At 33.9% G+C, this 144,179-nt stretch overlaps 2 protein-coding genes across 2 annotated transcripts; both read left to right on the top strand.

The window, feature by feature from the left end:
• The first annotated feature begins 9,910 nt into the window (after positions 1-9,910).
• Positions 9,911-12,551, top strand: LOC124361539. The gene is made up of 2 exons (XM_046815620.1): positions 9,911-10,056; positions 11,985-12,551. The coding sequence occupies exons 1-2, from the start codon at positions 9,914-9,916 to the stop codon at positions 12,154-12,156; spliced, it is 315 nt and encodes a 104-aa protein (XP_046671576.1). The 5' UTR covers positions 9,911-9,913; the 3' UTR covers positions 12,157-12,551.
• A 23,604-nt stretch (positions 12,552-36,155) lies between these two features.
• On the top strand, positions 36,156-140,421 carry LOC124360647 (guanine nucleotide-binding protein G(s) subunit alpha). Its single transcript, XM_046814457.1, has 10 exons — positions 36,156-36,773; positions 36,921-36,993; positions 67,381-67,435; positions 70,739-70,858; positions 71,017-71,114; positions 115,712-115,766; positions 120,403-120,476; positions 123,865-124,044; positions 125,314-125,512; positions 135,760-140,421. Exons 1-10 carry the CDS (start codon positions 36,635-36,637, stop codon positions 135,904-135,906), a joined length of 1,140 nt encoding a protein of 379 aa, XP_046670413.1. The 5' UTR covers positions 36,156-36,634; the 3' UTR covers positions 135,907-140,421.
• The last annotated feature ends 3,758 nt before the right edge of the window (positions 140,422-144,179 follow it).

Genomic DNA, 144,179 nt, shown 5'->3' with positions numbered 1-144,179 from the left:
TTTCTTATCCCTAGCCATACAAGTTTTTAGATCCTTCTTCAGATTCTTTATAATTGTCTTTAAATTTTGGTCTTTACTTTGCCTAAAACAAATTTCTAATTCATGAATTTCATTTTTCCTAAATCTTATTTCTTCAGTCATCCAACTATGATCATCACCCTCCCGCAGTGAGGTAAAGAGTTTGGGAAAACAAATATTGAAGTGATAAGAAAAAATCCCTAAAAAATATATTATACTTTAGATTTACTGGGGCTTGATATACATCCAACCAAGATTCTTTAAACAGGTTTTGTAGAAAAATGCATGTGTTATTTTGTGTAAATTTTCCTAGAATATCTTTTAGTTATTTTCTTACTGTTATTTTTTGTACCAAATATTTCCAAAAGTTGTGCATCATGATCAGAAATGTGTGTTATTAAACCTGTTACTTTAACATTCTTTATCTTCAATATTACTTATAATGTTATCAATAGCACTCTCCGACCCTAATTGAACTCTAGTTGGGAAATTTACTCTGTAAGTTAAATTGTATAGTTTTTAAAATGCTAATAAAATTTATGATAAAGTCTGTCTTTTTTTAAAACATTAATATTAAAATCTCCAGTTAAAATAATATGCTTATGTTTGTTACTTAAAATACTACATAAAGCTTCAAATTTTAATAAGAAACCATCCATTAAACTTGGCATTGGTGACCTGTAAATAGAACCTAAAACAAAAGTGAACTTAGATACTGAAATTTCGGACAGACAGCACTCAAATTCTTTTTCAACTAATTGATTTTGTATAGCCGGCATTAGGATTCTTTTACTTGTGATGCTATCTCTTGTGAGGATCATGACACCACCGCCTATAAAAGTAGATCTAGTGTGATAGGAGCTTAAATGATACCCTGGGATGTGCAACAATGTAAGCTCAGATTCTAACATTTTATGCTCTGACAACGTCAATATATCTGGATCAATTTCCATTAAGTTAAGTTTTAAAATTTCTAAGCTTTGAGCTTAAATGTTGAACATTTTGGTGAAAAATTGAACAATTATTATTTTTTGAGTGCTATCTGGTTTATGATTAATTTTATTTACAGTGGTGGGAACAGGCTTAGGTTCTCTAAAAAAGATTGGTTAGTGTCAACTTCAGTGTCTGGTTAGTTTGTGTAGACTGTTGAGGATGAGGAGAGGGTAAGACAGTTGGAGGTAATATATGGGTGTGAGAGGAGTTGCCGGATGCAAGTGGTATGATAGGGTTTGAAGATGGTACTAGGCTACTTACAGGAGATGCGTTTTGTACATGTTGAAAAGCAACGAGATTGTTCCACTTTTTTTACAAAGGAGTTGTGAGACAGTCCATTCCAGAGAGATCTTGTTGGAATATTGGTTGTAGGATATGATGTTCACAATAGCGCCAGTAGTCTCTTGGAATTTTGTCAGATTTGCGATGAGTCGGTCAGGTGCAACCAGGTCTGGCCCCATGGCAGAGCAGACCAGCCTCTTCAAACCCTTTTCTTTGAAGTCCTTCGTTAGATGTTGAAATGCCAGGTCGTAGTCTAAGTCCGTTGGCTTTCCCATTGTACTCCAACTTTGTTATAAGACTGTACACGCTTGCCCCGCCACAGGTCTTTTGGTAAGCCAGGTGATTACTTATACAGTCAGAGCGCTGTGGTCTACCAAATTGCTCTCTAAATACCACAGCCACACCCACTGTCATATTTCTTTTGTTACCAAGGTCAGATGAAATGGTGTGAGCAAAAGCAACAGACTCATCACCACGAACCCTGGATTGCATTCTTCATGTTAGTCTCAACTACTGATATAGGTTTCTCTCCATCATACTTCTTGTTCGGTGGTATGCATGAAGTGTAGTGTTTTGAGCCTTAGTTGTTGTTTTAGAGTGCAGTCTTATTGTAGCGTGTAAGGCGATTGACGTGCAAAGGACGTCTTTACCTTGCTTGTTAAGGTGTAAACCTCTCCTTGTAAAATGTTCTCTAGTAATTAAGTTATTTATAGGTAAAAATGAGGTTTTATGGTGAGCAGCAGTTTTATAGATCTTCTTGTTTATCTCGTGGATTGTTGAGTTCAGGTAAGGTTGATCATAACGGTGAGGAATGGTAGTCAGCACAACATTTGTTGTATCACTTATATGATATCAGTATGACCATTCGTTCAGATCTTACACATTCAATGTTAAAATCATAACCAGATAAAAAAATAGTGTATAGAGTTGCAATCTACTTACTGCATACGCACTACGCAGACAACTCTTTCTTGGGACCAAAGATAGATAACAATGGTTTGTGATTCGTTATTAATGCAAATTTCTTACAAAATAATGGTTGAATTTCTTAATAGCATAGACAATCGCTAAGGCTTCCCTATCAATGACTTGAGTTTAACTGAGATTATTGACCTCAAAGCAAAAGAGATAGATAGGTCCCTTAGTACCGTCTTATTCCACTTGATTAAGAACACTACCAAGGCCATAGCTTAAACTATCTGTATACAAGTTTAATGGTAAATCTGGATTATAATGTGCTAAAATTGGTGCTGTCACTACTATTTCTTAATAAATTCAAACGCCAGTTTATAACCAGCGTTAGTCATATATACAGTGTCCTTTTTCCATTAGTTTAATAATGGTACAGCTAAGGTAGACACGTTTGATACAAGCTTGGCATAATAATGTACTAAACCCAAAAATCTTTTAGTTCGGTTACATTATTTTGTTCTGGAGCCTTCAGGATCACTTCAATTTTACTATGCGAAGTTTTTAATCCTTCTTTACTAAGTACACAACCTTAGTACTGTGATGAATAAAAAAAACTGATATTTGTTTTTACTGATCGTTAGGCCACTTACAACAAACAGTTAGGCTCAGTCCGTTACATACTTCTATTAGCCTAGTTGTGTTCATTTTGATTTTTTCCCAGTTACTACAATGTCATATGGAAAACATAATACTCCTGGGATGCACATAATTAAGTGTTTCATAATAATTTGGAATATTCCTGGTGCAGAATAAATTCCATATAGTACTGGTTGTACATAAACAACTATTTATGGGTGTTAACAGTACATAGCTTCTTTGGGTTATCATCTAAGATAATTTGAAGATAAGTATCAGATAGTTCGCTTTAGAATAAGTTATGCCTTTTTGTACAGAAATTAATAAATTCTCGATTTTAGAATTAGAATGCGTGTCAACTTCCAAGTAAGGATTTAACGAGACCTTAAAATCTCAACATATTCTTATATGACCATTTCTTTTGAATATTGGAATAATGGACGTTCCCCATTTGTTTGGTATGTTTGAGTAACCTTCGTCTAAGTTTTGCTCCAAAATAATAATTTTAAAAGACGATAGATGTGTAACAATGTTTAAATTGTTCCTATACATTTTAAGTCCATGCCATTTAAAATCTTCTATTTCTTTGACCAGTTCCTCTTTTTGTTTAAATCTTCTAAATAACTGTCAGCCAATGTCTTTTCTATAATTTTTAGTCCGTTTAAATCGAATTCGACGGGAGAGCAGTGGCGTAGCTAAAGAAAACGCCGAGGTGAGCGCGGTCAGAAGAAAAAGGAATGATGAAGGTGGATGAAGCTCCCCTAGGCTGGACGAACACTGGAGAAGTAAACCATCGGAAGCCAATGCCGCGAGTAATTTTGACAGTTTGCTCCTCCAATGTGTGAAGCTTGAGATAAAGAGACATTCTGAATCGAGAGGTAAAAAATAATTAGTTGCCTGTTAATCCTTCAGCGTAATCAAACAAGAAGAATTTAATGTTGCAGAGTGGTTACGGCATACTGTCCAAATGTTGGGTATGTTTCATCCTGGTTATGTTGATCTGTTCTAGTAATGCTATATAGCACCAGCTATTCCTCTACTACTTCCAAGAGTTCACATATACCTATTCTTTAATAACTTCGTCTGGCATTTGAAAGGAACATGTAACACAAAACAACACAAAAATACGATCCACGCGACTAAAAAAGTTAGTTTAATTTGCCGTTGTATTCGCGTAGACGGACCTTTTGCTTCCAACGGTTGTTAAGACGATGTTACAGTTACGCGTCCGACACTGTGGCTCAAGTGGCTCACAAATCGCAATGTCCTGAGACAGACGCTCACGTGGTCTCGACACAGGCGCTCACTCCGTGTACGGCGGTTCATTTCACTAAATGAAGAATTAGGAGTCTGACAAAATTTTAAGAGCAAATTGACTCGGAAAACCTTTTTCCGACAGCTTGCTCCTCTAATGTGCGTCTAGCCCTAGTGTTAAAGGCAGCCTAGCTTTAACATAAGCACGTGCTATCCCTGCCCGCTTTGTCAGAAGAGGCTGGTGCAGAGCTGGCCACCGATTATTTCAATATGGCATGACTGAGATACAGTGTCCACTATCCCTTCATGGTTCTCGGGAGGTAGCCCCTATCCCCAACCGTACCCATAGGCGGATCTAGGGTAACCTAATGGGGGGAAGGTTTCCACTAATGAAAAATCTGGGGATTTTCCATGCCTCCCATTTAAGCTGCAGCCTGAGGGCACGCCCCAATAATATGTTTAAATACTATAATAATAAAAATTGCAAGTTTAGCAGCCTTCTGAGGGTATATTATTCTTATTTATGTTTCCCAAAACGGTTACAACTAAAGTCAAAATTGTTCGTGACCCCCCAATAGCATACAAAGATAAGAAAACAGTTATTTTAAAGGGATTTATAGGGGCTCTGGAAAATTGGTATCAAATTGGTAAATCTTAAGAGTTACAAGTCACATTCTCTATCTTTTACCTAGAATTTATAGTTTATAAAATGGGCTTCCTGAATATACGTCTTTTTCTTGAGAATTGGAATATATTTTTAGTTAAATTACATATATTATACATTTAAATGGTTAGTTTTATTAAAATCATGCTGTCCAAGTTAAAAAGGTGGTATTAAATAAACCAATAGTTATATATATATATATATATATATATATATATATATACACAGGGATACATTGTTTTTAAAGGTACACAGTTAATCATGACACATGAAATAATATGTAATCGTGTTTTTTAATTATAGCTGAGCGGTTGCCGTCCACGCATAGACGCGTCAGACCCGTGGCGCGGCGATAAACTAACACAGACATAGTAAATAAGAATTACTATTTAACTATTTACAAAGCCCGATATTTTGTTACTTTGGTTATCTAATTTTGGGGTTTCATATACAATGTACAGCACAATTACATGTAAGTGATCGGTAAATCAATGAACGAATTCAGTTTACAGGAATATAATCCACGAAAAATCAATCTATTTTCTTTGGAGTTTTTAATGTTATGTTGCTCGTCATAACAAAGGCTCCATACCATATTATCAATTCTTTTTGCTTACAGTTTAAAACAAACTATTATAGTCGTTAACCGTTACCTCTGACAGAGAGGCATGGTATTGATAACATATTTCACATAACAAATGTATAAACTCTCCAATCTCACTGGTCTGATCACCAATGCCTTTTATTTAGTACTTCTTAAGTAGCAAGTATGCTGACCCTGAAAAATAAAGTAAAAAGTTTTATTGAGAAAACCAAATAAAACTTTCGGTAAATATTGCAACTAGAATATTGGAAAAATGGTTTAATTTAAGCAGATGTTGAAAAATATTTCAAGAGGGCCCTCTCTTGAATTCACAATCCAATATCAGTTTATGACAGTCAAAAATTGTTAAATGTAAAATTATAAATAATAGACAAGAACTGGTGCTATATTTTACAAATTATTTAGGCCTACCTCCCAGAATTATTGTTGCCAATCGCAAACCCTTTGAAGGCAACCGGACAATTATCAACAATATTAAAAATGATCAACTTTGTCATTTAACTGCGAGGTGGGTGAAATGAAACTCAACGAGATATTATACTTGATCTCCAAAATATTTCTACGGAATTACTTAATTGACAACAACTCTGGTACATTAAAATTTAAATCCGTTTCTTCCAACAAACAGGACAGTCTTACCACTGTTTGTCTAAGTTTGTAAAATTTCCATTACTAATTAATATATTGTGAATTGTTTAAGTAGGATAGTCTGGAGTCTCGGACCGTGATAGAGTTGTAGAGGAAAGGTTTTGGCTAGATAGTATCTTGACACCCCATCTTTATTAATTTATCATTGTATCAGTTTAGTTTTTAAAAACAGCAATGTGTTTTGTGAGGAACTGAAAGGAGTACAGTGTAACTTTTTTAATTTGTAATCGTCAATTCAAACCTTATTGATGGATTAGTTTTCTTGTCAACAATAATTTACGTAATCCAAACAAAACGAGTTCGCTTGGTATGTCGGGCCAAGACATGTTCGACGCTTGACACGTTGCGGCAGGCACGCTCACTCACGCATGCGCTCCAGCGCAAAATCGTCAGACGGACCGACCAGCAGAGTAGCGAGAGGTCAGTCTGCAAGTGACGATCACAACGTTTACGGTGCAGGTGCGTTGATATCATAACTTCAATTGTTACTGGTAAGTGATAACGGATTGTTCGTGATATACGGACCTAACTTATAAACCTTGAAATAAAAATAGCTTCGTTTTTTATTATTTAGTACCAAATTTGAACGTTATCGGTAGGTCGGATAAGCATTTACAGCTTGCACGATGTTCTCGAGATTATTTGAGTATGAGCTCAACATTTACTTGTTAATAAAGGGTTTTTTATTTATCATTATTCATTTATGTTTGATTCTTGTAATTTATGTAGACAAAAAACTTAATAATTTCTTGTGTAAAATTAAAAAAATAAAAGAATACTTACCTCAGATAAAATTTCATATGAGAATAAGATATTTACTCACTTTCGTATTGAACGTACTGGTTTTGCAAACATTTGATTGTTAAAATATGTAATAAAATAAATTAAACGTATCATTACAAAACTTTCATAATATCAGCAGTCATTTTATTTCTATAAGTATGCTAACTAAAATACGTCTTGATAAATATATTTGTTTATGTCTTCTCTTAGATTTTTGATAGAATTGTCTACTATAGATAGACAATTTGGTAGAAACCTAGCAAGAAGTGTGACAGTAACAGAGAATGAAACTAAAAGATTTTAAAATAGTTTAGTTGGCAAACTAAAGGTGTTGTACTTATATATTTTCCTTACTACCAACACTGCTGGTACTTATTATTAACAAAATTCGCCATTAAACAAGTTTTGTCAACAACAATAGCGATAAGAATAACGTTAAAACTATTACAAATTAGCCGTTCAAAGTGATGATCGGTAGACGTTCGTTGCCGTTACTTGTCGCCATAGGGGATATAACCCAGTATAACCCATAGGGACTGAAATGGGCTTGTAATTCCTTTGTTTGAACATCATTTTCGTTATTAAAACTTCCAAATGTCCTACGAACCTGAAATATGATACACGCGTGCCTCATGACTTACACTGAAAAACATGAGCATCTCATGAATATTAATTACAATAGCGGCTGAAATATGATTACAACCCCTAGAAGAACTATATTTTTATTTTTCATCTTCCTGCTGTCCGAAAAAGTTAAAATTTCACACACACGTTTCTTGTCACATACATAGATTACAAAAAGCATATTAAAGAAGATAAACCCAGAATACGTGTTTACATGGGAGTTGTAACACTATAAAAACTACATTTTGTTTTGTACACTTCCTGGTATCCTATAAAGGTAAAGTTTGACATACTGTACATGTGTATTATATCCTAAGAAGACTACCTGCGCCGAAAAGCCATTATATCGGAAGTAGATTACAAGGACCAAATGTAGACTACTTTTGACTGAAGTAAGATTTTCAGACCGAGTATTTAAACAGTGTGTCTTAAAGTATACAATTTTTATATTAAAACATAAAGTTAAGATGTGTCCTACATTTTCTACATTTTAAGAAGCAAAGTTGCTATTTTTAACTAAAAACAGGTGCGCTTATTTTGGTGTTATAAGCTACTTATCAACAGCATACTAGATAAAGCGTAAAGCAAAAGTTATTGAAAATATATTATTGCTATTACGAATGTATTGTTGAATATTATGTTAGACCAAAAGTAAATTTCACTTATATAACTGTATTGTGAACAAAATCAAAGTTTTTATGTCCTCCTGTAATTCAACGACATTTTTCTATTCAATCGAAAGTAGTAATGTTCTAAGCAGGCGCGTAAAAATCGCATTTTCAGTACTTCCGACATGTCTGACTGTACAAGCTTGTAGAACATCTAAAAACCTGGATAATTACATTTAAACCAATTGAAATATTTTCTGTATACATCCTTTAGATAAGAAATGTAGAACATTTTAAATTTTATTTAACTAAAAATATTATGGTTTTTGGCACTCTTAGACCACTGTGCAGCGTGATTTTTCGTGAAGGACAGCTTATCGGTAAATTATATACCAATTATATTATGTACAGTGATTATGATTATTATTTACAACAATTTCCTCAGTGGTTTGTGAAGGCTCTATCGTCATTTAACTACTATACGTACACTATGAGTACCTAATGTAAAGTATATCATTTTAATTTAATTTAAACTTTGCTGATTATTCTGCTATCTTATTGTTCGACATAATTTATAAATTTCCCCGCGCTGCGGTAAGGGTCGGCTTCCCTCATGTCAGATCTTTGTACCGTCACCGAAGTCAGAGCTTTCCACCAGTAGTGCCTAATTCACTGCAAGAATTTGCAGAGATCCTTCAGCAACCGCAATATTCTGAGTTGGGACGAAGTATTTCTGAAGATGGTGAAGCCTATCCCCTTTTCAGGGGTTTAATTGGACGCGGTGGTAAACAAGGGTGGAGTGCAGCGGCATACTTGTCTGCCAGAATGCAGGATGCGCTCAGCAACTCACGACGCATCCAAATGGATGCAACATTTAAGGTGTTGCCGCTGCAACTAGGGATACTTCTCCAATTGCTAACAGTTCACGTGGAGTACCTGAACTGCGTGAGTAGCTGAAATTTGTTGTTACATACCAAATATAAAAATGTCTTACACAAGGTAAATCTTAATTTAATGACTCGTTTGTAAATGACTCGATGTCGTTTTAAGTTCTTCTCTGTAGCATTCGTGATAATGACGAGAAAAACGCAGCAGGCGTACGAGGGGGTGCTCCGGTACTGTACCTCGCAGTTAGTGCCGCAGTGGCAACCGGAGATTGTCTTGGCCGACTTCTAGACGGCTAGCCGGAGTGCCGCTCGCCTGGTCTGGCCTCGAGCAAGGATAGTGGGATGCTTTTCCCATTACGCCCAGGTTAGATTTATTTTATTACTTCTCCAAATCATCAAACTTTAATATCTAAAATAAAGTACAGCACGATTTACAATGAAACACATGAATGGATGAAATAAAATAATCCACATATACATTATAATGCTGCCATCATTTACGTTTCCAATTGCTGCAGGCAATATTCTGCATGCATTCTACTCTGCAAATGCGGCCCTTAAAAGCTCGTAATCTCGAGGCCGGCAAGGCATTGTGCATGCTCATGGCGCTATGTCTTCTGCCTGCCGAGATGATGCAAACTGGGTTACTTGTCATAAGATATGATTTCACAACACATGGCCTATTACAGATTTTCACACCGCTGTTGATGTAAGTATTTGTGTTCAGTACAAATCGCAAGAGGACCTATCTCTATTACATGAGATCTTGAGATATAACTATGGTACTTAGAAGAAATAAAAATCTATGTACTCACCGTACCTACATAAAATTGCATTTGATAACTTTATATTTATATTCGAAATAAATTTTAAATTCGATAACACAGCTAAGTAAGTGCATTAGAAATCGTCTTTAAATTAGGGATTAAAGTCTATTCAAGAAAGTAGGTGACACCGAGGTAGTAATACGGTATTCGTGTTTCAGTGGTGTTGGTGTAATATGTGGTACATGGAGAACACATGGATGCAACTGATCGGACCTGAAACATTCAGCGTGTTCGGCCAGTGTCACCGCACAAATAATGCTTTTAAAATGTGCTTCTCCAGAGAATGGGCCTCACTCTGGAGTCTGGTAGTTACATGGTAAGAAATGTCGACAATAATTGAATAAGTTTTCTACCACACGGATATCTCGTACGTATACATAATTCAATATAATTTGATGCTTTGAACTATGTTTAGTGACTAATTTATATTACATTAAATAACATGCATATAAAACTAATGTAACATAGTTCATTACATAATGTTTTATGTTATTACACAAAGTTGGAGAAAAAACATGTTGTAAGGATTTAACATAGCCTATTATTTAAAGTTTTGAACTTAACAATAAGAATAGCCACAATTATTAAATAGTATATACTAACGTCAAAAACGTCAAGCTTATGACTCAAACGTCTACATCAATTGAAAATCATATCCACAGTGATTATACAAGTTTATGGTTGGTGTATATTGTTGCAGGTAAATTAAATGCAGTGGAAAGTGCCTAGTGCCTAGATTGTCGGAATACCTAACGGAATTATACATGTACGGCAAATACGCAGGGCATACAAACATCATAATATTACAACATTTTTAGAATCGGAGAGGCGGTGCCATGCCCAGTTCTTTGACATAATGTCACATGCGACTAGAGGGCTACAGCAGAGGTGTGGAGTAGAAGTTCCAGCTGTTGGAAACACACGTCCGGCTGTACCAAATGTGCCTCCACCACTTCTTAACCCCTTCGCCGCTGAAAGATTATATCAAGACGCACCCTAGGTGCTAAAAAAGTTTATGTTTCTAAATCCTACCTTATGTGTTGAAATGTCTGGAAATGGCATTAGAGCCACAAATCCGAACTCCTGATGTGCGTTCTCGCCCATCAGAGTCATCAATCGCCGGCGGACCCCGCAGCACCTGGCGTTGTCACTCATGTACTCCCGCGCACAAGCTGCACTGCCGAACGCGCCCAAGAGCATTTCATCACTACGCACTTTTATTGTACATTGTGTCCTAAATTTAAAAAAATTAAACTAAAATTAAACTATTTACACTATATACAATCCTCCCACTTACGTTCAAATTTAGTAAATTGTATAGGTCTCATTCCTGAAGTTGTTATTGTCCATTGTGGAGCTGTAGTGTATGTGTCGGGGTCCTCATCAGCATCATTTACCGACGATCCATCTTCTGATTCCTCATCCGATACGTCATCCACAGCGCGTTGAACAGGGTCATCTACGTCGACATAGTCTAGATTTTCAGGTTGTAACTCGATGCGGGTAGCTTCTGAGGCGTTTCCAGACGGTCCAGGGATTGAATGATCCATTGTACTCATCGTACAACACTCGTACACACACACAACAAACACTATTGTACACACTAAAATAACAGTGAACACTCTAAACCTTAACAGACAGTAATAAAAACTAGGGGTCGCGGGCGGACCCCGTAGGGTGGCGGCGAGACGCGAACGAACCACGTTCCAAGACCGACACGAACCACTATCCAACTGCTGTAGTAACCAGGTATGTTCAAACTACATTGTATCGTTTTTATTTTTATTCTGATTATTAGTATGATCATTTGTTATAATTTAAACTAATTATCTAAATACGTAAAGTTTTTAGATAATTACAACTATTCAATTGTAAAAACCATTAAATTCTTATTTTTTATTTTAACAAATTAATTATTTGTTGTAAATTGTATCATTTTCACGAACAGACTTATATAAGGGCTTATCTATTAAATAATTAGAATGCATGTATTTGATTATTGCTGACAGTTATAGTTTGCAATGGATTTTAAAGTTTATTAGTATTGAAAATCTTAAAACTTCCCAATTCTTGTTTGTACGACCTGTATTACCCTAAATCATAATGCGGTATATTTAATAATAATATGCTTATACTGTTACATTGACATGAAATGAATGTTATCGTGTGCTATGAATTTATTACATTTATATCATCCATAATTTAATTTCATCGGCTTATATATTTGTTACTCGCTTATTTCAGGTACCAACTGCCCCTGCTCCAGCATCACCAGCCACTCACTACTCCAGCAGTTGCAGCTCCCGAAACACCTGCAGCTGCATCTCTATCAGTAGCAACAATGCCTCCACCGGCCGCTAGAGCAGCCTCTACTCCCGCAATAGCAGCTCGCTCCTCCAGCAGTTGCAGCTCCTGAAACACCTGCACCTCCATCTCTATCAGTAGCAACAATCCCTCCACCGGCCGCTAGAGCAGCCTCTACTTCCGCAATAGCAGCCCGCTCCTCCAACAGTTGCTGCTCCTGAAACACCTGCACCTCCATCTCTATCAGTAGCAACAATGCCTCCACCCGCCGCTAGAGCAGCCTCTACTCCCGCAATAGCAGCCCGCTCCTCCAGCAGCTGCAGCTCCTGCAACACATAACGAAGCAGGAGTGCCTCGTACCTATGCAGTGTGCCTGACTCAAAGGGCTACACATGTGGTCATTCCTTGTAGTCACTTGTGTATGTTATGTATGCCACTTGTGCACTGAGTGCTCAAATACACTGCCTGAGTACCAGGTGAATGTCCAATGCCCGTTATGCAGGCAAGTAAGCCAGGCCGCAATCAAAGTTTATTTATAAAATTTTAAATTTGTAAATACAATAACAAAACGAAATTGAAAACCTGTTTTTGTTTTATGTTCTAAAATTGTATTTGTTTCCTATAAAATACATCCTGTATAATTATATTAACATGGAATGGATATGTGGTTAAGATATCGTATAGAAATTTTTTAGAGGTATTGAGATTACGTCCTAAAGAATTAATAACGGTGTGACCCTCAAAAATCAGGAAGATTAATTTTAACAACAAAAATGCACAAGTTTACTGCTGCAGACTCCTTACGGCGCAGTGGGAGGATTGAGTGTAGTCGATCCTAACTCAGTATATACCAACAGTAAATGTGTTAAAATCATTTTTCCTTGTTTCGTCTTGTACGGTTTATCAAGTTGGATGTGTCTCCTGAAGACTTATGCTTGTTTTCAGTTTTTGCAAGTATTTTTCTAATCACCCTCATCCTCTTTTTAAGATTGACAGCCTATTTTAACACGGTCTCATGCATACCTTTTTAATCTATGAATATATAGCTTTAACCATGTTTTTCTACCATTATTTAAAATTGATTATGTAATCTTTACTAAAAAAGATATTTGCGCCGATACACCAAAATTCAGAGTTGGCAGGTTCAGAAATGATTTTTACAAAGACTTTATGAGACTGGTTTTATTTTCTTAGAACAGCAAAAAAAATAATAAAAGTGTCACAGTTACAGCGAATTAGCTAAGACAGGATAGCTGTTTAAATAAAACAATAAAGTGTAAATTTGTATAAACATTACTTGCCCGCGGCTTAGCACTAAATTCCCTGATGAATTAATAATGGGATGTCATAGGTACTGTGCATCCTTAAAATAAAATATTGTGACTAAATATATTCCAGTCATATGATCCATTTCAGAATGACTTTAAGTCTATGAAGAGCTCTGTTTTCGCAAGCTTGAGAGTCCCATGTCAATTTATAATAAATATTATAATTCAATATTATTGTGGAAAACATTATATTGGCATTTTATTTGACATTTGTATTTAACATCAAAAAACTTCACTTATAAAAATAATTACCACGCGCAATTTTAAAATAGAATTTTTTTATATGACTTAATAAAAGTAGTTATGACTCAATACGATGTGTTACAAGTCAATTGAATGTGAATTTTTATGTATATGTATTGTTTCCACGGAGAAGGTTTATATGCCCATTGATGTAACTGGCGGCGCGGCGCTGCAAAAGACAAAAATTCAAAGCGCCTGAACATTATAAACTGCAATTACGAGACAGTTACGTACGAGACGAACACTATTTGAAGGCGTTAAGTTATGATTTATATTTGCCTTTAAAATAAATTTCTCGTTGAACTTAAACCTTGAGTGTGAGACTACTTTATAATAAAGTACATGTACGTGTACAATACACTTTTGACAGATTTTCTTGATCGTGGCATCTAAGCAAACTCTACATCTGCGTTGGAAATATAATTTACTTGAACCTGAAGTGCTCATACACGAGCAAAGCTTACAAAAAGCGTGCGAAGCCGCGGGAAATAGCTAGTATTCTATAAATACTACAGGTAAGGGGGAATGTTAATATTTCTCTTGGTTTGGCGTCCTACCCTAACTAGTGCAGCAGAGATTGCAGTCGATGCCTGTTTCTAGCTGGACAAAATTACTAAACTCTAAATAGAACAGGCTATACATTTAGACTCATAATTAATAATCGGCTCTAAGGTGAGTTTGGGAACCACTTCCACGCCTAAAAAATAGTCTCTGAAAGGGTAACCTTGTGATATTTTATTTTAAATATTAATAAAAATGCCATTGAAAATTTTCTAACGAGAATTTGAGGTTGGAGGCTTATTTCTTTCTATATAAATAATCAAGGAATATACCAAATAAATACAATAAAATAAAAATAAATAAATACAAAATAAATCCAAATTTTAAACGAATAAATTCAATGATTTGACTCCAAATTAAAGGCCGTGACATAGTCAAATTTTTACATGTGTATAAGTAAAATTATATTTGGTAACACTAACAAAACAGTAGGTACTTTTCATTTGTCAGTTTTAATGGATCTTAATATATATAAATGCGCTGTGATGACCTTTTCAAGATCTTTTACACCCTGTCTCTTCAACTACTCTCTTTACAACACCGTTCTTCATCGAGTAGATAAAATAAAGGACCTTGGCGTCATCACAACACCAACTCTTCACCCTGCTGAGCACATCCAATACATCTGTAATAGAGCAAACTCAACTCTTGGATTTATCTTCCGCTCTACTCGTAATCTTTCAGTAGACGCCCTGCTGATCCTCTACAAAGCACTTGTTCGTCCTCTCCTGGAATACAACTCTTCCATCTGGTCACCTTCCCAAGAAGGACTCAAAACACAACTTGAAAGAGTTCAGCATCGTCTTGTCAGAACAGCTGGGTTCAGAGATGGCCACCACTACATGAATGTTCCAATTGCTGGTTATCAACTACAGCATGGCCTTGCTCCTCTTGAGGCTCGTAGAAAGATACATGATCTTATCTTTCTCCACAAGATCATCATCGGAAGCATTGATTGCCCGCAACTACTCAACAAAATCTACTTCCATGTTCCTGGGCATACGAGACTGCGAGACACCTTTGCAAGACTGTACTATTCAACGACCTACCAACAACAGAGTACGATACCTCGACTTCTACGCAGCGGAAATGAGATGGGACATCTTGTTGACTTCTTCGCCACCAGCCCTGCTAGATTTCGAGAAGAAATCATCAAATTAGTATATGGCACTCTATAATTCTGTTTCAACTACACCTTTTTTCCTGTTTTTACTCGCCTTTTTTTAGTAGTACTTTGTTATATATTATAGTCTTTGCATTTAAATTGTTCGATATTTCTGTTGTATTTTATAGTTTATTGATTATTTCATGTACCTGTTCTTGTTGATCTTGTTTAATCAACCCTGTTTTGCTTGACTCTCTGTGCATCTTAAATCTCCAAACTTTTCTTGTTATATTGTCAAATGGTTACCTGTTGTTGTTATTGAATTATTGTTATCTATTGATTTAGTCGTTATCAAGTTATTGTTATCCAATTGTATCAGTTGTTGTATTCGCTTGTTGCACTCTTATTCTATATTGTTATGTTATTTTACTATGTAATGGTATTGTAAAAGTGGCGATTGCCGTGGAAATAAATAAATGAAATGAAATGATGGTTTTGTTTAATTCTAAGCAACTTGAACGGCACGGCACGTCCGTGGACGCAACGAGCACAGAATACATTGGTCAAATGAGATAACATTTTCCAAACATCTGATCAAACAGCTGGGTTTCAATAGTGGTCCAGGAGCCAGCAAATTATTAATACAGCAAAAACTTACTGAGTGCAAAAATAGGGTTTAACTGTCGGTTTTGCACAGTTTCCTACTACTTAAAAGTAATAAGTACTAAGTCCGCCAGTACACAATTTGCAGATTGACTGATTTTGGACATGAGTTACTGATGTTTAAGGTAAAAGTCTCGTACATTTTGTCTACAGATTGCTGACATCAGTACAATTTATTTTATTTTAAAACAGTTCTTTTAGTATAATAATATAATCTAGCAAACACATGTCGTAAAATATTGTGTTAGTGTTTCTCTCACAACTCTGATTTCAAATATCGCCACTATTTAGTCAAACATCAAAAGAGAAAACACTTTTCAGACACTGAATAATCACACTTAAATAAAAATGTTTTAATGGTATTTTTACTTTAGTTTTTAGTTTTCTCCTATACAAAAATGTTAAAAGTCTGTGACGATATTTGACTTCAGTGAAATCTTACGTTGTAGTACACCAGCTAGCTCACAGGAACTTTTATTTGAACACTGCAATAAAACCTAACTTGCTGAACACAAATGTGAATCTATAATGAATATATGTCGAGAATGGTTTCATCGGTACACTGGAATTTCCGTGAAAGTTAATTTGTACATATACAAGATTAAGTTCTATGATGGCGCATGTCCAACTAAGGCCTTAGGCTGAGCGTCATTGATACCAATCAGCCTTAGTTGTGAAACCTTCTCATAATCAATGCTATCACTTAGTTGACCAGCACAATTTCTCTTTTGTCTGCCGGGAGTATGTAAACATTTCTTTTATGTATGATTGTATGTCTGCCTATTTGTTCGCAGGATTATATGGAGAATGAAATGATCTATATAGGTTTTATATCTGACATGCAACCTTAGCGCAGCATGTTACGCGACACGTATTGTGGCTTGCTCTCACCTTGTCATTAATTTGAATTTTTGTTTTAGCAGATTCACTGGGGCTCGATACTGAAGAGACCTTCACATCCGTCCGAAGATATCCAAACAAATTGCGCAATTGTGCACCTGATGAGACAATGAGAACACCTCTTCATCTGGATAACACTGAATGACTGATCGGTATATCAGATAGAACCCTGTGTAGTCTAGAGTTGCATCCTCGATGGTGCAAAGAGTTAATTTTGAAAGCCTTCGTTGTTGATTTTTTGGGATCTCTTCAAACGGATGAAAGTCTTATTTACTTACAGTCAAAAAGGTGCCTTCAGCCTGTGCTCATGAGTCATTCATTCTATCTATACGTTGTGTCGACTAGTAGATATTCAGTTATATTTTAATTTGTTGTCAAATTTAAAATATCACAAATTAACCTGCTTTGATGGAATTTTTGACTGCTTAGTTGTAAATAAAGAAAATAGTTTTAAATACCTTGGAGTTATTTTAGATGAGAAACTTATGTAAGAAAAAAGTTATGGTTGCCTGTAAAGTCAGTTTTACGGGCGAATATTTTACGTGACAACGTCTTTTTCTCGGTAGAATATTTATTGATATGAATATTATTAAATTGCACAATAGGAACAAGGAATTGAATGAAAATAAGAATTGCACAAATTTTAACTATAGAAATATATTTTGTTTACTAAAACAGTGTACATAATTTGAAATTAATTAAAATTTGTTATTGTAAATGCTAAAGTTGAATAAAACATTTACTAAAATTGGAATTTGAAATTCTTGCTAAACACAGTTAAATTCTAACTCCGCGCGTGGTGATTGGTCGGTTTAGTTCGTTTGTTTGGTCGCACTGTTATGACAGGTTAGAGGTTATAATTTGTTATTTAAAATGTTTGACTAGCAATACGCGCTGTTTCTTCTCAATCGACTGAATTACGATTGATTGCAGAGTGATTTAAACTAATAATTTACTTAACACTATCAACATTTGTCAATAGTATAACATAACCTATAAACTCAGTTTCTCAACTTTTGTGTCAATCTAACAATTAATCAATCAATCATAGTTTACGATAATGAAATATCAGTGTACAATTATTTACCTTTATTGTTGTAGTTGTTGTAAATGACGAATCTAAGCACTCCACATTTTCACGAATAAACATAGTTATCTGCTTTATCCCGTGCGGCGGACCCACAGTTATCTGCTTTATCCCGTGCGGATCCCGTGCGGCGGACCCACTGGACGGGCATCGTAACGTTACCGGGCGTTACACTTTTTCATGAGTGACTCCGAGCCGCAACCTAATTTAAGACGTTGTCACGTCAAAAACATGTGCATTCCATACATTCACAACTAAAACCAGCTTTGAGAAAACGGCGCGGAGGGAAGTGCTGCTCTTATCAAAGGACAATCATAAGCTGGACTGACTTTATTTTTATGTTTTAATTTTTGTTGCCCGTCCACGCTACTTCAAACTTTGGTAGTATAAATTATATTTATGTTATTTGTAATTTGCACTTAAAAGTTTTTAGGAATAAATCATTATTTCTATTGTATATATTGTATATATATTCTATTGTATATATATATATATATATATATATATATATATATATATATATATATTCATTATTCATATTGGTTTTTTAATTTGTCTCTGTAAGTCAATACTTCTACATTCGGCCGAATCGGCTCGCTAACACACATATCTGGAATTTTTGACATGTTTATGGAATAATTCATCAAAAGGTATTATTTGGAACGTGTCTCCGCGTCCGTTTCAAAACATAACGTTAAGTCAAGCGTCAAGTGCAGTCTGTTCAATTGCTCCTATCCGAATCAGAATCTACCAAAAAAATCGTATTAACGAGGTTTTTGAGATTACTTAACGCCTGTTTCAGAACGGAAAGTTTCAAATGTACAGTCAACCTTAAAACAGGCGAGTAGCCACGTAGTGTATGGCGCAGCATCTTGCATGCACTAACTGTCGAGTACAGTACTCCAGGAAGACACTGCACTCTTATTTATTGTGTTTCAGGTAGTTTAAAAAATTAGTAAGTGATATGAACACAACTACTTTAAGTAGCAAAATTATGTTATAGTTGAGACTAAATAGTTTTCTGAATGTAACACTAAAATATAAATTGGAATATATTTATGTATATATATATATATATATTTATGTATATATATATATATATATATATATATATATATATTCATTAAATTTATATAAGTGGCAATAGCCTAATTTAATGTCAACAAACATTGAATCGCAAATGTATTTTGATAACATTGTTTACATGCTAATAGGTGTAAGGAAAATCTACATCGTCAGTTTATGTCTGAACTGTTATATTTGGCAGATATTTAAAGAGAGCATCGTATTTAGAACTACACACTTTATATGGAGACTAGCTGTTACCCACGGCTTCGCACGCGATTTTCTACAGAAAAATTGGGACGTAGGAGAGCATATTTCTTTTAAACGTCGTTATTACCCTTCTGAAATAAATGACAGATACTCCAAGCTCATGATCTATTTAAGATTTAAATTTTAAAACCGTCTCAATATGCACCTGTGAAATAACTGGAATGTTTCTCCAATATTCTATGATTTTTTGTATACAATTGAACTATATTAGACCATCGTGGACAGGAGTCAAAAAGTCGGAATTCATTAGCGCGGAATTCAATGTAATAAATGATGGCGCTCAATGTAATTTTGAAACGAAAATAGGCATATCTTAGGTACATATTATTACAGTCTAATGATTATGAGCTTCAGATGTTAAGCGAAATTGCGTATGGTTTTTATTTTAAGCTTTGCGCGTGTATCACTTCTGGATTAAATTAGTTATATCTCCGATGCCATGATTGAGCTTGCTTTGTTGTCTCGATCAAGAGAATATGTACACACGGAGAACCATACTTCTGTCAAAAAAAAAACAACTAAGGTTGGTTTTATAACATTCTTTATATTTGTAGCCAACGTAAGATAGTAATTTTGATATCTGCATTGCTCTTCTGATCAAGCATGAGCATGGTTTATATTAGATAAATATAGCAGTTAAAGGTGAATTCTTACGTCAAATTTGAATTGTATTATCTGGATAGTAAAGTCTATGTTTAACAGTGATTGCAGAAACAGTTGAAACAAAATTAGCTGTTTCTCTTAAGTTTACTCTATGCTTTCAAACTATAAGTGTAAAGAAATTTAAAATAGTAATTAAATTATATTATAAACATATAAATTTCTTTTGTCGCATTATATATGTTTACAGAGAACAGCTGATTAAATTTGAAAAGGCTCTTTCACTTAATAACATATGTTTGCTGCAATGCATTTCTTACGGATATTTCTGAACTTTTAGAGACTAGTGGGGCGGAATCCTGAATCGGGAACGGGATAAAAAGTATCCTATGTTCTTCTCCCAGTTCTTAGCTACCTCCCTACCAATTTTCAGCCAAATCGGTTCAGCCGTTCTTGACTTATAAATAGTGTAACTAACACGACTTTCTTTTATGTATATATATATATATATATATATATATATATATATATATTTCTTTTACAGAAGTAATATTTTATAAGCAACTCGAGTTTCAAGAACACCATGCCAAGTATTTGGAATTCTTGCTTTTGTAAATCTGTTCATAGCTTTTAACTAAACTATTTTTTTACATTTTTAGTCTATAGCTCAAGACTGTGTGGAAAAAAGATGTTTTATGAGTATGTAACCCATATATTTGTATTTATTAGTAAAATTATTTGTATTACTCCATAAAATGCTCACAAAAATATTGTTTATAAAGGTGTGTGGTGCTAAAGGTGTATAAATGACAGACGAAGCGTGATGTATGCTAAACGGAAATGTAAACCGGCACAACTATCGGTTTGTCCTAACGTTAACCCTCACTGGAAGAGAGAGCAACACATGTATTCAGAAAAATATCAGCGTTTGGCTGGATATTGTATGAGGTAAATTTGTTGGTCCCATTTTTATTAAATGAAACCTTACTTCTACCATGTACCAGGAGATGTTGCCAAAGCAGATTATTCCGGCTGTTCGATTAGCATCAAACCACTTCGAAGCAGTCTGACTTCAGGTAAGATGAAGCACCTCCGCATTACGGTCGAGATTTCCACACGTATAGATTTCCCAATGGCTGATGGGTAGAAGAGAAGATATCGAGTGGCATACATGGTCACCTGATCTATCGCTATTAGGTTACTTTGTGTGAGACCACATTAAAGACAATGTGTATACATGAAAACCACAGTCCATTGAAATGACAACAAAACATTCTTCTAAACGCACTAGCGATGCTTACAAATCCGTACTTGTCCTATGAGATCCTTGGCTTCCCAGCTGTGTCGGTTCTCAATGCCATGGATTTTTAATATTACGGCAAGAATCACGAAATATGGTTAGTGCACCAAGGACCTGGACAGTGAAAATTCTACTCTATGCCAAAAAAACTTGATTGCAAGGCTTCCAGATTTGCCGCAGACGATTCATTGGCGAATGTCAGTAAAAACATCGACATCAGTAAGCTCCAGTCTCCATGATCTTCATCAAGCAGCTACTTTTTACTCTTCGAGACTTCTGAACAAAACTGTTTAGTCATGAATAATGCCAGCCTTACTTTAAATATCACGACGACACGACGGGGAAAAGACTGTAAAAACGAGTAAGGCTAGGAAAGCTGCAGCTAATCAATTATAAAATAGTCATGTCTCGCAATAACATTAGCGATCAAACCGTCACTATTTTGTGCTATCGAGTAAACATTATTAGCATTTACGATATTTAAAACAAAATTTGTGTGGGAGAGTATAGGCATCTTTTCTTAACTAATGGAAAACTGAACGGTCGCCCCTCTCTTATTGGGCCGTCTTCTCCTCTGCAGCTGTTTCTTGCGTCTCTCTGTAACGCAAATATAAACGTATATAGCCCTCTTTGTCAGCATTTCTTTTCAAATAAAATTATTGGAATTTTAAATCGCGGCAACTGTGAGATAAAAAAAAGGCAACTATATACCATTGAATTCGCAATAAAAATACCTACATTTTCATATTTGATTTTTTGAGAAAAAGAATGATGGGAAATTTTCACACCCATTTACCTGTTCACACCTAGTTGCCAGGTATTATTGCCAGAAAATTGGTAGGCAACGGTGTTGTAGTATATTGTATATGTATTGAACTTTCCATTCATACTGAATTTAAAATGAAAAAGAATGATGGTGTTTACGTAAAAAATGTTAATTAAATAATTTTTAATAAAAAATAGCCTTGCCAGAATATGATATGTCAACTGAACGGGTTTGCGATTATTTATTAATTTTAAAGTAAAAAAAAAAATATTTGTTCCGGTAAAAGAATGAGGGGTCCATGTATACAGCGGGATCTTAGACATTAAAAGAAAATGTATACCTACTTTGCAGGCCACCCGGCTCGCTGTTTCTGTCTGAACACTCGGTATTATGTTTCGAATATGGTTTTTCTGTAAACCCGACACAGTTCAGAACAATGCTCTTAGTTCGTAATCTCTGGTCGCTATACCATCATATTTCAGTCTAAAGGACGCGATGTTCCTTCGACGATTTTCTTTCATAAAAATTTGCGTTTAGTGTCGGATGAATTGTTTTGTATTTCAATTTGATATAGACACTGGGTTTCTGGGATCGCTTGTTTCCTCAAATTATGGCCAAGGAGAGAATGGTTTGTTGAATCATGTTAGTGCTCTGTCTTTTCGTTTTTATTTCTTCAGCTACTGTAATTATACCGTCCCACGATGTAAAAAGATACCAATTTCGAGTACACTAAATGTATGCATTCACAATTTTGTTGACTAAGTAAAGGTCCAAAATAAAATAATTTATGTGGATTCTTTGTTCCTGCTATCTATAATAAAAAAAAACTAGATATTACTACTTATTATACGTATATAATGGCGCATGAAGTGCATCCCGTTATTTCCAGACATAGCTGAATCCTGTCGTGTAATTCACGAACAGACAGTAACACATCAGACTACAGTGTATAAATACGCTAAGAATGTAGAATGTGAATATTTTATTATTTTATTTGATTATTTGGCCTCTTGATTGCCTAACTACTTGCCAATACTAACACAGTTTACAGTAAAAGTACATTTTATTTGCCACAGTTTTGTAACGGTTAGATATAGACAAGAACTTGAAATGTAAAAATTATTGTGTACGATCTTTAATTTGATGTAACGTAAATTTTCCTCTTACCATTTAAAATGTTTGAGTTATGGGTATTTTTATATTATCATAAACGTTAATTTTGCAGTGGTAGAACAATTGTAAAATACAGCCATGCATGGTATTGTTTGAAAGCTTGTATAGTAAATTATCAAAACACATTTTATTTTGGTTTTTGTTCATACGACAGGAGTGGCATGAATATTTTTTTAACATTGTTTCTATACTCTTAATGCAGTCATTTTGAAACGAATGGGAATCATACCTATGTTTTCTTTGCCAAAATGTTTAGGATGAAAAGACATTTAAAACTATGTACATCATGATGGATTTGAACGTTTTGAGATTAAAATATGGGGTTTTGGGACATTCTATATTTTTAAAGAGTTGAAATAATTTGAAACATTTCTTTAGGGTCAATATAGTGGGGAGTTTGTTCATGTTCAAACTAAATCCCTGCAGTAAGCCGTTTGACTGTTAGATATTTGAGACATATGGTTTGAAAAACACACACACACACACACACACACACACACAAACACACATAAAACTGCTGTATACACGGACTGTGGAAACGACAACTGTCCCAAAAATGCTTGAAACAAAGATTTATTATATCAGTATCTCGGCTAAGTTCATTAGCCAGCTTGGTTCGCCGATTCGTTTTAATACGACGAGCGTTGAAATATACCTAGTAAAAAATTATCAACGAGGTGAAAAAAGCAAAAAGTGTTCTCCCGTGAGAATAAGTTAATACTATTTCAGTTGTGACAAATCTACTTATCTCTTGCGATTAAACCAGAAGGACTATTAACTTATAAAACGTTTATTTTGTTAAGGAGATAGAAGTAATAAGACGATATATAAAAAATTATAAAAACTTTATATATATATATATATATATATATATATATATATATGAAGTGTTTAGTTCTAAATATGATGCTCACTTTAAATATCTGCCAAATATAACAGTTCAGACATAAACTGATGATGTAGATTTTCCTTACACCTATTAGCATATAAACAATGTTATCAAATGCTGTATGAATATTCCTCATCATTAACTCGCAAAATTAACGAACTAAGTGGATTTTGTAAAGTTTAAATGTGTTACTGAGCAAAACTTTACATACTGACATTTTTGAACTATTTAAAACTTTTAAAACAGAACGAGTGGAGACATGATATTCTGTGCAACACTTTACAAAACACCCATTGACATTTCATACCTATAGCTGACTTTGGTCTTCCAGTTCTGGGAAGGTCATTGCCTCTGCCTATATCTTCATACGTTTTATGGTTTATTTCACTCTAGATATTAAATAGGGTTGCGATTTGGCAAAGTGTCATTGAATAAGTTTCTCACCTCATTATAAGATCCACACTCCATAACCACGCATCATTACAATCACAATACACATTCATGTTCATTGAATTCCATACTGTACAACTAGTAGATAAACAAATAATTAATAACCACGCCACTTTGCGAACAAATACACTTCCATCTGATACGACTAGAGACCCTCGTTTTTCAAGGCAGGCCAAAGCTTGCTAGGAATTTTACTGTGGGTTTGCTCGCCGTAAAATAATGAATATTTATATTAGTTTTTTACTAGAAATATTTAAATTTAGAATTAGCTCCCATTTTGTACTGTCTTGAGACAGCAACCTCGAAGTTTAACAGTTAATTTTTTGAAATAAAAATTTTTAAGATTATGTGTAATTTTACGGGGGTCACATTTAAATTTGGACCAATCTGGCGATACTAACAGAAAATTTAAGTTTTATATCCTTCAAATGTATAAGCCTACTAAATTTGGTTTTTCAAGATTAGATCGTTACAAAGTTCATATGGGTTCACGTATACAAAGTAAATGTCGCATACGTACATTTATATACTCTCAAAATAAAATTAGTAAACCTTATATTAAGTATCCTATACGTTACGAACATAAATAAATATTGAACTAATTTTGAGAAATTCTGAAATTTTTAAGCCGTGTAGTGGTGGAGGATAAATACAAACATTTCATCTACAATATTCGCTGTAGCTGTCCTACAAAACATTATTCAAAACTACGAAGTTTTGGAGAAAGAGACGCGCTAGCAGGGTGCTCCTTGGTTTTAGATTGTAGTGCTCGTCTCAATCCTCTTTTGGTCAGAAATAACATTAAATGTGCGATTGTGCGTTGCAGTTGCAATCTACACTGATTTAGCGTGTCAAGTAAAATTATCAACGGAATTCTAATGAAGTAAGAATAAAAATGTGCTGTTGGTAAATTACTCAGATGCGCTTTATGAGTAATATAAAGAAATGAAAAATATCTATTATTTATTTTATATTTTAAGTTATAACAGAAACACTGTATGAAAATAGTAAGGAAATTATAGATAAGCTAGTTTAATTGTTCTTAATGAAACGTAGGCTATAAAACCCCATATAGATTTAATATAACATTTTAACTTAACTTATATTTAGATTCCTACTCAATAAAGTAGCCGTTTGATTTTTTTTTGTTTTAGAAACTCTTTATGACTTTGGCACAAATATTGTCTTATCACCAGAATTAGAAATCCTCTGGGTCACTAAGGAGCATTACGAGGTGTTGCATCTGCTGTATGGCGGTTTGAACGTTCATAGCGTGATCAATGTCGAATTTCTTGAACCGCACTGTCAAGTATAACAGTTATTATGTTAATTCAATAACAAGTTATAACTGTAACATTCCATATAAAAAGTACATTTGTTGCTATTTTGTTCAACAATGTAGTCTTAATCGGATCACAAGTTTCTGAGATATAAATTGTCAAAGTTTCTAGTTTGGATGAAAAGCGTCAACACACAGGTGCTTTTTATCCACCTTTGTCATTTTATGGGCATAAAACTGGAAGGTATTGTTTGTGAATGATTTGCTTTATATGTCTAACCGCATCAGTAAACAAGCCAATTTTTTAAAGTGTAATCCACATTAGTGTAGTTTACTGGTTAGTTACCTCCACCTTTCATACCTAATTGTTAAAATAAACAATATTAATTTCTTATAGTTCGGTTTAAACAAATGTAATAATCAAGATATTTTTTTAAGACTAATCGGCTGTTTTCATATTAGTAAAAAGAAAACTATGCTAATGTCGTGGGTTGTAAAATTTGATATATATATGGAGTCAGATAAAGCAATAAAATAGTAATATTTCCTTTAAGTTAGTCTTTTATTTAAACATGAAGTGAGACTACTAGAAAATATAGAGGTTCGAAAGTAATACTCGGGAGTATAAACTAAAGTTTGAGAATATAAACAAGCTTCTATTCCCACTGCAACGCCAAATAAACTGAACTAACGAAGTGACTAAAGGAATCAGGACTCAAGAGAAGATGAGAGTGTCTTCGTATTCGCGCGCTATGTGAGTGTCGCCTATGTTGAAGTTCACATGTTGGCCGTCAGTCAGGGCTTGTTCACATGAGCGCGACGTGTCGCACGACACGCCGCGCGACAGAAAAATGGCTTCGTACACATTCGGCGGCCGAATGAGCGGCAGAACGGCAGAGCGACAACTAGTGCACTGCCGGTATGGAAGTGGAAGAGGCAACATGTCTCTATATTTTGTACTGGTGTATTGCTCTAAATATAAAACTAGCACTTACCCAATTGCTTTTTCTCTTCAACTGTGCTTTCAGTTTTAGAAAATATATCTACAACTTCCTCCCACGCAGATCTCTTTAAAACCCTGTTCTTGTAATCTGGACTTTCAAGATCCCACAATGCTCTTCTCTTTTCAATTTCATCAATAAAACTTTCGGTGTCAAATGGGTCTTGCTCCATCTCCATATTCACTCACCAATATCACTCACTGGACTCGGCGTGTGTACGCTCCAATACAAAACAAGCAACTGAAGCCGCGCTAAAGTCGCGCGGTTGACGCGTATACTACGAGTCGCGCGACACAACTAGCGGCAGGTTCAGCGGCGCGGCGCCATGTGTATGCTGCCATAGTTATATGTTGTCTTTTAGTCGCGCGACGTGTCGCGCGGCACAAGTCGCGCGACACGTCGCGCTCATGTGAACAAGCCCTCAGACACAGGATGATACGTTCTCTCAAGACATGCCCCTTGTTTTCTCCCGATTCGATAGTTACATTTTAATATAAAACATGAAAAATTGTACACTTTTTATATTAAAATTATTGTGCTATAACCTGAAGTTGAAAATTAGCTTAACAAGTTGATTTAAATTTTGGATGATTTTTTCCACATTTTTAAGAAATTGTCACTTTTATTTCCTATTTCTGTGGTAATTCAAATATTCTTCAAAATTTGATGGGTAGTTTAGCTTTTTTATTTACGTCTAAGTTTTAAATACGATCAGAAACGGGAAAACCCTAAGGCTATGTCACTGTTCTATTTCTTGGGGGTGTGGAACCCTTGTAAACAGTTTAAAAAAATACGAATCGCAAGTAACGCATACTTTTTCAAAGGTTGAAAGTTTGGATTTATGAAGTTCGTACTCGAAAATGCTAATCACAATACCCGAACTGTTGACGAACATAGCACATTTCACGTAACAGGAAGAATAAAATGCGAAGCCACCTACCGAAGTGCACAATGATCTGAATTATTATCTCCTTCCAAAAACATTATCCTCACCTTTAGAAACGAGGAAATTTGGGACTAATAGGTTATACCATTGACGCCGTATGATGAACGAATTGGGTTGAAGCAGATAGAGTTTGAAGTGTTACGTTCGAGATAAACCCAAGTAGTACAGACAAATACACAGTTGTGAATCATTGTGTATGACTGGACCTACTTGTGAATTACGAAACCAAGTTAGCTAGGCTGGCTTTATTCAAGTGACGCCTATAAATGGAAACTTCTATGAAACCTTAGTTGTGTTCCACCAGCTCAGTCAGGTTTATCACCAATTGCGTGCGTGGCAAAGCAACACACTACCTTCAGCAGAATAGGAATGGGGAATGGAAAGGGAGTTGTGATTTCTCATGATTACAACGTTACTCCTGCTCCAGAAAACATTGTTCAAATTAAAAATTGTAAAATAATCAATGCTATCAAAATACACACACAAAATTGCTTGAGAATGAATACCAGTTGTAAAGCGGCAAAACAATAATTTAATACGAATTAACTGTGATAATGTAACAGTGAGAAGCTTGGAACGATTACGTTGAGAGGTCGCTGCCGAGTAACACTCCACTACCAAGAGACGGGTACCAAGCGCAAATGCTCTCCTCTCAGACCCTATTTTGACTATGATACAGGCCAACATAAACTTATTTAGCTTTTTTTATGAAAGTATAGCAGTTAACATTACTGCAAATATATCTTATGGGGTACTACATAAACAAGGAAACACTAACGGTAAGCATATACATTATTTTAGTGTCAAACTTTACAGGTTATATCTACTTTTTAGGTTGACGAAAGTAACCACTGTCAGTGAATAAATTAAGTACCCATGATTTTAAATGGTGTTTTTGGTTAACCCAATATACCTATAAACCGCCTGTTATGTAATCATTTTCCTTGTCTAAATTCACAATATTTTGTTAGTATTTTTAGCTCAGTGAATAGAAATAGTACAGGTGATGTTTACTTCTTTTTACTGTAAAACAAATTTAAAATTTGTTCTTCTAAACCTCATAATCGGATCACACTACAATTTTAATAAAAAGTGAATAAGATTGTATTAAGATTGGATTTACAGTTTAGAAAATCATAATTAAATTTTATCAAGAAAATAGCTGTACATTTTTTACTGAAACTTGTTTCTGACTTTGTGAATATGGAATTGTATAATTATATTCTTGGCATTATTATAATCGATACGAAACAATTTTTGGAAAGCTAATATATATATATATATATATATATATATATATATATATATATAATTTCAATAAATATTGCATCGCAAAAAGTACTTGCTCCGCCGGGACTCGAACCTGGATCTCTCACTTGCCGGGTGAATGTGCTACCATTACACCACAGAGCCCTCACTTTTTACGATTCATTTATTTTGTATTTGGCCGTATCTATCACATATGCGTTTAAATAACCAAACTAACATATGATCGGAAGACCAAACACCTGTCAAATGAATTTTATTTTTTTTTTTTTTTTTATTTTTTTTTTTTTTTTACTTTAATTTATTTACAATCTGTTTATATACAACAAACAATAAGTAAATTTGATGATAAATCTTAAGGACATGGTTAATCAAAGTTCATTAACCTTAATTAACATAAACATTTAAAAGATTGTTCATCTTTAAAATCGATCAGCTAAGTTTAAGAAATCATGTCTTTTTAGCCGAAATTGATGGTCACTGTTGTCCAGCAGATTAATAGCCAAGTAGTTAGGATGAGAGTTTAATTTGTTTTGATACTTGATGCAGAACTTTGGAATTTCTTCAGTAACAAAAGGGATATTCGTGTCTCTGTGAATGACTTCATTACGAACATACCATGGGGCCTGTAATATCTTTCGGAGAACTTTAGATTGGAAACGCTGTATAATTTCAATATTTGATGTAGAAGCAACTCCCCACAGTTGAATTCCGTACGTCCAGATGGGCTTTAGAACAGTCTTGTACAACAACAGTTTGCTTTCTATTGATAAATGGGATTTGTTCCCAAAAAGCCAATTTAGTTTTGAAAATTTTGAATTTAATTGGAGCCTTTTGTTCCATATGTGTGGTTTCCAAGTCAGCTTCCTATCGAGATGTACACCCAGATACTTAGCTTCATTTCTTTGAGGAATTTGAATGTTGTTTAAAAACACTGGTGGACAGGTGTCATGTTTCAACGTAAATGTGACGTGAACAGATTTAGTTTCATTCACTTTAATTCTCCAAGTTTTAAGCCAAACTGTGATAGAATTTAAGTTAGTTTGTAGAATTTGTGATGCTACAACATGGTTGGAGTGGGATGCCAGTACGGCAGTGTCATCGGCGAATGTTGCTGTTAAAGAATTTTGATTAGTTGGAATGTCTGCAGTGAAAATTAAGTACAGCACTGGTCCTAGTACACTTCCCTGAGGTACACCAGAGTTTATTTCATTCAAATCTGAAAGACAATCATCAAACTTGATTTGAAAATACCTTCGTTCTAAATAAGATTTTATAATGTTGTAAACAGTGTGAGGTAGATGACTTTTTATTTTAAATAGAAGCCCTTCATGCCACACTTTGTCAAAGGCTTGACTCACATCGAGAAATGCTGCAGAACAAAATTTTCTTGATTCCAAATCTTGCCTTATTATATTAGCTACTCTATGGACTTGTTCAATAGTGGAGTGGTGCACTCTGAAACCAAACTGATGATTGGGAATTAAATTGCATTCAGTTATAAAAACCTGAAGTCGTTTTAAAAATAACTTTTCGAATAATTTAGAAGGTATAGGTAGTAGACTGATTGGCCTGTAGGACATTACTTCGTTTTGAGGTTTTCCTGGCTTAGGAACAACAATAACTTGAGCCACCTTCCATTGTGATGGGAAGTATTCAAGCCTCAAAATAGCATTAAATACGAAGGTAAGAAAGAGTATGGCTTTCCTAGGAAGCTCTTGTAGTATCTTACCTGTTATTAACTCATAACCAGGGGCCTTTTTGGGATTAAGATTTTTAATCTCATCATATATTTCAGATGGTTTAAAGGAGCCAATAGGTAGTGAGAGTTGGTTAGGTGAATCAAGAAACTCCTTTACAACATGTCTATTATCAAAGTTGTTATCTACAGGGTATGGTTTGAAAACATTACTAAAATATGCAGCAAACAAATCAGTTTTCTCTCTGTTACTTTTCGCCCAAGAACCATCTGGTTTAGATATTGGAGGAATGGGCACTTGCGGTTTCTTTGTGCTTTTTGTTACTTTCCATAAAGAATAGTCTGTTGCTTCAGTTGGGGAGAGATTTGAAGTGAATTCTTGAAACCATATGTTTTTTAAGTTTTTAAGCAAAATCTTTAACTGTCTTGATGCTCTGTTAAACATTGTTTTATCTCTTACATTTCTAGAATTTTGCCATATTCTTCGTAAGCGACGTTTTTGAGCAATGTGCTGCTTAATATATATTGGGTAATTGATATTGCCACACGTTGTATTATTAAGTTCAGGCGTTGCACTCCAAGCAGATTTCTGAACAGTATAATTAAAAATTTCCACAGCGTTGTCTATTTCCTCTCTTGTTTTAAGTGATATATTAAGACTTAAACTGTCATTTAACGTTTCACGAAACTTCACCCAGTTTGTGCCTTTATTCGATAAGGACGCTGCCTTTTCTTTCAATACAAATGATGAACTTATTGATAGGATGACCGGAGAGTGATCGGACGACAAATCAAGAGATGAAACAGCCTCCATATAGTTAGGAGAAATACCTCCCGTAACAAAGAAATCAAGAAGATCTGGAATTTTGTTGGGATCTGAAGGCCAATAGGTTGGTTCCCCTGTAGATACGTAACTCAAGTGATTGTCATTCATGCAATTTAACAAATTTCTACCTCTAGGGTTAATCAACCTTGAACCCCACATGACATGTTTGGCATTAAAGTCACCACCTGCTACAAAACGAGGCCCTAAAGTTTCGAAAAATTCGTTGAATTGAAGTTTGGTAATATTGTGCCTCGGGGGACAGTAAACACCAGAAAATGTAAGTGGTCCCATCCAGTCCTCAACCACTATGCTTGTAGCTTGAATATGATCTTCTTGAAATCTAGGTAATTCATAATGTTTTATTTGTTTTCTGATTAGCACAGCGCTACCTCCATGCGCCGTATTGTCAGGGTGGTTTGTAGAATAAAAAGTAAAATTTGGGATTTTGAAAAAATTTAAGTTTGTAAAGTGGGTCTCAGAAATTAACATAATATCTATTTTGTGTATTGAAATAAAAAGTTGAATATCTTGGCCATGTCGGGCCAAGCCATTGGCATTCCAGAGTCCAATCCTATAAAATCTATTCATTTTAGTTTTGATATGACAGTTGTCAATAGGTTAATCAATGTACCTATTTGCTGGGCTTGTTGAGACATCATCATTTCGAACTTATTTAAAAATCCATCAATTATTTGATTCAGATTGTGATTTGCTTCTACATTTGATTGACCTGATGCCACTCTAGCATAAGATAAGGTTGGTGATACTGGTTGAGACTGATTACCTGTTGAATTTTGAGTACGAACAGATATAGGTCTATCTACTTCTCGATCTTGCACTGGAGGAGGAGTGTCTTTTTTTAACGCTGGTCTTAGAGGTGGAAAAGCCTTTTTCTTAATATCTTTGTAAATAGAGCAACCTTTATAGTTGGCTGGGTGCTCACCACCACATAATACACATTTGGGAGGAACATTTACAGATTTATTACAGCTGCTAGTATCATGATCTGAGCCGCATTTTACACAGCGGTTTTGGTACCAGCAGTAAGCCTTTGTGTGCCCATATCTTTGACACTTTTTGCACTGCACCACATCATTACGTTTGTAAGGGGGCTCAAGTACAATTTTGGCATTTAGTAGGAATTCAATTTTAAAAATGTCTTTGTTGTTTGATGCTGGCTCTAAGTCTACAAAAAAAATTGACAGTGGATCTTTAGATTTGCTACTTCTAAGGTTCGACACATTCCTAACTTTGTGGTTATAAGCTTCTATAGCTGTTTTAATTTCCTGGGGTTCCGTAGAGAAGTGCATATTCTTAAGCACTAATCTATAAGCTCTGTCACCCTTTATTTGGTATGTATGGAAGTTTACTTTCATGTTAGTTAAATGTTTGACTAATGCGCGGTAGGCTTCAATAGTATCAGTGTTAATTTTTACTTTATCTCTAGCTATGCATTTAAATGAATATGACTCTTTTTTAATTACTTGTTCAATGTTTACCATCATTTTACTTATGTTGACAATGTTGGGGACAAATATAGGTGGAGGCCTCGCCTTCGTCCTACATTTGTCGTCATTCATCGTTTCTTCTTCAGAGCCTAGGTTGGCGTTACTCAGCATTTCAAATCTGTTGTGCAATTCAATAGGTCTAGCAGTTTTTGCAACGTACTCTGTAGGTCTACAAGGTTTCTTAACATCTGAAACATTGGCTGTTGACAAATGTCTTTTGTTTCTAGTTGTTTCGATTTGCCACTCGTTTTGATTATTGACATCGTCATTAGAAATAGTTTTTCCTGAAATGATGTTCATTGTTTGCTTATTAGAACAATAATTGTGATCATTAGTTATGGTATCAAAATCCAAACAGTTTGAGTTGTTTGAAGGGGCAAATTTTAAGTTGTCCATTACCTTCTCACTTGAAAAACTACTAATAGTAAACAAACACTGAAAACAATTAAAGTTAACGGGTAAGGTTAGTTGTAGAAAAAGTACTGGAAAAAAAGATTACGAAAAAAATCTAAACATTTTTATGTAAATTATGAACAAAAATGTTTTAAGAACTGTTTTATATAGTTTTTAAAAACCACTAATTGGGTAAAAAAACTACATTTTAAATAAAAATAAAGGACACAACACTGAAACAGCACAGCTGGGATCAGACTTATATTGACGTAAATTCGAATTTTATTTAAATTAAATTTGTATAAATGACAATAGCCTTATTTAATTTCAATAAACATTGAATCGCAAATATATATATATATATATATATATATATATATATATATAATTCAAGAAACCCACAAATGAAATAGCTTTACACGCTAAATCTAATAACAAATGTTGCTTCATTATACAATCAAAATGCAAATTATTTTACAAAAATTTTGATTATATCTTAAACTTGAAGTCTTCACAAAAAGAATCTCAAATACAACTTTGGAGACAATACACAATATTACAGTGGTAATAGCATATTACTTGACCAACATACGCAACAGATCAACATAGCTTGCTATCTCGTATGTTAACCACTACTGACGTACATTGTGTCTATTATAACCGATACTCGATGCTACAATGGTGTTAGTCTGCGATGATCAATTACTTTTAGTCGACAATGTGTATCACTATTTGTTTCGAGGTTCGTTTCTCTGTAGAGTAAAAGGATAGGGGTAAAAAGGCACAAGACCATGAGTAAACGTTTGGTCTTGATGATTATTGAATTCGGTCTTTTATTGTAATACATCAATTTTGCAATCACTTAATATGGAGTTCAAACCCATTTGCAGTACTCAGACTGGGTTTTCGGATAATTTTACCCGGGCCTCACCACACGTGGTGAAGGGCCATGTCGACGGGAAGGGCCCGGTCGACTGGTCGAGTATCTTTGCCGGAGCCCGCCAAAGCTCAAAACGGCCGCGCCAATTTGTGCCAACTTCTCTCTTCATTTATTACAAACAGTATAAACTCTTCCTTTGGGGGTTTGTATAGCTCGTTACTTTATTCATTTGAAGTTAAATTTTGTAAGATAATAAATAAGCAGAATTTTTTTCTGAGACACTAACGTCGTGCATCACTCTTGGAAATGCTCCCTTTTTGAAATCAACATGGGGTGCGCACAATTTATCATATAAATCAGAAAGTAGATTTTCGCAGATACGTTGAGAAATGTTTTATTACATATGCAAATTGAGTTTCATTCCATTTTATAATATACCAACACTAAGAAGTATCGAAGGGCACAACAAAATGTAAAGAAAAGATTTCACATGGAGAAATTGACCGTCATTTTAATTTAATTTACCTAAAAATAAATAAAGCTATTCCTTGTATGAAGATGAACTTATTTACCAAGTCTCGAGTCACTTAGGCCTTTCTATCAAGAGATATCGCACAGGCGGACAGGCTTACTACTGACAAAGATACGATTTTAAGAAGGTCCTGTTGGGGTATTTAAATACATAAAACGCTCAAGTATAAATAATTAATGAAACGCCTAAAATTTTATAAAAGTTTTTCTTAATTGAGATGTATTTATTTATTAAGAGGAAGGTAAAGCGCCTATTGGTGCAATACTTTACTGGTGAGGTTGCGGATCATGAGGATTAATAATTTATGTTGGGTTGGGGTTGTTGTTATTATGTACCACTTTAGCGTTTTACCTTGCAAACTTTTTACAGTCTTTGTTTATAATTATAAGTATTATGTAATTGAATTTTATATTTTAAGGGTACTTATTTGTTAATTTTATTTATATTATTATGTATTTTAATCGCTATGACGCATGCCATAAAATATTGTAATTGTCTACGGCAATAACCTATTATTTATATTATCATTTAGTTCTTTTACTTTACTTCAAAATACACTAATATAATTTCAAACTTATTTGGTGAGTTGTCCCAAAAACTCGGTAAAGTAAAGAAAACAATATTTACCTCAATAACTATAATAATCTGAATATTATCTTAATACAATGATAATGCTGTTTAAAAAACTTTGTTTACGTATTTCGGGTATTAACATTCACCTGAAACACATTAGTACCTTTCTTGTATGAGAGCAAGCAAGTAAAGGAATTCCGAAGATTCCTGAAATCACTAATGGTCCAATTTTAATATTTCTGTTTAACGTTTTCACTGCTAACAAATATATTGACTCTCATTTGGAATAGCAACAAATTTTAAAATCTAAGCATTTAATTACCGTGTGTAATTTTATTGGGAGAATGACCTCTCATCATAGAAATGTAAAAATATAAAAATTTGTATTAATTATATTTTGTTATTCTAAAACAGGAAGCCACGAGCAACATTTAAAAAATATTGGTTTATAGGAAATGGATTTAGACCTGGAATCCTCTATAGAACCTTCTAAAAACCTGGCTGGACCTAGAGATCCCCTACAAGCATTAAAAAAATTAAAGTAAATCTATAGTGGGATGAAAGCAACCTGTTGAAATTGTATATAATATGGCCTGCTATTATCAAAATAGCGTTTCCAAAGTATGTTTATGATCATTATTCAGGGTATCAATGTTATTTTTACTAAATCTAAACATTTTCCAGTATGTGCTGCTCTCTATTGGAGTCGATGAAAAGTACTAGGAAATTGCACTAATATCTCTTGGCCAATCACAACGAAGTATTGTCCACCGCCTTCTAAAGCCAAACTCTCGTCTGTCTGCAGACGACACTAACCCCCTCTCACAGTTTGCTGGGTGTTGTGTCAATTACCATTTTGATTGGTGCGGTGCGACGTGATAAGCAATCAATATTCTAGTGTTAGCTGTTAAATATGCTGACTGTTACGTGCGTGGAAAAGCAATGAGTATTTCTTGAGTAGTGTTTGCAAACCAAACGTACAGAATGCATAGCAGTGGCTCTACCCACAATGCTATTCGTTCACACCTATGTACTGGCAAAACTGGCAGTGGTGAAGTGCAGCCCTTTTCGTGCGGGGTATAATTTTTTTGCCAATGATTAAACTTAGGATAACCGGCCGATATAACTTTATTTTACGTTTAGTTGAGTGGTGTCATGTGTTTAGTTAGTTGTGCTGTGCAGTGTGAGTGTTAAAACCCCTGCAAAATAGGGAATTTTGCAGTAAACGAAAGGCAGCGCGAGTCTCAATTGTGCTGCCTGCCTACCATAATAAACTGGCCTAATGTCATGGGGTGCTTTGGAAGTGCGAGCTCAAAAGCGGACCAAGAAGAAACTAAAAAGGGAAAGGAAACGAACAAAAAGATAAATCAACAGTTACAAAAGGATAAGCAAGTGTATAGAGCAACGCACAGACTCTTATTATTAGGTAAATCACTTAATCCGGTAGCCCTTCCCAGAATAGTGTCTTATCTGTCAGCCATATTGAGTCAATAGGCTCAACCAGTGTTTATTTATCTTTAATAAATTTATTCTTAGTTTGTTATTAATCTAGGATTTTCGTGTTTTTGTGAAGGTGCTGGAGAGTCGGGTAAAAGCACAATCGTCAAGCAGATGAGGATATTGCATGTCAATGGATTTAGTGAAGAGTAAGTAATTTAAAACATCTTTCATTAAATTAGTTTCTATATAAGTTAAGTGTTCCCGGTGAAGTATTTTAATATGAATTGTAATTCAACAACTACGTATTTTTGTTTATAATTTTTTCTGCAAAATTTCCTACCTTTTCAACCTCTTTGGCTAGGTACTGAATTGTGTAAAGCTATTATTTTCAGATATATCACAGACTTTTGACAAACAATCGTTGCCGAACAGAATCTGATATTGGGGCTTAACGTTACATCATCTACTTAATAGTATTTTGATACTAGCCTATTTAACTAGTCTACCTACTGAAACTACGGAATCGTACATGTATCTTCTAGAATGCCATCACTGATTGAAATTAATTTTACAAAAGGCCTGGTTAGAGATAAGTTACTCTACTGTACAAATTACTGAAAACTCTTATAGACTTAAGTTAAAACAAGATTAATAAACATAGAATGGGTAAAAAGTTCCAGATTTTTATAGATCGTATTTAAATCCGTATTCATAAATAATTACATGAACAATCTAATTTTAATGACTGTGAAAGTCTAACACATGCAATAACCAATGTCAGAACAGTTATAACTTTATCATCTACTAAGCCTAAATACTTGGTAGTGGTGAATGTGTTAAGGCTAATGTGTATATTGTCGACTAATTTTCTAGGTAGCTTATAGGTCCCTAGTTATGCTTTGTACAATTTGACTACTAAATGGTAGAGTAACTAGGCTAATGTTAGAGATCTTTAGTCGTCACTGTCCCTATAGACTATTTTAATGTGTATGTAATGTTGTGAATGTGTTGTTCTAATAGTGACAAAATTGTAATTATCCTATAGAGCAAAGCATTAACCCTTTGCGATCGGTCGTCAACTGTAGGTCGACCACGGCAGTTTCGCTGAACGCTCGCATGTCGACAATAGGTCGACCGGATATTAACTAACAGAAATTAAATACGACCTGAGGACAATCGAAGCAATTTTTATTGAGACCTCAAAGGGTTAAACGATTCCACACAGTTCATTTGAGTGGAAATTGTACCAAACAGTAACGTATTATTCTATCAGTTTAACCAATCCATAATTACTTAGATTATCTTATTATGATTATTTGAGTGCCGCAGCCATTTTCCATAAAGTGTCAGAGTGTTTCAAGGAAGTTTTAAGCATTAGGGGAAAAAGATATTCATCAAATAGTACTAGGTAATTTGACTATTTTAAAATTCATAACTCATACTAGATACATCTGTTGCCCAAATATCATATTGGTAGTATAGTATATTGTTTTTTAGTTAAAGAAATGTAAAATATTAGGATTTATTAAATAAAAGACTTTTTAACCACCATAATTTATTCTAAGCGTGAAATGAAAAGAATTGGGTTCAGAAAAATTTTTTTGACAAAACATCCATAGGCTACCAGAAAAGTCATCATAGTTTCATATAAAATTTGATATATCTTATTCTACAAAGTGAAAACAAGTTTTGTGTGTTTTGATTAAAGGATTTAAAAAAATTAACAAACTCAGGCTTTATTATTTTGAAAATTGTCAAAATCGCTGACCAATAATAGCCATTTTGAAAACATAAAGTAATTTATCTATTTTTTAAAAGTAAACAACGCTTTAGCAACAAACTAACATTCAGTAAATGTTGAAATTTGGTATTGTTTCTTTGCCATATGTAAAAAATTGTTCTATGTAAAAATTTGAAATTCAGGGAAACAAAATATTAAACTTTTAGTTTAGAAATAAGTTATTCTTTAAATTTGTGTGTTAAATTTGTAAAAATTAAAGGAGCAATAATGTATTAAAATATATAGCCTACAATTTTGATTTTATGGCACAACAACAAAATATTTTGTAATATATATTTTCTCACGGAAGTGGCGAAATTAAATTGTATCGTGTATTAACAGTAGACTAATATTTAAAACTGATGTCACAAGTGTTATGAGACATGGACCTGGTTTTTTTTTGAGACTTTAAATGTCCAAAATTCTGTGAACTGACCAAAAATTAGGCTGTAATTTTTTAATTTTACTATTTGTACTTAAGATATGTAAGGTGCCAATTAAGATTTCATAATCAAATAGTTTTCTTTTTCTTATAAGTATTTATAATATTACTGCAATGGATGTTACTTAGTTGAAATGGTTGTTTTGTAAACTGCAAGCTTATAATAGTCATTTATTTTATTTTATTATATATTGTTATCAAAAGTGGTAGGTAAGAACTATATGTTTAAAAATGTTCCGTGTTCTAAAATCATTTTCTAAGATCCCTTTAAAATTGAAACTGAAAAATATAAAATTTTTCACACCTTACAGTATTTAAATAAACATTTATTCTAAACTTGTATACATGCATATTTAAATGATCTAGAAATTTAATGTATTTAAACATTTGCTTTTTAAACAGTATTTTAAATTTTTTAATGAACATCCATTTTTTTAACAATTTGATAATGCTTAGCCTTTATTGTTTTACTGTTAGTGCTTTCTATCTTGAGTTTTTATCTTAAATAAATTTAAGATAACTGTTCCTGAAGTAAATTTACAAACTTTGTTTTTTTTTTGTGTGTTGATAGTTCATGGTAATGTTGTCCATGGTAAATATCTCAAAATCCATTGCGTCACTGCCAATCATTTTATCAGTATAGTATTTTTACTATAGCTTTTTGGAAGCGAATTATTTTAACCTTCTGTATTGCTTTACCAAATGTCTGGTAACACTTTTAATTCCTAGTCGGAGATTAAGTTAACAAGCTGGTTAACAAGTAAATTTTACTTTTCTCTACGTTTCAAACACAATCTCTTGTTTTCTTTTGGATATCATCTTTCAAATCTTTGTTTGTAGCCAGTATTTGTTTAAGCTGTTGTCTCTTTACTTTATATCTTTATAAAGTAAAATGTGTTTCTTCTTCAGGTTCATCTTTTTCCATTTTGCTTTTTAATTCTTTCTCTGCACATTCTTCTACTCTATCTTCAACTTAGGCTTCAATCCAGAGAAGAAACCCCTAAGTGCATATATATATATATATATTATATATTATTATTATTTTATTGTTAAAGTAACATTAAATTAGGTGAAGCCCTGGGCTTGTAAAACTCTTTCAACTAAACTAAAACATAAATCACACATGCTTCAGATATTGTGTGATGACACTACACTGTAAATCCTAATTTTTATAAGTATATTATAAATTAATATAACATTTACTCTAACATGCATATTATGCTGTGCTTAATTTCATGTTCAGTTTTGTTAGGATTGATTTAAGAAAGAGGAAAGTTAGAAGGTGCAACAGACGTTGCAGTCTAAAGAGAATAGCTGGAATAAGATTATTAATATTTCAGGATATGAAAATCATTAAATATTTTGAAAAAAGTAATTCTTCAAGAAGGCTAAAACAATGTTGATAGATTAGATTAAATTAGCAAAAATATATTCTAAACAGAATAATTTTAGCTTTCAACCACTTTCAAAGTTATCTTACATGTGGCCAATCAAACTTTTAACATGCACACACACCTGCAACACACATAATGCAAAGTAAAAAAAGTTATAAAGCTCTAAAATAATGCAGTGTGCTAAATGTCATGCTCAGATTCTCACTATGGATTTGGTTGTACGAAAGTTGTTTTTCTCATACTATAAACTTTTCTGACAGACACAAGCTGCAAAAGTTAAGCAGTCTAGTAATAAAAACTGAATCATACTTGCTGTTTTTGAATTATACAATCTAGATGCTAGCCATCCATTCTATTTCTCCTCCAAACTAACTATAGTTAACTGAATATAACTAGCAAAATAGGTACTGGAAGACATGTAGGTACTTCCAATTTTTTATTTGTGAAATTAATGTTATGAAACAGATTGTTTTTACCATGCTGAGTCTAAGTTTTCATGGAATTGTCAAAACATTAAGATTAATTTTTATAAAAGATCAAATATCTAAAAATAGGTAGTCCTAAGTTTTATAGAAATGTTTTTATCAAACTGGTTACAGTACTGTACAGTGGTAAAAATTTAGCTACAAATATTAATATGTTAATTTAACAGAAATTAATCAGGCTGACTACTAAGTAAAAAAATATATGTATAAAGGATCAGTAACAAAACTTATTATTTATCATCTAAAAAAAAAGTAAATCTGCTATAGGTTAAACAGCTCAACAGAGTTCTTACAGTGAAAGTATGTATGTGAATTAGCAAATATTATTTATGAAAAGTACCACAGCAATTACTAAAGTAGTTATTAATAACACTAATGAAATGTAAATTGAATTATAAATGCATTTATAATCCATTTACAGAGCGAAGTTCACTGACAACCAATAAACATAAACAAACACTATTTGCAGCATATCATTTGTAATTTCACATAAATTGCATTAAAAATTTCACTACTTCCACTCAAGGCTCTGTTTTTTTACTATAGCTAGTGGTGGGTCCATATTTCATCACATGTTAAAATTTTTTCAAAAATCTTTCTCCTTCAGTCGAATATTGATTTTTAGCTGCTTACTGATTTGAAGCCGGGTTGTTGTTTTGTGAGCATAAGTGAGTTATCTGGGCACCCATCTCGTACAGGTTTTCTTGTACTGCAGCTTGTTGTGAATAATTTTATGGACAATTCTAACACTCGTGTATATTTTTATATTTATCAGTTCAACAGTGATACAACTATTGTCTCAATTAACGTGTCAATCTGTGATTCAACAGAGGAAATCCCTACTTGACCACTTGTGTTGCTCGTCAGAAACTTTTGTACAGCCACTTTGAAACTGTTCTACCCATTTGCAAATGTTGATTCATACAATTATCTCTGTACACTTTAACATTCTATTGTGGATTTTAAAGCCTTTCTCACCTTCTGTGATTAAAAATGTAATCACGGCACGTTGTCCTTCAGTGGTGTAATTCTTGAGGGGGCTCGGCATTGTTAACAGAGTAAATTTAAGGCTATGTTTACAAACTATGATTGAACAGTTGATATGATGTCATTGAAAAGTTGCCAATTTATTGTATATCCTCAAAGTTTTATGTGGATCAATTCAGCCGTTTTTGAGCACTAGTAATTGGTCTTGTTACTTATTGAATGACCCTTTCTAACATATGACTTGTGTACAAATATTTTATGCGGCCATGTTGGTAGTATATCTACATCTTTTTCACATCACTAAATTTGATATTCGCCATTAATTTTGTATATGTTTAGTGCATTTTAGCTAATTTGAGATTTTACTGTCACAGTCCAACTTTTGCTTTGTAAATTTAATTTGTTCATGGTTTTACTATATAATAAGTAAACAAGATATGGGTAATGGTTAATTCCTTCTTCATTTCAATATTGTCAACTAATTAAATGGTATACAAGTATGCATAATTTTTATTAAAGTTTGGCTAAACCAGTACGACAGTTTTATAAAATTCAAAGCTTGTTAATAGTGCAACAAAGTGGATTAAACTAAAAAATAAATATTCAGAATTGCATCAAATATTTTTTATAATTGAGATTATGCCTAACATTATTTATTTACAACTAATTAAATTACAGAGAAACGATCAAAACACATACTATTACAACAACATACTAATTTAAAGCAATTTATTCACACAATACAGATTCCATATAACATAAAGTGCCTAGATTTTTCGTAGCTGCTAAAAATAAATATTTTAAAGTAGAGAATTAAATATTTCAAATTAAAGTAATACTTTTCAGCTTTTAGGAAATGTAAATATACAAAAAAAAACATATATCATTTAGTTGTGAGCTAAATTATGACCAGTTGTATTTACTGTGAACTGACAGTATAAAATAGTGCTAAGTTTTAAACTTTATTTATAAAATTTGTAAATAAAAAACTACTAAGTTTTATGTAAAACTGTATAATGGACTATTTTTTCTACAAAGTTAGATGCAGACACAGGTGCCAACCACAGAGTTCTATGACAAATAATAGGCATAACCTCTCAGTGGAACTTTAAAAACTTAAAAAAAATTACCATTGTTTCTAGGCAAATGGGGCGGGGGTGGCACACCCTTATGCCTAGGCTAGCAAGAATCTTTGACTCTTAGGAAATGAACCCCGCCAACTCCAACAGTCATCTCCCGTAGTAAACTAAACCTATTGAATTACCGTTGCATCCCAGAATCTCAACATTAGCAGTTAGTGATGTGCCTCTCCTGGACATTTATAAGGTTGCGCAGATTTAAGTGACACACTGGTTTTGTTGTGCCCATTGTGGATTCAACTGGAAGGTATAAAACAGGCAGAAATGAACCCTCCTGGGTAACCCAGAAAACATTAATCTACACCTATTCAACTAAATTACAGAAAATTTTCAAAATTTACTCCGCTGACTTCAATGCAGTTTCTGCTCGTTTAAGTATGGCTCTTCCCCAGTTCAATAGGGCTTTCCCTTAACTGCTTAAAAGCTTCATTAACATGTCTAATTAACCCCTCAAGGGAATTAACTTTCACCTCGTAAACTTTCTTCTTCATCTATCCTCATGTGCAAAAATATAATGGCGTATGATCTAGTAACCTGGGCGACCAGTGTATATGACCTCAATGACCAATCCATTTATTTGGAAACTGTTGATTCAAGTAGGTGGAAACAGTATTTAAAAAATGTGGTGATCATGTTGAAATTATAGCTGGCATCGCGTTGCAAGAGGAACAAGCAAATCAGTAATTCTTCTAAGTAAACTAAGTATGCCTGACCTGTTAAACGCTCTTAAAAAATTAAATGTCCAATCAGCTGATCACGAATAATACCACAAGTGCTCTTTTAAAATTAAACGTGGTTTATACATAGTTTATATTTTTGGTAAGTTATTCTCAAAACTTTGAAGTAGGAGGCTAATTGGCAATTTCCCTCATCTATATAACTACCTTCATTATACCTACCAAATTTCATCAAATTCTGAGCTGGTCATGTTTATACCCTGTGTTGATTTGATATGGAATGGCCCAGGGATAGAGCTTGTTATTATCGAGTGTTCTCCTTATTTACTTCACTTCATCCTGACTCGTTGAATCCTCTAGAAATACGTCTTGTACTAATAATACCTGGACTATGTTCAACAGCAGTATCAGTGTCTTCCCTTTCCAATAACATTATGTTGGCAAGAGTGGTTATATGGGAAATTTGCTCTTGGAAGTGATTCTGTTTCCCGTAATGTAAGAAATATAATACGAATTGTTCTAACATTTGGAATTCTGCGGTAAGAGTAACGTTGTAAACCTGTACTCTTCAGCAGTGACCGTAGCACTGCCTTCACATACACCATAAAAAACCCATATAGGCATATATTTCACTTGTAAATAAATGTGGTATTACTACTCTAACAATTTAATAATTACTAAGGAGAAAACTATACTTATACAGACTGAAACTCAATTACTACAAACAGAACAATATATACATAGACTGAAACTCGGTTGTTTGCTCTCCAAATTTGTTAAATCATACAATTCAAATCATATCATTGTTGAACAGCTACTTAAAGTATTTCCATTGTAAGAAATTTTCCCGCAAAACATCATTTTGTGTTTTAAAATAAAATCAAGCCATACAGTACCTGAATGCACTGCTAAAACCAATCTACTCTATGAAATAATTTTTCATTTAAGAATAAATTGGAATTTACAGTTTCTTAGTAAAATTTTAATTTTTTTAATGAGTAATTAACAAAGGTATTATCAGGCAAATGTAAAAGGCGTGTGGTTCTGATATGAATAAAAACTCATTTAATCAAACATCCATTCACTTTCTGTGTACTTTACACAGTTTTGTTTAGAATACAAATTTCTACAAGTTTTATTAAAAATTTTGATCTGTTTATAGGTAAAATAACAAAGTTATTGTTGCCCAAAGATGAAAATGGATTTTTCACTCAATTTTTTGCATTTTATTCTGGTTTTCTCAAAAACTACTTAACTTTAAGTTCTGTTTTATTAAATTTATCAGATCAAAAACAATAAGAAATTATTGAATTCGCCCCATAATGTACCCTACCAGAATTTCAGGAAGACCTCGTTCTACATGGTGAGCTGAAATCCAGGCAAAATCTTTCGCTAGTCGTAACCCGCTAACAAAGCATTTCGACCCACGTTTATATAAACTCTTTTCATTACTTTTACATGTAGAATGAGCTCTCACAGTTTCTGCATATGTTCTTGAATCACCCTATATAAGTGTACATCACACTGTTAAAATCCCTTAAGTCAAGTGCAGGAATCTTACCCACGACTACAAAACCAACTCTCTATGTCTGAGAGTAACACCCAAGACCACGTAGCCATTCTGACTTGTTGTGTTGGATGTACAAATAATTTACTTACAGTTTTGCTATAAGTTACTGATTCTTTTTATTGTGCTTCCGCTGAGGATTTCTGTTATGCATGGTCATGTGACAGAATCGTTCGGTCAATGGCAGCGTACTGATGCGATCCAATAGAACCAATTAAGGAAGAAAATAAGAATAAGAATTTTATTCTGCCAGAAAATATTCCACACAAATACATAGGCACGTCAATACAATGTTACAACTATTGTAATACAATGAACATTCTAAAAGTCTTGCTTCATCCACACTGTTGAGATGTACTCTTCCACTGAATAGAATGATCAATAACCCAGAAACTGCAACCCTGAGCCAATTTAAAAATCAAAATCAACTCTATTTGTATCCAATAGCATCAGATGCTTTTTTTAAACCCTGTATTGTTAAGGTGATTGTAGATAATATCGGATAACACTACAATATCTATTCTCATCTATACCAACCTCAGAATTAGATATTTTTAATATATAGTTAACGTAAAAGAGTTAACAAGCAATTTGAAATACAGTACATAAATCATGTTTTATTAGGTTTAAAACCAACAAAAACATACACATAGATCTGTGAAAAATCATGTAATTGATAGTCAGAAACAAACACATTTTTGATCATATCAAAAATCAGAGACATATTTTGTTGGACTTCAGATTGATCAATACCTTCAATGGGGTAACCATGTATATAAAGTTATTTTAATCCTTTCACAACCAATTTCAGGTTTTTGAAAGCTTTAAAACTGTATAAATTGCTAGGATCTTTAAAAACGGTCTTTGGCATTTTATGATTAATTCCCACATTTGGTTTTATAGACATTTGCAAAAATTATATTAAAAATCACATTGTTAATTAAAATTAAGCACTTCATAATTAAATAATTCTGTTATAAAAAATAAATCCACATATATGTGTGCAAAATGCAAAAAGACCGTGTACATTTAATTTGGCTATTTCCACTCATGTAGTGTCTGGGATACGATAATTACGCACTAACAGAGACCGATGTAGAGGGGTGTTGTCATGAAGTGAACCAATTGTTTCCCATCCATTTTTCAAAGCGTTTCCTCCAAATAGTACCTCTCCAGAACCTAAGAATTTCCATATGAAGTTCTTTTGCCACAGTTTGTTCTTCTGGAATGAACTCATAGTGAATTAAACCTCTGTAGTCCAAATAACACTGAGTATAACCCTCTCCCTAGCTTTTGTGCAAAAGAAATTTTTCTTTCCTTGGAGAAGTTTTCCATTCAGAGAATTTTTTTTATGTGCTATGCAAATCTAAAATCATTATTAACATTCTTCAGTTATAAAAGAAATCTTTTCAATCCTTATTTACTTAATCGACATTCTTCAGTTATAAAAGAAATATTTTCAAACCTTATTTACTTAAGTAACTCTTGAAATATATTATTTTATCACTGAAAAATTACAAATCCAAGTTACCAATTACACATAAAACAATTATCTGTAGATAAACTAATAATGTTAGTGAGATGTAACCATCCAAATAGTTTGAATGTATATAATTAGAGAATGAAACAGATCTATATTAATTTAAATTTATTTTGGTACAATTATTTACAAAAAAAAAAAAAAAAAACTGTGTAAGAAGTGTAAAATCAATCACTGTGCTTGTGCTGTAGGGCTGTATTGGACACTCAATGTGTATAGAGTACTACTGAGGTCAGTGGGAGGAGTAGTGAGGTGTAGTATGAGTGGGAAAACAGATGTTATGAATTCTCTAATAAGTGTGTGGTATAATTGTATTGCAAGAGAGGCAGTTTCATGAAGCCCATTTTGGCAGAGAGCTGAACAGAGTACTTATTAATTATTTACAGCTTAATGCAACAACAGTTGAGAGTTACTCGAACATTTCCAAAGGAAGTCGAATCTGTTTTATATTGGCTCTTCCATCTATATAGCGTTTAACAAACTCAACACCCTTACCTGCAGAACAGTTATAGGCTATATACCGGTATGAATTGACTAGAAATATACAAATTTTTGTCATTTAAGGTATAAAATAAGCCTACTTGTGTATTTTCTAAGGTTGTACCAGCCTTAAAAAGGGGGAACCAAACTGATATGCAAAATTACTGCCCTGTTTCAATTATCCAATAAATTTCAAAAAGATTTGAAAAGCCAATGAATATTAGGCTTAGTGAACACTTGAAAAAGCGAAAGTGAAAGTTTGATTGAGGAGCAGCATGGTTTCGCAAAAATAAATCAACAATCACAACTTTTGTAAACTTTACAGAATCCTAAATTGAATACATAGATACAAAAAATAAAGCGTAGCAGGAATATTCATGGATCTATAAAAAATATTTAACACTAAATCTATCCAAGCAGTAATTGGTTTAAAATTACAAGATATTGAAATAAGAATAATTATAAAAAACTGTTTGGATCTTATTTATCAAATAGTTAAGTAGTGATTTATCTTCTTAGTAATTTTGATAATAGAATATCAAAATTTTAATGTGAATTACAAGTAACTTTTTCAAGATATGTCTAAGTAGGTTTGATGGAATTAAAAACAAATTGTATCTATGCAAATGACTCAAAAGCCAGCTTAAATTAAATTTGTGTTATTTTTTTAACTGTATAGAATTTAATTTTTTTGCAAATAAAGGTCTTATTCTCAATATGCAAATACCGGCTTCTTTTAGAACAAAACAAAATACAAACATTTCTGAAATTCAATTTTGTATTGATAATGAATTTATAAATGAAACAGAAAAAAATTAATTTTTTTAGGTGTACATGTGGATGAACATCTGACGTGGGATTCACATGTTGACTGTATAATCAATAAAGTTCACATTTAAAGGTATCTGTGTTGTAAAACAATATTATATTTTCTGTGTAATTTATCAATGCTTCAAAACTTATTTTATGATTATACTCAATCCTAGATGGTACCCTATGGAATATGTGTCTATGGTGGGACCTTAAATCAAAATTTGAGAAAAATCTTTTGCCTTCAAGAAAAGTTTTAAGAACAATTTTGTGATTAAAAAGTGACGGTTCTGTTAAGGATATTGACAGTAAATACAGCAAATATATTCTTGATACAATCGCTTATGCTGTCACAAACTTAATCTAAAATACTTTTAATGATGTTCATTCATATGACACTAGAAACAAAATCAATGTAATATTACCTCATCATAACCTAGAAAATGTACGAAAACCACTACCTATGCTGGAATACAATTTTTAAACTATATTCTCAAAATAGGGAAGTACATGATTTAAGAAAATTTTAACATTGATAATAAGATATATTATTCATTTTTTTTAAGTGGTCAGGATGCTCTTATAAAAAGTTATAAGTTTTAGAGTCTGAGGTTGCTGCATTCCCAAATGTCATAAAATGCATTGTACATTACTTCCAAAAAATGTACTATGTTGTGCATGTTTTATGATATAGCCTCTATCTTTATGTATCAAAATCTCATGTCACAATGTTCGTTTACACAAATCTATGAAACAATTGAACCGATTTCAATGAAATTTTGTAGATATGTATTGTTTGGTAGTAGGATAGTTTTTATTTTTATCTTGATTAATTAACATACATTTTGTATTGTAAATTTAAGGATTTTATATATATATATATATATATATATATATATATATATATTTAAATAAAATCCTTAAATTCACAATACAAAATTTATGTTAAGTATATATTTTAAATTTAAGATTTTTTGTATTGCGTATTTAAGGTTTTTAATAGATAAAGAGTTGAATTCACTTGAGATTTTACATTAATTTACACCAAATGTAATCATCTGTGTAAACATAATTTTATGTCAGTACAATCTAGTATGTTTAACTAATTTAACCCAAATATTCAATTTGTTTACATTTATAGTCTTGAAAGCATAGAGTAAGCTAAATAGTAACACACTTCTTATATCATAGAGTAAGGAAATATTCAGATAAAAAAATTCAAAATTTTAATACACATATAGTTTTAATTGTGCATGTTTAGCAAATGTTAAGTATGCAGTGCTTAGTTATTACTGTAATGTCGATATAAAAGACAAAGTTTCTATCTAACTTTTACTATATTCTTTAAGTCTGTTATAAAATCTATCTTAGTTGTCATTTGACAGAAGTAGGCTTCTCTGTCTTACGTATGTATACATATTTTATTGATCGGGAAATAAGGCAAAATCAACTATGGAACAAAAAATAGTAAAACCAAAATAAATTAAAATGGCCATAAACATGCACTTTTTGACAGATTTTTTTGATCATGGCAACAAGGCAAACTTAACATTGGTGACAAAAATATATTTCACTTGAACTAGAAATGATCATACACGTTTAAAGCCTACAATATTGTGGACGAAACCATGGGTAACTGCTAATATATATAGATATATATATATATAATTTCAATAAGCATTGTCACAAAAAGTACTTGCTCCGACGGGACTCGAACCCGAATCTCTCACTTGCCGGGTGAATGTGCTACCATCACAGCACAGAGCCCTTACTTTTTACAATTCAATTATTTTGTATTTGGCCATATCTGTCACATATGCGTTTAAATAACCAAACTAACATATGATCGGAAGATCAAATACCTGTCAAACTACTTTTATTTACATTAATTATTAAATTTCTATAAATGGGAATAGCCAAATTTCATTTCAATAAACATTAAAAAATAATATGTGTGTGTGTGTGTGTGTGTGTGTGTGTGTGTGTGTGTGTGTGTGTGTGTGTGTGTGTGTGTTTATTTCATAAAAGGGTGGGTTGTTTAATTATACAAATGTTATTAAAATTTCGAAAGCTTAGCACACACAGAAAATGTACTTCCCTTTTTATGATAAGGGGTGAAATGTAGTCTCACAGGTGGAAGTTTAAAAATAACTGAAATGTTGCTGCCAGCTGGAAATGTGGGGCCCTTGGCCAATTACTAGAAGTCACTAATAAAATATTTCACAATGATTTTACATCGTATGTGGTGCATAGTTTAAAAATTACGTAAGAAATATTGTGGTTTTTGGTTTTGTTTTTTTTCAGCTTTCATAAAATCATAGTTTAGATTCACACCAACAAAGCACTTTTTCTATAAAAAATATTTTAGTCAGGATTTATTGCTCTGTTATGAGGCAATGCTTGAGCTAACTTGAATTTCCTCTTTGATTTATTGACTTCAAAAACAATCTTGGTTCTATTAATCTCTTCATTGTGAAATGTAGCCATTCCTATTCATTAATAAACTTAATGGTCCTATCAGTTATGTTGTTTTAAGTCTAATTTTAATGTTTTGTTTACAAAATTAATTAATTTAGTACTTAATTTACAAATATTGACTCTCATTCGTTATTGTGGTACTTTATTTTCATTAAAATAAAAAAAATTAACATTCATTGAAATTCCTTCAAAACTAAATGTAATTTTTTATTAATTTATTAGTCCAACAGAATGTTACAATGATATAAGACTCGCCAAGACGTAAAACTATAATATACTAAATAAAATTAAAATGCTAGCTAAACACAGTAAAACATATTTACATTAATTACATACACAATTACATTACATACATAGATAATAATAAATTTTTAGTACTTACAAACATGATGAATGATCTTAAGGTATTAATGTAAACATTTATTTGAACAAGAGATTCATATAAATCATTAATTAATTTTTTTAAATTGATAATTGCTTTAGTTTATTGGCTAAGCGTTCAGCAAAACCTCTCCTGTCAGTTACTGATGAACGAAATCCAATTTCTGCCTGTCTGTATACACGATAGGTATTGAACTAGATCATCTAAAAGTTGAAATTTTTGTATAAATTTTCAATACTACTTTTACATCACTATTGAAAGTGGTAATTATTGGCCTTTGGGTAGTCTCGATTTGAGGTAGTCTCACAAACAGACTCTGGTTACATTTGTCTTATGGGTAACCATGTTGGCCAGAGTATACTTTGCAGATTGAACATATGACACTATCCAATAACTTATCAACACTTGTAATGATTTAATACGCAGTGTAATTTTCATAACAAGTTTTACTGTTATATGTTGACTGGGAATACTTATAAAAAATAGAATGGATGATGTATTGATCCCATGTTTGGCAGTTAATATGTTTCTGCTATCTCACTTTCTTGTCTATTTGTTAAATAGAATTTTTTAATTTCTTTTTTCAAAGCCTTTGAGTTGAAATTTGGAATACAGCTCAGAACTGGATTGTATATTCTTAGGATAGTGCCTGACCTTAAACTGATGGAATATCTTCTGCCACCTGAAAATCAATAGATATTTGTCACAAGATAAGGAAGTTTTTATTTGCATGGTTTTGCAGACACGAGTGAACTCTGTATCTAGTGTTGTGTCAGAAGATGTTCAAGGAAGTAGTGCTATAAATTTATTTATTGTATAATCTATGGTTGTTAAATGTATTAATATGTCTGAAATTATATTAATTGGTTGAGTCTTTAGTGCAGTCTCTCCTGCCAGTTATTTTGAAAGCAGATGTCTGTCTCTATGTCAAAATTGAAAATTTAGTAAATATCGGTCCATTTGAAATTGAACTCCAGCCCAGGATGTCTGCTGTGGGGCGAACGCAAAGCCTCTCATGCTCACCCAAAGTGTGATATGCATTTAATCTTGTTTAAATAGTTCTCCCTATTTTCTATTAAAATATTCATTTTTTAAACATTTCTGCTACAAGACAAAATATTTAATTTTACTATCATTACTTCTTACCAAATATAACACACACACAAATAAATAATTGGCTGATTGTTAGCGAAGCCACTCATGGGGGTTGACAAATTTTACTTCTGTCTGTCTCTGTGCACGTTACCTCGAAAACAAATTAACCTACAAACTGTTTTGCATGTACCTTCATTTCTATATAAGCAACATTGATTTGATGATTGCACATGTCCGCCCCATGAATATGGCTGAGCTTTAGTTTCCATAGGATATCTTGAGAATGTATTAAGCTCTGGACTTCAAAATGTGTATATTTTGCTATCATTAAGAGGGTATTTACTGCCTGTTTGGCATCATTCTTCTGCTGTCTGTATGTTTTCTGCAGAATATCTTGAGAACTAGTTGAGCCACTAAACGTGACATATTACATGTAACTTAATTTCTACATTAAAAAGATTGAGTTTAATGATGATGCGTGTCATCAATATATGTCGAATACCGTTTAGCAGATATTTTCCCTGCCACATGTTATATTCCTTGCTTATTTAAATAGATATGTGTAGAGAGTAATAGCCAAATATAAAAATAATTAAATCACATAAAATAAGCGCTCTGTAGTGAAATGCTTATCATTCTTTTAAGCAAGTAGTATATGTGTAGGTTATTGCTTTTTGTAAAAATATAAACATATTGTTTATAGATTATATCCAAATAAATATGTTTCTCGGTATTAAGAATAGGATTCAGGTGTTGTGTTTAATATTTACCTACCTATACAATATAGAAACAAGATTGAAGTACGCTACACCACATGTCGTGTAACAGGCTTCACTGAGGTGCAAAGCAAAATTTCAAGTCTATAGGTAATTTCATTATTGAGAGATTTAACGATCATACGAAAAAGAAATGTTTACATCTCCTGGCAGACAAAAGATAAATTGTTGTGACATGCAGTTTGGATGAGCATTAAAAAACTCTGACTCAGAGGTATATCTTGAGAATGAATGGTCTTATGGAATTTCAAATTTTTTTTATTAAGGGTCTAACAGGGCTGAATGAAATCATGTTGTGAAATTGGCTCCAATTTTTGGTTCAAAATTAAAAGTAAATTAAGTAAATTCTAAAATTTTTACATTGGTTTTAAGGGATAACTATGATGGCAACAAGAAAATCATTAAACAGATTTGTAAACAAAGTGTAATAAGGTTATTTTGTTGGATTGGTTGGTAAGGCGTTTCATACATTCTCTTGGGTCCTTTGATATTCTATTGCATCGATTTATTTGTTTATGAATATGATAGAGTTCGATGATGATACATGTTTCTCGTTTTGAATTTGGCAGAGTGTCATTGAAGTCTATCAGTAGATAGATAAAATTTCCCTTTTGTGTGTCTGGGGGCTGTAAAGACTTTCCTTCCTCACTGATTATCTGTATCATTGCAGGATATCTCAAGAACAAATTGAGCCATAGACTTAAAAGTTTTGTATCCAAATTCGAACCCTATTACACGACATGTGGTCTGGTGTACTTTTTCCTTTTAACAGCATTCATCAAAACTTTTAAGACTAAGTAATAATATTTATGAAAGTTCCAGGTTTTTTGTGGTTTTCCATTGAATATAAGTTACGAAAATTTTTATATTACTATGTGTAGTGTTTGTGTGTTTACTTTAATACGTTATATTATAAATTAATGTTTTAAAATAGCTTACTAAATAATTAAGTTATAAAAGTGAAACATAAAAGGCTAAAACTAAAACTACTTTTTAAGGAGTTTATAACTGTTAACATTTTCTAGAGCAGATTTACCATAAAGAAAATGTTTAGTGTAAGTATAGATCAAGTTGGATATATTTTAAAGTTTATAGGACAAAAACATCGTGGTTATGTATATTTTTTGTAAGCTTGCAGCCAATAGGAATTAAGAGATTAATTCACTGTTAATACAGATTAAAAAATAAATGTTTACAGCAAACCTAACTTTTTTATTGTATGTATGGGTATTAGTTTTAGTTGGCTTTTAAATACACTCCTGGACAAAGGTTTAGCACCACTATCGTTTTTGTGTATAACATTTATTTTAGAATTATTAAGTCATTTTAATATGAATTTCTCATTTTCATTTTGTATGAGGAACTAAAACTGGACAAAAATAAATAACCAAAGATATTCTCTATTCAAAATTTTTTTACACTACAGCAAATAAGCCAATTAAGGTTCACCATATTTAAGTAAGACTGTAAATTGTTTTTATGATCTGGTTTACGGATTCAGTGTTTTTATCTGTATCTTGTGTTAACACCATTTTCTCTAATGGAGTCTCCATTTCATTTCAGTAATAAGATTTTGTATATCTGTTTGTGGTAATGTCTCGTACCGTACTCTTCAATCACTGCGTTGTGTAAGGCAGCCAGGGTTGTTCCTGGCTCTTATACTTTTTTAAAAGTATCCCACACATCTTATATAGGAAATGAGATCCGGACTCTTTGGTGGCCATTCAATTGTGTCTATACCAACCTCCGTAAGGTAGTCTCGGACAGCTGCAGCGTTATGTGGCCAAGCATTGTCATGTATCAATTTGAAATAATGACCATCAAATGGAGCAAATGGAACTACATGTTTTACTAGTATGTTTTCCACATACCTTTCTGCATTTAAAGCTGGTCTAGGAAGTGCTACGAGCTGTGTGCCTGCGTCAAAGTTAATAACGCCACAAAACATAACTGAACCCTCACCGAAGGGTACCGTGGGGGAGAAACAGGCTTGGGCAAATCTTCCACCTCGCTCTCTCCAGACACACTGGCATCCATCCAGAAAAGTTAGACCAAATCTAGTCTCGTCTGAGAACAGAACCTTCTCCAATCGTTCATGTTCATCTGACAAGGTTTTGAGCAAATCTAAGTCTGGCCACTCGATGACATGTGGTGAGTACATACCTGCCTGAACAGGCCCTGCATCTGACTACTTATACTACTCATCCACTTCTGTAGAGAATTCACGATAAGGTATCCATTATCTGTTGTCTGTGACTCTTGGTCTGTCCTTATCTGGTCTTCTGTTGTCAGTATAAAGTTTCTAGAAATGCCCTTATAGCTCTCCGAACCATTGAATGGTGTACTCCAAATATTCTAGTCACTTATCCTTGCGAGCAACGCTGTTGAACCAAAATTCTTGCTCTAAGTGATCTATGGAAGATACTACACTGCAAGATTGTGCTGAAATTAAATGTTGTGAAATTCCATCGTTACAGAATTATACTACCTGAGACTTGTAACAAATAGTCCCACCCTCCCGCAGTTCCAAGTCAACAAAGCACTGTGTCACAAGCCAGGTCTGCATTGCTGGAAACAGGTGGTAGTCGCTGGGTGCAAGGTCCAGACTGTAAGGGGGATGTGGAAACACCTCCCACTCAAAACTATCCAGGACTTCTCGAGTCTAATTTGCCGTGTGTCGTTGGGCATTGTCGTGCATAAACAAAATGTATGGTAACCTTACTTCTGCATAAAAATGTCGTGTATCAAACTTCATGAAATTTGAGGAGAACTAGTGAGAGTTCTGGTATTGTGAATCGGCAGTCCTCTTTAATCTTCTCATTGACTGTAGAGACAATTTCATCGTTCACAACGTTTGGCAGTCCACTTCATTCGTCATCATGCGCATTATTACTTCAGTCATTTTTAAACTTAATGCATCACTGACACACTTCACAACTTTTGGGATTTTTATTGTGTAAACCGTTTTAAGGTGCTATTGTAAAACAACAATAGGCAAAAGTAACCTCTCTCTAACACTGGGTAGCCACTGAACGGAGAAACGTCCTGACTTTAAAATGGCCTCAACAATGCCGCCCCTAGTGGCTACAGAGCGAAACATAAACTACTTTCTGGATAGCCCTTGTATTTTACACTACGAGAAAAGTACTGCTTACTTGAATTTTCATTAGAACATTTCACCAAAACTATTAATAAAACGTAATAATGTGTGTAAGTTTGAATAGTAATAAATATAATAAATTACTTTTAAAGATGGCAACCGGTTATTTACCCTCATGAGATATCTCTCTATATCAAAATGAATTAGAAATAAACTATATGATCATTCTTATTTAATTGTATATTAAACTTTTTTTAGCTACATGCATTTTTTATTCATATTACATTTCAATCCTGTTGTAGGAATATTAATTCTTGTCCCAAACAATGAAATCTATTGATATTGATTTTGTGCAAAGATCGCCAATTCACATTAACACTCATTATAGACTCATTAACATTAGCTATTTAATTTTGTTTATTGATCAGTGGAGGAATGAGATTAGGATATTTCAGGGGTTTTAATGGGATATTGTAACAAGTTAAATATTGTTTGTGAAGATAGCTTGACTGGTGTGTTAAAAAAAAAGATTCAATAGAATATAACAAGCAGATTGTCTCTATTCTAGTGCTGTAGTTACAGCCATGAGACATAGACAATTACAAGTTGTTGTAAGTGAATTTAGCCAGTAATAAATGAAGATTGAGAGAACAGTCAATTCACTTATTAAGAAAATTTACTATGCAACCTTTGTTATTGAGGTCCCAAATGATCCTTCTTTACATGTCTTATTGTTACATAAAGATATTTTAAGTGAAGCGATGGGAAGTAGTGTCCCTAAATAAAATACTATACTCAAAAACAGTATACATAAGGGGTTTAGATCACTTTTAGTAACTCTTTATGAATGGTGTAGTGCCATTGTGCAATCAGTACAGTGCTTTATCTAATTTGACTGGGGTGTGATGAGTTTGATCACTCCGTCTTAAATTCAAGTAATAACCAAGAATACAAGGCATATCCAGAAAGGAAGTGTACTGAGGCTCTCAGTACGTTGAGAACTATTGATGCAACACTACGTTTCATGAAAAATGTCAATCCAATCTCCTGTCAAGTGCAAAATACGCAGCGTCATCGTTATTTTGTTTGGAAGGGAAAAACCCTGGTTGAGGTTTATAATGAGATAAAATCTGCATATAGTGATAATGCTATGAATCGTACAATTGTGTTCAAGTGGTGCCACGAGTTTAAAAATTATCGTACATTTATGCATGATGTGAATGATGACTTTAGCTCTACTTTACCTTCCTTTTAATGCAACATCTAAAATCTGATACTGTTACAGGCTTGATTCCTGGAATCTAGAGCTATGATAATCTGAAGAGATAGAAAAAAGGTCAATAACGAAGAAGCTCAAAACAAACAAATTACATTGTTTCGATAACAGAGGCACCTATATTTTATATTTTGTAATCTTCAGACAACATGGCTGTAGATTCCAGAGTCAAGTCTGTAACAGCATCAGCTTCCAGAGACTGCATTAAGAGGAAGGTGAACTAGAGCTGAACGTAACATTCTTATTAAATCAACCCTTCTCACCATGGCCACATTGCGTGTGTATGATGATCAGAGGAGCAAAAGACCTTCAATTGTGACTGAGAAATTGTGGAAAAATTTTTAAATACGCTCCATAATGATTGCAGATTGACTGTAGATGAATTTTCTGTGATATTTCCACAAATCTATAAATCACTGCTACACAAAACAATCACAGAAACCCTCGGATATTGGAAACAAAAGGAGTCTGCCTGCCGCACGGCAATGTCAGACCACATGTGGCCAACACCATGAAGAAACTGCTTTCTCATTTAAATGGGATGTCCTGAACCATCCCATATATTCCTTTGACCTAGCACTATCAGATTATTATCTCTACCTCCCTGAAGCTGCACATAGATGGACAAATATTTTCAACTGACAAGGAGGTGAAGGGAGAAGTGATGAAGGGTTGAAGGGAAACTACTTCGAGGAAGACAAAAAACATTTAATCTTTAAATATTGAAGGAGGACCATTGGAATAAATTAAGTCAGATTATATTTTAAATAAAATGGGTGGTTTAAGTTTTTGAATTATCTTCTAAGACAATTTATTAGTTTTTAAACAAAAAATGACCAAACACTTTTTTTGATGTGGCCAAACACATCCCTTCCAGGCATTATCACTGACTGTACCAATTTGTGCAATGCTCGATGCAGGAGAAATACGAGGCACATTCCGGAAAATAAGTACATTTTCCTAGCCTGCTGTTGGCACTTCACACACGCCCCTATATTTCTTTAGTTCATACTTCCATACTGATGCTATTACAGTAGATTAGCCTTGTGTTTTGAGTTTACTGTGGATGTTTAAAATGTTAATAACGATTGATGATCACATGACTGTGAGATTTGGTTGTTATTCAGGTTTTGAATGCAAGGATGTTAATGCAACTGAAATCTATCATCAGATTACGAAAACTTATTATTAAAGTGCAATGAGAATGGAATGGTGGGAAATCGGGTTGGGTCGAATGAAGGACAAAAAAATATTCCATGACGAAACACAAATTGTAATTGCTCTTCAGTTGTAAATGATGACGATCTGGTGAGTGGATGAGATAAGTTTCAAGAACTGTTAAAAGACATTGTAACCCGTTTTCCCTCTGTGTTCTGAAAATACTGAGAGGCTTATTTCGAGTAGTTTGGTTGGAAGCAGTTCACTCACCCATTGTTTAGCACAGACTGACACTCTGACTATCACTTGTTCTTGCACAAGAACTTTTTTGTGGTACAGTATATTTTTTTATATTTTAGTGGTTTGTGGGTATGACTTGTACACAGTGTCAGCTCCACTCAGCACATATGTCAATATTCTATTACCGGTTATACTCATAGTTCTTCAGTTAATATTCATAAACTAAAAAGTTTAATTGAATTGACTAATCAACGTAGAAATTTGAAAATTCCATAATGTATGATGGCAAATTACCCAGTACAGAAAAAACTGTCCCACTATTCTAAAAACTCACCAAATATAATTTTTGATTGTCAGAATAATAACTGGATAACTAGATCTAGAATCTCGTTTTAATGGTTATGAACACTCTAGTTGATTTTTCCATGTTTGTGTTTTTTAATTGGAGTATCATTCATTATTTTGCTTTCATTCCCCATACAGAATTCATCCATACAGAACATATTAGCTTGCTTTGATCGACACTGTCATTGTCTCTATTCTGATTTTAATCTCTTTCTTCAACTGACTTCATTTTGAGCTGGCTTTAGTAAAATGAGGTTTTTCCTATAATAACGATGCTAAAACTCTTGCAGTTTTAAGGCCTTTTTATATTATAGCATTATGTCAAATGTGTAATCAAAAATATAATTAATACGCATCCAAACGCATTTTAGTTTTTTTTTTTTAGTGTATACTTAAACAATGAAGTACAACAAAGTTTGAGATTCTTTTTCAGAATAACCAATAAAAATATTGAAAATAGTGTTTGGATGTGTGTTATTTGTATCTTTAAAATGAGAGATCTTCTATGATTCTTTGATTAAAAGTAAGAGTATAAACTGGGTGTACAATCTCAAGGTCATTTTAACACAGACAGCTAAGCTGTTACCATTCTTCCTATACAGGTAAATGAGTTTGTTTTCTAAATTACTCTATTATTCTGAATATAAAGTTCATCATTTCAATAACTCAAATCAAGCCATATTTAGTACTGATTACTTATTTTTTTAATACCAGAAAGTAGATAATATAAATTATTCATTCTTAATTTTACATAAATAAGTTCAGTTAATTAGAATTGTGCATTTAAAGACAGCACACACAGCCTTCAGTGGTTGAAAATGTGATTTACATAATATTATGTTTTGTCATTATTTGTGTCATTGATTTGGGGGCTGAAATAACACATCTAGTACAGTCATTGAAGCGAAAAATACGGTCTTACCTCCGAATTTTTTTACTGTGAACCGATTTGCATGAAATTTTGGAATTAGGCTCATCTTACCCTTAACTTCAAAAGTGAAAATGATCTGAACTCCGCCTATTATTTTTAAGGGGTGTAAACAACCCCTTAATGGAAAAATTGACATTGAGCCATTTTATCGCTAGAAAACATGTCTAATAGTAAGTGGTAAAATTGTAGTATTTTCTAACACAATTACCTCATATTAAAATCGTTTTCAACCCCTTTAAAATCTTACAACCCTTGCAAACAACCCCTAAATTGAAAAAATCACAAAAAAATACTTTGGTATGACATAAAAAGATAAAAAGTATAGAGTAAGTAATATTTTATATTCTCTATAATAATTATCAAATTTTTAACCCCCTTTCAACCAAATTTTTCGATAAAACATATATTTTTGGAGATATTTGCAAAAAACCGTTGAAAAACTTGAAAAATTGTGAATTTTCAATTGCCAATAACTTGAAAATTATTGGATTTTTCGAAAAACTTTATAGATGATATTTTGCTTAAAATTAGGCCTTCTATCGATATCCGTGAGGTTATTTTGAAAAAACCAATTCACCCCCGAAAAGGGGTGGCAACCATCCCCAGGGTGGTTGCGGAGTTCAAATCATTTTCACTTTTGAAGTTAAGGGTAAGATGAACCTAATTCCAAAATTATATGCAATTCGGTTCACAGTAAAAAAATTCGGAGCAATAATGCTTCAATGACTGCATTAATCCTCCTCCAAATGTGTGTGAGGAAGATGACAAGACCGTTACTAGGGAACTAGGGTATTACAAGGGTTTCATAAAAGAATCCTGAAGTTGTTTACACTCCTCCATATGTGTTGTCATTATGTGATAATAAGAGGTATGTAATATTTTAATTACCAAAAACATGCATTTTTAGTGTAGTGTAAAAAATTAAATAATATATTCTGGTTGTTTGTGACTTTAGTTACCACAGAAATATATATATAATAAAGTCAACCAATTTTACTCAAAAGAACTCAAACAAATGCCATCAGATTAAAAATATGTTACACTGATAATCCGTTAAAATATTACAATAATGTTATTGTTTTCATTAGTAAAATAGTTTTATTTTTCAAATATTGAACAAATTTAAAATAAATATAAATAAATAATATACCATTTTATTTTGGCAACTTGTGCTATGCATACAGTTAAATGTTTCGTTTTGAAACTCCAAAGAAATGTTTTTGTCTACCGCATTTTGATACAACTATGAAATATACGTGCTTTCAGAGTTCATGCTACTGATGATGAAAACTTCCAGTCCACATAGCTCCTGAACCATTAGAGATATTGAAAAACTCTCAATAGCAAAAATGTCTTATCTTTTAGAGTAGAATCTAAAAACAACATAAAATACAGGGTGTTCCATAAAAGATTTTAAAGTCGGTCACCATATCGGAAAATTGTGGCCATCTTCAAAAAATTTGAAAGTGTATTTCTGAGTGAAACTTAAAATTGAGCAAGTTCCAAATTTAAAGTGTAGTGCTAAGTCGTGTAATTAAAAAGTTAGCTATTGGATCACTTTAAAAAACTCACCCGGTATAGTGGCACATATTCTCAAGAGGACGATATAGAACTGTGTCTTCCTCAAGGTTAATGTGATCCATAGCAAATATCTCATCAAAACAAAACTTTTAGACTTCATCCTTCTTTTCTTTAGTTTGGTAGTGTAAGTCCAGATGTTTCTGATCTGAGATTAACAGAAATCAGATACTTCATTAAAATAAGAATTCTTGTACTTGGACCTTTAAATTGAAGCTTTGCCAAGTGCTCAGTACTGGAGCAGCCACAGGGATATCTGCTGTTGTAAGGGGTAATACTTTATAATGAATTCACCATATGTATATGTATCTTTTAATCCATCATTAGCATTTACGTTAAGATCAAGTGGTTATTTCAGTTGATTTGATTAGATGTGGAAGGTTCGTTTGCTTTAAGCTTTTTACCAATATTAGTGCCTTCTAAGTTAGAGTCATCAACACTAAACTACTGGAAGATTCACCATTATCACAAGTATTTAGTTGTTCATTGTTCGTTTTTGAAAAAGCCTTTTTAAACTTCACTAAAAACTTTTTCCATGATACAGAACTTTGCACTAATTTATTGAACGAAACATATCCAAATCGAGAAGTATATAACATGCCAAATACTTGAGCTTAAACAAACTTTGAATAATAAATTTTAAGGGCACAATGAAAAAACTGATAATAAATAACAATGAAGTAAAAATAATGGTTCCTTCACTTTAAATGACTAGAATAATCAGAATCAGAATCATTTCAGAATCATTTATTGGCCACATAAATATTTCATACAAAAATACATAGGCAAGTCACAAATTTTATCATACTTATAATCACAGTTATATCTTAAAAGTCTAAGATTGTCCACTGTCCATTCATGAACTCCTGGATAGAGTAAAAAGCATTTTTTAACAAAAATTCCTCAACTCTTATTTTAAAACTAGCATTGTTAAGCAGTCTTATCTCTAGAGGAATTTTATTAAGGCATTTACTAGACATAATCAAATAGGTATGTAGTAATCATATTTAACTATTTTAACTATATAGTTAACAAGTAATCAATAGTTCAGTTATTCATCATTACAAACAAGCAACATAAATAAGTTTGTTCTGTGATTATTTAATGTAAAAGATATTATATAATGATATGATTCGCTTTAGATGAATTTGATATTTAGCCCATGGAAAGAAATATTGTAAATAGCTGCTGATTGGAAATCAGTTACATTAAGAAACTACAGAATTGAAGTTAAAATTCTAGTTATTTACAACCGTTGAAGAATAATTCATACTTTGATTGAATGTCCTGCTGTATTGAATTATCCCAGGGTTTTCTCAGTGATGTAATTCTTTTTGTGCTCTTAATTTTTTTAACAAGTTTTTATAAATTGTAGAAGCAACATTCTGTTAAAAAAAATGTATTAAAAAATGTATTTTATTGCACTTGCCAAATAGATAGAACTTATGTGAGTAGTACAGTATGGTACATGAATAAGTGTTCTTATCCTGAGGTTTTAAAAATTTAGAATTAATTACTACAGGAAAGCGTTCATCGGGATCCAACTTATGATTTTTCTTTTTCTTTTGTTGATCCTGGTTGTCAATTTAACTTCATTGCATTGGGCATATCTTAATAATGAAGTATGTATGCCTATTTTTTAAATTTGTTTATAATATATGTGTGTATAACAAAAAATGAGTTTTTTCTAAAGTAGGATAATGTTACGGATACCACTAGCTGATGAAATATCAATGCTAGTTGCATTGAAAGTTGTCAACAAGACAACCAATGTAATCCTCTCATGTTACATGCACTTACAGTTACGATTTGTAGGCATTTGTTTTATACAGTGGAAAACTGATGGCGGTCTTTAAATAAATAGTGGCATGTAATATTTTATAACTTTAAACCACACTAATGTTATTTCTTTATCATCAAGTTTTGATTTTATTTGATTATAATAATATTCAAAACAAGAAGTATTTTACATGCTTTCTTTGTACCACTCAAACATATTTTATCCATTTTGCAACTACCTGTTAGAGAAACCTTTCCCCTTTCTCTTTGAAGGGGAAAGGAAAAATAAATGCTCAACAATATTAATCAAAGATAGGTTATTGTTGTTGATATCAACAAGTGTATTTGTATAACTATAATAGTTTGTTTCTATCATTACTAATTTTCAAGTATGTACTAATGCAAATAAGAGAGGATGATTCTCCACAGGTCTGAAACATATTGAGAACTGTAATCATGGTGCTAATCACTTAAGCCTGAAGATCACTCCATACTGGATGTGGCTTGCATGTCTGGTTGTCAGCTAGCCATGTAGCTTCCTTGCTTACAAAAAGATACCATTTCATAGGGTCATGGCCATGCGTGGCTACCAGTTGCCCATTATAAATGTAGCAGACACATTTTAATTCGTGTATGCGTGACCAAGGAAACCCCATCTACAAGTACCCAACACTGCTCTCTCTTCTGTAACTGATCTTAGTTTACATGTGGGTAATTCACCACAACTTTTTTTTATTTATTTAATGTATCCTGATGTTAAAGAATACAACAGAACTACTGCTGTTTAAGTTTATACATTTTAGAAATAGCCAGCAATAAGGCCATTGTGCAATAATGAGTTCTCATTTTTACATTTTACTATTTTTTTACGTGAATAATTTTTAAAATTTGTAACTGCTCAGGAAATATTCCGGTAATTAATGAACAGTTAACTAGGTATAAAAGCAGTATCAATGAAACATTCTTGGCCTTTTTTAGTACCTATGGAAATTAGTATGTCATCACGTTCAGTGCTATATTTATTTTTCAAGTTAGACATAATTTTATCAAGAACTGTTTATTGTTACTGAAGTCATTGTTTGTAGGTAATTTTGGAAATATTCTTTATTGTGCCCCTCTATTGTAAAATAATTGATGAAAACTCACTTATTTTGTTGGGTTTAGAACAAAACAAATTTGTCATTTATTGTTAAGGTCGGGTTATGAAAATGTATATTTTTATTTCCTGCTTATTATTGATTCAGGTTTCCTTAATCACATTCTCAGATTTTTGTTGTCATAAAAAGTTTTTTTTACTTAGGGTTAGTTTTACCTTGAATTCTCTATATCTTATTTTGATGTTTCAAAACAAACAAAATTCTTCATTTGTAATAGAAAACAAAAATAATGACCTTGCTATTCACAATTTATATGCAATTCTCATAGAAAATAAGTTATCTGAAATAACATCATTGTAAATTATCAGTGAATATAATGAAAGAGCCATTTGAGATTATATTAGGACTAAGTATTTGATTTTCTATCTAAGAGTTGGCTGTACTGGTGGCCGGCTTAATTTTAGCTTCAATTTAAGATTCATAAACTTCAAAAACTTCTACTCTTATCTTTGGTCATACAGTATGGTAGGTCTTTTAAAGAAAATCTTAATCCAAACTCTTTTTAACTTTTATTTAATTGGTTATAACCCTTTAACACCTTCTGTGACACGAGTCATTTACCAAGTTTAGTACAATTGGAATAGTAGTAACATTCACTGCAGTCAATGTGTTACTTAATCCAAGGTTATAACCCTTTAACACCTTCTGTGACACGAGTCATTTACCAAGTTTAGTACAATTGGAATAGTAGTAAGGTGCATTCACTGCAGTCAATGTGTTAAAAAAAAGAAAATCTTAATCCAAACTCTTTTTAATTTTTATTTAATTGGTTATAACCCTTTAACACCTTCTGTGACACGAGTCATTTACCAAGTTTAGTACAATTGGAATAGTAGTAAGGTGCATTCACTGCAGTCAATGTGTTAAAAAAAAGAAAATCTTAATCCAAACTCTTTTTAATTTTTATATAATTGGTTATAACCCTTTAACACCTTCTGTGACACGAGTCATTTACCAAGTTTAGTACAATTGGAATAGAAGTAAGGTGCATTCACTGCAGTCAATGTGTTAAACACTAGAAAAGTATACAATTTATGAGAAAACCCCAAACCACATTAAAATATATATTTATTGTATCTTTAAAATGAGATGTCTTCCATAATTCTACCACCAAAAATAAGTGCTTAACAATGTTTGAGATTATTATTGACCTTATTGGGTAAAACTCAAGGTCATTTCTAAATTTTGATTAAATAACATAACATAAATTCATGGCTTAGTTACCTAAATAGCATCACATACATTCTAGTAGTATTTTACTACTATTAAAAGGATCCTTTTTGAATATTATTTTAACTGGTTTTAACTCGTTTCGTAACTTTATTCTACTATGTAAGCTTGTTTTTCTAATTAAATATATTTTTACGTAATAAAAATATTTACTGATTTACAAAACTGTAATTAAAAGATCATTTTTGTCACAAATAAAATTATACTCAGGTATGTTAGTAACAGAATTTTATTAAATTTGTTAATTTTCAGTTTTGAAAACTGTAATTTAAAAATTACTTTTGTGGAAAATACAATTGTACTCAGATATGTCAATCACAGAATTGCACTGAATTAAGTTATTTTTAATAACATGTTGTTTATGCTATAATATTATAAGTGGGGAAATTCTTGTTTTTGGAATACATTTAAAGATTTCTAAAACCCAACTGGGGTTGGGTGGAACCCAACTTCAAAATAATAATTAATAAAATAATTAAATTGGTCAGTCAGTGTCTAAATTGATTCACAGCATCAAATTCGAAAACAGCAAATTTTGATATTAGAGCCATGTCAAAGATCTTTTTGGAGTTCTTTCCCAGTAGTGACATGATTTTCTGAAATAAACAAAAGTCCTATTTCATTTGGAAAAGTCAAGTGAAGTTTGTAGGAGGAATTGAAATGAACAGTGCGCCATGAATAATTTGATGATTTCGTGCTTTTTTTGCCATTACAGTGGAGTCCCGCTAATCCGAACACGTGTAATCCGAACGTCGGTTAATCCGAACAGGTCCAGGAGGAATTATTTATAACGATAATGAACAGTTATAGGAACTAATTACATAAAAAATGAAAATGGGTGCATCATTTCGTACATAAACAAAGAAAACTTTAATTAAATAGACATACAGTATTTTATTAAGACAAATTGTGTACGGTACAGTACATAAATAATGAAGTTAAATACAGTACCAAATTGAAACTTATAGGTTAAGTATGAGTTAAATTACTGTATTAAGAAGTGAAATCAAACAAAAATTGGACGTACAGTACTGATATTATTATTGAGTACAATATTAATTGTTAAAAGACATAAATTCAGTTATTGTCTTCTGTCACATTAAAGAGAGTCTATTGGATGACGCGTAGTTTCGTACAACTATTGAACGCGTGGACCCATACAATATCCAGTACGCTCACATTGCTTAACAATAGAACTCTCACACTAAATACGGTAAATGTGCTTAGTATTCGCAAACACGTTTATTGGTCAAGAAATACAATGCAACAGTCAGAAAACATGTTTTAATAAACAATTTTTATAATTCTATAACAAAATAGACCCATTCTCAAGTTTAAAACCGTATTTTTCTGTAATTCTGGCTAATCCGAACAATTACATAATCCGAATAGGACTCGGTCACAATTAGGTCGGATTAACGGGACTCTACTGTACCAAATTAATACTACTGATTTTAATTATTTAGCTTATGTTTTATCTGTGATTTAATGTTATAATTACATTTATTTTATGAGACAAATGTTAAACATTTTACAATTTAATGGGGATATTTCATGACTTTTTAAAAGTACATTATTATTTTACATTATTACATATCAAGATCAAAGAATTCACCTTTTTAAAAATACTAACTTATTATTCCAGCTTCAGTGGATTTCCTGTTCATCAGATCTATAGTATACACTTCTGGGTGTAGACTATTCTAAGAGATAAATCATTACTGTACTATTTAATGTGATTATTAACACTTGCATTTTATGTTTCAGAGAGAAACGACAAAAAATAGAAGATATCAAAAAGAATATACGAGATGCAATATTGGTAAGAATTAATATTTTTGATGTATGATATTTTATGATATTGTTTTTAAACCTTGAACTTGGTGATGGAATGATAAAGCAAGTTTAAACTTGGAACAAGAATTTGTCTTATAAATATCTTGACTATATTTGTTGGTCAGCTTAGTAGGCTATTTCTATTCATCAGGTGGCTGTTAAAGAATCTATTAAGAGTATACAATTTATTGTTCATTACAAGGTTATTTAATAAAATGTTGCAATTAGAATCTCTCTCTCTCTTAAAATTCTAGTGCAAACTTTGAAAAAGGTTAAATTTAAATTTTGGGCATGATTACAATTGAAACCATTATTTAGAAAGTTTGTGTTTAGTATAATTTCAGCATGTGTTTTGCTTTGTAAAAACCTGTAAGACGTGTTTCAATATATTTTTATTATTTTTAAACAAACTAATAAACTAATTTGTAACCACAGCTTCTTTCTCATAGAAAGCAATAATTATTATGGTTATTTTTGTAAAATCAATAGGCCCATTTTATATATATATATATATATATATATATATATATATTTATTGAAATAAAATATTGAAATAAATTATATATATATATATATATATATATTAAATTGTATAAATGGCAATAGTCTTATTTAATTTCAATGAATCATACACATATATATGTATATATTTGTACTGTCAAAGAGTATTTTTGATAGATTTGGTTAATGTAATTTTATTATATATATATATATCAAATACAAAAAAATATGTCATGAGTTTACTTTGACAGCCTCAACTTCAATCCAGTATTTTTCATACAGCAGTCACGCAATATTTTGAAACCATAATAAAAGTTTATCAGCAGTATTATAGTCCGGACAGGAGGAATAACAGAGAAAATAATGTTAATAATAAGCCACATTTACTTTACCCATACAACAATATTTGTTGATTTTTCAAATAGAAAATGCATATAACATGAATGGAAAAGTGACATAAAACAGTTAAAGTGCAGAATGTCTTAAATATTCTTCAAATTAAAAAAGAAATACTAGTAGTGGAATGGGCTGAGACTGATGCCCGCTGCCAGTTATCAGTTGGGGCTGCTCACCTCCATGCTCTACCAAACTGATGTCTGATAAACATCCCTCCAGATATTGCCTATCAGTAACAAATCACAGATTTCTGAGGGAATTTAAAATATTATAAATTCATCTATCAATTATGATCTGAACTGATATAGTGGTGCTGATATCAGTTTGGATATTGACCACTTTCTTAATACTTTAATAAATGTAATTTTCTTTGTTATTCCACCTATCCAGATTATAGTATTGCTCATAATTTTTGAATCCACTCAGTTCCAATATTATGCACTCTTGTTAACAGTTATTTGAAAAATATTGAAGGTAAGGTAATAAAAGTAAACTTTTACCAGATATAATTTTAAAATTTCTATTGATTAAAATAAATCATTATTGTAAGATAATAGTACATTATTTAGATAAAAAATTAGACTACATATACATAAAGTTTAAAAAAAAATTGAGTATTTGTAAACGTAATAATAACATAACAAGCACAATTTCACCGAAAATCAGTTGGTCAAAATGTTTTGGTTTCAACTCAACTGTGTTAGATTTGCACTAAATGTAAATACAGTGTTAGCCATATTCCTTATCAGATACTACAAAAAATGTAAATAATAGCGGCTAAACGACATATTTCTCTACTAATGTCAGTCAAGTGAGTTTGTAACACTCTTTTCTGAATACCCTGTATAACATATGATTTCAGTTACAGTAATATCAACTAAAATAATAACTATAAAGATGATAGATTATTCATAAGCTAAAAGAAAGCTTGAGTCAAGAGTAAGTAAAACAGAAACTAGGAACATATCGTCTCTATCTTTATAAATCAATATCCAGTCATCTAAGTTGCTTCATCTGCCAAGAGAAAATTAACTAGTCCCCCCTGGAAATGCAAACAAAGGACAATCTTTAACCATACAGGTATGATGTGTTGTCTGGGTTTCGGCTCTGCAGTCACTGGATTTAAGGGAAGTTTAACCCCCACTTAAACTTCCAAGACACACTCCTATCCACATCAGTACAAAATTTCATTAACATAGTCCATTGAGGGAGTTGTCATCACCATAACTATGTCTCTTGGATTGGAAATCAAGAACTTATGTCTGCATTAGACACATTCCAATACGTTAGCCACGTGTTTTAGGTGAAAATTAATTTCTTTTAGGTGACTGGCAATCTGTAGGCCTGAATTTCTGGACTTTAGCCAGACTGTGTTGTATGGGAGGTCCTGTAAGATTGACAATTCTAGGTTTGACACATATTCTCTTAGTAAGGCCTCTTTGCTGCATACAGCATACTTACTGTTACTAAGTACCGAGAGCTAAGAAGGAGGAGGAGTAGTAGTAACAGTGCCATTTACTGTCCTCATAACCTTGCCAAGTTGTATGTCAACCCTACTAGTTTGTAAACTGTTTGGTCAGACAAGAGCACAATATTGAGTTACGGAGTAATAGACTAGAGATAGAGCTGTGGATTAGCTTCCCAAGGCTGTGTCAAATTGGCCCTGGTTTTGACTTTACCTGTTGTCTTTTCAACGTTAAAAGACTGGTCTGATGTGATTCATAGGTAAACCATATTCATTATGGTTTAGTTAACCATCTCCAAAATGGACATTTAGTTTTTATTTTGTCAACTTGTTATTGAGATGAAAGCATAATACATGCCTTAGAAGGATTAGAGTTTATTTTCTATTTCTTAAAATATTCTTGGAGAATGGAAAGATCTTGACTTAAGTAGCCTTAGTTTGACCTAAGTCCTTGTGTTGGGCTGCTAAAGCAATATAATCTGCATAGATGAAAATCCTGGACTGTATGAAGGCTAGGTCTCAGCGATGTATACGTTAAAAAGTAAGGGAACAAGATCTGATCTCTAAAGCAGACCATCTTCAAGGGTTTTACAAGTTCTCTTCCAATACCATAGGAAGACATTGAAATTGCTGCCTCTCAACATAGAATTGAGAAGCTGCAAAAAAGAGAGCAGAGGCCAAGATTGCAACATTTGTAGGGAAGGTCCTTCCTCCAAACAGTGACATAAGCCGCTGTAAAATTCAATAACATGACACATATCTTGGACTTTCAAATTCTTTTGCAATAAACGCTGGTAATGTAAGAACCTAATTGCAGCAGTTAAGACCAGGTCTGAACCCAACTTTTCCTGGGATTGAGAATGGGAGAGCATCACTGTTAAATAATTCATCACTATTCTTGTTTCATGATGTGTTCCTTTGTTTCAGACTATAACGGGTGCAATGAGTACCTTAACACCTCCTGTACAATTAGAAAATCCAGAAAATCAACATAGGTTTGATTATATTCAGGACGTAGCATCACAACATGACTTTGATTACCCTCCGGTAAGTAAATAACTTGTGTTAAATAACCTTTTTTTTATTATGTAGAGTATATTATCAATACTGATCTTTTTGTAAGACTACAATTTTTCAACTATAGTTTAAATTTTAGTATGTAAGTAATAATAGGAATTTATAGTAATATTTACACTCTTTTTCAGGAATTTTATGAGCACACGGAGATCCTATGGAAGGACAAAGGTGTTCAGGCATGTTTTGAACGTTCAAATGAATATCAACTAATAGATTGTGCAAAATAGTAAGTAAAGCTTTTTTATTGCATGCAAATTATAGATAATACTTTATGTGAAATATAATTAAGAATTTATCTTCAACTACATTCATATCATATTAACTGAAAATACTTTCATACAAACATTGTTTTTTTTTTATAAATGATGCATACATTTACAAGCATTCAAGGTTATTGAATAGTATATCAATATTGTTTTAGTAAAGGCCATGTGTCATAGTGATTCACACCAGCCCATCTTGTCTATATTTCATGCTAACCTGGATCAGACTTGAAGTGTTTGATGTGTGTAATTAATTTTACAGCAGCACATGTGCTCGTCTATTTCTGAACATTAAAGTAAGGAAGTGATAAGGCCTATTTCTGTTATTTATTGCAAGCATGTATGGTTGTTATGCAGTTGTTTTGTGTTTATGTTTCAAACAAACGTAATATTGGTTTCCTTTACAAGGTCAGACACAAAGTGTTGTTTTTCTCAATAACAAGGTTGTGATTGTTGATGTATTATTTTTAATGTAGCAGTTTGTCAGCATCAGTAATAAGAAACCCCAGTTTAACAACAATAATTGAGACCTTACCTGGCTCACTGTGCCAGCTTCCTTTCCTCTCAAAATGTGGGAGGTGTGCAGCATTATAACTGGTGAACCTAAAGTGAAGTACATATAAACCAACGCAAATGTATTTGTTTGTTTAATTGACTTGTGAAAGCTAGTCTCTGATCTCCTATGGTTGGAAATAAGAACTAATCTACACATCAACACTGGTTTATTGGTTTTTATTTTAATTTGTTTTGTTTGTTTCTTATAATATACTGCTTTTGTCAAATCTGGACAGGTGGCGACTGTATTTACAGTATTATAAGTATTGGTTGGTTTTATACATTCATTTATAATTTATTATATCATTTTTGGTTAACTTACATACAAACAAAATTACATACCATATAAATCGTAATAGTGTCCGGCTTCCAGGTATTTCTATTTGTTTAATTGTCTGTTCCCTAAAAAAGGAAAATAAGTACATGTATTTGCATACAAACATTTTTTTGGAATAAAGTGTTACCCACTATATATTTCTTAAATCAGACTAATATTTAGAATAAAATGGTATAATTTTGAATTTGTTGGTGTACACACTTGTAGACGAAATTTAGAAATGCGTCTTTTGTTCTGTCAAAATTGTATGAAGAAAATTTTCAGATACAATGTTTATGTCATCACGTTTTTAAAAGTTATTCTGAAGAAAGTTATATGTAACATATTACATTTAGAGCATTGGTTACATTTCAAATGATTATTCAAAACATTGCTTCCACTATACCTAAAATACTGTACTACTACACATATTGCTTCTAGGATTTAGGGTTAAATGTATAATAATTTAAATTTTTGTTTAAAGTTCCAGACAAATTTTTAAAATTTTGAAATTTCCATTTAACCCTTTTACTGCCAGCATCCAGTTTTTTTGGACATCAGCAATGTACATGTAAACTACTTTTGTCCAGTTTTCCAGATGTTTGCAAAAATAATTATAAAATATATTTAAAGTATCATTAAACTTTAAAATGAGCATCATATTTAGAATTAAATACTTTATCCAAAGATAATTTTTGTATATAAGAAAAACCACATATATGTTTTTGAGTACACTAAGTGTTACCCTCATCAACCCTGCTAAATGTTTGTCAAAAACTGAATGATCACAAACGCCTTCATTGTAACATGACTCACGTGACTTTAGGAGAGTGGGAGTAGTAGTGATGTGCATCCACTGCAGTCAATGTGTTGTAATTGTATTTCATTTTTAAATTATAGAGGCCTGACCTGTAATATTTTGTAATAATTTTTAAATAAAAACCTGTTAGTGTTTTGTTTCAATTCAACAAAAGTGCATTTTATTCTTATAAAGACCCAAAAGTCAATTATTAAAAAAATTAGTTTTATTTATGTGTGTTCCATATTTGTATTCAAGGATAACATTATTAGCAGTATTTCACAAAAACACCCGTAAAAATGTTATTTATAAAATTATATCAATGGTTTAGTTTTCAATTGGATCATAAATTTACTGTATGTCAACTTATGTTTGTGTAATAAATATTTAGTTGTATCTTCAATACTCTTTTCAAAGTAAAACTATTAACATTTTTTTGTAGTTATATTAAAAAAACATTTAATACTGTTGGTAATACTAAAGTTCTTTATAAAAATAAAGACAATTTTGACTTTATATGATCATTAATAAAGATTATATGAATTTTTATTTTTATGTGAAACACTGTAGAAAATGTCTTAAAATAGGATGGCAGTTTCAAGACATGCCTCTGGTGGAAAGTTTGGCAGCTAAAGGGTTAATAATTGTTTTAATAATAACTCTGAGTATTCTAAATATGAGGACTAATAATAGTAGTTTGAAGCTTAACATTTCAGATATTTTATGGAGTAAAATATTAAAGTGTAATAAAAAAGACATGCTTTACTGGCCACAAAATAATATAATGAATTCTTTTAAAAAATTCCAATTAATTACACAATTATGTCAAAATATGTAAGAATTAATTTCTTATTAATAAAAAATCTCTTCCGCTATCTAATCATCTAAAACATATCTAGATATCTTATTCTTTAACTAAATAAAAACATGGCTTCTTAAGAAAAGACCTAAGATGTATAAGGTGTTGGTTCACAGTGAAGGTAGATAAACAGAGACATATTATGGTGTTTAAGTGTATTAAGAAAATAATCATTTCTAAGATTATTTATTAATTTTTGGAAGAAGAGTTTGGAAATGGTTTTATTTAGGAGAATTACTACATAAGAAAATACAACAATAGTGACACATAGTGGTATTTTGCCCTAAATATAACTCCATATATTATATGAAAGTTTATAACACAAACAATTGTTTAGTATATTTTTGGAATATGTAGTTAACGCTACATAACTTATTTCACCATTACATTGTTAATCACAATTTAATTTGTCATGTAAATAAAAACTAAACTATGTTAAAAGCTTACTATCTTGAACAATTTATTTATTCAAGGAAATATTGTTTTTGAATTGTTTTGTTATTGGCATTAATCTATTTCATTCAAACCATTTTTAGATAAAATCAACGAATTAAAATATTTTGTTCTATGATCAGATAATCTAATATTGTATTGATTGTGATTCAGTAGTATTGTATTGTGTATTTAATCCAGGACATGTGAGAAAAATAATTTACTGCCACTATAAACAGAAAAGTTCCAGTACTATCCTCATGAGACTTGTATCTGAGAAATGTTCTCAAAAACTTAATAGAGTACTAAGAGTTTAATATTTTATGGATATATAGTGTTGTCATCTTATAAAAAATTTCAAATGTTTAATGGTATTCAAACTTAATAGAGTACTAAGAGTTTAATATTTTATGGATATATATAGTGTTGTCCTCTTATAAAAAATTTCAAATCTTTAATGGTATTCAAACTTAATAGAGCACTAAGAGTTTAATATTTTATGGATATATATAGTGTTGTCCTCTTATAAAAAATTTCAAATCTTTAATGGTATTCAAACTTAATAGAGTACTAAGAGTTTAATATTTTATGGATATATAGTGTTGTCCTCTTATAAAAAATGTCAAATCTTTAATGGTATTCAAACTTAATAGAGTACTAACAGTTTAATATTTTATGGATATATAGTGTTGTCCTCTTATAAAAAATTTCAAATCTTTAATGGTATTCATACCATGTAACTATATAACTCACCATTTACAACCACTCTTATCATGTCCAACACACATATGTGAATTTTTGTCTTTCTTGGCTTCTTTCTTGGAGAAACATATTTGTAATGAAAGCTGATATCAAAAAGAGGTATCAAAAAAGACTAATTTTGTCATTCTTAAAGTATTTCACCTGATGACAGTCTACTTGTAACAGTCTGGGTGTCCAAAAAAATGTGAATATATACTTGTGGATTTGTCTATTGTGGGAAGAATTACTAACAATGTTAAAATGCAGTACAGGTATAGCTAAATATAACAAAATACTTTCAAAAAAGGTTACTGTTATAAGAGTAACAAGCGCGCAGAGTTATAATTTCATACCTTGAATCGCCATAATTATAAATATATGAATATATTATTCTGAATAAATAAGAAAGTGACTACATAAATGAAAGCTTGCCTGCATGGTGAATATCAAACTATAATGGCTTAGTGCTAGAAATCTACCTACCACCTACTGCACTCTATTGAGAAGCTATTTTATTAGCAGAATAAGTTTCATATTACTAAACAAACAATCACACCAATATTTTTACAAAATAGTAGCTAATAAATGCCCTTGATTGTTTTTCTGGGACTGTAAATACCAACTAAATTAATTTCCTGTTATCCTGAGGTTAAAGGTAATTTGCTAGAGAGCAGTAATTAGCAAGCCAGTAATGAATCACTTTAACTATTCTCTGCTCCAAGTCTTCACCCATCACACAAACCCAGCAGATATTAGTTTCTGCAATCCTCGAAAACTTTTTGCTGTAGTCATTATAATTATATTACTTTGCACATCTGTTCTCATGGCATTTTTAATTCATCTGTATTACAAGTTCATATTGCCCAAATGAAGCTTTTTCTACTTGGTGATTTTTTTATAGAAGAGACATAATATAGATAATTTATTTTCATACTAGGATAATATTTATAGTACACGGTTTTTTTGTTACAGAACTACTATTTCGTTTACCTATATTGGTCTGAGTTAATTACTTTTCCATTCTATAGTGTTGTTGTTTAAAATGATTAAATAAAGTCCCTTGCAGTATCTATTCTTTAAGAATGTTATTTGAAATATGTAAGTTATCTTAGTTAAAGAACCAAAATTTATTTATTTAAATTTAATAACTCGTATAACTTAAATTGACATGACCATGAGAAAAGATACATAGGCCTAAATACTGTTGAAGAAATTATCAATCACCTTTGAGGCAAACTATAAACGATAATTTTTAATCAATTTATTAAAATGAGATTAAATATAGTATATTATTATATAAAACAACAAAAATAATTTTTCTATTGAGTAGGAATCTTTATTATTATATAATTGTTTATTAGATTTGAACGTGAAGCTGCAATATTTGCCATTATGTCACCAAAACTAAAACAATGAGCCATTAATAGGCTGAGAGTTAAAGAGTTATTGGGCTAAGAGACTAGGGTGGACAAGAGGCTATATTCCAGATGTAATGACTATTTTTCTCATATCGTTTGGCTTTTTTTTTTGTCTGTGGTAAATTCAGTAGTAATGCCTACTCAACATATAAGACTGTAAGTCATCTTAGACTAGTTTGCCAAGAGTTCAGGGTAGCCTAGGGGTTTTCCTAGATGTAAGGAATGGTCCCATTCCTATTATCTGCACATTTACCAGTCTGTGGTAAACCGAATAGTAGAGCCCATCTTAATAGATGATTTACAGTGGTAGTCTATAGTATAAATGTATTCTATGTATGAAGAAGTATAGCTAATATACTTTTCCGTTTTAAAACTTTGTTATCACACAATCATGAGTTGTTTGAGTGTTAGTTGTGTTATACTATTGAAATATAACCACGAAACCAACATTTATTTAATAAAAATAAATACAAATTCTGAGTGTAAAAAATTGTCTCCTGTTTCAATTTCTTAGAAAATAAAATATAGCTTGTTGTAAAAATAATTTCATGAAAGGAGGAAACAAAGTAGGTAACCTAATATCTATCTATATACGTATATTTTTAACCGTTTGGTCTTAATTTTTATTTTCAATTGGCTAGTTCCATTAAAGGAAATTTTGATTTATTTTGAATTAAAACTCCTTTGTCGGTCAGTATATAACTAATACCAAATCAGATTCAAATTACTATTTACTTATATTTAAAACTGTATTACTATATTAAGAGTTTATCTTATTTTGAGAATGTGTGGCAGTGGTGGCCAGGTGCTAGGCAGTGGCATAGCTGTGACAAGTAGTTATGAGCGAGTAGTGTTAGCTAGCCTTATCTCAAGATAACTGTAGTAGTCACTTGGCTAACCTTGTCAGCCACTCTCTCCTTACCTCAATACAACTATTACACTGCTACTGTCTACTGGCCAAATCATTTTCAAAATTCTAGTTCAATTTTCTATCAATTATAAGTCCAAAATTTGTTTTGTTTCTTTTAATCAAAATGTATATAGTGAAAACTAAAATACTCCAAATAAGTAATACATCTACAGCTACTTGGACATACATAAAGACGATTTATATGCTTTTAAAAACATACACTTGATGTTTAACATTTTTTATGTTATGTATGTTAAAATCCCGCTTTAATTTCTTTAGCAGGTTTGGGTGGTACTCGAGTTCATATCACATTTCAAAAAAATTATTCAGTATTTCATCAAATCAAGTTTTTATTATGGGCCTAGTGAACATTCTGATTTTCTATCACACTTGATAGTGTGTGTCCAAAAGTTTTGTTGGTTTTTTGATAAAAATGTTCATGTTGTGAATGTTAATTACTCTAAATGTGTAAAAAGTATAGGTATTGAACATTTAAAAGCTTGAATTTGTGCACAATTCAATTTTATACAGTTCAATATTTTTACATTGACTATTCTTAAAATCCTAACTTTATTTTTAAAGTAGTCTTTGGTAAAAAGTTTCATCATACAATTGTCGAAAGACCCTGAATTTCAACGAAACCAATATAATCAGCAATTATATGGCCTCTGAATTTTGATCTATGTTAGCCTGCAGTGCACACTGTAAGTGTATGTGTACACTAAGTGTCTTCTCTTGATGACCTGCGAGCGCAGTCAGGGGCACTTCACACACTTGCACCAAGGGCTCACACTTGTCCACAATACCTGTGTGTTTGTGCGTACATACATTGTACATATTTTTTATCACATTCATCATAAATTCACCAATAAAGAGATATATAATTTTTTTATAATATTTTGTGATAAAACGCAATGAATTTGTTATTTATCAAACAGTTTTTTCAAGCAATTTTATTTATTTTTGAGATCAATTTTTAGTATCTTTGATGTAAAAAGGTGTAAGATTCTCTTTAATATTTAATTATGTATACTGTATTAAAATTAAAACCTACTGATGTTTAACAAAAATAATGTACTTTCATTTTCAATTTTGTTGTAAAATTAAATAATTTTTTACACAAATTAGTTGGTGAATTGCATGATTTTGGATGTATTTTATTAATTTTTGTCTTCAGGTTTATTTGTTTCTTATTTGGGCAGGGGAGGATGTAACGATTGTTTCCATCAATAAGTAAACAGTCCTAGATACAAAATATTTCAACATGTTACTAAATATGGACAAATACAAGAATTTTCCTAGGTTTGGAAAAGAGTCAATATAAGGTTCAGGGTACGAACAGCAGAAGCTCTATCCTAGCTCTGGAAAAGAGGCTAAATAAGGTTCAGAATGCATGCTGGCACAGGCTGTGCCCTAGCTCTGAAAGAAAGGCTGGATAAGGTCCAGGATGCATTCTTGTAGAGGCTTTCCCCTAGCTCTGAAAAAGGGGCTGGATAAGGTCCAATATGCATATTGGTTAAGGCTTTGCCCTAGCTCTGAAAAAGAGGCTGGATAAGGTCCAAGATGCATATTGGCAGAGGCCTTGCCCTGACTCTGAAAAAGAGGCTGGCAAAGGTTCAGGATGCATGCTGGCAGAGGCTTTGCCCTAGCTCTGAGAAAGGGGCTGGATAAGGTCCAATATGCATATTGGTTAAGGCTTTGCCCTAGCTCTGAAAAAGAGGCTGGATAAGGTCCAAGATGCATATTGGCAGAGGCCTTGCCCTGACTCTGAGAAAGAGGCTGGATAAGGTTCAGGATGCATGTTGGCAGAGGCTTTGCCCTAGCTCTGAGAAAGGGGCTGGACAAGTTTCAGAATGCATTATAGTAGAGGCTTTGTCCTAGCTCTGAAAAAGAGGCTGGATAAGGTCCAAGATGCATATTGGCAGAGGCCTTGCCCTGACTCTGAGAAAGAGGCTGGATAAGGTTCAGGATGCATGTTGGCAGAGGCTTTGCCCTAGCTCTGAGAAAGGGGCTGGACAAGTTTCAGAATGCATTATAGTAGAGGCTTTGTCCTAGCTCTGAAAAAGAGGCTGGATAAGGTTCAGAATGTAAGCTGGCAGAGGCTTAGTCGTCCCAGCTCTGAAAGAAAGTCTGGATAAGGCTCAGGATGTGTGCTGGCAGAGGCTTTGTCCTAGCTCTGAAAAAGAGGCTAGACAAGTTTCAGAATGCATTCTGGTAGATGTTCTGCCCTATCGCCGAAAAAGAGGCGTCAAGGTTAAGGATGCATGCTGGTGGAAAATTAATTACATGTAGGTTACTATAATTGCGTTGTGTTTGAATTCAATTTAAATTAAATCAAAATACATAATCAATATAATGTGTATGGATAAAATTTATATTACCTATTTATTACATATTATACTGGACTGTAGTGAAGGGTGAAGGACCTGTCCTGAGCTATCTATAATGGCTTGGCAGTGTGCGTGCGTGAACGAACTGTAGTCTAATCTAACCTCCTTGCCTGGGCATTCAAAGTGTAGTGCAGAAATATTTAATAATTGTATTCCATGCATGGTGGTGTTACTTTAATAATATCGTATCATTTATTTTCATCATAAAAATTCGATAATGCATTGTCTGACAATAAAAAGTATTAAACTATTTGTAAGGACTGCAAAACTACAGTACTTTGCTTGATTTATTTAGTTATTGTAAATGGTGTTGATGCCATGCGTAGGTTATATTTAAATTATTTCTTTTTACATTGGAATTCCTATGTTTTTAGTAAATATTTTTGTTGAAAATTGTTAGAGACAATGTGTAAATTCGCAAAGGATTGGTAGAATTTCCAATATTTTAATAATTTTGTCCTAATTAAAAATTGGTGTACAATGCAGTGTGACTGTGACACGTTAGTACTACGTTGTGGGGGGTCGCGAGCGCGGGCAGACAGTTGCTGTACACGGCGGCCAGGAATGCTGTGGACTCCTGCTGGTACTATTGATCGGATCCACCCACCAAACCCTCCCCTCACCCCCCGCCCCGCCAGCTCGCGCCCTCTGCCTCTGCCTCGCCGACACCTACACCCTACACCTTACTACTCGCTACTACAGCTCAAGGACCCGCCGCGGTGCCCGAATAAATAGACCCCTTAAAGTAAATTGAGCCTCTTTCCGATCCCTCTTGTTAAGTAAGAAGATGTCGGTTTCCTCTTTCGGCCTTTGTACCTGAAGGCTGCAGGAGGTACTAGCAGATTCGTGTACAGTAATTCCGTATACCTAGCATTAGGGATGAGTGCTCGTGTCAGGTCAGGATCCCACCCTTGCAACCCGGACACGAGACGATACCACGACTCTGTCTGTACGAATCATAATTAGTCATATTTTAATACTTTCAGAAGTTCTTGTGTCCTTTACACATTACTTCTACCTCGATTATGCCGTTTTAAAAATGTTATTACGTTATATTGTTATTTTTGTGGGGGGGGGGGTTTCCTCGGAAGCATCTAAAGGACGTTCAGCTATTGTTCCTGAATCTACAGTTCTAGTTATACAAAGTCGTTTTGAATTTATTAACCTCTTAAAGCCAATTAAATTCCATATTTGTGTGTATCTTTTAATGTTTTCATAACTTGTCAATTGATTGTAATATTGCATTTGGAAGTGCACACGAGATGGTGCCAGAAAATAAATCTATTGGCCGATCATGTTTAGTTCGCCATTCATATTCTTTTAGTAACGAATCATAAATAAAACAAGGTCATACGAAAAGGATATGGTAGTAGACCTAGTGAGTGACTCCCCGAACATGGCCTTGGGTAAACGAGAAGCCTCCTATGTTAAAACCCCGGAAACCTTTTACAGCAACAAACTAAATCCTAAACGTGCAATTGGAAAACGTGAATCATGTTCGAATAGCTTCTTTTAAAACCCTTTATTATGTGTATACATCCTCTTTCATTTTGCCATGTTCCGACAAGTTGGTTTTACACACTTAAAACCCCTCTTCACCGGATCTAGTTTTCGTAATGAAGCATTCTGCCCTTCTACAGTGCAAATTGGACGAAAATTATTCTGGCTTAGAGTGTATCCACTTTTACAGTCCAGTACATCTCTAAGAGCCTAAATATGTATAAATGCAATAGCCTAATTTAATTTCAATAAATATTGAATCGCAAAAAGTACTTGCTCCGCCGGGACTCGAACCCGGATCTCTCACTTGCCGGGTGAATGTGCTACCATTACACCACAGAGCCCTCAATATTTGCGATTCAATATTTATTGAAATTAAATTAGGCTATTGCGTTTATACAAATTTAATGAATGTAAACAGAAGTCATTTGACAGGTATTTGGTCTTCCGATCATATGTTAGTTTGGTTATTTAAAAACACATATGTGAAAGAAACGGCCAAATACAAAATAATTGAATCGTAAAAAGTGAGGGCTCTGTGGTGTAATGGTAGCACATTCACCCGGCAAGTGAGAGATCCGGGTTCGAGTCCCGGCGGAGCAAGTACTTTTTGCGATTCAATATTTATTGAAATTAAATAAGAGCCTAAATACTAATACAGAATGTGTGATTGACAATATTTGTTTGTTTGTGATAAAAGGTATACATTATATCATCGCTCTTGATCTCGTTTTATTGTTCTGAATTAATTGAGATAAATGTCCTTCTATCCGGCAGCAGACTTACGGTACTACTGTTTCATACAAATAACCTAAATTTTCGCATTTAAGATTAATTTGGGCGTTAGTGTCGTACCAAAGTGAGTCTGCCATCTTATCTCTCCACACCAACACGGTTTTCGACTGCCACAAACTTGACATCATTTTAAGCGTGGCTGGCGGTTGAGCGACGAGGTCAGATTGATACTGTACTATCACCTTGACTTCGACAATCTCTCTTGTCAGCTCTTTTTCGGTAAGTTCCCTCCTTGCTTTTGGGCCTTCTTCTGTCGTTCGCTGGATCGGGTTTTCATTTAATCTGGTGGGTTTTATTCGGAGAGTGTTGTTGCTAGTTCACAAACGTCTCACGGTTGTAATTTATTAGCGACAACATTACTGTTACTCAGAGTTTTTCTTAGTGATACTCAAATCTCTCCATTGATCACCGGTGTTACATATTTATCTCTACAATAAGATATTGATTCTTCTGTAACTGGAGTGAAATCAACTCCAGTATTCAGCAAACCAAGGTATTTTTAGTCATTAAAGTAATCCCTGGTTTGTATGAAATTAGGTATACAGTAGTAGTGTCAAGAGCATTTACATCTTTCAGTATCCTGCCGTTTTCATAGATTTCAAGCTGACCTTCTCCGAACGTGTAAATAGTGTTCCGAATTCTCAACGACATGATACATGTACGATGTTTGACTATTAACTATCGGTCCGATACCACGGAATACGCTTCTTCTTCTTCTTCTATGGGGCGGCCTACTGCCATACACTTAAGTCTCAAGGGTTTTTTGCGCACCCCGGAAGCACACTATGAGACCTGTCAATCTATGATTTCAGCAGTTCCACAAACCGCCGAAAACAACCTATCAGGTCGCCCTGGGGAAATTGACCACCCTTGTCCAAACTATCAAATATGGCATACCGCCCCCTTGCTATTGAAGGGCAATCAAAGAGAAAGTGTTCGGCAGTTTCATCCTGCTCGTCACACATTCTACAGAGCGGATCCTCCTGAAGGATGCCGACTCTGTGAAGATGCTTCCTCAGGTGACCATGTCACGTGATAAGATCTATAACCCGAGAAGACATTGATCTATTTAGTGAGAGAAGGTCAGACGCCACTCTGGAGGTAACTGTAGGACCATTCTGCTCAATTTTCATGCTCGGATGCTACTTTTACCTTCTCTCATGTTCAGCGTGAACCGATGTCGAGTCATCCCCAAAGGATTCACACCTCGGAATACCGCAGAACGGTTGAGGGCCTGTCATAATAATTGATGCTGAGCCCCGGTTGGCCAAGGCATCAGCTTTTTCATTCCCAGAGATCCTCTTATGACCAGAAACCCAACAAACAGTCACATTGTTGTTTCTGGAAAGGGAATCAACGACTTGATAGCAATCCCAGACAAGTTTGGATTTGAACACACAAGAGTCCAGCGCCATCAGTGCTGCCTGACTATCCGTGAAAATATGTATCGTCTTACTCCTATATCGCAGACAAAGATTGTCACAAGCACATTCCATAATGGCTTCGAAATCCGCCTGAAAAACTGTAGGATACGGACCCATAGGGACCACCAGCTCCCTGCATGGGCTCACCCCGACAATTCCAGCGCCTGTGCCGCTTTTTGTTTTAGAGCCGTCTGTAAACCATTCAAGCTCCGCTGGTGGAAGAGGTTTCCTTCCCTCTGACCAATCATCCCTAGAGGGTATAAAAATCTTAAAGGGTTTGTCAAAGGAAAACTTTTGTTGGCATCTGATCCTCCTGAATCAGGATGTTTATTATACAGTGCCCACTGCAGCAGCCCGACCAGAGTCCTACTTACTGAAGTCATTAGGCACTCCTTCTGGCTATAGTTTGAATAACAATGTCCAGAGGGGCGAGTTTGAGACAGCAGTCTAGAGCTGCACAAGGAAAACCCCCAGTGATAGCAAGGCAAGCGATCCTTTGGATGTCTACCAGACAAGCTACTGCCATCTTGGCCTCCGTTTTTGGCCACCAGACAACAGCTCCATACATTAGTGCAGGTATGACGAAGGAATCGTAAAGCCAGTACAAAAGCCTTGGCTTAAGTCCCCAAGACCCACCTATCACGCGTCTGCATTGAATTAAAGACCATTTCCCCCTGGCGATGACCCTTTCTAGATGGGGCCTTTAGTTTAGAATCCTATCTAGGATCACGCCCAGGTACTTGACCTCGGACTCTCAATGGAAGAACCTTTGAGTAGAAATAGACCAATCCCTCCATCTTTCGCCTCCTGGTAAAGGCAAGATAGCATAACCCCCATAGCAGCCTTGTTGGGGTTGACAGTGAGGCCCACCCCATCACACCAGTTTCCCACCATGTTTAGAGCAGTATTGGTCAGTTCCGTGATTGTTGTTTTGAACTTGCTACTCACAAGAATCACAATAATCATGTGCGTACCCCTGTGCAAAGACACCGCTCGCTACTGTTCAAAGAAATTAGCAGGTCGTCTACAACTACGTTCCACAGGAGAGGAGAAAGGACCCCACCCTGTGGACAGCCCCTCATAGTCCTTGCACTGTCACTTGCTCCCATAAGGGTGGTAACAACTACCCTGTCTGTTAGCTACCAAGGCCCTTATCCAGTCACATATTTGACCATCAATACCACGTCTCGAAGCCGCATTGATAATCGCCTGAGTGGCCGTATTGTCAAAGGCTCCTTCGATGTCCTATGGCTACCTCTTTTGCTGCCAGCGTCTTCTCAATCCTGCTTACCAATTGATGCAGGGCCGAGTCGCATGACCTTCCTGGAGTGTAGGCATGATGCTGATTTGGATGTAGAGGTCGCTCTAAAAGAGATCCCAAACAAGCCTAGCAACCATCTTCTCTATGGTTTTGAGAAGAAAGGAGAACAGACATATCGGCCTGAAAGACTTGGGTCGATCCAGGCTAGCTTTCCCCTGCTTCGGTATAAACACCACTCTGGATACTCTCCAGGACAGTGGAATGTACCTGAGGGCCACAGATGCTCTCAACAGTCTGCACAGCTGGGGAAGGAGAATATCCAGTCTCCGCTGCAAGCAAACCGGTCTCCCGCAGGAGCTTTATAGGAACTAAAAGAGTTAATTCCCCACTCGATCCTTCTGAAGGTTACGACACGGTGTGCCAGACTCCGTTGCAAATGAGTGGCGCGCCCCATAGGTCTCCCTTCACTGCCGAATGGTTGATCATTGTCATGAACAATACAGTCCGGAAAGTGTGTTCCCATCATAACTTTTACAAATCTCTCCAGTTTAAGTAATCTTGATTGTCTTTGAAACCACCAAGCGACGAGTTGGGATTTTTGGCTAAAAGTTTGCCTTGCACAGCCCTCCACACTATCGATGTCGGTGCGTAGTTTATTCCAGTCTAATCTCTTAGCCGTACGGCTCTTGCGGTTGTACAGTGCAAGAGCCTCGTGGTAGGTCTCCCTAGTACCCCAAGTTTTAGCTCTCCTGAAGAAAGCCCTGACCCTCTTCCTCAAAGAGGCCAGTTTAGAGCTCCACCAGGCTACTTTGGATCTACTCCTGTTGAATACAGGACAGCTGAGAGCCCACAATTGCAGAGGTCAAACTGCCGGCAGATTTGTCCAGCTGCACCGTGTTATGAATCCGTTTCCCATTAGTACAGTCAGATTCTAGTTGTGCCCTGAGATTTGCCTTGTATGATACCCAGTTTGTGTATTTTGGATTCCTATACTGAGCTTTTTCAAGCATTAATTCTCTGATTGTAAAGCAGATGTGAGCATGTTCAGAGAGGGAGGGCTCGTCAGACACATGTCAGCCGTGTATCCGATTAACCATACCCTTCCGTCATCATGGTCACATCTATCACCTCCCTACGCGTCCTCGTGCGAAACGTGGTTACATTTCCCACATTTGTAATCACTAGACTACGGGACATTATAATATATTCCAGAAGCGATTTACCCCTGCTGTTAGTGTTGGTGTCGCATCCAACCACTAGCTCTGAGCCGCTCCTCCCAACATGGTCCACCAAGGCAGCCATCTCTCTGAAGGGCGTAGAATCCACATCATCATACGGGAGGTATGATGCAATCAGCAGGGTTCGTCCAGTCCCAGCCCCCATCAACCTGACTGTGGCGATATCCCTGCAACAAAATTCCAGAACAGGAATGCTGTTCACCTTGTTGCTTACATCAATAAAGCTCTGGCATTATTAACCTGGGCACTAACAATTTTGACCCCTGTCATAGAAATTCTTTATATATTACCCTTACAAATCCAAGGTTCCTGTATCAGGGCTACACGAAAGTCTTCCGACAGAAAGCGTCTGCAAACACAGCTGAAGCAGCTTTATTGTGCTGCAGATTGACCTGAAGGACCTTGACCCCCATGATCAGCCGTCGTCAGTTGGACCTGCTCTATACCAATGAACACCCTCCAGTTCCTCCCTTTAAGAGTAGCTGAAGACTGCTCATCAACCAGAATCACCATAGTTCTGGAACCTCCCATGTGGACATCTCCAACAACCTTCCAGTTAGACGCGGAGATCCCAGCATTCTGCCTACCAGTGGCCCCAAGAATAGACCACACCTATCCCCCCACACCGACCCCCATCCCTGGAGCCAGACCTCGCAGCCAATCTCTGGTCTCGTCATTGCCACACAGCATGACGAGAGCTCCCCTTTCAGGAAAGCACCTCTTAAACTGCAGGCACACACCCTCCCCTGAAAGTACCTCGTCAAGGATGCGTCCTCGCAGCTCCAAGGCCTCCTCCTCCGAGAAGCGCCTCCCAAGAAAGTTCTCAGGGACCAAAGCAAGCTTGTATCCCGTCAGAACTTCCCGAAATGTGTTGCCCACTCCCCCCTCCGTTCAGGGAGGTTTAATTGCCAGTTCGCTCTATCTGCTCTGGAGGTGCGGTTGGACGCCTCTTCGGCAGGGGCTTTTTTCGCCGAAGAATCGCCCGAGCACTCTCTCTTCCCACTCGGAGTAGAGTCAACACCTACAATTCCCCCCGGTGTTAACTCCCTCTGCTTCCTCAGTTTCTTTCTTTCGTTGGCTGACATCTTGTCCTTTTGCCTCCTCCATTCACCATCCGGAAGCCAGGTGCCATCAGCTTTCTTTTGCTCCATCGCCCACCGCTTGCGCAATTTGAAAGGGAGCTTGAGGTTGTAGGCCAGTTCACATGCTTCAGCGTCTGTGTCCATCGATACAACCTCCGCATCTGCACCACCAACTGCTAAGTCGTCGTCGATGATAGTTGTGCATGATGAACAAGCAGAGACATTCAAAGCCAGGTTGCCGGATGCAACTGCCTGTTGCAAACATTTCAGATCAAGATCTGTTGGGTTTTTTTTGTAATTTCAGACTCCATAAAGGTCCCCCGAGTACCGAGGAAGTAAAAAGTCCGCCCAGTCAGAGCCCCGCATGACCAGGTAAGGCTATTTACGCTTGGGGGGGGGGGGCGCCCAAGCCCCAAGGGCTCCATTCGCGACGCACAACCCCTGCGCCATGCATCCCTTAGGCGCGGGTCGCCTCACACTCTAGGATTGGGGGCCTCCCAGTCAAATTAATTTGTGTGGTGCGATTTTGGACAGACCAGCAGAGACTGATCACCACTGACTGGCACCACTACTGCGCGGCGCCGAGGGCCGTCACCGCGCAGAGTGCACAATCGGGGCACTAGCCTAGATCCTGGGGTTCTGTCAACAGCAGGGCCACCTCATGTAGGACGCCTAATAAGCGTTTATCCGAGCCCAACCGTTGGTTGGATTCGGATCCCCCATTGGTCTTGAGCGACACCTTGGTGTCACCCCTGGAGAGGTACTTTCCCAATTCATTGGGGAACACCCGAACTAAGGTCAGTCCATCCCCTAGACTCCACGGAATACGCTATTCCGAGTGTTAATAAAATACACCAACAGTTTTAAAACTGCGTAGTTGGTTTGAAATAGACAAAAGTATTTTGTCACACAACTATGCCATATTTCGCATTTAGCATTTGTCTATGTAACTAAAGGAAGTTAGGTGCTAAGCTACATCAGCCTAAATAGTTCGACCAAAGATATGTAAATATACTAGTCGTTTCATGTCATGCGTGTCATACTTTCACGTCATATTTCGTGCAAATATGCCTTTAGGGAGTTTGGATTGCTGACCCTTCCCTGTCTCTATATTCTCGAGGTGGCCTTGTATTGCCGACTTATATGCGAGTTGGTACGGGGCACGGATGTCCACCAATATGGGATTAGAGGCAGGAATAACTTTCGAGTCGAACAGCACAGAACGACAGCTTTCGAAAACTTGCCATCTCAAGTTGGAGTCGGACTAATCAATAGGCTCCCTGAGGGCATCATACAACTCAATGAAACACAAAAATTCAAAACTCGATTAAAACATTTTCTTATGTCAAAGGCATTTTACTCAACTGATGAGTTCATCATGGGCCGCTGGGATGAAAATTTTTGAAATTAACAACAACCCCGAAATCCCCGGTTCTGATACATACAAGAATCGTATTGCATTGTATGTATTTACCTTGATCAACATCATTTATCTGATGTACTTATGTACTTTATACAGTTACGTTGACGCATGCCATGCAATATTATAATTGATTCACGCAATAAAGAATATTATTATTATTATTATTATTATTACCTGCGAGCAGCACCTAAATGTCCCGCTGCCCGTTTGATTGTTTTGTGGCCGATTGTCTTTGAGCTTTGGGGCAGCTCCTGCCGGGCGCAAGATAATCTGTATGTCGGGAAGAACCATTCTGAGGTACCTAAACTGAGGTTGTTGGTATTTGCCAATACGTGGGTGAATACATGGGCTATGCGTATTATGCGAGTTTATTAGATATCGAACAAAAATAAAATTTTCATGGAAATGTGCGACCTTGTTCATACATTTTATGTGATGTCGCACATTTGGCATGAAAATTTCCTTGGTTGTTCATTTACATTCATTATACATGACAGACTACGTAAACTGTAGTTAATATGATGATATCATCAATAAGTTAACTAACCTCCTCCTCATATGGTATATTGTGGATGGGATGTGTCAATTGTTTTCTTAGACAAAAAATAATCACTTGCATTAATTATATTACTTTCTTAGGCGGTTGTTTAAATAGGGTTGAGCTCTTTTTAGTTCAATATATATTTTTATTGCTCGGTGTGTTATTGTATGGAATATTCTTTACATGGATAAGAAACTTTGTTATATAAAAGGTTGGAGTTACTGTTAAAACATGTAATAGGAATGTTATTATTAAAACGAAAATTGTATAATTCCGAAGCGATGCCAATGTCCAGTTATTGAGCACTCTATTGCAAAACGTTATTTAAATACCACATCTGTATTGCTTAAACTCTAATTTATTTTTCTAATACAGTTTTCTAAGGGTTGGGCTAATCTTTTAGCCTAATTCTGTGAAAGGCTTCAAGCAGTGAGAGGGTAGGAACCTCAAAAATGGCAGTGGTGGATCACTAGGAGCAGATTTATCAGTAGTTACCGAACATAACTGTCTATACAAGTTAGTTATTACGCGTAGTACAGTTAGCTTGTCACATATCTCCTTCACATCGGAACCGTGTGTCACATATGCAGCGACCGACGCGAATCAGTTGTATCTTAATTACCACCCCATCGCTTGCGGTGGCAGAGTCACCAAGGACAAGCACTCGGCAAAAGACTGCTTGCCGATTCTAGCTCCGGATTCACCAGATGGCTGATGGGGCTGGGGAGGGATCGGGTTAAGCAAGTGATTGCCTTGATCACTGGACACGGCCACTTCAGGAAACACCTAAACACTCTAGGTTTACGAAATGAGGACTCGGAGTGTAGACTCTGCAATAAGTCTGAAGAGACTGCAAAACACATAATACTGGACTGTGAGAGACTGGGAGCAAGGAGAAGGGCTCTTTTCGGTGATAAACAACCAGGCGACGAACCAGATGCTAGTATCGGGGAAAAGCTTCTTAGCCTAATTAAGGGCACGAAGATAGGCTTACCCCTCTAACATCAAAGGGGCACACAATAAGCTCAGGTTGACGTGTGAGGATCTAGGAATCCACCCCAATATCCCAAAGGGAAAAAAAAAAAAAAAAAAAAAAAAAAAAAAAAAAAAATATATGAAACTGCCTAAATTTTGGTTCCATTTTATCATTAATAATGACTATTTTATGGTCTGCTTAATTTAGTTTACTCTAATAAAGCACAACTGAGGATAATCATGTTTCTTTCTCCCATACCCAGAAAGTAGCAGCATTTTTTCAGGCAAATTGGTGTTGGACAAAGCATTCTCAAATCCCATAATAAGTTCGTTTTAGTTAAGTTCCATGGAAAGATACTATTATTACAATGTTAAGTTCATCATAATTTTTCATGGTCTGCCTAATTTTTACTACTGCTATGAAGCATAATTGAGGGGGTGCATGCCCATGCATCTTTCTGCCTCAACTCAGAAAGTAGTAGCATTTTTAAGGCAATCTGCTGTTGGCTAACATATCCTCAAGTCTCAAATTAAATTTTTTTTAATTAAGTTAACAAGGAAAACTATTTTCATATACAAATAACTTAATTAGTTGATTTTTCTTCAATGTCTTTGATATAATCTTGATCAAATTGACTTTTATTTTCAGATTATTAACGTGAACACATAAAATGCCTTGTAATTGCATCTTCAATGTCTCTTAGGTTTTAGAGTTAATAAGGACTTGCAACGATTAAAAGAAGTATAAGACGACACGTTTAAAGTTTTCTAAGCTCAGTTCAACTCAGATTGATGTTAAGTGTGGTGGGAAAACTACAGTAAAAGTATGCATTGAGAGAGAAATATGAAAACAGTTATCAAAATGTCAACAAATAACTCTTAAAGAATTAGGTGTTCATCTAGAAGAAGGTAACATTGTACTATAATAGTTGACAGTGTTTCAGAAGCTAGTGTTAGTTTAGAAGCCGCTGAAGTGAGCAATGCAGTAATTTTACTAAAACGCAATACACATGCAAAGCCCTCTGGTAGCAGCCTTCAAATTTATCTTGAGCCTGACAGAGCGACAGCAGAGGAAGTTATTTGGGCTCTCGCCAAAGTTCAAGTTTACTCATCTGAAATAAGCTCTATAATTCAAAGCCAGTACTTAATGTAAACATTAATCATTAATGTTCCCGGTCAATAGAATAGCTGAATCACTTCAAATGAAAAAGGACAAACTCGGAATTGCATTACCTAAGATCTTGGTCCACATTTTTTAAATGAGTTCCTGCAAGACATAATTAAGTGTGAATTTTATGGTGTTTCATTTGACGAAAGCTTGAATTCTACCTTTCAAAATAGATAGATGGATCTGCACATACAGTACCCCAGTACTGGGTCCCTATCCCAGTCAAAGATTTAGAGTTTCCTCGATATTTGACAAGTATTTTTACAAAAGGCTACAGCAGTATTTTTATTGGAAAATTGAAGAAGTTATGCAAGTAGAAAGTAATGGGCCCAATGTAAATTTAAAGTTTTTGAAAGATCTCAAGATTTTTTATAAGAAGTGCTGACTGTGATAAATCTCTAATAGATGTGGTATACGCTTGCTCCACATAGTTTATGGATAATTCAGCACAACTCATGCAAGCCTGAATGGAACATAGATAGCTTTTAAAAAGTGCCTACAAGTTATTCAAAGACCAACCTCTATGCATAGGAGCATTTTCTGAACTTACCAGATCTAGTATATTGCCAAAAAACTCTGTAAAGTTCGACGGTTGGAGATATTCAGGCTGTACTTGACACAGCGATAAAGGCTTTACCTCGTCTTCAAAGGGATTGTGAAACTGAAAGATTGTCCACATTCCAGAACTATAAGATTGTGGTTCAATTTTTGACGGATCCTTTCCTTCTTGCCAAACTGAATTTCTTGTACACTGTCTCTATTGAATTTGAAAAGTTTCTGTCCAATGATCCAATGTCACTATTTTCGTACAATAGCCTCCACAAAATCCTGACTGTAGGAACAAGATTTAGTAAGAAAGATTTCAACGTACATTTGAAAAAGGGGAAGACATTTCCTCTGTAGATTTGAGTGAAAGTAAATATAGTCTGACACATGCCAACAATATTGACATAATTTTTGGCGTCTCCTGGCTCTTGAAAAGATTAAGGATTTTAACAAGCTACAGTTCATATTGAGTTGCTTACTTGGTTACAATGTTTAAGAAACTAGTTGTGAAATCTCCCCTCAAGAAACCATTTGTAAAAGCATTAACTTGATAGTCTCCTGATGTAGCTCTAACCTCATCAAATTGCTCCTATCCTATGTTATCACTCAGAGCTCGAGTAAAAGTAAGAACATGGATGTCAGGTAAACTCAGAACTTGCCTGGACTCTTTGTGGAATAAGATATCAAACTTAGAAGAAACAGATAAGAGTAGTGAAAGCATTTTGCTCAAGAAGTTCCTCAAGCTAACCCTGATTATTTTTCATGGCAACGCCTCAGTTGAACGAGGAGTTTCTGTCATTTGTCATTTCTTAGTAGGAAATCTATATGAGGATGTACTTATTGCACAAAGACTTGGCAGGGTTTATGACATCATTTTAGCATCTGATAAAGACGTTAAAAGTTTTGATTTTCAAAAATATGATTTTTTTATTTTCGAAGATTATGTTCCAGAATAAAGGAAGCAACCCAGAAAAGAAAATCAAAAGAAAAAGGGAAAGAAAGGCGAAAAACAAACCAGTGCAGATTAAACAATTACAATAAAATATAAAATGATCATTGAACTGAACTGAGAAGAATTAGAACAATTTAAAGAAGAAATACGAGAAAAAAAGAAAGATCACGAAAATATGTAGTTTTTTGTGTAACTCAACCAATCAACTAAAGATACAAAATTAACTAATTGAAGACTTGCACACAGTTGCATTTGTAATATTAGTTAATTCATTATACTCTTTGTGCAACATATCTTAAATGTTTTACTTGTTTATTTGAATTTGTGTGTTTTTTACCTACAATATTATGTAACTTGATATTATTCAAAAATATTTTATATGATAAAATAAGGGGTGGGTGAATGAGAACTTTTCTCATTTTCTTCTTTTTTGTTTGATGAAAAATGGTAAACAAAAATATGTACTTTTGGAACATACGGATATAAACTTAATATGTTATGATTCTGTTCTCTGTAACTTCATTCTGCTACTGGCAGTCAACTATGTTAAAAGTCTCTTTTATGTCTGTGTATTAGGTTGTAAAATATTTTGAGATAAAGTATTATATGATTTACATGTAAATTGTTAATTGTAAAAATGTTAATAATTGTATCAAGTAATTTTAAAGTTTTTCGACGCTTATGAACCTTACCTAAAGAAATAGCTATCTCGTAACATTTTAAAATAAAAAAAACTAAGACTTAAAATTGTTTTAAGGTTTAAAATTACCCTTATTTGCCAAAACTCAAGGCCATTTCAGTTGGTAATTACGTATGTGTTTACTCTACTCAGTTGCATTTCTCCTTTCATACGGTAATATTGGAAATAACGTATCTTCAACAGTATGACTGATAGTCATGTGAGTATCAATTTAAAACACTTGCAACGTGTAGGTACTTCAAATCTGTTATGGTGTAGTGCAAAAAGAACTACTTTTTTACTATTGTAGTCTGGTAGACACTCCGGTTGTACGAGAGTCGAGTCTAGGCAGGAGGCGAGGTAAGGTAAAAGGGGGAGAATGTAGAGAGGCTCCGTGTCAGCAGGTCGCTTAATTACAGATTTAATTGGTCGAGATATTGGTTACCGCGCGCCGCAACACGCCGCGCCGCCGAACCTTCACGGTGTACGCCCTGGGATCGCTGTCCTCCAGTGTGCGATTTTATATTCACTCAATCAAGGATACTGAAACTTTAGGACACAGAGCTACTTTTGTCATTTTTGATGAACGGGGCTTGAATATTTTCAGGCGTCAAAGTTCATAAGTAAGGAAAATTATTTACAAGAAAATCTAAACAACCATCAATTCTATTCTGCGGATCGAGAATGTTTCTTTACATCCAAGAACAAATTTGAATGCAAAGAATTACGTGACTCTAAGATGTTCGGAATATGGTGCAACTATGCATGAAAAAGGGATAGGTTAGCATTATTTCGTTAGCTTTTAGGAAATAAGTTAGAGGGATTTTAGATTTTGGGAGAATACATGTACACCTAGACCGGCATGACACATATCGAACTGGTCCACCCGCATGTAAGTTCGCTCCACGGCAATAAATGGCCTAAGATATCATATACATATCGACCGGCGTATACATCTCGACCGGAGTGAAACTGTGGTAACATGACGAACAGGTTCATCCGCTTGTAGGAATGCTACACGGCAATTAATGACCTAAGATATCATATACATCTCGACCGGAGTGAGACTGTAGTAACATGTCGAACAGGTTCATCCGCATGTAGGATTGCTACACGGCAATTAATGACCTAAGACATCATATACATCTCGATCGGCGTGAAATTATGGTAACATGTCGAGCAGGTTCATCCGCATGTAGGATTGCTACAAGGCAATTAATGACCTAAGACATCATATACATCTCGATCGGCGTGAAACTATGGTAACATGTCGAGCAGGTTCATCCGCATGTAGGATTGCTAAACGGCAATTAATGACCTAAGACATCATATACATCTCGATCGGCGTGAAACTGTGGTAACATATCGAACAGGTTCATCCGCATGTAGGATTGCTACAAGGCAATAAATGGCTTAAGATATCATATCTCGTATATCATATATTATAATAATTGTTAGTTTAACTTATTGCAAGTATATTTGTGATTACACATGTTTTGAAAACGGTTTCTGCTTGAATTACAATATCCGTGAAATAAGATAGTATTTATACAAGGGGAATAACAAGTATGAATACCCCATGTTAACTTCTTAACGACTGAACCAATAAAACCAAACTCCGTACACATGTGTTGCGTATAAAACTGCACTTTTCGATTATTATCACAATATTGCCCCTGCTTTAAAAATACCAAATTTTGGGCTTAACTTAAACATTTTAAATACAAACCTCTGTAAAGTTACACATAATTTCAAAGGTCTGATAAACATAATTGTGAAACTTCTTGGTCGTTTGAATCGATTATTTTTAATGTCGACGGTTTGACGATGGGTTGATGTGTTAACCCCTGTAAACAAATTACAAGTTGGACAGAATCCAATGGAAATCTTTGAATTTCCTCCACAATTCGGTTTCTAAAACCGGTTATGCACTTTGGTTTTGATTTATACACATTGTCTTTAATGTGGACTCATACAAAGTAATCTAATAGTGGTAGATCAGTGGGGAAGGTGTCTAAATATGTGCAGACATCACGACCGTAGTGAGGAGGTGCTCCCCCTTGCTGGAACCAGACTCCAGACTACATCGACGTTATTTGTTGCTAACCAAACAGCCGGAATAATGTGTTGGTACAACATGTCCAGGTACATTGCAGAAGTAAGGTTTCCCTCAATAAAAAAGGGTCAAGCAAATTGACCTCCACCCATCCAAACGTTTAATTTTTCTAAGCACTGCATATTTCGCTCTCTCTTCCAGTGAAGGTTAACATCAAACCATTATCGAGAGTTATGCATGTCGGGTTTACATTGCCGTTTAGAATAAGTGACACTTCGTCAATTAAAGAAATATTATTTAATGCTACTATATTGTTATCAATATCCCCCATTATTAATTCGTAGAATTATACTCGATGAGCGATCGAAGTCTTCCTGAAGAAGTACAAGAACTAATTCGAATTATTTATAGTTTGAATTTGTTATTGTGCAAAATGGTACACAATCTAACGTTTGAAAAACATTTAAAGTTAATGAAACAAAACTAAATAGAAAATTGAGATTCTCTTCAGCACATTGTAAGATATCAATTGACGATTCATCGAGCAAATAACGATGGAGAACTCTCTACACAGTGCTCATGCACAGTTCACGCAACAATGTATGAGTAGTGCCAGATTAAGTTAGACAGTTATACTCGTATATCATTGGCGTGAGTGAGTAGGCGCTACTGTCACTCTGTGAGGTCGGGATGGAAGCTATGGAGAACTCTCTACACAATGCACAGCTCACGCCGCAATGTATGAGTAGTGCCAGATTAGACAGTTATACTCGTATATCATTGGCGTGAGTGAGTAGGCGCTACTGTCACTCTCTGAGGTCGGGATGGAAGGTATGGAGAACTCTCTACACAATGCACAGCTCACGCCGCAATGTATGAGTAGTGCCAGATTAGACAGTTATACTCGTATATCATTGGCGTGAGTGAGTAGGCGCTACTGTCACTCTGTTAGGTCAGGATGGAAGCTATGGAGAACTCTCTACACAGTGCACAGCTCACGCCACAATGTATGAGTAGTGCCAGATTAGACAGTTATACTCGTATATCATTGGCGTGAGTGAGTAGGCGCTACTGTCACTCTGTTAGGTCAGGATGGAAGCTATGGAGAACTCTCTACACAGTGCACAGCTCACGCCACAATGTATGAGTAGTGCCAGATTAGACAGTTATACTCGTATATCATTGGCGTGAGTGAGTAGGCGCTACTGTCACTCTGTGAGGTCGGGATGGAAGCTATGGAGAACTCTCTACACAATGCACAACTCACGCCGCAATGTATGAGTAGTGCCAGACTAGACAGTTATACTCGTATATCATTGGCGTGAGTGAGTAGGCGCTACTGTCACTCTGTTAGGTCAGGATGGAAGCTATGGAGAACTCTCTACACAGTGCACAGCTCACGCCACAATGTATGGGCTCGATCGCGAGATGTCCGGCCGTAATTAAAATAATAACTGGCTGTCTGTTATGTATCTAATGAGTGTCTCTGCGCAAGGCCGGCCGTTCAATTAAGGTTAATTCACACTTCCATCGCCCCGCCAGCCAGCTCGTGCTGTAGCTGCCGCGGCTAGTTGCTGGCTATTGGTAGCTATTGTCCGCCAGATCTCTCCCTCACTGGTTACACAATATACATTATTTAAATTCCCAAAATGAATACATTTTTGTAAAACATCGATTAATTAAATATAAATTGTTGAACATCCCCTTCCTCAATATTTTCTTTTACTTTCGAAATTATGAAATGTACTTTTTTTCTTTTGCAAACATTTTAATTTGCTACATAATATTTATCTAAACTGATAACAGATAGTGAGTAACAAACATGGCAGACGTAACAAAATGTTTCTATGAGAAATTCATTTAAAGTTGTTCTACGCATAATTTTTAGTTTGGATATACCTTTTAAGTGATGGAAAGGTAGATAGCCCAATGTACATTTCCAAATTTTAAACTACTCATTACTCTTAAAACGATAAACAATGCTGAATGGGTCGCAGACTTTAATCTTGTTAGGAACTAAGGTAACCGTTCTACAGGCCCTGTCCGGACTGAGCTGCGGTAGAACGTATCCAACAACTTATACTGTACGAGCCTAGAACTCATCTACCCTTCAATTATTATACCTAAATAACAAGCCTACACGGCCCCGGATAACCACGAGAGTTCCCCATAGAACAGACTAAACAAATGGTACCATAGAATGGGCACAAACGTTCTTCTCTTCACTATTCAAAAAACCATGTAATATATATTCGTTGCTTCCATATTATATTCCTTGAAAGTGTTTGGCCATTATCACTACAACTGACTAGTCATACTTCCAGAAGCACATTTTATTTATTACAGCTTATTAGGATAAAAACATCATGAACACGCTGAAAGTGTATCGTGTTACCATTGGAAGGACACCAGTTCACCAGCATCACTATCAACAATAGCTTGGGAATAATACTGTAATGTCATTATTATTTCCAATAATGAAACACTGTGTAAGGACTTTCAATTAATTCTTTCCCAGAACGAAAACCGAGGGTTCAGAGGTGGAAATCGGGTGGACGACCAATGTTTCCTTTAGGGAATTAAAGTAAATATATAGATGTGATAGTTTGGATGATTGTACTTCTTTCGCCCAAAATATACTATGTATCTCAAATATGCCTTCTTGCGTTGCAAAATTATCATAGTGATCCATCATATTGCATCGTGGCTTTGCAATATGAAGCTATTCAGTAAAATACTATGGAATATTGCATAGAATTTCGAGTATTTCAAATGCAGCTTATGGGCTAATACAGTTTCATTCTGTGACTAAAGGTTTCCGAAACTTTGACAGCAGATGGGAGTATCATTTAATAACATTAACTTATCTCAGAAGTGCTTCATATACCTGCAATGTCTGTTATTTAGCTCTAGCCTAAGTTTCTTATCAGCCTCGTCTTTGACTAATAAATAGTAAATACGTGTTAATAATGTAGATATGAAAGCAATATAATAATACCCATCATTAAAGTACAAATTACATATTCATATGTTATTACCAAAATTGTTTACCCAAATCAGATTGTTTTTGTACAAGATAGATTCATACCCAAAAGGGCTAATCTTCTGTGCTCTCAATTACAGTAGGACCTTGATATATCGAACCTCAAGAGGATTTACAAAACTTCGATATATCAAGAATTTCGATATAATGAGGTTCGATATATCAAGGCTGTTTGGGGCAGACTTCGATATATAGAGGTTTACAACTTTTGTTGTATTATTCATTATATCAAGGTTAACTCTGACAGACTTCGATATATAGAAGTCCACACCCACTACAATAATACAGTACAATTAAGAATCGTACATTACTTTATCGGGAAATGTGAATAAGAAATTATAACAAGTACACCATACATCAATTTAAATTTATTTATTTTTTAACTAAACGTATAGAGTAATATTATTACATAAATATGAATATGAAATACTGTAAAGTCTTAAAAAGTTATGTTGTACAGTATAAATACACAAGTCTGAAATACGGTTCTACTGTACTGTATTTTAAATGTTTAAAATGTTACTGTAATGAAGGCTTACGTACATGTTATAAAGAGTTTGCAAAACTTATTTACTGTTGTTAAAAAAAAATCTGAAATTGTAGTTTGTCTACCTGTGAAAGTCACTTTGTCCAACGCGTCGTCTAAAATGGATAAAGACTGGATTATTTTGTCATCCATAGACGTCTTCTTTTGGAGGAAACTTCGCAACGTGTTGATGGCACACCGGGCATCGCGAAGGGTGGGGTCAGGCGTTTCGACTTCGTTGTCGTCATCATCCTCACCGTCCTCGACTACACTGTCTTCTACACTCGTGTCCTTGGAAACGGATGCAATAATGTCTGCATCGCTTAATTGGCCGCAAGTAGCAAGCTCGTCATCGACGGCCACAAAGTCTTCGAAAGACAGCCCTTCCAAAGTAAGGGCCTGAGTCACTTGTCTCCACAGTACAGGACTAGCAAGTTCACCGTTATCCGTTTCAACAATTGAACAGTCTTCTACAACACTTTCCTCTTCCTCCTCAACTTGCTGTTTAAAGCCACTTTTCTTGAAGCAGTTCTTTATAGTATTTTCGGTAACATTGTTCCACGCCTTAGAAGCCATCCACATTGCATCAAGTATGCTTATTTTTGTAGGGTTCTTGTCCTCGAGGTCACGAAGGAAGAGGCGTAAAACTTCCTTCCGGTAATGAACTTTAAAGTTCTTAATTATTCCTTGATCCAATGGCTGTAGCTTGGATGTGGTGTTTGGAGGAAAGAACTCGATTTTTACGTTTTTCATTTTTGGGATGTCACCGTGAGCAGTAGCGTTGTCAATAAACAAGAGTATTTTTTTCTTCTTTTTCTTCATTTGTCTGTCCAAGTCCGTTAGCCATTTCTCAAAAACCCCTGAATCCATCCATTACTTTTTGTTTGATGTGTAGTCCATTGGAAAGCTTTGAACCCCTTTGAAACACCTTGGATTTTTAGATTTTCCTATCATCAATGGTTTAAGCTTCACGGTGCCAATTTGATTTGTTCCAAGCAGCAATGTAACTCTTTTTTATTATTCTTACCTCCGTGGCAAGTGTCACCTTTAAAAGTTAAAGTTTTGTCAGGAAGACACTGGTAAAAAGACCTGTTTCGTCGGCATTAAAAAAATCGTCAGGTTTGTATCCCTTGACAAGATCAGGCAGTTTTTGCGACCATTCTGTGCAAACATTGTCATCGACACTCGCACTTTCGCCAGTCACCTTTTTGAAAATCACTTCATTTCTTTTTTTAAAGTTTTGGAGCCAACCGTTGCTTGCTCGAAAGTCAGGTTTATTTAACTGCGCAGCAAACTGTGCTGCTTTTTCTTTTAAAATTGGGCCACTTACAGGAAGGTTTTTACCACGGCACTGTTTTAACCACTGATAAACACTTTCATCTACATCCTTGAATTCGGGTCCTTTTATTCTCTTGCACGAAGTTCCTTGGCGTTCAAATTTTTCTCTATTTTTCAATATGGTCGAGAGAGTATTAGCTGGTATACCAAACTCCTTTGCAATGTCACTTTTTTCTTATTCCTGGCGTTCACAGTCTCTATAAGTTTAACTTTATCTTGATAAGATAAAGTTTTCCGTTTTGCCATCGCACTTTTAAACAAAACAGTGTCACAGTTGAAAATCTGCCACGCACAATAATTCACTAAGATAACCTCAACTCGCACTAATCGCGGTAACGTTCAAATTAAACTGAGGGTGGAGTGGTGATCCACCACTGGCGTCTACAGAAAACAAAGGAGTGTCGGTGGTGGGGGTTTCAAGTCTCGACATGAAAAATACGGTACCTACTCTACTTTGATGGTTGTTCGTTTGCACAACACGACAATACAGTACTAAAGTTCGTTTCGTTGATAAACTGAAACTTCGATATGTTGAGGTAATTATAAGAAAACTTCGATATATAGAGGTAAAAAATAGGCAAAATTATTGGTGAAAATTCGTTATATTGAGGTTATTTACTTGAAATCTTCGATATGTAGAGGTAAAATTAGCATTGAAGTAAATGGGACATTCAAGGGGAATGACAAAACTTCGATTTATCGAGGAATTCGATATATTGAGGTTCGATATATCAAGGTCCTACTGTATTAGCAGTTCGTCTAATTCATTGGTCACATCTGCTTTCTCTATTATAGCTGAATGTGAGTGGTGTGGTTTGACTAGTGTGGACTTTATTATTTTTGAAGAAAGAACCTAGTTTTCTCTAATTTAATTAGTAAATTATATTGTTTCCTCATTTTTAGTTATGAGTGAGTAAATTCACGTATTCGATTCACTGTTAAATAAAAGTCCGTTTGCAATGTATGTTTTTATTTGTACCATCGTGTACTCAAAACCGGCTTTCTAGAGATTGCGCCTATTATTGATCTCTTTACCCATTTATATATGTGTGTCCATTCCTCTTTGGTTCCGTACCTTGCTCGCTATAAAACAATAGTCGTCCTCTCGAAATGAGTCTGGGTATTCTTAACGGTTACAGTTCAGGCGATGAACATACTCGTACTGCTTATAAGAACAGATAGAGAAATGAAATGGAAGAAATTAAACTGAAAATTGATTGTAAATTATGTACAGTAAAATCCATTTCTTTACAACCACTATTTGCAGTCGTAATCAGGGAACGTGAAACATGGTATGGGGCAATCAGACAGCTCAGACAGGTATGATCCGTACTTGTCGCAAACTATGTACAGTAAAATCCAATTCTTTACAACCACTATTTGCAGTCGTAATCAGGGAACGTGAAACATGGTAGGGGGCAATCAGACAGCTCAGACTGGTATGATCCATACTTGTCACAAACAATTCTTAGGTAAAATCCATTTCTTTACAACCACTATCTGCAGTCGTAATCAGGGAACGTGAAACATGGTAGGGGGCAATCAGACAGCTCAGACCGGTATAATCCGTACTTGTCACAAACAATTCTTAGGTAAAATCCATTTCTTTACAACCACTATCTCCAGTCGTAATCAGGGAACGTGAAACATGGTAGGGGGCAATCAGACAGCTCAGACTGGTATGATCCGTACTTGTCAAAAAAAATTCTTAGGTAAAATCCATTTCTTTACAACCACTATCTGCAGTCGTAATCAGGGAACGTGAAACATGGTAGGGGGCAATCAGACAGCTCTGACCGGTATGATCCGTACTTGTCACAAACAATTCTTAGGTAAAACCCATTTCTTTACAACCACTATCTGCAGTCGTAATCAGGGAACGTGAAACATGGTAGGGGGCAAGCAGACAGCTCAGACTGGTATGATCCGTACTTGTCGTAAACAATTCTTCAGTAAAAACCATTTCTTTACAACTACTATTTGCAGTCATAATCAGGGAACGTAACACATGGTAGGGGGCAATCAGACATCTCAGACCGGTATGATCCGTACTTGACGCAAACAATCTACAGTAAAATCCATTTCTTTACAACCACTATCTGCAGTCGTAATCAGGGAACGGGAAACATGGTAGGGGCAATCAGAGAGCTCAGACCGGTATGATCCGTACTTGTCGCTGAACAGGACAGCACTCGAGCGCGGCATCCCCATGACCGTAACACCATTGATTGGGAGCAGATAGCGGTATTGTCGTGTTTCGTTAGGACTAAGTTGCGTATATGAACTTACAACCGAACAGTATCGATCATTATAAAATAAACGTTTTTCGAGACTGGAAAAAGTGGAAATTAACAACACTAAATACGGCATTCAGCATATCGCATTTGTATAAGTGTTCATTACTGTTGTATTACAACCGGCCGGGACTGAGATCTCGATAGAACCGACTACCCATCATTAACAAAGAAGAGATTAGCTATTGGTACCGTGTCACGATTAATTAGTGGCAACCAGGCAGGTCAGATCGCTATGGTCAGGTATTCATTTGTGTCTTGCTGTGATCGAAACCGGCCGGGACTGAGCTCTCGATAGAACCGACTACCCATCATTAACAAAGAAGAGATTAGCTATTGGTACCGTGTCACGATTAATTAGTGGCAACCAGGCAGGTCAGATCGCTATGGTCAGGTATTCATTTGTGTCTTGCTGTGATCTAAACCGGCCGGGACTGAGCTCTCGATAGAACCGACTACCCATCATTAACAAAGAAGAGATTAGCTATTGGTACCGTGTCACGATTAATTAGTGGCAGCCAAACAGGTCAGATCGCTATGGTCAGGTATTCATGTGTGTCTTGCTGTGAACTAAAACCGGCCGGGACTGAGCTCTCGATAGAACCGACTACCCATCATTAAGAAAGAAGAGATTAGCTATTGGTACCGTGTCACGATTAATTAGTGGCAGCCAAACAGGTCAGATCGCTATGGTCAGGTATTTATTTGTGTTTTGCTGTGAACTAAACCGGCCGGGACTGAGCTCTCGATAGAACCGACTACCCATCATTAAGAAAGAAGAGATTAGCTTTTGGTACCGTGTCACGATTAATTAGTGGCAGTCAAACAGGTCAGATCGCTATGGTCAGGTGTTTATTTGAGTCTTAGAGCCTGAGGTATTTATTTGTGTTTTACTGTCTACTGAACAAGCCGAGACTGAGCACTACACTACAAGGAGAGTAGATAGTAGCCACAGTATGAGACCGTAGAGTACTGAGTACATATCAAGGATCGGTTAGTTCTGTGTTAAAATGTTCAACAATTAGTGATGAGAAGACTGCTATATACTCAGCAGTGTCCAGTACTGGCGACATACGACACATTCAGTCAGCGTAATGGCGGGACTCGTCTGTGTGTCAACAGTAAATTGGGATCCTGCGTGCTATTTATAGATCCTGGCTGCACTAAAAATGGCAGCGCCCCCGCCCCCTCCCCTGCCCCTGCCCTATCTCCAGGCTGGCCACACTCCGGCTGGGAACTCTCTCGTCCCCGCCCCACCCCATCACGCCTCACTGACATATACATATACAGGGTGTCCACAAATTATGCTATCAAACTTCACCATATGATTTATCAGGTAAAAATAAGTAGGAAATATCACATTAACTGTAGTTCTGTCTTGCTTAGTGTACCGTATGGTAGTTTGTCTGCTTGTGTTTTAGGATAAAAAGTATATTTTAAATAAATATGAATGTGTAAAATTCAAATTTTGCAGAATGTTTAGTCTATTTAAGAAACGTTTAGGAAGTTTCAGAAAATATCATTTCAAGTTTTTAAATGGCTGCTATACACAGTGTTCAATATATAACAATTCAGATACAGGAGATAACTTGTACGTTATTACTAGTTGTGGCGAAGTAAACTTTATATGAAAATTGTCGTACGAAAATAACCAATATTTCACTAACCTTGTAAATTTTTCCTAGAATCTCCCGTTTTTAGTATTACAGTTTTGAAACTTGTGTACGACCGTCGTTTTGAAACCTGATGTATATTATATTTCTTACACTTAAAACCCAAGTCTCAATATTAGACTAAACATTTTGTAAAGTTTGAACTATATGCCTTTATTCAATTTAAATATATAATGTTTCCTACACCACTCAAATAGACAGATAGACTGTAAACTAAGCAACATAGGACAGTACTCTATGTGACATTTTCGTATTTTCACCTGACAAATCAAGTTGTGAAGTTTGATAGATTAATTAGTGGACACCCTGTTAACTTAAGCGGTATTACATAACCCAACTCGAAGATTACATCTTATGGTTTCTCATGTATTCATTCACTTTTGAAAATTAAATGAGAATAATATGCAAATTAAAGTAAGAATAATTCGTAGTACGTAGTGTACTCGTACTATTACATGGATGTCGCCAACTCATGAGATATCCTTGTTTGTATCGCGTACGTCCGATTGAGTCGAGTGTCGTGATTCTGCTGCCACTCGGAGGGAGTGTTTAGGTTACTTACTCCACGCAATACGTAACGTTCTATTACAATTGTCGCTCTCAACTCATGAGATATCCTTGTTTGTATCGCGTACGTCCGATTGAGTCGAGTGTCGTGTTTCTGCGGCCACTCGGGAGTGTTTAGGTTACTTACTCCACGCAATACGTAACGTTCTATTACATGGATGTCGCCAACTCATGAGATATCCTTGTTTGTATCGCGTACGTCCGATTGAGTCGAGTGTCGTGTTTCTGCTGCCACTCGGGAGTGTTTAGGTTACTTACTCCACGCAATACGTAAACGTTCTATTACATGGATGTCGCCAACTCATGAGATATCCTTGTTTGTATTGCGTACGTACGATTGAGTCGAGTGTCGTGTTTCTGCTGCCACTCGGGAGTGTTTAGGTTACTTACTCCACGCAATACGTAACGTTCTATTACATGGATGTCGCCAACTCATGAGATATCCTTGTTTGTATCGCGTACGTCCGATTGAGTCGAGTGTCGTGTTTCTGCTGCCACTCGGGAGTGTTTAGGTTACTTACTCCACGCAATACGTAACGTTCTATTACATGGATGTCGCCAACTCATGAGATATCCTTGTTTGTATCGCGTACGTCCGATTGAGTCGAGTGTCGTGTTTCTGCTGCCACTCGGGAGTGTTTAGGTTACTTACTCCACGCAATACGTAACGTTCTATTACATGGATGTCGCCAACTCATGAGATATCCTTGTTTGTATCGCGTACGTCCGATTGAGTCGAGTGTCGTGTTTCTGCTGCCACTCGGGAGTGTTTAGGTTACTTACTCCACGCAATACGTAACGTTCTATTACATGGATGTCGCCAACTCATGAGATATCCTTGTTTGTATCGCGTACGTCCGATTGAGTCGAGTGTCGTGTTTCTGCTGCCACTCGGGAGTGTTTAGGTTACTTACTCCACGCAATACGTAACGTTCTATCACATGGATGTCGCCAACTCATGAGATATCCTTGTTTGTATCGCGTACGTCCGATTGAGTCGAGTGTCGTGTTTCTGCTGCCACTCAGGAGTGTTTAGGTTACTTACTCCACGCAATACGTAACGTTCTATTACATGGATGTCGCCAACTCATGAGATATCCTTGTTTGTATCGCGTACGTCCGATTGAGTCGAGTGTCGTGTTTCTGCGGCCACTCGGGAGTGTTTAGGTTATTTAAGTATATAATTTTTTGATGTGTTTAACAACACAATTCTCTATGGTAGCCTATAGATTAGAAGAGATAACATGTTTCTGTTGAATTCTTAATAGGTAATGACCATTTATGCACACTATAATATTACATGATTTAGAGCGACTACGTTACACACTATTTGCTGAAATAGCTTGTACATTTGGCAATATCGGTTAATTAACTCCATCGAGCGAGGTACAGTCGTGGCGCTCCGCTGCCCGAAATTAATAAAGTGCATTGGAGTATACAGGTAATTAATTAAAAGTGTTGTCCTTGTCACCACATCAAAACCGTTTCATTTCAGTTTACATCTATTAGGGGATTGGTTTCTAAATATACCTTGTTCCTTACAGTGACTGTAGTAAACTGACCCCTCTCATGGACGAGGCAAGATTAGCAAATATTTTGTGTAGGGGTTGATGTCACGTTAGAGAGTATGTTTCGTAGTAGAAATAAACAATGCCGCCGACAGCAGTACTGGGTTTGAGTTAAGCACTTTTAGTTCTTAAACATGAGGAGAGGATTCCGTTTATGAATAGTAAACGTGTGGACATGTCTGTAACGGTACTAGTAAATAATTGATAGAGTTAGTTACATAGATGCTACATTATGTTTGTAACGGGGAATCCTTATGGTGTAAATACATGTTTGAAGGATCTACCGTCCACCCACTTTGTTTTATTGGCCTTGTATCTCGCACATGCATGGCAAATAAACGCTAAAATTATTAACACATCTAAAAAAACGATTCCACGTGTTTTTGGCTTTTTGGTTAGAAATTAACGACAACCACTTCCTTTTTCTTGTATATCGTGAAAGAATGTTATATACAACGTTAAAAATGGCAAAAGGAAACTCTAAATAAACTATTCCACTTGTTTATTTAATTTTTTCTTTTTTTTATTCTGGGGGCTGGGCGGTTTTTGTTTGAAGGTAAACGACTCCTACTTTATTTATATTGTATCGCGAACAAAATGCCAAACCAACTCTTAATATTTATTTAGCGTTGTTTGTTTGGCATTCTGTTTATAATTGCAATATATGCAAAGTGTTTTCAAGGGCTTCACATGGTTAGTACATAGTCGTACACGGATAGAGTAGAGGCAGGAGTGTTTCTTATAGCTGAAGCGTCGTCATTCGTTTTCTCAACATTTTAGATAACAATGTTTTGCCATTCACCATTTCACAAACGTTTCAGTGCTCATCGAGAATGTGATGTCAAGATGTATAAGACATGTATGGACAATTTTGTCAATCAGATGAAATTACTAAACGTACGAAGATTACTTTAGGCTACAGAGGTTGGCGACACTGTAAATATCCTTCACTGAATGTAAACATTACTTGGTTAGGAATCTGTCCACGAATGGTTTAAAATCTTTCAAAAGAAACATTTATATTTTTAATTTGAATACTTGCAATTTGTAAATTTTTAACTTGTACGGAATCTAGGTGGTTGATACTTCACAAGCTACAGGAATTAGGCCTTAACTTTAGATTTCTTTCAGTCGTTTGTACTTCGATTCGAAGTTCTTTATCCCTGATGTTGCAATATTTTATTCCCTTATTGATGTTCTGTCATATTATTTAGTCTCGATAAGAAAGTGAAACCGAGTGGGGTTGATTAGAGTCGAGAAGTGTTAGTTTAGCCGTCAACAGAGTCAGACGAGACCAGAGTATTGTCGGGGACGGGGTTGCTGGGGTGGGCGCGTGTAGGGTGGAGCTGGGGAAGGTGTTCTTATCACCTATCTCCCTGTTCTAACCGAGCCAGTCCACCAGCCCGACCTGCATCCTACAATTTGTCACACACTTCGTCACTTTTACATTTATTACCCTCCAATGACAGCGGTGGCCGCCCCTCTCCTGCTCCAGGGTCCCTCCATTTATCATGATTGGGTTTCCTGCAGAACCGCGACCCCACAAAGGCCGTGTGAAACATTTTTCTTGTTTAATTTTTTAAGGTTTTATGAATTAAATTCTCATTTTGTTGTCCTACAATATATTTCGCCACTTCATCCATTCTCGGGAGGATATTTTGTCCGTTACTTTCATTATAGTATTTTATTCTTATTGTAATTAATATGACCTTGAAATAGAACATGCTGCCTGGATCGTAAATTCTTTTGTAAAATTCAGAGGTGAAATATTACATATAGATCATAATTGCAAAGTCCCGTTTTATGTTTTTGTACGGTAATTCACCAAATATTTCTGTACAGAGTGCTCATTATTTGAAAGTAAAAATCACTAGAACTGATCGTGTTAATCAAGAGTTTTGGTATAATTGTTTTGTTGTAGCTTCTATAAAAAAAACAAGGTTTGAACTGTTTTCATGATTTTTGTAACCTTATATAATCTGTGATAGCCTACAATAATAAAAATACTTGTTTTAAGTGTTACGTCAGTACAAGGAGCAGTGTAGCTACAAAGTTGGTAATGAGAGTTCGTATCGCTGGCGAACTTCTTTTGATTTTCAGATAACAAGCCCATATAATTGGGGTCTTATGTCTTGTCCTTCAGTCATCCCTCGATCCCAATTTCCTGTAGGTATTTCAGTGTGGATCGAGTTAAGCGCAGTAACCTAAGTTTGTGTTGTATTGTTAATACAAAATCATGTTTGTTCTTGTTGCAATATATTTAAGAGCACAACATACATAACTGATTAATAATAATGGAGTACATAAAGTATCTCCAAGTAAATTCCCAAAAAAGGAAAAATAGAAAGTTGTAATAAATATAAAACATGTTATTCTACCAGAACATGTTGGATCTATAAATGCCTTGTTGACCGTATCTGCGTGGCTGTGCAGGATTCCTTGCTTGTTGTGAGCTAGCTTATACACCTAGATTATTATCCAACTTTTTATCTTTACTGAAAATATGCATTACTTTGGTTGGTTAAGAGGGAATACTGTTGAACTTTTTGAAAAACTAAGTTTCTTATGTTGAGGAGGTATCCGTTTTTTTCAAACCTTCTGGTAAACCTTACACCGTAGTCATTTAATGGTTTAAACACATTTTCACATAAGAAATTAGGCAACCCCAAACATGTATTTTAAACGATTATCTACGTTCAGTAAGCTTATGAATATTTCGTTACACTTACCAAAGTAGTAATTTAGGCAAGTATGATTTTCACTTTCTTCTACTCTCCACGCGATGTGTGCAGGGGGTGGTCGGCCCACCAAAAATTAAATTAGCTTGAAAAAATTGAAATGCTATCAAAAATTGCTTTAATCGAATATTTTAAAATTCCCATTCAGAGTTTCTGTGTCTATCTTGCATGCATATGTAAATCCAAACCGACACTGAAGATCATTCATGTCAATAAGATTTGTGTATCATAGATCGGAGAACATTCGGCATTTACACTTAGCCTATTTAACCTATCGGCATAGGTTATAACGTGATTCAGTGACTGTCGGCCAGCAGCAACTATAATGTCTGGGCAGGGCGGGCCGGACCAGCGAGCTCGTGATGTCTGGTGCGGCAACATCGGCCTGTTTGTTTACATGCGTGAAAATAAGAGTAGGATAGGTTTGTCGTCGTCATGTTGGCAATATGGCGGCCAGCAAGTTTAATGTAGTAGTGTGTATAATGTTGACGACCGCTTGTCTGGCAGGGCGGACCGGACCAGCGAGCTCGTGATGTCTGGTGCGGCAACATCGGCCTGTTTGTTTACATGCGTGAAAATAAGAGTAGGATAGTTTGTCGTCGTCATGTTGGCAATATGGCGCCCAGCAATTACAATGTAGTAGTGTGTATAATGTTGACAACCGCTTGTCTGGCAGGGCGGGCCGGACCAGCGAGCTCGTGATGTCTGGTGCGGCAACATCGGCCTGTTTGTTTACATGCGTGAAAATAAGAGTAGGATAGGTTTGTCGTCGTCATGTTGGCAATATGGCGGCCAGCAAGTTTAATGTAGTAGTGTGTATAATGTTGACGACCGCTTGTCTGGCAGGGCGGACCGGACCAGCGAGCTCGTGATGTCTGGTGCGGCAACATCGGCCTGTTTGTTTACATGCGTGAAAATAAGAGTAGGATAGTTTGTCGTCGTCATGTTGGCAATATGGCGCCCAGCAATTACAATGTAGTAGTGTGTATAATGTTGACGACCGCTTGTCTGGCAGGGCGGGCCGGGCCAGCGAGCTCGTGATGTCTGGTGCGGCAACATCGGCCTGTTTGTTTACATGCGTGAAAGTAAGAGTAGGATAGTTTGTCGTCGTCATGTTGGCAATATGGCGGCCAGCAACTTTAATGTAGTAGCATGTATAATGGTGACGACCGCTTTCTGGCAGGGCGGGCCGGGCCAGCGAGCTCGTGATGTCTGGTGCGGCAACATCGGCCTGTTTGTTTACATGCGTGAAAGTAAGAGTAGGATAGTTTGTCGTCGTCATGTTGGCAATATGGCGGCGGCGGCTGAGAGCTGAAGGTCGTTCCCCTCCCCTCACGCCCCACCCACCTACTCCTTCACTGCTACTCTCCAAAATACTCTAAACTCTACTGAACTGAACGCAGAATTGGAATCCCACCCCACTCACACTCACTAGCAATCCGACATGCTCAGCTTGTATTTTCATTTCATCTCATGTGTGTGTTTTGAGATATTTTTCATATCCGTCCGGTAATAGAATTTGTTTAATGTTGGTATACTTTTATTTTACACCCAACAATTGTTTAATAATTTAATTCACTTTTAATAGAGTTTTTAATTTTTGACTGGTCGAAAAATGCATCTATACACTCAACTGATGTAATAGACAAAAGCTATACACTTTCAGTAATAATTATAACAAATATAATACTTACAAGAGTGAATTAAAGTACTCTATGTTGGTAATCGTAGAATAGCGAAAGTGTATTTCGATTACACATTATCTTTGCTTAAACATTATTATATTGCTTTATGCTGTTACAAAAGTTAATACGAATAAATATAGGCCTACCAATCAAAATGAAAATAACTGAACTTGTTTATTATAATGCACATAGTAGAATTACGTATTTTTTATAATTTGTAAATGAAATCATATGGGTATTATTTAAAATCATGACAGCAGTATGGGTTACCCAGCCATCAGTAGTTAGCAGCTGAACCAAATGTGCCTTTTACACCAATCATAGTTGGCCTTCATACTTATCAAATGACAGTAGTTGACAAAATTTAGTCAGAACAGAAAAATAATTTTTCACACAAATAGGCTAAGTAGTTTCAAGATTCATGATAAATATTGTAAGAATTGAGAAATGCCAAGATATACCCTGCTAAAGATGTAATCTGAATTACTGCAAGAGAACTGGACCTTTACTAAGTATTGCAGGAGCAAGTCGTTACTAACCAAACCCACTGAAAAGGCCAAAAAATACTTTAAAATAATAAAGTCAGATGAGTTAAGTAATACTGAACCTACAGTTTCATGCTTAAGACCAGTAGATGTTAACCGTAACAGAGGTCTTGGGTTTTTTTTAGAAGTTTTCATTATAGTAAATTAGTTAAAACTAAAAATTGATTCTGAGGCAGAAATTATGGATATTCTATCAGATATATTACAAACAAACCCGAAAAGTTCAGACCATATACTAAAAAACAGACCAGAGGTTATTATACGTGGTTTCGTTTATTGCACACTAACACTTCAGGAGACAGATAAAAGAAAATGTTTTGTTTTTTTCTGTTTTAAATGAGCCTCTGTTAGGAATTTCTGCTATCAAAGCTTTAAACCTCATTTCGAGTTCACCAAAATCAGCTTCTCACATAGCTGGGTAATATTCTTGGGGAGTATTATATTGAAATGATAAAAAATGCTCAACCGCATTCAGTTTGAGCTCCAAGAAACATACCTCTTTGTCCAAAAGTGGAAGCTGAATTGAATAGAATGTTAATTTTGGGAATAGTAAGAATAGAGAATAGTAAGAATCATTGTACATCAACGCAGGAGCTAAAAAGTAATTTTTTTCTTCTATTAGGAGTTACTAAATAAATAGTTTTAATGCATGAAAAATGTGCAGGGAGGAAAGAATGATACATGTACTACAAAAATAAAATGTAAACATGTGTTAAAAATGGTAATTATCTGGGTTTTTGAATTTCTATACATACTAAAAAATAATTAACTTATATAGAGAAAGTACTAACTAATATTGTACTAAAACCAATTTAAAATGCAAATATTTAAAAAATATGTAAAATGTTATAATGAGGATTTAATAATAAAAAATAAATTCTTTTTGCTAAAATCTGATAAATCTAAATTGATATAACGCATTCTACATTTAGAATGACAAATTTAATATGTATAAAATTTGATTGTTTTTAACACTATATAAACATATAATTAAATAAACTATAAACAACTGTTAACTTTTCTATCATTTTGACACAATTTGTTACTAAGAAAAAGGCAACTAAGGTATAGGAAATATCAACACTTCATTATGAATATGTTGACTGTATTTTAGTTTAATTTAGCATTATTGTAGAGCAAGGTTTAGATTAACCATTTTCTAATATACTTAGATAAAACAAACATTTGTTATATACAGCATGCAACCAGCATCAAAGGGGAAAATTCAAGTTATATTAATGCAGTAGAAATGTAATAAAGGTTTGTACAAGTGCTTACCATTTATTTCAGAAGACCATTAGACAGACTAAATATGGTACCTAGAGTCAAAATGTAATAAAGGTTTGTACAAGTGCTTACTGCTTCATAATTGTTACTGTTTATACCATTTATTTCAGAAGACCATTAGACAGACTAAATATGGTATCTAGAGTCAAAATGTAATAAAGGTTTGTACAAGTGCTTACTGCTTCATAATTGTTACTGTTTATACCATTTATTTCAGAAGACCATTAGACAGACTAAATATGGTATCTAGAGTCAAAATGTAATAAAGGTTTGTACAAGTGCTTACTGCTTCATAATTGTTACTGTTTATACCATTTATTTCAGAAGACCATTAGACAGACAAAATATGGTACCTAGAGTCAAAATGTAATAAAGGTTTGTACAAGTGCTTACTGCTTCATAATTGTTACTGTTTATACCATTTATTTCAGAAGACCATTAGACAGACTAAATATGGTACCTAGAGTCAAAATGTAAATAAGTTCTTTTTTAATGTTGTGTTGCTAGTATTGTTGTTAATATAACATAATAATTGTTTAATTTCTGGTACATTTTTGCAATATTCTGTCATATAATAATTATTTATACATATAATTCAATTGACCTATATAATTCATCTTTAAGTGTACGAAAAACTTTTGTTTATATAATTAGAAAAATCAAAAATTAATGTAGTTTATGAAATAGAGTAGACTTTCAAGAATTATATTTTTTTATTATAAATATATGTTATAATTTTCAGCATAGCTCAAACTTCAGACATACGAGTAGACAGATATGATAGGCTCAGGTAGCCTATACATGAAAAATACCATCTCAGTGTCTGATAGTATAAATGCACACCATACACATGTATTGTAAACATTGGTAGCAATGTGTTATTCAACAGCTGATTTCCATAAATATTTGCTTAATAAGATTACTAGTCATTGGAATTTTGTTAATACAAATTCAATGAACTTCGATATGAAATTGGTAATATGGATATTTGTATGCATATCTTTGTCTTTCTTATGAGCTTGATTCTCAGTGTACCAAATCAATGCAATGTACATTTTTAGCAATACAATTTAAAATTGTCCTTTAGTTATACTAAATACCAATTACCAATTAATTACTTGAACCTTACTGTCTGCAATAAAAATAGTTTAATATCCACGCAGCTCTCATTTTTGGCCATACAATTTTGAAAATATCTAATGTCTGCCACAATGCCTAATGTTGGCAGACAACATACAATACTATGTTTGTTATGGAGTGTTAAAAGTACAATATCCATACACACAATCTTCTATATCGTATTTGGATCATTTCAAAACCAGTTGGATACGTATGAATTATACCCTAAAAATAAAAGTAAACTTGACTCTCAAAATAGTATAACAAAATTTGAAATAAAAAAATAAAATTAATAGTATTGGCCAAAATTCAAGGTTTTATTTCTTATTTAAGCAGGACTGTCTTTTTACTCAGAAAAATCTATATATTAAATCTCTGGGGTATTAATCCTCTTTACAATATGATAAGACCATTCAGTAATTATATGTGTTGCTTTAGGTAAGGGGTAAGCTACGCTATAAGAATAGATGAATAACTAAATCCCTATTACATGAACCTACTCTCACCACTTAAATTGACTCTCTCTTGTGAAAGCTCCCATTGTCTGTGCTAAAACAGACTAATCACTGAGTTAAACATGCTGATCTTACAGCCTTATTTAAGAACATAATCACTGTACCACAAATGCTGGTCAATCTTATCGTAGAATATAATAATCACTGGTCCACACATGCTGGTCAATCTTATTGGAAAATATAATAATCACTGGTCAACACATGTTGGCCAATCTTATCGGAGAATATAATCACTGGGCTACACATGGTGCTCAGTCTTATCTGAGAATGTAATCACTAGATCATAAATTCTGGCCAGTATTATTGGAGAATATATTCACTGGTCTACACATGGTGGTCAGTCTTATCAGTGAATATTATCTAGTGGGGCTACATATCCTGGTCAGTCTTAGGAAATGAAATGAAAAATTCTTTATTTACATAGGCAAAAAAAGAAAAGAATAAATAAAAGTATTTATTTGTATTTCTTTTTTCTTATAAGAGAATATAATCACTAGGCTACACATGCTGATCTTACAGTCTTATTAGTGTATTTGCTCACTGAGCAAAGCATATTGATCTTAGTACATTGGGGGATACAACCACTGGTCTTCAAACTCTCAGGAAACATAATCATAAAAAGCCAATACATCTGCGTGTGGTCTTACAAAACGCAGTAAGTCGGTATGTGACACTCAAGCATTTGCTCAGTGTTGCCACCTGTTGGGAAAACTCACATCAAATTACCACCAATGTAGATAAAAATTATCTGAAAATGGTTTGACCTTAACACCTCTCTGCTCACTATCTCGCCACCCCATGAGAGAAAAGATCTTGGGCTCATTTTCTCCTCTCACTGTCATGTAAACAGGGGCATATCTATAGCATGATTTAGATTCAGTTTTGGCGAGATTTCTTGTATGGAAATTTGTTCTTTGTAGGTTTAAGATATTTATATAGAAATTCTGAACTATGGAAAGTTAAAATGTTCTTCAGGTAAAAATTAAAATTCAGTAAACTGTATTAAAAATTGAATACATAATAAACTATAATTAAGTAAGTCTTTTTTAAATCTATCAGACCAATGTTGAATCATTTGTGGAATATTTTTTGAAACCAGTTGTCATTGATACCTCCTAGCCAGATTCTCTAACCACCAGCTCACATTTTCTTCTCTTATTTCATTGGTTTCCTCCATGGATAACCAATTGAACATGTTTAATAGTAAAGTTGTGTGCTGAGATTAAAAAGTCAAACAATTCAAAGTTTAGACTATCCTATGATTGCCCAATTTTTTGAAATAACTCACTAAAAGATTGTTTGTAATTAACACTAATTTAGTATGATACTGTGACAAATATTGGCATAAACACCAAACACTGGTACTTTTACTCTTTGTAGTGACCATAGTATATGCCAAATAATACAGTACAGTTACAGGTATAGTACACAGTATTAATGCTTGATTTCTAAGTGCCACAGTGACAGGTATACACATCATGTATTGCTACTGTAACCTTCTTTAATGAATGGGTTGTGATTTAGCAGTTATAAATCAAGCTGAGCACACAAAATAAAATTAGCTTTTAAACACTATATTTATTATCCTGTCTTGTGTTTCAGTTTTCTTGACCAAGTCCATGTCATCAAACAGCCAAACTATACACCCTCAGAACAGGTTAGTATATTCTTGCTTAGTTTTGCTAAATTATTAAAATATTTATAAATAATTACTGTATGTTTTGTAGACTAATGTTTTTCTTAACTATTGGATTTTAACTCATTGTTGAGAGTGGTAGTTAAAATGTACGTGTGGATGGCACCTTGTGCAATTAATGATCTTCTGATTGTCTAAGGGTCATGAATAGCTGTAACAGTAGCAGTTTTGAAAAGATCTCTGAGACAGAAAGGTTAATCAGGTTGTTCCAACCTTGTTTATAGCTCTGTTATTTAAAAACATTAATAGATCTACAGTTTACTAAACGTTTATAGTTTAGAAAATATGTGTTGTATTGTTTTTGTTTTTTTTTTTTAATAAATAAAGACAGAAGAAATAGAATTAGAATAGTGATGTAAAAATAATTTTACTCAATTATTTATATGGAGTTTTAATATCACCATAATAATTGCCTATATCTATTTAAGTTTGTAATGCCACTAAAACGTGTAGTGCAGTAAGTGTGACAATTCTTGTAAAAACTTTGTAATTATAATTCTTGTAGCATTTGGTTATAAAATATTGGTACTTGAAATGTGGGAAGGTATAATGAAGAAGCAAATATATATTATCTTTTAAATATAAATCTCATCTTGATATTAGTACTATATCGTGTGATGTGAACAAAATTTGGTAAAAACTGAGTGCAAATACTAATTAGTAGCACCAACAACTGCCACAACTAGATACTGTTTTGCCATAAATTAGGAAATTTGTTCTACAAATTGTGCTTGATCATAAATATTTTATTAGATGTAGACATCAGTTGGTGGTGTTTTACAAATACTTGAAATAAATAGTTAAATGTCCACTGTAATTGTTATCCTCATAAGTATATACAGAAGCATTGTTGTGTTTGCTGTCCATATATGACAAGGAAATGTTGTGTAATGAACCAATTATATTGTGTCACTGGAAGTAGGTGTTCACTTGATAGTAGTGTTGTACTAGTACCTTTAGACTTGTTGAAGGAAATAGTTACATTTCCATTGCAGTTGGTATGTCTACAGAAGCAATGATGTGTTTGCCTTCTATACATGATAAGGAGATAAGTGATGAGTGAATCACCATCAAATTATTTATGCTAGGGGTAAATCACTACAATTAAAAGATTCTGTAGGCTGGTCAGAAACTGATATTTGAAGTGGTGCTTGAATCACATAGCTGCAATGATTTTTCAACCTATATAACAAATGAAATATTTATGGTTATCTACTTATTGCCAACCACAATTAGTTGATTGCCATTCTGTTAACTCTTTATCTTACACAGCATTATTTTCATGGTTAGAACAAAATTCCTGCCACTGATGGTGGATCTTCCAAACTGCCTCACAGTGATCCAAAATGTTTATGTAGGTACAAAAAACCAATAAGGATTCAGTACATCCTTTAAATGCTTAGGGCCACATTCAAAGAATCCTTTTATCTAAATTAATATTATAAATTTTAATATCAATTTTAGTTTCATGGAATAACCTCTTTCAGTGTTTGAAGGCAATTTTAATTTAGTTGTTTTCATTTACGTTGTCTTTATTTGAAAAAATAATGGCCTCTCCTTAAAAATCCAAACTAGTAAAGAGTACTGTTCTCATATACTTGTATTTAGTTTTTTTTGTACTCAGGTTTGAATTTATACATTGTCACATTTGTTGTATTATTATTGGAAAATAATGAAAAATGAGGACACAGGTACATAAAACAGAAAAACCCTGTATTAACTATTCTGTATCTATTGTAATATTATAAATACAAGAACTATTAGCATTTTGTTAAAATAAAGAAAACTGAATGGTATGACCTTCACAACATTTCATTACTTCTTGATGTACTCGTACTTACAAATTTTACCTTTTTATTTGATTTTTGGTTCCTCAAGAGAGAGTTGACATCAAGAAAAGATTGTAAAAGACAGTTAAGGTTATTCTGGAGCAGCTCCTTGAATTGTATGTTCCCTCTAGAATATCAGGTCCTCATTTCTTGTTTCTTATGTTTCTTTTGACATCATACCAATGGTTAGTGATGTCAGAAGAGTGTATTAGAAGTTTATGGATGCATGAAGACATGGGGCCCCAAGGATATAACTTTAAGTAAATTTCATGATTGAATAACCACTTATATGGTTTCAAGAAATGCTCTGAATCTCCAAATACGTTCTTCTATTAGATCAGGTGCTAGACCTGGATTAATCGAAAACCAAGTGTTACCCTTGGTTGTTCCATAACCCTATGTGTGTATTTCTATCAACAGTCCCATTCCCTGAAAAATTAAACAACTGAACATTATATTTCCAACAAAATAAAGGTTAAAAATAATTTTGTTTTGAATTCTATGTTTTATCAATGTTTAGTATGTTTTTAAAGGCAATAGTCTGTACCAGGACTACATGATACACACGTACCTATTTCATTTAGTTGATAAAATGTTTTCTTTACCTCTACAATGTTTTTTCTCTTCTTCTAGTGAAGCTCAATTTACCAACATCAACCTTGTAACAAATATGAAGAACGCATATCTGATTTAGAGAGAGTAGACATGTAGAGAGAATATTCTATATAATGATCATGTTCACATAGTCTTCTCATGATATTGCTTAAGTCGTTCATTTCTTTAGGCTTAGCACTACAGATTCCACAAGTACCTGATATGCACAGATCACTGGTATACTGTTTCTTTCTCAAATGAAATCTTACATGAATGAAAAAATCTTGTAAATATGTATTACATTTCACAATAAAATTAGATTATTTCCATCTTTAATCAGAGATGCATGAAGCACACTACAAACATACAGGCATCAGTTTTCAGAGGGTTTTCACCTGTACTCTCACACTATTTGTTGTGTTGAGTAAGTGTCCAGCAGTCTGTATAAAAGAGTTATTAACTTTGATTTAAAGATATCTGTCTAAACCATAGCAAATCAAGTCTTTGTGTGGTCAACAAGCATCTGCAATTTACATTCAGCACATGTCACCAAAATGATAATGGAATTTGAGATCGCAATGGAATCCACATCCGGATAGAATAGTTATTTTGTTTCAAGAGATTCCTTTGTTTAGCCCGTTTCTAAATTAGTGGATAATTGTGACACAATAAATGCTTATCAATTTATAAACTGGAAGCTTTGTCCGTGGAGTATAAGTCTGGTTGCTGTGTTGGTTGTAGGTATACACTCAATTGTTTTCCTCTAGTTTTTGAAAATTAGGTAACTTCTTTTACAATTGAAGAGTCATTTCTATTTCCGGCAGAATACAGAGTCAGGTGAGCAGTTTGTGCTAGTTTCTTAAAAATGAGAATAATTGTCCAATAAAGGTTAAAACTCTTATTTTGTTTTTGTTTTGCCACTGAGTACATTAATGGTCTTTCGCACAAGTGTCTTCATTAATTTCATATTCCTTCTCAGGCTAACTCAATAGAACGTCATTGTCAAGCCAATCAGAAAATCTTTTTCCTAGTGCGCCTCAAGAATGTCCACATTGAGTAACCTACACTTTGTATTCAAGAAATGTTACTGGTCCCAACATTTATAATCTTTTTTCATAGGAATTCCTAATTTTGACCATCACTTAATGGAATATTTATTAAGGCACTATAGTATTATCAAATATTAATAAATATCTTTTAACATAATTTTGTCATTCAAAAGAGATTGAATAATAAAGCCTTTTATTTACTAATTATTTTTGCCACAAAATTCAAGTAAAAATGGAATAAAATTGTCATCATTATTCAATAATTCATACAAAATCACTCGCACAAACACAACTTTCAACTATGTTTAAAATCACGTTCATTTAGGTTAGTTTCTCGTTTTCATTATTCATTGTTTATTTTACAGTTTAAAAAAAAATCAAAAGATTATAAGATTACTAATTGAAAATTAATTCTTATTCCTGTACAAATCAAAATAAACAACTTGTTCCACTAACAACAACACAGTGTGAGAAAACATCATAATACAGATTGTCTAGTAAACAATTGGCTGAGTAGAGCAAGAAGAAATTAGAGGTAAATAAATCTAAAACCGACAATTTATATAACTAAGGAAAGAAAATGTGTACATTTTAATGTTGAATAGTATTGTAGAATTATTATCGATACAATTATAATTGTACATCTTTCATTGTAGCTAAATAAAAGGTATTCCATACATTAAGAATTCAGGAGTCTAAGCGAGACCTGTGACATTAGATATATTTAGCATTAAGTTTAAGAGATTTAAGGACCACGTAAAACATTCAAAAACTTTATATAATACTCAGTTAGCTTAGATTATTAGCTCTGAGACAAATTCCAATATGAGTGGTATTGAACAATGAAGAAAAATGTTTTAACACAGAGCACGTTATTGGTCATTTTCACAAAGACAAGTGAAAAGTTGAATCTGATTGAGCAAATGTTTTATAAACAACATATTTTGTGTAATACCTTACCCATGTATTCTGGGTAAACATTATGGTCATAGACTGAATTTGGTGTTTGAGTGTAACATATATGTCTATTTAACGAGAATAACAATCAAAGGTAGTTGAGTAGAGCATTGTTTAGCTTTGCTCAAATTAATGATATTTTTATAATAATGATTTATTATTCTACAGGACATCCTCAGGTGTCGAGTCCTGACATCTGGGATCTTTGAAACGAGGTTTCAAGTAGAAAAGGTCAATTTTCAGTAAGTATTTTTGTAATTTCTGTATTGCAATATAATTCTAGTTTATTAATTATTGCATAGTAAGTGTTAACGATCATCGTCGTTTTATATACATTGTTAACGAAAACATCAGCAAACATGACACTTCACACTGATGTTTGGAGAACTTATTTTGCAACTTAACGTTCTGTACTTCATATGCGAACTGAGACCAACCTTGTGAATTTTCCATTTCATTTCAGTGCCAGTTCTATTTTTTTTTAATTTCACATAATTATATCCCATATACATTTCGGTAATGTTTTGATGTGTTCTTTATTTAAAGTTTGTTAAAAGTTGTATTACACCTTTTGTAACATATAACAATGGCAGATGTTCAGAATCATGTTCAGTTAAGCTGCATGATCAAGTGTGTGGTGATTTTCTTTGTTTATATTACTAACAGTTAGCTGATTCGTTAAACACAACATAACTGTTAATATTCTGTTATGTTTGATTGACAGTGTTTTGACTGCAATCTATTGTGCTTATAATTTATTAAATGTAGTTTTTAAAGTATAATATGAGTATTTTTAGACTGATTTAAAATTAAATTTTGTAGATGATCAGGTATAACTGCTAAACTTTTATTTCTATATAAGAAAGTATTAACTTCTAAAACTAAATATTTTTATATACAGCAGAAAGTTTTTGCTTCTAACTAAACTATTATAAAATATCCAATATGTATTTTCTTCCTGTCATAAAATGTCCACTCTTACATACAATTTTGTTTTATAATCTAAATTATGAACCTGTTTGAATGATGTCTATGCTAAACCATCAGTTTTTAATTGGAATTGAATCTTTAATCGACTCTAAAGGGCTCTAGAGTCCTTAATTAAGGTTTGTGGCACTGCTTCCTCAGTATATCTTGCAGGACCAATAAACCATGAACATTCTTATTTTTATTCATGGAATATTATAAGACATTCATTTAAAATGTATTTGTCTTATAAATCAAAATATTTTTACTTAATCTGATGTCTTCTTTATGAAAAAATCTCATATTGTATGTAATCTCTTCAGAACGTTAATTTATTGTAATATCACATCAAAAAAAATTGAGGAGTTTAATGTGGTTTAATCTTCAAATGTACAGTAGAATTTTCTTTAACACACAGGCTGCTTTTAGGCAATTTATAAACTTTTAAAATAAAACTTATCAAATCTTTATATCTTAAAACCTACTTTTATTTGGTATGATTTTCTTCACCAAAATGTTTGTCTTGGTAAATTTAAATCATACAAAGCCGTTGTAAAAACAGCAGTACGTAGGAAAAAGTTTTTGAAAACTTACCAAACATATTTATTCATAACACATTATTTGAGGTATTATTTTGCTTTTCCCATCCGGATCAGGTTGCATTCAGACCGGTTTCTTCTAGGTATTCATCACTTGTCCCCAGTATGGGCTATCTTTGTCCAGGTAAGTGTTACTAGGTTTGCAAAATTTTCAATGTGCTCAGAAAAGGATAACTATTTTGAAATTTTATAAGTTTAATGACATATCTATCACATGTCGATAAAGAATTTTTTTAATACCGGATGTTTTAAATGAATATCGAAGTTTTAAAATGTTGTAGTATTTATTATATAAAACTTAAAATTATAATTAATACATGAAATTAAAGACCAATTGAAATAGTTATACCTACAAACTTACAAGTGTTTAATGTGTGCTCCATTCGTTACACAGCACACATCATCGATAGCCCAGTTCTCCCCAAACCTTGATCAATGTGTCTGGAGTGATTGTTGCACCAGCTGCTTTAATCCTGTTCCTTAACCCAAACGGTAGGTCAGGTGGTAGCGGAAACACATACACACGATATTTTATGAATCCCCAAAAGTAGAAATCACATGGCGTCAGGTCAGGTAAATGTAGAGGTCATTCGAAACAAGCTCTATCAATAGGTCCCTTGCGGCCAATCCAGTGATCGGGTATAGAGATGTTCAACCAATCGTGTACTGAGTTATACCAGTGAGGTAGTGCATCATCTTGCTGCCAATTGAAGTCTATTGGTTCATTTTCTTCCAATTGAGGAAATAGCTATAGTTATAGAGCATCAAGATAAGAAATATCAGCTAATCTAAAAAAGAAAGGCCCATAAACTTTCTGTCTAGATACACAAAACATTTAATTTAGGGAAGTCTCCCTGCAATCTTACCATCTCATGAGGGTTTTCTGAGCCTCGGATATGCACATAGTGAGTGTTCTCATGTCTACTGAGGTAAAATGTTAATTCATCACTGAAAACTGCATAATCCAGAAAATTTTCATTGTCGTACATTTCATTTAAAAAAAAAAAAAAAAAAACATAAACCGTAGTTTGTAGGGTTTAGAGCCTATAACAACTGCAAATGATAAGGAAGTAGTTGTAAACATTTCCGTAAAACTGTCCAAACTGTTGTCACTGGAATTGCTAGCCTTCCAAACTGATTTCTGTGGGCTACTTGTGAAAGTCTCTCTTCACTTGCTTAACACTCTCTTCACTAACCGTTGGTTGTCCGTATTCTTCCCTTTGAAAAGGCAGCCATTATCTTCAAACGAATGATACCATCTGCAGATGTTATTATCGCTTGGAGGATCACAATCGAACTAATACAAATCGCATGTTGCATAGTTACTACAGATTCGGTCTTTGTAAACTACAGAACACAAAAAGCCTTCTGTTCACAAGTCGCCACTTTTGGTACTAGTGCTTTCTACTGCATGGCGGAGGAAACATTGTGTTTGCATGCGCACAGGTGACAAACAAACAAAAATGTGAGCTGCTCTTTGATTTCTTATATGACTTACATTTTTATTTTTGTCATCCCATTTATTCAACTGTTCATGTATATTTTATGTATTACGATAGCTTTTATCCCATAGTAATAAGATATGACCTTGAAAACTAAGTAATATTAAACTAAAACTGCTTTATTATAGGTCATATTCAAATATTATTGTAAAACAATTTGTTTCCAATAAAATTCCTTTTTTTTATTTCAGCTGTATTTCTTGTATCTTGTTGTTGGCTGATGTGCACATGCTGGAATATTGTTATGTTTTAAGAAATAAATGTTCGTTATTTTGTAAACTTTTCTACAAGACAAAGTTAGTGTTGTGTAACCATTATGCTATTAGCTTGTTTCCAGCAGGAATTGATTATATTCTAAGGCTAGAAATAGCAAATGCTGACTCTTGCTGCAGGTGTGTGCAGTTGCTACTGTTGAACTTTGAATAATTGTGTTCATAGTGTTTTTCACACTTTTCCAATATATCAACAAAATTTGGTCAAACTGATTAATGTATAGATTGGTTTTTTTACTTAAACCGTAATAATTACTGTACTATCATAATTACACAAAATGTATTTTTCAGCATGTTTGATGTGGGCGGTCAGAGAGATGAGAGACGAAAGTGGATTCAATGTTTCAATGATGTAACTGCCATCATCTTCGTGACAGCTTGCAGTTCATACAACATGGTCTTACGAGAGGACCCTACACAGAATAGACTGAGAGAATCACTCGATCTTTTCAGAAGCATCTGGAATAACAGGTATTTGAATTGACACAAACAAATGATGCTATTTTAATTACATTAAAACATAAAACCAATATTTAATACTTTTATTTTTGTGAGGCCTTTCGATAGCAAGGCTATCTTCGTCAGACACATCACAAAAGTCTGACTTTTGTTATGTGTCTGACGAAGATAGCCTTGCTATCAAAAGGCCTCACAATAATTAAAGTATTAAATATTGGTTTTATGTTTTAATATAATTAAGTTAACAGTAACCAATGTAAGCTCCATATACAACATATGAAGCTATATTCATTTCTCTACAAGAGACTAGAGTATTGAGTATCAGTTTACTTTTTTACCTGAAGATAATTCTTTTTTTCATGTATCTATCTTAACTTCAGTTTAATTTTTACAAGAATGATTTTTTGAACCCTTTCTCTTCTTACCCCATTCATCATTTCCTTCCTCTCAATACCTTTACTTTATCATTTTAAATTTCATCAGTGGCTCTCCCTCAACATTATCAATTTGACCATCTCTGTTTTTTTATACAATTTCTTACATTCTGTGATTCATAAATAGATCATTAAAAATCTGGAAACTCAAAGCAGATTTGAGTTTTTAATCATTACTTGAAGTAATTTCTGCCAATTCTAAATGGCATATAGTCCTGCTATGTCTTTGAACATTTTGATACTAGAACCAAGCAATGTTGCCTGCTACTGAACTGTAGTAACAAATGACTACCTAGTGTAAGCAAACAAATATCCAAGCAGGAAATGTCCAGATAATAGTCCTAGGATAATACAGACATTTTGTAGGAATAAAGTCTATACATTTTAATTAAGGAGAAGTTTATTTAAAACTAATATACAGTATTCTTATTAGAGTTTAAAAAACTTTTACTTAAGGCACCATTAGAATAGAAAACTTATAATAAGTTTTATGGATTAGTATTGACATAACAACAATGGCTGTGTAAAGTAATACAAATCTGGTGACAATAGTTACATTACAATCAGGTAGGTACAATAATAATAATGCCTGGACAGTGAGAAAAATACTTTGAATAGCTCAATTTTTTAGGAACCTGAAATTGATTTAGATACTTTTCTAAAAAGTTTTAGATACATATAAAATGTTGTTCCCTAACGTAATGACCCAAAAACTGGACTGATTTTATGAACTTTTTTTAGATCAGCTAAGTATTGTCATCTATCAACCTTTTTGTCTGATTTGAAATTTTATGAATAAAAAAGTTCATGAGTTAATTTCTTCATTAGTTCTGTTTTATGTTTATAGATGGTTACGGACTATCTCGGTTATTCTGTTCCTGAACAAGCAGGACTTACTAGCAGAGAAGATAAAGGCTGGAAAGTCAAGATTGGAGGAGTACTTTGCAGAATTTACACGTTACCAGACACCCATAGATGCTGCCCCAGATCCCTCTGAAGAGCCTCAGGTCATACGTGCAAAGTACTTCATACGTGACGAGTTCCTGGTCAGTATCTGCACAGTCAATCTCACCACACCGTACCTCTATAGCAGATCATATGCTCATTATTCAACATGTTACATTCAAATTAATAACGGATTTTGTTTCACGAAGCCTTATGATACTTTCAAACTTCTTATAGTGTCCCTGATCAGTTTGGAATTCAACTTATACAACAGTAGAATCAGTAACGGATTTTGTCATATGAAGCATCATGATACTTATACAACTAGCATTGTTTCTGTAATATTAAGAACATGCATACCAGTCTGTGATACAGTACATTAATAGACTGGCACTAGACATCTATATGCTATCTTTTTTTTGTCTTATTAAGTATGCATTTAAAGAAATTCTCTTCCCATTGTATTATGCTGGCTTCATCCAATTCCATGTGATCATTTTCAGATCAGCAATGTTGAGCAAGTTTGGACTTCTCCTCTAGCCCGTTTTTAGTATTTTCTTTATGTTCTTTACTTCTTAAATTTAGTGGTGTTTATGCCTTGCCTATGTATTCCCTATTACAAGAACACTTTAAACTGTAAATACAGTTTTTTGTGCTATGTGCTTTTTTGTTTTTTAAAAAACATTGCCTAAGAGTGTTTTTGTTCTAAAAGTGCTTCTAATATTATATTTTCTGCCTACTCTTCTAATTTTCTCATATAATTCCATCACATAAGGGATTAACATGTATGTACACTTTTCTTTGTTTTCATTTTCTGATTCTTTGTTTCATCTATCATTTCTTTTGCACTTATTTATGACAGACTCAGGGTATCCATTTTTAAAAGATCTGATTCAATTTTTTAATTTCTTTGAATTCATCTTTATCGGGGCACAAGCTCTTACTGCACACACATCCAGAAAGAGAAATTTGTTTTTGACTTCTTCCTCCATGGTTTGGCGAATAAAAGAAGAAATTCTGTTTATGTGGGTAAAAAATATATTAAGTTCAGTGTCTCCATGAGGGAAGATGATGAAAGTGTCATTCACATATCTCCACCAGATCCTCCATTTGAAACGAGTTGAAACCTGGGCTTTTTACTCAATTCTTCTATTGAACAAAACACATTGTGTTATACATTTTGTACCATATAAAAAGTCTGAAATCCCATCATTCTTTCAAACTTTCCATCAATAACAAACTTAAAACACATTGTTCCGTTTATGACAAAGAATTTGTATTAGCTTGTTCAAGTTGTAAATTATGTCATAATTTGTTAAACACTTTCCTTTTTTTCGTTAAGTTTTAAGTGATGTTTTTATTCCATGGATGTTTAATATATTGGGTTAACGTATACGGATATTTTACAATGATAACCATATTGTGTATATGTATGAGCTGATTTATTAATATCCAATGTTGTTCCAATGTAAGTGTCTACTGAATTTAGTAGACTAATTGTTAAAACCTAATGTGATATAAACCTATTTCACCTTCCATTCAGTGCAGCATCTGAAATCTGACAGTGTTAGATAGAATCTCATATTTCCACACGTTGTCTATAGACGTTATAGGGTTAAAGTTTACAATGACAAATTTTGTTATATTACAAAATTGTGGTTCATGTTCAACCAACCGCTTAAATTCCTTTTTATCATTTGTGTCATGCTGTAAAATGCAATCTCTTATTTGTGCCTCTGAGCCCCCACAGGGCTCATTTACTAAAGAAATCCTGAATGTAAAAACAGCTAATTTAAACTACTTAAATATTATATCAGTTAAGTCTTCACTCTTTAATTTAAGCAAATAAACATCATAATGGCCCGTCACTACTTCTTCTGCTACTTAAACTCTTCAAAGGGTTAAATGTTGGATCTTAACAATTTTTCAATGAGTATAAAGGAGATGTTTGAGAATTAACTATCAATGAAAAATTATTCGTCTCTTGTCAGGTGTATTTAATAAAATTAAACCACGTATATTTCAGTGTATTTTTATATCTCTATTATTCTTCCTTGTTCCCTAGTTCAATGTCCAATGATTATAGTATATGGGGGTATACTTACGCACAATGTTGGAGTTGTAGTCTGATATAACCCTTGTAGAAGACTTGTAAAATTGAATTATGATATAAAATTAATCTAAGTACACAGCTGGACAAGTTAAACCCATTCATTGCAAACCAATTCATTTAACTTAAAAAGGAATTAACTGTAAGTATGAGCAGAGTCTCTGTACAGACTCCAGGTTTAAATTTAGAGGTTAAAGGTTCTCTGCTGTGATCAACTTATCCACAAAAAATATTGATTGTTATAACATTTTGCCATGCTGTTGGAACATAATGACTAGTGCAATTCTTATTTGGAGGTGGTGGATTTACACATGGAAAAACTGTTTTGTTTCTTAGGTGTATGCGACTGGTGTGATGAGTATCATATCTTAAGTTTTCTGATTATTATATAACCTCAAAACATTGATAATTTATATAAGACTAGCTGTTACCCGCGACTTCGCACGCTTTTCGTCAGCTTTGTCTGTATATGAATTATATTTCCAGCGCCGATGTAGAGTTTGTCTTGTTGCCATGATCAAGAAAATCTGTCAAAAGTGTACGTTTGTAGCCATTGTACACGTACATGTACTTTTGTTATAAAGTGGTCTAACACTCAAGCTTTAAGTTCAACAAAAACATTATTTTAAAGACAAATATACGTCAAAACTTAGCGCCTTCAAATAGTGTTTGGCTATTTGATGTACATAACTGTCTCGTCATTGCTATTTAATGTACATAACTGTCTCGTAATTGCAATTTATAATGTGCAGGCGTTTTTATCTTTTGCTGCGTCGCCTGTTGGCGAGTTACATTAATGGACATAGCATATAAACCTTCTCCGTGAAAAATACATATACATACAAAATTTCATAATGATCGGTCAAATAGTTTACAATTCCATAAAGGACAAACACACAAACATTCATCTTTATATAATATAGATACGTAGATTTTTCGAGCATGATTGAGAGAGCCATCTTTAGTCAAAAGAGTTTGAGTTTATGACATTTTGACTGAAGATGGATTTTCTCAATGAGCTCGAAATATATCTAAATATTTATATTAAGAAATTATGTATGTGAATTAGGAGTACTTAAATGAAGTACAATCAGTTACATCTTGCCTTTACTGAATAACCAATACAAATTATGATAAAAAATTAAGAGCGTATAAATACTTATTAATTATATCTTAAAATTAAACACCTTCTCTGATTTTACAACTAACAATAAATAAGTGTTGTTTAGCATAGTTTTTATGGAACTAAAATTAAGATGGCGGCCAGTACAGCGGACCTTTAACCCATTGTGGTGAACACTTAATTAATACAAACTATCATATGTTTACATCACATTTGTTTTATCAAAACTTATTTTATTATTCTGTACCGTTCAACTGTATTAATTTTCTATAATTTGTTTTGAGATGATTAAAACCCTTTATTCTGTTACTTTAATAACTGGTTTTTATTTTCCATTACAATTTAATCATCTCATATAATTTAAATGTTAAATAGTATGTTTCCTGTTTTATTATATTTATGATTGACTTGGATAGGTTTTTAAGACCTGACAAGTTTGATACTGACCTACGTTCACCCTCTTGCTCTAAACTTTGGAAATATTGGTTAAGAACATTTGAGACGTTTGTGAATAGAATCTCATCAAAGGAAGAAAGTGTTACATCCGTGGATAAACTGAATCTCCTCATTAATCACGTTTCACAACCAATCTTTGAATTCATATCTGAGTCCACAACATACGAAGCAGCAGTTGACATTCTGAATAGTACTGTATATTCATCAAACCTACAAGTGAAATATTTGCAAGGTATCAGCTAGCTTCACGTAAGCAAAGATCAGGTGAGTCTATCAGTGGATAAACTGAATCCTCATTAATCTCGTTTCACAACCAATCTTTGAATTCATAGAGTCTTGACAGAATAGTATGTATATTCATCTAACCTACATGTGAATTATTTGCAAGGTATCAGCTAGCTTCACGTAAGCAAAGTGAGTCATCAGTGGATAAACTGAATCAGTTTGGAGTCCACAACATACGAATCCATTCTGAATAGTACTTCATCAAACCTACAGTGAATATTTTGCAAAGGTATCAGCTTGCTTCACGTAAGCAAAGATCAGGTGAGTCTATCAGTGGATAAACTGAATCTCCTCATTAATCGTTTCAACCAATCTTTGAATTCATATCTGAGTCCACAACATACGAAGCAGCAGTTGACATTCTGAATAGTACTGTAGTATTCATCAAACCTACAAGTGAAATATTTGCAAGGTATCAGGCTAGCTTCACGTAAGCAAAGATCAGGTGAGTCTATCAGTGGATAAACTGATCTCCTCATTATCACGTTTCACAACCAATCTTTGAATGAGTCCACAACATACGATGCAGCAGTTGACATTCTGAATAGTACAAAACCTACAAGTGAAATATATCAGCTAGCTTCACGTCAAAGATCACTATCAGTGGATAAACTGAATCTCCTCATTAATCACGTAATCTTTGATTTCATATCTGAGTCCAATATTGACATTCTGAAGGGTGAAATATTTTGCAGGTATCGCTAGCTTCACGTAAGCAAAGATCAGGTGAGTCTATCAGTGGATAAACTGAATCAGGTGAGTCCACAACATACGAAGCAGCAGTTGCAGTTCATCAAACCTACAAGTGAAAGGTATCAGCTAGCTTCACGTAAGCAAAGATCAGGTGAGTCTATCAGTCTGAATCTCCTCATTAATCACGTTTCACAACAATCTTTGAATCATATCTGAGTCCACAACATACGAAGCAGCAGTTGACATTTCTGAATAGTACTGTGATATTCATTCAAACCTACAAGTGAAATATTTGCAAGGTATCAGCTAGCTTCACGTAAGCAAAGATCAGGTGAGTCTATCAGTGGATAACTGAATCTCCTCATTAATCACGTTTCACAACCAATCTTTGAATTCATATCTGAGTCCACAACATACGAAGCAGCAGTTGACATTCTGAAATAGTACTGTATATTCATCAAACCTACAAGTGAAATATTTGCAAGGTATCAGCTAGCTTCACGTAAGCAAAAGATCAGGTGAGTCTATCAGTGGATAAACTGAATCTCCTCATTAATCACGTTTCACAACCAATCTTTGAATTCATATCTGAGTCCACAACATACGAAGCAGCAGTTGACATTCTGAATAGTACTGTATATTCATCAAACCTACAAGTGAAATATTTGCAAGGTATCAGCTAGCTTCACGTAAGCAAAGATCAGGTGAGTCTATCAGTGGATAAACTGAATCTCCTCATTAATCACGTTTCACAACCAATCTTTGAATTCATATCTGAGTCCACAACATACGAAGCAGCAGTTGACATTCTGAATAGTACTGTATATTCATCAAACCTACAAGTGAAATATTTGCAAGGTATCAGCTAGCTTCACGTAAGCAAAGATCAGGTGAGTCTATCAGTGGATAAACTGAATCTCCTCATTAATCACGTTTCACAACCAATCTTTGAATTCATATCTGAGTCCACAACATACGAAGCAGCAGTTGACATTCTGAATAGTACTGTATATTCATCAAACCTACAAGTGAAATATTTGCAAGGTATCAGCTTGCTTCACGTAAGCAAAGATCAGGTGAGTCTATCAGTGGATAAACTGAATCTCCTCATTAATCACGTTTCACAACCAATCTTTGAATTCATATCTGAGTCCACAACATACGAAGCAGCAGTTGCCATTCTGAATAGTACTGTATATTCATCAAACCTACAAGTGAAATATTTGCAAGGTATCAGCTAGCTTCACGTAAGCAAAGATCAGGTGAGTCTATCAGTGGATAAACTGAATCTCCTCATTAATCACGTTTCACAACCAATCTTTGAATTCATATCTGAGTCCACAACATACGAAGCAGCAGTTGACATTCTGAATAGTACTGTATATTCATCAAACCTACAAGTGAAATATTTGCAAGGTATCAGCTAGCTTCACGTAAGCAAAGATCAGGTGAGTCTATCAGTGGATAAACTGAATCTCCTCATTAATCACGTTTCACAACCAATCTTTGAATTCATATCTGAGTCCACAACATACGAGAAGCAGCAGTTGACATTCTGAATAGTACTGTATATTCATCAAACCTACAAGTGAAATATTTGCAAGGTATCAGCTAGCTTCACGTAAGCAAAGATCAGGTGAGTCTATCAGTGGATAAACTGAATCTCCTCATTAATCACGTTTCACAACCAATCTTTGAATTCATATCTGAGTCCACAACATACGAAGCAGCAGTTGACATTCTGAATAGTACTGTATATTCATCAAACCTACAAGTGAAATATTTGCAAGGTATCAGCTAGCTTCACGTAAGCAAAGATCAGGTGAGTCTATCAGTGGATACTTGTTGACTTTAAAAGTACTGAGCAAAGACTGCAAATTTTTGGCAGTTACTGCTGAAGATCACAAAAATAACTTTATTCAAGATGTTTTTCTAAGTGGACTTTTGTCTTGAACAATTCAACAGCAGCTCTTAGAAAATAATACTTTAACTCTGGAAGAAACTTCTAATCAAGCTCTTGCATTAGAAGCAGCTCATGACCAAAGCATTTTATTCTAATATTGATGTTGTTTTAAATGCTAGTACACCCATAAATGTACTTCCTGATAACCAAGACTCACAGCTTTCGGCTGTCCCTTGTTCTAAATGCTCTTTAGCATTAGAGCATTAAACAAAGCAAAGAAAGACTATGATATCAGGCTTAAAACAAACATCAACATGTAGTGCATCTGCAAATTACATAGCTGATGCTGAAAATAAATCAAAAGCCCTGTGGCAAGTAATAAATAGTGAGAGGAAAAATAAATGCTTAGAATCATCCCAACCAACACTAAACATTGAAGTAGAAAGTATCACCAACCTCTGTACAGTATATAATCACTTCAATCAATATTTAACAAATATAACAGAATATACCCTTAGCACTCAGCCAGATACAAAACAATAGACTATAGTTTAACCACACAAACCACAAATCATTATCTAAGCTATGTAACCCCCACTAATTAACATGAAATTGAAATAATAATTAAAAGCATTTTTTTAAATCATTGAGAAAATAGTCTTGAAAAGATTAATGAGCCTCTGTGAACCACATAACCTTTTAACAGAAGACCAACGCTGGTTCATGAAAGGGAGGTTCATAACGACAGCCGTTATTCGACTTGCCAAATTCATTATCGACAACCTGGAGAGAAAACATCTGGTCACAAGCATTATGCTGGACTTCAGCAAAGCTTTGGACTGTCTGGGGCATGAATTAATCCTCTGCAAACTTGAACAGTTACGAGTTAAAGGAACAGTCAAACAATGGTTCAGAAGTTATCTGGAGGTAAGAAGAAAGATTGTTGAGATCCAACATACTCAAAAAGGCTTCTTACAAACAAACAAAATCAGACCCTCTGCCCATTAACAGAGATACTCCAGGAAATGACATGCCACAGTACTTAGGCAAACACTGTTCTCCTCTAATATACACAGATGATACGAAACTCTTAGTGTCTGAAATATCATCCAACAACTTGGCTGTTAATTTCTACATTGCACTAAATATGGCCTACCAATATTGTCATGAAAACGACTTAGTAGTCAACACAATAAAATCTAAACCATTAGCTTTTGGGAGAAGGCAAGATGACACTCCAGAATCGATGTATCAATTGAAACCCATACAGAATTCCTTGGAATTACCATAGATAACAACTTATCCTGAAAAAGGATAATGCAAGTCAGTAATACTGTGACTACAAGAACCACCTACTACGTATTATTCGAGTCCTATCTAAGATATGGTCTAGTAATCTTGGGTTACGACAACAGGAAACTTACAAAAAAAAGCAGTCAGGATAATGTTAAACCTCGGTCCAAGAGAAAGCTGTAGTAGTGCATTCCCTGCATCAAACTTCCACCTTCCTTTAGACCATACTGCACTCCTTGAGAAGAAACATTCTTACGCAAACAGAAAACTTTTAACCTTCTTCCTGAAGAAATCAAAGGACTGCAAGGAAAAGGACTGAAGTCAGCCTTGACCTGATGGCTTACAGAATAACCATTTTATTCGCTAGATGAGTTCTTAAACTGGGGCAATGAAAAAGAAATTTGCCATTAATAATTACTTGATTGTAAAACCTACTAATTAGAAGATTTAAACTCATATATAAAAACTATTTATTTACTATATATGTTTGTTAACTTTAAAACAGATTGAAAATCTTAATGTATTGTGACACCATTCTGATCTCTAAGGTTACAAATAAAGAATTTTGTCTATTGTGTATTGAATAACTAATATTGTATTCTATTGTATCAGTTCCATGTAATTATGTATTTCAAAGATGAGCTATTTGAAATACAAAATTTATGATCACCTGAATGGGAACAGTATTTATTCTTGAGTGTTAGTGAGAGTAGTGACCTACGCATTGACAATGAAGATGTAGTTTGTTTGGGTCTACAATGAAGCACGAGTGAAGCAAGAAACTTTGAGATTGACATTTAATCAGACAAACATATTGCTGGGCTCAGTTTAGACTGAAGCAAGCAATTTTGAGGGTTGACATTGACTTAGACGTACATACTGATGGGCTCAGTCTAAGATTGGTACAGAAGTAACTGAATAAACTGATGACAGGAATCATCATCTTCCCAGAACCTTGCTTGTGTAAAATCACTTTTTATTTTTAAGGGTATAGATGAAAATGTATTTATAAACTACAATACTGTTATAATATTTAAAGGTAAGTTTTACATGATCAGAGGGCAGATTCATGCAGAATGTCATTTCTGTTCTGTCACTAATGTACAAACTAATTTATACCCACCAGTGCACATGTGTCTCAGACTTACTCTATACACAAAGGTTAACAATATTAACATTTTTCTTTTGAACATAACTTAATCTACTGTCCTAGTTGACTTTTTCTGGTATTACGTGGACAAAAAATAGTAATTTTTCTATGCAATTAAAAATATTCAGCGCTGCAGTATGCCACATGATATACACTTTCATAAAACATATTTACAACACTCTGAGTAAGCCAACTTGAAATGGTTAAAAAATGTCATAATTGCTACTTCAAATGTCAACACAATTTTCTAAAACCACGTACCAAATTTCAACATTGTGCTTGTTCTCCATAAATATGCTGAGAATAATGTTTTGAAATTTGAATCAGCCTCCATTTTAGTTTGTCAGCTTTTTAAATTCTGGTTTTCGCTATTCTATAAAAACCTGTAATTTGATATGCAACTCAATTTATGCTCCCATTAAAACTTTTCCTCTCACTCCTTGAGGGCTGACCCTAAGGAGATTTAACTATCCATTCAATACAAGTTTAAAGTTTTTGATGTCCACTAACCATATGTAAAGTTTTATAGCCCCAATTTTTAATGGTTAAAATAATATTAATTTGTTCCAGGACTTGAGAAACACTGTACAACTTCAATGAGTATTCTTTATTTAAAATAAAAAACAAAATTTGGGCTCATTACAAGAATTGACCATGTTTGTTGGGGGCGATCTTGCTTGATTACAGCCCTATAGGAACAATGATAAAAGCTTGCTCAAACATCTCTATGTTCTTATTTTTTTGGTCTTAAAATTATGGCATGTAATAGTTTAAATATATTATTATTAATACGTATGCAAACTCTTATAATTTATTTTATAATGTTATTTCTTTTTCAGGTAAAGGTTCAAGCTTTGTTTATTTAATTGTTAAAATATTTGAAGAGAGTATTCACATTACACGTAAAACTCTAATAAATTATTGGGTTGTATTTTAATCTTTTCTTTACCATTAATCATTATTCTATAAACATAAATGCAGGATAATTGTGTGCAGGATGATGGTTTAATGTTATTTTATGGGTTAAAACACATTTCACTACAGCTCTTTAAGATCTCGGTGTGTCAGGAAAATAAATATGCTCTCACCTCTGTGAGAAAATTATAGCTGTAGTAGCTTTAATCAAACTTATGAGTTAACAATAACAAGCAAACACAATGAAAGAAATGAAATATTAGTTAGACTTCTTTAGAGCTACAAAACCAACATGCAATACCACTAACGCTTAAGAAAAGTGACTATAACGTGTATGTAAAAAACTCAGTTATATTAACCCTTTTAATGCTGATGATCACTGGTGACCAATGGTCTGTTTTAAACCTCATTTTTTTGCAGCGTATCAGCACAGCGAGTGGAGACGGCAAGCACTACTGCTATCCGCACTTCACCTGTGCCGTCGACACGGAGAATATCCGGCGTGTGTTTAACGACTGCCGAGACATCATACAACGCATGCACCTGCGCCAATACGAACTCTTGTGATCATCCATTCTCTACCTTCTCCTCCCTCTCTTGTGTTGTTGAAAAATGCTGATTTGTACCGATCTTTGATTCTGTTCGAGCCGACAAAAAGTTGCCTTCTGTTACCGTTTGTTTGGTGAATAATTTGATTGAGGGTGAGATTCGGATGTCGTCTGCAGAATCGCACTCTGTGAAAGACTGGACGGAACGAGCTATCGAACTCATTAAGTTAACGTAATCGCTTCAGCTTGATTTAAGTGTAATTTTCATTTGACATTTGCTTGGATTTTGTGTGAATTGCACTACGTAGGGCTCGGTCTTGTGGAAGCGGGTATGACCGATCAGAGAGGGGCACTTTCGATTAGAAGTTTTACGTGGTGATGAGCAATCTTACCGATATTATGAGAAGTCTGTGTTTATTCCCCAATAGCACTGTGGAAAGAATAGTAGCGAGATTAGAGGACACTCTAAAGAAATAACTATTTAGATTCTGATAGTAAAACTACTGAGTCCAATCACTACTCAAACTTTACACTTTGTTTAAAGTAAAAATAACATCGTTTTGTAAAAATTGTGTACAATTTAATGGGATCTGATATAAATTTTGAGCTAAGATTTATGTGTTTTTATATCACTTAATTTTGCCAATAACTTTCTGAGACCTGTCCGATTACATACTTTCAACATATGTTTGTTACAATGTATAAGTTAATGTTGTTGACAATTATATCAGTACTGTGTGTAATTCATGGTGAAACTTTGTCAAAGTGATTTAGAAATGAAACATAATCTTATTACTGATAACATTTTTATGTACAACCAACCTTCATTTACTTTCACATTATTTGTTGCTAAATTCCTAGAGAAATCAATGACCATTGTATTATGATAGCTATTTCTTTTAATAAGTGTAGTGCAATTAAAACATTACATGTTGTTTAATATATTTATAAATTACATTTCTAACATAATTTCTCTGAGGCAAGTATCAAATCCAGTAATATGTGACGTCAAATATTAGATGTTATTACATAGTAAAATTGGCATACAGTCTTGGTTTGTAAACCATCCCTCAGTTATTTCTCAGTTCTCTATTTAAGAGTGGCAGATATTAACTATGCATTGTTATCAAGTTTTTAATTCCTGTGTATGAAGTTTAATGCATTTAAAATGCACAACTACTCTAAAGTTTATATTATGTACCTTGAGGTAAGTAACATGTTTATAACACTATTTTTATCAAGTGAAATGCTCTTTTGAACTGAGTTTTTATATGAAAAGCCATATAATATATAATAGGTATATATAATTTTTATTTTAAAAAATAAAGTGTATAATTTGTTATTTTCTATTGTACAAATTATATATTTATATTTTCAATAACTTTTGTAGCTTTTTTGTTTATAAATCATTAAAGTAGCTGTTATTGCTTGTTTAGATCAAAGATCGGGATATGGCATCCGTATTTATGTCATAAGTAAATAAAATAAATTAATAGTAAAGCGCAAATTTAAATAATTTCATTAAATATTTATTTCAGTTATTTTATTGTTGACTATTTAATGAACCTGATGAATATAGAGCTATTTTATTAAATTTTATAAAGTCTTTATTTTTATATTTACAAAAAATTACAAATTTATTATTGATCTAATTAATTTAATTGAGAGTTACTTATACAGATAGTATTTAAATTAGGGGTGTGTTACCATTTTAGTTAAAAAAAAGTACTCACATATTTCCAACATTATAGCGGAGATTACTATTCAAAAAATGTATGTATAAGTTATTTTGTTTTAATTTTAAATAAAAATTCAATGAAACTGTGTGCTATTGTACTCATTCACATAGTGAAATGTTGCATGATATTACAACTTTGTTAATATAGCAAAACGTTTGTAAGGTCTTGAGTTCTGATGAATTTTATTTCAATAAACATGACTTTGTCTTGGCTTTAAATATATTATTTTGCTCTGTTCACTATGTTGTACACACATCCCTAATTTATCTTGTAGGCTGTTCATATTTAATTATTAAAGAATTTACCAAAATAACTCAAGATTTATTTATATATTGTTGATTTTGTTATATTGTTATTGTATTCTTGTTTCATTTTCATTAGTTATGTATGTGAAATGTTTTTAACCGATAGAAATTCTAGTCATTCAGCACACTAGTGCATGTTGCGTGGGAGGCCATTGTAGAGTCAATCAACAGGGCATTGTATCTCGAGAGTCATTTCATTGCTTTACGGTAGATTCTGTTGTTGTTTTCATAATTTGTACAACGACAGGTAACGTTGAAGAAAACATTTCACGAACATAATATTATGTATAAAACATCACAAGGGCTGCACAAATTTATATGCTGCCAACCCCTAGCTTGATTTTACTTTGTTAGAGAGGCTCGACTGTGTATCATTGCTGTATATTTTTTATACATAACACTTATAATACTTATATCCGGTTTTGTTGTAACACAAACTAATGGCAGTATTGTGTTCTGTTTGTTTGCTGCACACGCAGAAATGCGTTTCTGTCCACTCTGCGGATGTTTCCACTGATGGGCGAACGCTAACTGTCACAAGTGCACAATGCTTAAGTAGTCGAGGAAAGAAAATGTATTTTATACCTGATTTAAAAATGATTGTTTTCTATGTTTGTTATTTAAAGAAATTGTGATAAATTGATCATTGTCAGCATGAATAGAGTGTTTTTGTACCATTTTCATTTAAGTTAGTCGTTGAGTTTGTACTGTGTTGTTAATTGAGTACAAGAGTTGTATCAGTGTATTTATATTTTGGCAGCTTTTTCAAAGTACAAATAAAATCTCTTAAAACATTGACTCCAACCTATTACAGTGTCACAATCTTCTGGCAGCTTTAATTTGTGTGATAATAAATCTATCATTGTTAACTTTATTAAGGAGACAATTTTCCTTTTTAAAAATGTAAACACTTTTGTTATTACTCCCAACCTTTTGATTCATGCTGTGAAATTGCACAATGTTGATCTACCTCAATGATCAAGTTATCTCAACCCACATTCAGATTTGTTGGCAAGGAAGAGAGAATGAGAGTGTGCATTGTAAGATAGTTTTAACTATTGTTTTCTCTTGAATATTTTCAATTGAACTGGTATAAATATATATAAATATATATATATAAATATATGTTTTTAATGTATATTTTAATTATTTGTATAGAATCTTGTGTATACTAGTCCCGCATAGTCGCACGATTACAAACAAATTGTAAATTAAATAGTTAATAATGTATCAGTTTTACAAGACGTACAGTACTGTACCGTACCATTCTTGTCTAAGCTGGTTGCTGCTGCATGTACGTCACGTCACGTCACACTTCTCTCTTCTGTTCACTCGTTATACTTCACTGGTGCGCTGTCCTCTCCTCTCCTCTCCTCTCATACAAATATTGTTTCTTTGTGTTCATTTCACTAATGTGTATGCATACATATAAATAGTTTTAAGTATATTTCTCGTTATTATTTTTTTAGCATCACTAGTTACCTTAATGTAAGTTACCCTAAATCAAAGTTACTGTAAAGAAAGATACATTCTACTGCTATGAACTTATCAAAATTAACTGTTAAATAAATTATTCTAAAAGCACTGAAATTCTCTTACTACCCTGTTCACTTATAGTGGTCCTGTTATTTAACATTGCAGGTTTCTCATATCCATTGAGAGTGAATCTGGCCACAAAATAGCTTTGTAATGTTCAGGGTGTTTTCTGTTTCAAATTTAAATATTTGAATAGAATACCAGAGAAGTTATGTTTTACATTTAGTGTATTTTTCTTTGTTTAACATTGTGTGTTAGACTTTATTACAACCAACTTACACATTAAAATTAATTTTAATACCGTACTGAAACCTCAATTTAAAGCTTAATTGCAAAGTCACCATTATTGAAAAAAGCATAACTTTATGAATTTTTAATAATATGGTGTGTATTATGCTGTTTATTCCATCATTTAATTATCATGGCACTACCGTAGTATTTTACATTTTTTATTGTTAGTTTATGTTAATGGTTACAACTATTAAGATTGACCTTAATCATATTTATCTTCGATAATTTTATTCTTTAAAGTTTGCTTATATCTCAAAACTTAGTATTATGTGTTGTGATTGCAAAGTATAATAAGTAACTCCATTGGGTGTTGCAAACAGCTTTTACACAATCATTACTTGAAAATATGAATAAGAAGTGAATGTGAGTGTACGGAAGCGTGAGGTGCGAAGGCAGCAGCCGGCGAGACCCGACCTGTAGATAGCCCTACCCGACCTATAGAGTAGCCAAGCTGATTCTGTGTTGGTGTATTTGGCTGTTGTCACATGGTTTCCGGGGTTTATGCATCAGTTTATAGCTTTAATTTTTATTGGAAGGTTGTAGCGTAGTCTCATCAAACTTATGCACGAATCACAAATTTAAATCATTGAGAAGATACGTATTATTTATGGACATTAAAGTGTTTGAAATTTGTATACTGAAATAAAAAAGCCTTTCATCCTGCATGGCTTTTTATATTTTTTTAATAATCCATCCATCCCGCAACATTCCATACCAGAAACAACAATTAGTATTATTGAATATAAATTAATTTTGTATATTGTACACTGATTACCAAGACAACATTGTCAAAAGGACACAAACGGAAATTAATGTTTGAATGAGTTTTTTATCAGTTATAATCAGCACAAAACTGGAGTAAACCTTTGTCTCAAGTAATACTTCTAACCTATTTTGGAGAATCAGTTGAAATAATTATTGCTTCTAGAATGATTGTTTAATTTTACTGATATATTATTTAATTGTTGGAAATATATCAATCACTATCAATGTATCAAAATTAGCTAGAAGCCTGGAAAGTTATACGTGTACTGAATTAATATATGAGAATGGTTCGGAAAGTAAGTTGTATCTGATAACCAAATGGGTGAGGGTAGCAGCTCGATCTGGGTGGCATTGTTTAACAATGTCATAATGAAGGCCACTATGCAATTCTAAGCTCTCTATACTAGTGCAAAATGGCCACCATAATCATCTCTTCCATTGACTGATAAGTAGCTAGCATTATTATTTTCTTTTGGCAAAAAAATGCAACCAGTGGAAATTCATGAATTGTGTTCTGCATATGGAGAAGACATTAAGAGCTACTATGCAGTTAAAATTGGTGGCAATTGTTTTGTGAAGGATGAAGTAATGTTCACGCCGAAAAGTGAAATGGGCGATAGTCTGTGGTTACTGATGACCCTGTCGAACAAATCAATCATAAGGTTAGGGAAAAGTAAAAGTTCACAATTCCAGACCTTTTCACAGCATTTTCCGCAGTTAGCAAGTACTCTAGTGTATAAAACTTTGACTAAAAAACTTAGATATCATAAATTTCAAGGCCAATGGGTAACCAACATTTTGACTGATTAACTCAAAACAGAGAGAAAGGAATCAGCTCTGTTTCTTACCCGGTCCTATGTAGAAAGTAACAAATTATATTTACTGGTAATGAAACGTGAGTTTTTTATGTTTATATCAAACAAAAAGGACAACCAACTGGGTAAGGCACACCTTGTCACTGCAAAAATCGCTGGTGATAACATTTGGTTGTATGCATTTATAGGTAGTAGAATTTTATTCAATAGGTACTAAAAACGTTTCCTTGGATACAATTAGAGCTAAATTGTAAATAACTGATCAAAATTGTTTAAATTTTCTTTCAAATTTGTATTATCAAAAAGTTGTATAAGTTACTTCAATTTTTTGTTGTTATAGCAACTTACTTTATGAATGTCCCTTGTACTTCATCAAAGTTGGCCTTTTGTAATGCTCAGTTGTTCTAAAACATGATAATTGCACATAAGTCCAAAAAAGCTACCAAAAGTTCAATTAAGAAGGGGAAAATGTATTATAGTGCAAAATAATTATTAAATAAAACTTAAATAGTTTACAAATTAAATTCTTCATAGGTATACCACTGACATAACCAGCATTTTATAATTCTTTACAAACACATGCAAATATTGTCTGTGATTTTTTTATAAACTCACATGCCTGAGCTAATTTTAAGGTACAACATACTGCTAGCACTGGTGTAAAGGCAAAGAATTTGATAAATGTATTTAACTGTTTTCCCTATCCAGATCCAAAACTTTAAATATTGGTATAAATAAATTAATTTCATTTGGTATTAACAAATTGATTTCAATAGGTACTCACAAAAAGTCCTAGAATGTCCTTGGCCATTTTTACTGCCATTAACTATATAATCAGCTAATTACATTCTGTATAAACTTAGTCAATATAAAATCAATACTATTCAAGCAAGGACAACATGATCAATATTATCAAAAAATGTTATGTACATTGAATTTTACATTACAAAAACAATATTTTTAACATGTTCTTAATCCTTTATAAAGGGAAAGCCAGTCTGCTAATGTGTGAGTGGTAAGGTCTTATTAGAGTAAGGTAGAATTAAACATTGATAATACTGAAGACTCTTGGAGCAATTGGAAAAAATTCTAAAATAGTTTTATAATTTTTATCGAATGGTTCGATGTTTTTATTCGAAGGAATAATTTGATATTACTATTTATTTAAAATAGCATAAATAATCTCAACTTTTAGTTATAGTAATTGTAATGTAAATAATAAACAGCAAGAATTAACTTAATATTTTGAGAATTTGAAAATGGCAATGAATATGAGGAAAATATGTGATATATTTCTCACAAGTGATGAGATTGGTTTAAGTGGCTTCAACATGTGGGTTAGGCTCCTCTTAACCCATGGGGAGAATTCTTTCCTCCATTTCACAAAAGCGGTTACTCGTTGATATCAAGCTGGGCAAGTTATAAATATTGTTAAGTTTTCTTTCATATCTAAGTCTAGGCCATAGTTGGTTTTGTTGTTTTTTTAATTTTATGTTTTTAAAATTATAATGTAAAAGATTCTTCTTGCTATGGTAATTTATTATAACTCTTATTGTGTATGACTATTACATATCAAAGTTGAATAATATATCGAACCATTCAATAAAAACAACTGAATAGCATGTGTAGGCCGCTTATTAAAATCCCCCTATCTTACCATCAGTAAAGTCTTATTCAATAATTCAGGTTGAACTGAATTAAGTATTTCCAAAATGACAGGTATTGTTTAAATACAATAACTCAAGAAGTAGCCACTTAACAAAACTATTACAAAAGTGAATACTTTCAATGGGCGCCAAAGCAAGGTGTACTTACACAAATTTTTTTTCTCAACCATCAACTACCTCAAGAAAAGTGTTTATAATAGTTCAATATAAATCAAGAGGTAAGTTCATTTGGCATTTAAGCCTTCCGATTCTGACATCAGAAGTACTGCATAAAATCTCAGCATCTAATTAATTATATGGATGATCACAAATGAATTGTAAAATATAACCAAAATTGTCCACTTGTCATATACCAAAATGGTCACCAGAATTGATTTTTCTAATAGAATTGTGAGCTGAACTTTACTTAAAATATAGAAAGTATACTGTAGTTAGTATGACATTGCAACTTGCTGTCTCCATGTAAATCAACTTTATTTGAGAACCAACTACACTATTGTCAAGTGAGTATTGTATTGTTATTTGGCTTTATTAATGTCTTGTTGATTGTCATTTTGACTAATTAATTATTTTTTACGTGTTAGTAGATTTAATGCTGTAAATAAAAAGATAAATATTTAAAACTCGTTGAAAAGTAAGTAAAAATAGCTTTCTGCAAATAGGGCAGAGATTCTTAGCAGATCTAGTACAGTTTATTACTGAAATTAGGCAAATATTTTTTAACAGCTGAGACTGAAAGGCTTAGCAAGCATTGGAACCATTAAAAAACAATCATAAGTTCAGTGATCTATCAAGAAACTCAAGCTTTCATAAGTAAGAGGGGTTTTTTGGGAAAAACTTCATCTATTATTTTTATAGGTTCCATTATTATATCACATCACGGATTACGGCCCAAGATTTCTTCAAAAAGCAATGATTATTAATATAAGGACACATTTTTCAGTGAAGTGGTGTTATTTATTCCAAAAATAATGAGTGGGCTCTGGAAACCCCCATTAAAATTCCCATGCACCACCAGAACAGGTTTCCTGTGAATTGGTTTAAAGGGCATCCTAAACACCAAATGCGATTGGAGCCTATGTTCTACCAGATCCTTTGGATTTCAACATTAGAAATCAATGCCGACATGTGGTTTCAGTATTGTTATATTGTCTGCCGTAATATTGCACAAGAA

Source organism: Homalodisca vitripennis, chromosome 1 (genome assembly GCF_021130785.1).
Source record: "Homalodisca vitripennis isolate AUS2020 chromosome 1, UT_GWSS_2.1, whole genome shotgun sequence".
In the NCBI taxonomy this organism is placed as follows: Eukaryota; Metazoa; Arthropoda; class Insecta; order Hemiptera; family Cicadellidae; genus Homalodisca; species Homalodisca vitripennis.
This window is presented reverse-complemented; position numbering and strand designations above follow the sequence as displayed.

What these genes read in the sequence shown, in the direction of transcription:
- LOC124361539 (XM_046815620.1), top strand. Translation starts at nt 9,914, where the DNA reads ATGTGGTACATGGAGAACACATGGATGCAACTGATCGGACCTGAAACA. An exon ending in TGGAGTCTGGTAGTTACATG is followed by an intron (nt 10,057 to 11,984) that starts GTAAGAAATGTC and finishes CGCTTATTTCAG; the next exon opens with GTACCAACTGCCCCTGCTCC.
- LOC124360647 (XM_046814457.1), top strand. Translation starts at nt 36,635, where the DNA reads ATGGGGTGCTTTGGAAGTGCGAGCTCAAAAGCGGACCAAGAAGAAACT. An exon ending in GCACAGACTCTTATTATTAG is followed by an intron (nt 36,774 to 36,920) that starts GTAAATCACTTA and finishes GTTTTTGTGAAG; the next exon opens with GTGCTGGAGAGTCGGGTAAA. An exon ending in ACTATACACCCTCAGAACAG is followed by an intron (nt 115,767 to 120,402) that starts GTTAGTATATTC and finishes ATTATTCTACAG; the next exon opens with GACATCCTCAGGTGTCGAGT.